Source organism: Quercus suber, unplaced genomic scaffold, assembly GCF_002906115.3.
Source record: "Quercus suber isolate HL8 unplaced genomic scaffold, Cork oak 2.0 scaffold_184, whole genome shotgun sequence".
Classification (NCBI taxonomy): domain Eukaryota; kingdom Viridiplantae; phylum Streptophyta; class Magnoliopsida; order Fagales; family Fagaceae; genus Quercus; species Quercus suber.
This window is the reverse complement of record NW_027069642.1, coordinates 862,726-990,872: the sequence shown is the minus strand read 5'-3', so window position 1 is coordinate 990,872 and position 128,147 is coordinate 862,726. Positions and strand designations below refer to the sequence as shown.

The 128,147-nt window shown below is 34.0% G+C and overlaps 5 protein-coding genes, 2 long non-coding RNA genes and 1 pseudogene across 15 annotated transcripts; 4 read left to right on the top strand and 4 right to left on the bottom strand.

Annotated features, from left to right (window-relative positions):
• The first annotated feature begins 20,716 nt into the window (after positions 1–20,716).
• LOC111999692 (protein FATTY ACID EXPORT 1, chloroplastic) lies at positions 20,717–25,946 on the top strand. The gene is made up of 6 exons (XM_024031822.2): positions 20,717–20,965; positions 22,547–22,790; positions 24,985–25,152; positions 25,280–25,326; positions 25,415–25,455; positions 25,561–25,946. Exons 1-6 carry the CDS (start codon positions 20,861–20,863, stop codon positions 25,652–25,654), a joined length of 699 nt encoding a protein of 232 aa, XP_023887590.1. The 5' UTR covers positions 20,717–20,860; the 3' UTR covers positions 25,655–25,946.
• A 3,079-nt stretch (positions 25,947–29,025) lies between these two features.
• On the top strand, positions 29,026–44,699 carry LOC111999688 (putative disease resistance protein RGA1). The gene is made up of 12 exons (XM_065778498.1): positions 29,026–31,742; positions 32,472–32,531; positions 32,614–33,324; positions 33,659–33,872; positions 37,848–37,994; positions 38,108–38,242; positions 39,457–40,476; positions 41,715–41,908; positions 42,330–42,473; positions 42,580–42,714; positions 43,322–43,431; positions 44,079–44,699. Exon 1 carries the CDS (start codon positions 29,179–29,181, stop codon positions 31,390–31,392), a length of 2,214 nt encoding a protein of 737 aa, XP_065634570.1. The 5' UTR covers positions 29,026–29,178; the 3' UTR covers positions 31,393–31,742; positions 32,472–32,531; positions 32,614–33,324; positions 33,659–33,872; positions 37,848–37,994; positions 38,108–38,242; positions 39,457–40,476; positions 41,715–41,908; positions 42,330–42,473; positions 42,580–42,714; positions 43,322–43,431; positions 44,079–44,699.
• Positions 44,700–47,700: 3,001 nt separating this feature from the next.
• On the top strand, positions 47,701–50,551 carry LOC111999693 (uncharacterized; annotated as a pseudogene).
• Positions 50,552–65,585: 15,034 nt separating this feature from the next.
• Positions 65,586–67,526, bottom strand: LOC136069700 (uncharacterized). Its single transcript, XR_010630937.1, has 3 exons — positions 67,307–67,526; positions 65,986–66,086; positions 65,586–65,880 (listed from the first exon to the last, which is right to left on the bottom strand). It is a non-coding gene; the product is annotated as an uncharacterized LOC136069700 (long non-coding RNA).
• A 1,958-nt stretch (positions 67,527–69,484) lies between these two features.
• On the bottom strand, positions 69,485–78,413 carry LOC112001063 (putative disease resistance protein RGA4). Of its 8 annotated transcripts, none has more exons than XM_065778491.1 (5): positions 75,636–78,413; positions 73,161–75,073; positions 72,117–72,257; positions 70,210–70,394; positions 69,485–69,668 (listed from the first exon to the last, which is right to left on the bottom strand). In XM_065778491.1, the coding sequence occupies exon 1, from the start codon at positions 78,205–78,207 to the stop codon at positions 75,643–75,645; it is 2,565 nt and encodes an 854-aa protein (XP_065634563.1). In that variant the 5' UTR covers positions 78,208–78,413; the 3' UTR covers positions 69,485–69,668; positions 70,210–70,394; positions 72,117–72,257; positions 73,161–75,073; positions 75,636–75,642. The 8 variants fall into 8 exon arrangements, with proteins under 8 accessions (XP_065634563.1, XP_065634564.1, XP_065634565.1 ...); XM_065778492.1 differs by having other exon boundaries at positions 72,117–73,284; positions 73,879–75,073; XM_065778493.1 differs by having other exon boundaries at positions 72,117–73,278; positions 73,879–75,073.
• Positions 78,414–94,487: 16,074 nt separating this feature from the next.
• LOC136069712 (PHD finger protein MALE MEIOCYTE DEATH 1) lies at positions 94,488–95,121 on the bottom strand (the record flags this gene model as incomplete). The annotated part of the gene is given in 4 exon segments (XM_065778507.1): positions 94,488–94,818; positions 94,821–94,979; positions 94,981–94,998; positions 95,087–95,121. Coding segments are annotated over 4 exon segments (543 nt in total), but the record flags the coding sequence as incomplete, so codon positions are not given.
• A 13,690-nt stretch (positions 95,122–108,811) lies between these two features.
• Positions 108,812–122,645, bottom strand: LOC112031437 (uncharacterized). 2 transcript variants are annotated; one of them, XR_002884962.2, is made up of 4 exons: positions 122,096–122,645; positions 121,676–121,982; positions 110,173–110,330; positions 108,812–109,251 (listed from the first exon to the last, which is right to left on the bottom strand). It is a non-coding gene; the product is annotated as an uncharacterized LOC112031437 (long non-coding RNA). The 2 variants fall into 2 exon arrangements; XR_010630945.1 differs by lacking the exon at positions 121,676–121,982 and having other exon boundaries at positions 122,096–122,638.
• Positions 110,757–114,122, top strand: LOC112020852 (uncharacterized). The gene is made up of 4 exons (XM_065778489.1): positions 110,757–111,588; positions 112,633–112,809; positions 112,888–113,273; positions 113,358–114,122. Exons 1-4 carry the CDS (start codon positions 111,303–111,305, stop codon positions 113,913–113,915), a joined length of 1,407 nt encoding a protein of 468 aa, XP_065634561.1. The 5' UTR covers positions 110,757–111,302; the 3' UTR covers positions 113,916–114,122.
• Positions 122,646–128,147: the final 5,502 nt, after the last annotated feature.

Here is a 128,147-nt window from a genome sequence, read left to right as displayed (position 1 = left end):
AATTATTTATTTTTTAGGAAAATTTGCATTGTAACTTGTTAAAAAAAAAAAAAACTCTATGTTCATATGTTTATTAAGACCAATAAAGAAAAAAAAAACTACCTATTATTATAGTCAAATTCTGTTCTTTTAACCAAACAACATGGTACCTTTCTTCTTTCAAAATATTCTTTTGTTAAATTAGAGATATGGACACCACTTGACTAAAAGTAGTGGTGGTACTCTCTCTCTCTCTCTCTCATGTAGTGGTACTAGTAGTACTTAAATTATATAAATAATATACAATAGGCATACATAGTTATATGCACATACATATTATGTAGAATAAAAATTTGCGTTGGCTTTTCTTATAATTATTTATTTTTTAGGGAAATTTGCATTGTAACTTGTTCAAAAAAAAAAAAAAACCTTTATATTCATCTATTTATTAAGACCAATAAAGAAAAAAAATCTACCTATTATTATAGTCAAATTTTGTTCTTTTAATCAAACAACATGGTACCTTTTTTCTCTCAAAATATTCTTTTGTTAAATTAGAGATACAGACACCACTTGACTAAAAGTAGCGGTAATCAAACAACATGGTACATTTCTTCTCTCAAAATATTCTTTTGTTAAATTAGAGATACGTACACCACTTGACTAAAAGTAGTGGTAGTACTCTCTCTCTCATGTAGTAGTACTTAAATTATATAAATAATATAAGTTAGGCATACATAGTTATATACACACACATATATTATGCAGAATAAAAATTTTATGTTCCATTTATATTGTTTCAGCAATTGTAGTATGTTATGTGTATATTATTTTTTTCTTTCTATCTTAAACTTTGGTTACCTTTTTAAGAATATAAAAAAATAGAAAAAGAGAGAAAGATAACGTGTGACATGTAGCGATTGCTGAAACATAAAATAAAACATTTAAAATAATGGAGTATATGATAGGCATACATATTATGTAGAATAAAAATTTTATGTTCCATTTATATTGTCTTACTAACTGTAGTATTTTATGTGTATATGATTTTTTTTCTTTATATTTTAAACTTTGGATACTTTATAAGAAGAAAAGAAAAAGATAGAGAGAAAACATATGACAGGTAGCAATTGGTAAAACATGAAATAGAACATTTAAAATGAAATGAATGATTTTTATTCATATGTGTGTGCGTGTGAATTTTTTATTTTTTATTTTTACAAAGAGAATAAATCTATGATAACATTACGTTATACCTCTAACATATGTACTTTATGAAGGTGGGGTGTCATGCTCTACACTTACAAAATGGTAATGAAAAATCTAGAGTGATAGTGATGTTAGATCCTAAAGGCTAAAGCAAAAGAAGTACTATTGCATATTTATCATGTAAGGAAGAAATAGGCTTTAAGAGTCTGGAAGTTTGGAACTAGCTAATAATGATACTTCGGTCTTTGGTCACCATAGAGCCTTATAATTAAAGACATCAGTTGTGGTGGTGTCCACTAGTTTATGGGTTAGTGGGGTATGAGTTCCTAATTTTAATGTCCTATCTCCACTCTTTCTTTTTCATATCAAATGGGGCAGTAGGGAAAAAAAAAAAGAAAAAAAAAAAGAAGGAAAAATGAAATTGTTTTGTCTAAAAGGAGAGAAAAATATGAGGTTCTAATTTTTCTAGGTTGTTAATTTGAAACGTTATAGCAATGCAGGAGTCATGATGCTGTGTAAGTCACTTGACAAAAATGAACCAACGGTTTTTAAGAGAAACTAGATATGGTCCATTAATTATATATCATATTGCAAAGTCATTTCAACATTATAATCAAGTAATTGGCCTCGTATGCTAGACCAAACCACAATGGTCAATATCATTATTAATGGTTCTTTGTATATAAAATATAAATTCATCAACATTTCTAGAATATTTTTCGTCCAAATTATGATTGTATACCATCATTGTAACAAAGAAAGCAAGAGTTGCAGTACTTAATGCCATTGTCACTAATCATAAAATTGTGGCCAAATCATTGGTCATAATGATTATTATGAAAACCTTGGGTCTATAAGACAATTATGTATTTTGAACAATTGTCAATTATTGTCTTTGTCAAGTCTTTGTCTCAATTGGGGTCCATGATCCATCTAAAATTAGCTTCATTGGTTCTTTCCTATGTGATCTTTGTGTATCATATATAGTTGCCCGGATTATCCCCTACTATTTCATGTGGCAACACGATGTTCGTATCAATAATCATAAACCTTTTGTGCAACTCTTTTATGAACACATCATTCTCCATCTTGCTTTCTTCTAATAGGAGAAGAGAAGCTTTCTTCCTATCTTCCCTTTTTTGGGGTGGGGGAGGGGGGGAGGGGGGGGAGAGATGTTTGAAATTCCATGGCTTCAAAATGGAAGTGACCTAACTTAAGATTCCACAAGGATAAGATGTGCCATGTGAAATAGTACAATTAGCTAGCTAGCCTTGTAATACCTACATGTTTTGCTACCATCTTTTTTTTTTTTTTTGGTACTACAATTGCTAGAAAGTCAAAAATACTAGGCAAAGTTTCTGCAAAACCTATGCACTATCACTCTTTAGGCCTCCTAACGCATGCCAATGGACCTGGAATGTTGCTCAAATGGTAACTCCACTTTGAAAGAAGTAAGCTCAAATTGAGTCATATGATGGGGTCTCCATATGGAGAAGATAAGGAGGGTGGGGGGGTAGTCTTCTCTGCGTTCTAAATATAATAGAAATCCGATCTATTCCGCTCTTTAATCTTTGACAATCACAATTTTCCATGTGTTTGATTTGTTTCTATTTTAAACTTTGATATTTTATAATGAAAGAAAAAAATATATATAACAAATTGTAATTGGTGTAAAGCGGAAAGTGGAACACAGAAAAGAAGTCAGAAGATATTTATTCATTTCAAATACTATGTACCCTATAGTCTAGTGCCATAAAGGAAATGCTACCCCATAATTCTCATGGCAAGTACTCAGGACATCAAAGGCAACCTAGCAACATTACGATCAACAAAGCTAATAATCTACAACATGACTTTTACTGCTAGGTTTGTCTGGTGGAGGCCGATTTCTCGAGATGTTTCAGATATTTCTGTGTTGGGATGAACTTATTTTGTTTATTTTGTGAAAATATATAATTGTACCTTGAAAAGTTGATGCTTTAAAGTTGAAACTTGAAAGAAAGTTCATTCGAACGAATGCCTAGTTTGATGAGAGAGAGAAGCTTTGGCTAGGTGCATCCAAAAGTAGTGGTTGTGGACACAATGTACTCAGCTGCTACTTAGGGTAAACAAAGTAAAATGGGAATCATCAACGTTGTTGTACATAAGTATTATTTTTCCAACAACAAAGAGAATTTAATGACCCCAAGGTTTGTGAGATGAAGTGTTTCTTATGTTGAATTGAGCATTCCAGTTCATGCACATCATAAGAATACCAACAACTATTATTATAAGAATGAGTGGTAATGCTCTAATGTTGGAAAAAAAAGAAAAAGAAAAAGATATATATGTTGGTCCTCAAATTTTAACTTTAGAACAATTTTAGTTTCTAAAATTTTTACTTATTGTTTTTGGTCTTCAAACAACTTAAATTGATCATTTTTAGTCTCTAAAAAAATTTAAAATGATCATTTTTAGTTCCTAAAAAATTTTAAGGAGTAGCTTTTAGTATCTAATAAATTTAAAGTGATAGTTTTTAGTCTATAAGAAATTTAGTCCCTAACAATTTAAAATGATCATTTTTAGTCTTTGACAAATTTAAAATGATCAAATTTTCTAACAAATTTAAATTGGTCAATTTTATTCTTTAATATGTCTAACGGAATGATAATGTACCATTTTTTAATATGACCATGTCATTTAAGGGATTGAAAGTAATCATTTTAAAATTTATGGACTAAAATTGCTTATGATTTAAAGTTTAGGAATTAATGGTGTATTTTGTTGAAAAATAAACAGAAATTATATTTAGAGGGGGAGAGAGAGAGAGAGAGAGAGAGAGAGAGAGGTCATTATCAGAAAGTCGATATGAACTCTTGAGATCAAGACTTTTGAGAGCATGCTCTATAGAACTCTTTGTTGGGTTTGAAAGATTACTTTATAGAAACTCTATGGTCTTGATCGGTCACTTTCTTGCCACATCACTTTGCATTAGAAGATCTATGTGCTACTATGAGATCGATAATTAAGTGTAGAGTATAGACCCAATGACCAATATATGCCCATGAAGTTACAAGGGCTTGATAATTTCAGTCATGGTGGTAGACACTTCTCCTTTCTTATAAGGAAATTTTCAGTCTAAAAACTTTGAATTTTAATGGGTCCCTCAGGTTCCAACCAAACTATGACTATGAAATAAAGCAAATTGCAATGTCTTAGAACTGCGACTATAACACGCTTGACACATAAGAAGTGTTGGCCTTTGGTGTTGTAAAATGCAAGCACAAATGGTCATTCTTTCAAAAGCCTATCTTAATAGACCCAATGACCAATATATGCCCATGAAGTTACAAGGGCTTGATAATTTCAGTCATGGTGGTAGACACTTCTCCTTTCTTATAAGGAAATTTTCAGTCTAAAAACTTTGAATTTTAATGGGTCCCTCAGGTTCCAACCAAACTATGACTATGAAATAAAGCAAATTGCAATGTCTTAGAACTGCGACTATAACACGCTTGACACATAAGAAGTGTTGGCCTTTGGTGTTGTAAAATGCAAGCACAAATGGTCATTCTTTCAAAAGCCTATCTTAGCATATCATTTTTTTTAAGTGTTCTCTTTTTCTGGACAGTCACATTGACCACGACATGTCTCTTGTTAAGCTTAGAATTTGTGACTTTCTTCATGGGCTTCTTAGGAGTCTTTACAATAATTCTATATATTGCACAACAAGTCACTAACAAGTTGTGATTGAGATACAATAAAAGTAATGTCAATAGTGCTTTCATGTGAAAGATGCACTAATAACAATATGTTAGTATGTTATGAAAAAAGTTGTGAAATTTGTACCTGTAATATTATTGGAGTTTACTAAGGATGGTGGCTAGACTGAATAAATTAAAAAGATATAAAAATTATGGACTTGATATAAGGTCTCATGTGAAAGATGTTGCAGTAATTTTCTCCTTTCAAATGTAGTGAGAAAATTGTGAAATTTTTTGTGACCATAATCTTATTGGATTCTATTTCTAGATGAGTTCTTTTAAGTGATATTTGGTAGATAGAAGTGGACCGTTTGGTTGTATCATGAAAAGAAAAAAACGGTTTTTTGGAAAATTAAAAATTCATAAACAAGGAGTTTTCAATGGTTTTGTCGTTTTCGCCAAGTTTAAGAAAGAAAACAGTTTCAAGAATCATTTTAATGGTGGGTTCTAGTTAGCTCAATTGGTCAAATCTCTAATGGTTGTATAAAAAATTTAGAGTTCAATCCCTGCTTACATAAAAAACTGATTAGTGTCTTGGTCTGATGATAAAGAACTATCATTAGGAGCGGTCGCCATAAGTTGAAACTCTCTCTCAAAAAAAAAAAAATCATTTTAATGTGATATAAAAGCCAACGATCTCGGGGTGGAAAATGTATTTTATATCAAATGATATTACATTATTCGTATCTAATAAATAAGAGACACGTGTGCAAAAATAACTAACCCACTAACACTATCCACTAACACGTCTTTTCATTTGTTAGTGGGTTAGTTATTTTTTGCTGACATATCTTACACTTATTGGATTTTGATACCGACATAGTATCAATATATTATTTGATATCAAATACCTTCTTTTCTGAGTGGACTTCTTGTTGTATATGAGCCTATCAGTAGAGAGAATCATAGAATTAGTATTGTCAAAATTTGATGATGATAATTTAAATAAATAAATAAGTAAAAGAGTAGGTGAGAAATCAACGCTTGAGAGGCTTAGATGATAAAGGACTGTAGAGTGTAGACAATATAAAGAAAAATACAAGGAAAGTGCTATCACATCTATATGTTGAGACTTCTCGTCATATCTCTGACGTTTTTTTTTAGGACCTACGTTGCAATGTAGTGTCCTAAACTAATAGGACTCAACATAATTGTTTATATAGTACAAATCGACTTAATACACACTTAGTAAAGAATATATTAACAAATGCCCATGAAACACATGCTAATAAATCCAAAAAATTAGGGGTATCATATTTATAATCAAACATAGGGCATGGTTACATTGGTGTTAACTAGCAAAGGCTCAATACATGGAAAATGACAAATACATGAATAAATTGGGCTCACTTTAATTAGCATGGACGCCCAATATTGTTATTTTTGGTTGGAGATTATTTTTAAAACATATTGAAAGCCACAAGGAAGTTAGCATAGATGCCCAATATTGTTACACCTATATGTAACCAAACAGATAAAGAGTTTTTGGGCAGGAGAAATAGCAAATAGGATATTAAAAAAAAGTGTTTTAAATTTTCATATTTGTATCCAACTAATAGCCAATGTTGTTATTATTATTATCATTAATTAGACTTTCTCTCTTGAAGAATAGATGGTAATCGAGTTAGGGATGTGCATTCAACCCACCAACTCAACAAACCCAATATGAAGCCTTGGCTTGGCTTCTTTTCTTTTTTTGATAAGTCTTGACTTGGCTTTTGTTAGTTCCTACGTTGAGTTTTTTTTTTTGGTTGAATCTTGGTTGGATTAGGTTTAGGTTTGCAAAGTTTTCAACTAAGGTTAGCCCAATCCAACTCACGCAATTAATAGTTATATATATATATATATGTATATGTATATATTAAATCTGTTAGTTTGTTTTATTTTGGATTTTGGAAATTAGTTTAAGTAGTTTTGGATATTTTGAGACTTAATGGAAGCTAAAACTATTTATTGGGTTTGAAATAATGGTCCTAGCCTGATGAAGATCCAGCCCAACCAAACCCAATTAGGTTGGATTGGTTTTTAGAGTTACCATGAGTTGGGTTGGGTTGGAGATTTCTCAACTTAAGCAGGTCGATTAGGTTTGAAAAAACTCCGAACCCCACCAACTTGATCCATGCATACCCATTAGGCATTTCTATGAAAATTAAGTGTGATAATTTTTGTTACCTTATTATTCCATTTAAAAGTTGGAACAATGCTCAAAAGAATTTTAACTCAAAAGCCTCAAATTCCCATCATTAAAATTTCTACATGTATTTTAACTTTGAGGAGAAAAAACTCTTTAATGAAATTGGTAGCTAGTGATAAATTTTCTCTCCATTTGTTTTTATGAAATTTTTTTTGTAAAGATAGTTTTTTATGTTTTCTAGTTTTTTTGTACCATCATAAATAATAAGCCAAATAAAAACTATCTTTGATTAATGAAAAAATTCTATTAAAAAAATGATTAATTTTCTAGAGATTTTTGTCCTCTTTTATATATATATATATATATATACACAATTTTATCTCATATCACGCTAAATAATTTTTTTTTTTTTTTTTATATCTAATATGGAAATTTTTGAAAGCAATTATATTGCATTTTTAAGGTCCTTACCAAACATGGAAAAATAAGATTGTTTTTTGAAAAATAATTTATAAATAATGACTCATATTTTAGAAAACAACAATGTCAAAACAAATGGAGTGATTTGTTAAAAAGCTTTAAGTTCTCTTGAATTTCTTCGAAGGGCTTTAAGGGAGCCTTATTTAAACCTCTGGTCATTATAACATAGACCATTGTCACGCCAAATAGAATTGTGTGGTGGTTTTTTTTTTTTTGAATTGTTATTATTTTATATATTTTCTTGGAGAATATTGTTTTGCACAAACAAAACCTTAAATATATATACAGCAGTCAGCACAATTTGATATGATACATCATAATCAATGCACATCTTGATCATAATTTGGCCTAACCTTGAATAGGAAAGAGCGCATGTTCAAATGGAAAGGGAAAGGTTTTGAATTTTTTAGGCCAATAGATTTTTGCCCATTTATTTAAGGATGTAGCTCACTGTGAACCAGGCAAAATAGATAGCTATCCAAAACCAAACAATGACAACTTAGTAAATTCTTGTAAAAACCCTTATAAACTCTTTTTTAAGAGCGAGTTTAGGTTCAAATTTCAGGATAAGATATCTCAACTTAGAAAAATTATTGAGTATTGTTGAAATACAATGCCATGATATTTACTCATTTTACATAAATATTAATTTAATTAGTAAAACTCATTATTATTATGTGAGAAAAAAAAATTATTATATCATTATTTTTTGTAAGTACGAAATAACCAACATATCGTAGAAAAAACACATGCACATACACATTTTAGGATTTTTTTTTTTCTCTATTTCATGGCTGAGTGTTCTTATTCCATGCCATTTTTCTTCATCAAAATGTCATCTTTCTTGTTTTTTTTTTACCTTCTTATTTGTTGACATAAAATTGTTTACAGATTACAAAGATACACTTAGGTTAAATTGTCTCATTTATAGTGGAGAAGGTGACATGACTTCCCAAAAGTAGAAAGAGTTGATAAATATTGGAATCCAATTAGGCTGCAACCAAATTGCACTGAGAATCGAATAACTAACAAGCATCACCTGACCATATTGTGTAGTTTTTCTTTTTCTTTTTTAATTTTAATTTTTTAGAAACATGAAGTGACTTCTAAAAAGTGAGAGGACTTGTAAATTGGGTTGGTGGTCACTAACATAAAACCCTAGAAAGACAAAGTACATGTGTCTTCAAACCCCCTTTGGACCCGGATCTACACGTTTGCCACGTGGAAATAGTGACTTACAAGTCAATCCTCATACACATATAGTGGGATTACTCCAATATTCTACTTTTATTTTATTTTATTTTATTTATTTAGTTTTAGAATCTTCTACCTTCCTTTTTGAGCATGGAAATTGTTGCTTTGTTTGCTTGGATGTAAAATATTTTGTGGTTAATTCCATGTTCTAAATTGGAAGGTGACTCAGAGATGATAATTAAAGCCTTCACAGAAGATGATGATTATTTGACAACTTATGATTTGCTGATTCAGGATGCAAAAGTTTGTTCTAGGTCCTTTACTCAATTATATTACTCTCACATTAGAGGAGTGAAGGTAATATGATTGCACACAGTCTAGCTCGGTACATAATAAATGTCTTTAATTATGTTGTATGGATATAGGATGCTCCATCACAAACTCTCAATGTAATTTAGGCCGATTTAGCCGGTTTTCTTTTAATTATATATAATTAATTTCACAATCTTTCCCCTTTAAAAAAAAAATTCCATTTTCTAAACTTGAAATATTGAAACAGACATGAGACATGGAGCCTATTTGAAAGACTTTTCTTTGGTACTATCTCCTATTTTGTTTAAGAACATTAATGAATGATTGAATTTTTATTATTAATCAACTTAATTTTTTGAGATTAATGATGATTAATTATTGTGTTATAATTATTCATCTTAGATTTGAAACCCATAAATAGAGATATATATACACAACAAAACACTAAAATCATTCCTCATAAACCATCAATTTAAAGAGAAGTACATGTGCTCATTTGGATGGCCAACCCATAATAGACAACAAGTAAGAGAGGTAGTGCCAAGTACATCACTAAAAGTATTCAAAAACTTCTCTTACTTAAGGATGAGGGTTAGATGTAGACATCTTAGATTTGAAACCCCGTACAGAGATACCACCATCTATGTCGGCATGGTATAATTTATTTTCATCGATTTATTTTACTTTAAAAAATTTAGACAAAAATACTATTATATTTTTTTTAAAATAAATTAACTTGTAAAACTTCTTGTCGTTCAATAAAAAATTAAATGTTCAAATTCCACCTAAACCCCAAAAAAAAAATCATTGATATCTTAATCCGATGGTAAATAACAATCATCATAAAGTGAGCACTACAGATTTCAAACCCTATTTTATCTATTGAAAAAAATTATTAGGTGTAATCATCAAAATAACAATTTGGTGAAATGAAAATTGCATTTTTTTAATCAAAATAAATGTTATTTTAAGAATTAAAAGTATCTATTTTTTTAGGTTAATTTAAAGTCTATACTTATGAGTTTCGTGCTGTCATTTTCTCACTTCAAAATTCTATATATAAAAATGAATTATTGTCTTAATCAACAACTTTCCTATGGTCCATTTACAATATGAATCTAGATCAGAAAGTGAACAAATTATTAGGTTCGTTGGGTGGAATCCTCCCATCTCATAAGGAGGTGAGGTCCCATGTGGGACTCATGGATGGGGTTCACCTCTCATGTCATGTGATAGAGGGGAGAATCCACTTGACGGACCTAATAATTGCTCTAGGAAGTAGGCTTTCTCCTAATTCTCAATGAAGGATGAATGGCCTCCCCATGTTACAATAATTTGCATAAGCACACTCAATTTTATCCCAAAACAATCATAGAAATTCATGTAAGTTTGTTTCTAATTGAAGATTTAAATTAATATCCATCCAAATACAACACTTGTGCCTTTTTTTTTTTTCTGAGAAGATTTTTATGAAATTCAAAATTCTCTGAACTGAACCCATTGATAACAAGATACTCTAATGTTAAAGATGGGGTTCTATATTAAAACAAAAACTGCTTTAGACCATTAACTACAAAGCAGGTCATTTCTGCTTTTGATAATAACCAAAATTCCCTTGTAGTCTATTATTAGGTGTAATCATCAAAATAACAATTTGGTGAAATGAAAATTGCATTTTTTTAATCAAAATAAATGTTATTTTAAGAATTAAAAGTATCTATTTTTTTAGGTTAATTTAAAGTCTATACTTATGAGTTTCGTGCTGTCATTTTCTCACTTCAAAATTCTATATATAAAAATGAATTATTGTCTTAATCAACAACTTTCCTATGGTCCATTTACAATATGAATCTAGATCAGAAAGTGAACAAATTATTAGGTTCGTTGGGTGGAATCCTCCCATCTCATAAGGAGGTGAGGTCCCATGTGGGACTCATGGATGGGGTTCACCTCTCATGTCATGTGATAGAGGGGAGAATCCACTTGACGAACCTAATAATTGCTCTAGGAAGTAGGCTTTCTCCTAATTCTCAATGAAGGATGAATGGCCTCCCCATGTTACAATAATTTGCATAAGCACACTCAATTTTATCCCAAAACAATCATAGAAATTCATGTAAGTTTGTTTCTAATTGAAGATTTAAATTAATATCCATCCAAATACAACACTTGTGCCTTTTTTTTTTTTTCTGAGAAGATTTTTATGAAATTCAAAATTCTCTGAACTGAACCCATTGATAACAAGATACTCTAATGTTAAAGATGGGGTTCTATATTAAAACAAAAACTGCTTTAGACCATTAACTACAAAGCAGGTCATTTCTGCTTTTGATAATAACCAAAATTCCCTTGTAGTCTCCCAATAATTTTAGTTTGAACCCTGCAAGGTAATAATATAATTATTGAAGCAAGATAAGACAGGACATGCCATTTTGTGACTTTGCAGTGCTGTGAACTAAAGCTCTCTCTTGTTGACGCTGTTATTTTGTGTGTTTGCAAATTTGTCCATGTTTGACAAAAGTCCCGTAGCTCAACTAACACTTTTTGATATTTCTAATGAACATATTTATATTCAAATTGCCTCAACCCAGTATTAACAATCAAATTATGGGAGGGGAAAAAAAAAATTGTCTCTGTTTATTTGCATTTGTTTCTGAATTCTCTGGGCTCTTCTTATGCTTTTTATTCTGTCTTCAGCCCAAGCCCAAGCTTGATGGGCTCTATAGGTCAGGCTACCTCCAAGATATTCAAGTAAGTAAAGATTTGGATGTCTGCTAATTTAGTAGGTCTCTTTGACGTTGCATCAGAAGTTTGCGACAAGGAGGAGATGAAAGATTACTATTTTTCTCCATCGTGAAAACTGGAATTGCCATTAGAATTTTGTTTTAAAGAGTATAAAATAGAAAGAAAAAAAAAAATCATATGTTCACAAATATTTTTTCTTTTCTTTTTTGGCATAAACAAAGAACTAAAAGATATACAAGTAAAAAAAATTACATAAGTGTTCATTTGGTTGAGTGGATTCTAGGGAAGATGGAAAGAGATGAGAGAAAATGGGAGAGAAATTGATTTTCGGGGTGTTTGGTTGGGTGGATTTTAAGGGAGAAAATTGGTGGAGCTTGAGTGTTTTCTATTTGAACCCACCAAAATGCTATTGGAGAGAAAATAAAGAAGAGAAGAGTAGTTGCAGTCAAATGACTGAACTACCCCTTATCTCACTTTTTTTTTTTTGGGGTTTGATGTTTGGTTTTTTTAGGGCATTTTGCTCTTTTTCTTTCTTTTATATATATATATATATATTTTTTTTTTACTAGGTATGATTTTTATTTTGTAATGAACTTGGGTGATTGATTTTTTTTTTCCTTCTTAACTGGGCATAAAGGTTTAGGATACACACCAGAATGAAAAGGTTAAGGTACAGAACAAAGGAAATGTATAGACCTAGAAAGAACAAATAACAAAGACATAGGTAGTAATATTAAACCAAATTATGGTAAAGGCAGTGCACACAACCAAGCATAGGGAAGCCCATGATATCCCAAAAGAGAGACTGCAAATTAAAAAGGAATATGAATCCTATGTCCCCATTCTCCCAAAAAAAAAAAATTATCCCAACTTTTTAACTTGTGTTTGGAACGGGTGAACAAGGAGAGGAGAAATGATATGCCACTAAAAAAGAAAACCTTTTTTTTTTTTTTTTTGCTTAACATGAAAGAAAAGAAAGGGAGGAAAAACTGAGTGCAGGCCAAACAAAGGAAAGATCAAATATTTCTTCTCTTTTGTTTTATCATTCTCTCCCCACTTTCAAAGTCCAAACATATAAGACTATAGGAGGGAAGCACTGTTCTTTTTCCTTTCCTTTCCTTTTCACTTCCCTTTCTCTTTTCCTTTCTTATCCCTCCTCAGCTACAACCAAATTAAGCATTAGTATTCCACTTTATGCTTTACCACTTACACTATGCAATGTGTTTAATTTCTTTACATTTCAAAATTTGGTTATTTTCTAGAAAAATGCTAAAGTTATTACAAATTCTAATATAAAAGCTTAAAAACTAGTGTGAAGAATATGATTAGTATCACTTAAACAACATACTAAAATGAGTGTTAATTTTTCTAATGATTAATGACACATTAATTTGTAAGGTCTGTATGGTAAAAAATTGTAATATTCCTAGTGTGGGGGGAAAAGGGCCCAGTCCAACATAATGGGCCGAGAGCCCATGTGAGAGCTATTTTGCAACCGAGAAGAAGAAGATGGTAAGGGCAGGGCCCATCTGAAAGTAGGACCCTTAGAAGGAAGAATTATTACAATCCGAAGAGGACATCTCCTGTCCGAAGAGGTTGTAATCCTCTGACGCAAATATTATAAATCAATTGAGGGTGTAAAAGGCCAAGATGACCTTCCGAGGACTCCACCTGATCAAGATAAGCTTTGAGTATGTTGGGAAACGATAAGGATGGAGAAATATCTAAAGGGAAAACTGCTACCACCGTATTTAATACTCTGCAACAACTTTTCTGGCCGCATTTATGTGGAGAAGACTCTTGAACAGTGCATCCTAACCTACCGCCACTCACACAGAGTTAAAAGAAGATGTTTGACGTGACACGTACTCAAGTAAACTCATAGATAAGGAACAAGTGGATGATGAAGATGAAGAGAAGGGGGGGCTATATAAAGGAAGGAGGCTCCTAACGAAAGGGAGGAGAAAAAAAAGGAGAAGTGGAGAGAACTGGACTGTAACCCTAAGATCTTTGTTCATCATATAATCAATAATATAGCTCTTTAGATATTCACTCTTTACGTGTGGTTCCATGTTAGCTTGTGCTTGAAAGCAGTGATTCGTTGTTGTTAATCTCATATTTAACCTAGCTCTTTCACCCATACTCTACAAGTTTATTGTTTTGGGCTTGGCCCACAAATCCTAACCCTACACCTAGTATCATTATTTTATAAGGAAATAAAAAACTGTGACAAACTATGCCTATGATTGATAGAATATAAAATGAAATACTCGTAATGGAACATAAAATTTTCATCTATCCTAAGTTCTAAACAAATTTGAGTTGGTTTGGTTCAACTATTTACTAAATTTACTAATCACTTTATTGGTTTGGTTATAGTCCAATTTAAGGGAACGGTGTTCTCTAACCAACCCAAGATGATATATTCATATATATATATATATATATATATATATAAGGGCAGCCATCATTTTATCTTTAAGTTTGTGTCAACTCTTAATTTGGTTTCCAAATCTTAGTTTCAAAATCAACCATCAAATCCTTAAAATTTGTCCTATTTTTCTATCTGGTCCTTCGACTTTTCAAAATTCTATAAAATGATTTTGCAATTTTCTTCCTTTTTTTATTTCCTTTTATTTTCTTAACATTTTTCTCACTAACCATCTCATTAGCCCAACATGAAAAAGACAATTTATTTCTATAAAAAAACGAAAAAGAAAAAGACAATTTATAAGCAAGTTCATCTTTAGAAAAGTGACAAATCTTATTTCATTTATCCATTCCACATCAATACCACATGAAAATTGTGAATATTTATTTTTTGTTCCACTCTAATCTAATGTTTACCTTTAAACATCATCTCATTTTTTTTTTCCTTAAAAAGTAACCAAAGTTTAAAGTGAAAAATTAAAATTAAACATACGGTACACTTACATTCTAAATGTCTAAGCCACATAATTTTTTTTTTTTTAATTATAAAATGTATCCAATCACAAGACATATTAGTGCCCACGTTAGCAAGTAGACCAAATAAAATCATTTTACAAACTTCAAGAATTTAATTGCTTTATATAATAATATAAAAAAAAAATTAATTGCTACATTTTAAATTTTAAAGGCCATATTAAAAAAATAACACAAACTTTAAGGAACAAAAGTAATGTTTTTCAGATATATATTCAAGAATGATGATACATATTTAAAATTAAAAATATAAATTGTGGAAGTTTGAATAACAGATGATGTGTAGCACTCTTAAAGTATTTTCAACCGGTTATTTAAAACTCCTTAAAATGTAAAATAGAGAATATCTTTAACAAAATATTACAAAATCACTTCCAAATCTAGTGTTCTATTACTGTTCAAATATATACAACATGCTAGAACAATATTCTTCAAATTTACAGAACAATGTAGCATTGTGTACTTAATAAAAAATATATTTTTATTTAACTCTCTCTATCTCTCTCTCACGACGTGGCATACATGGAAGTCCGTCGGACTCTCTCTGTGATAGATCGAAGCACGTCTCTTTGTGATTTGTGGAGCAGAGTGGCGAAGCAGATCATAAAGATTTTCAAGCCACCATTTGATTTTGGTAAGGTTTTGGAACAATGGTCGTGAATTTATTGTGTTCTTTTATGGCTATTGTTTTGTGGCTATAAGAAAATGTAGTGGTGATGGAAAATTGGAGTGGGTAGCGATTATTGACAAGGAGTCCCCTCTATTGTGGGCGATTCTTTTTTTTTTTTGAAAGAGTTTTAACTTATGACGTCCACTCATGATAATAACTCTTTATCATCAGACTAAGACACTAATCAGTTTTTTAGTGTAGATGGGGATTAAATCTCAGATCTCTTATACAACCATCAGAAACTTTACCAATTGAGCTAACTGGAACCTACGGTGGGGGATTGAGTTTGCTATTGTTGTGGTGTATATAATGTATTATCTTAAAATAACCTATTGTAGAATAATGAATGAGATGTAGAGTGCATTGTAAAAATGGTTATGTAAAATAAATTAAGTAATTTTTTGATGAGATAAAATGCATTTATTTTAGATAATCAGAAAAGAATGCTCTTACACTAGGTTATGATTAAAAAAAAGAAAAAATCAAATAAGGGATTGATTTAGTTGTATTAAAGATATTATTTGAATATTTTTAAAATATAACTGTTTTTTTTTAATAAGTAAAATGTAAATGTTAATAAAGTTGTGTTTAGAATTTTTATTCATAAAAATATGTCTCTAGAAAATTGGTTTGAAGTGTTATGATTCTATAGATAATTTGATTTGGTTATGAGTTTTTTTTTTTTTTTTTTTTATGATTGATAGAATATAAAATGAAATACTCGTAATGGAACATAAAATTTTCATCTATCCTAAGTTCTAAACAAATTTGAGTTGGTTTGGTTCAACTATTTACTAAATTTACTAATCACTTTATTGGTTTGGTTATAGTCCAATTTAAGGGAACGGTGTTCTCTAACCAACCCAAGATGATATATTCATATATATATATATATATATATATATATAAGGGCAGCCATCATTTTATCTTTAAGTTTGTGTCAACTCTTAATTTGGTTTCCAAATTTTAGTTTCAAAATCAACCATCAAATCCTTGAAATTTGTCCTATTTTTCTATCTGGTCCTTCGACTTTTCAAAATTCTATAAAATGATTTTGCAATTTTCTTCCTTTTTTTATTTCCTTTTATTTTCTTAACATTTTTCTCACTAACCATCTCATTAGCCCAACATGAAAAAGACAATTTATTTCTATAAAAAAACGAAAAAGAAAAAGACAATTTATAAGCAAGTTCATCTTTAGAAAAGTGACAAATCTTATTTCATTTATCCATTCCACATCAATACCACATGAAAATTGTGAATATTTATTTTTTGTTCCACTCTAATCTAATGTTTACCTTTAAACATCATCTCATTTTTTTTTTCCTTAAAAAGTAACCAAAGTTTAAAGTGAAAAATTAAAATTAAACATACGGTACACTTACATTCTAAGAGCATTCGCATCAGCATGTGTATTTTACACATCTATTTTTACACTAAAAACCTAATTTTTCTATTTTACACATCCACTCTTACAAAACACCTACATCAATTCATTTATTTTACAAGTTATTCCAATAAAATATACATTATACTCTATTTTTTTTTATTATTTCTCACCAACCACTCACTTAAATACGCGCCCTCTCTCTCTCCAAACCCATTTTCTGATTTCTCACTCTCTCACTGTCTCTCTCTCTCCCTCTCTCCATCTCTCTGGCCTTCCTCCCGAATTACAAAACGCCATATCTCCTCGCCGCGCCGCTCTGCTCCGCTCAGCTTTGCTCCGATCCGCTTCGCTCCACTCCGCTTCGCTCCGATCCGATCTGATCCGCTTCGATCCACCAAACGCCATATCTCCGCTCCGATCCGATTCGCTCCGATCCAGCAAACCCCATATCTCCGATATCCGCTCCGATTCACGGTCCGCTCCGATCTCTGCTTCGATCCACCAAACGCCAGTTCTCCGATCTCCACTCCGATCTACGCTCCACTCCGATCTCCGCTCCGATCCACCAACGCCACATCTCCGATCTACGCGCCGCTCCATCAACGAGCTCCGATCGTTCCAGTCAAGCTCCGATCAGTATCTTTGTTGTTTGTCTGTGTGGGTTTGCTTCTGTGTGGGTGTGTTTGTGTATCTCGTGTTTTTTTTTTTTTTTTTTTTTTGAGCAAGTGAATCTGTGTTGATCGGAGCTGTGTGTGATCTCGTGTTTTTTTTTTTTTTTTTTTTTTGAGCAAGTGAATCTGTGTTGATCGGAGCTGTGTGTGGATGTGTTTGTGTGTGAGAGTGTTTGTGTGTATCTGAGGAAAAAGAAGAAGATGAGAAGTGGTGAGGTTGTTGAGCCCGGAGAAGAGAGAGAAAAAAAGGAGCGAAAAAAATTAATAAACTAATCTATACACGAGCTACAGTAACCGTGTAAATTTACACGGTTACTGTAGCTCGTGTATAGATATACACAATTTTAAGCATTTTTAGAGGGACTGATGGAGTGTAATTTTGAGCCAAAATGTGTAAAAACAGCTTCTTTTTCTATTTTACATGATTTTACATATACTGGTGTGAATGCTCTAACTAGTACAGTATAAAATAGAATACTATGAGTAAGATATTATTATTGTTATTTTTTTGACAAATTGGTGTCCGTATTAAAATGCCCCCTTAATCCATCTAGATTAGTGATGTGTACTGTCTAAGCCACATAATTTTTTTTTTTTTAATTATAAAATGTATCCAATCACAAGACATATTAGTGCCCACGTTAGCAAGTAGACCAAATAAAATCATTTTACAAACTTCAAGAATTTAATTGCTTTATATAATAATATAAAAAAAAATTAATTGCAACATTTTAAATTTTAAAGGCCATATTAAAAAAATAACACAAACTTTAAGGAACAAAAGTAATGTTTTTCAGATATATATTCAAGAATGATGATACATATTTAAAATTAAAAATATAAATTGTGGAAGTTTGAATAAGAATAACAGATGATGTGTAGCACTCTTAAAGTATTTTCAACCGGTTATTTAAAACCCCTTAAAATGTAAAATAGAGAATATCTTTAACAAAATATTACAAAATCACTTCCAAATCTAGTGTTCTATTACTGTTCAAATATATACAACATGCTAGAACAATATTCTTCAAATTTACAGAACAATGTAGCATTGTGTACTTAATAAAAAATATATTTTTATTTAACTCTCTCTATCTCTCTCTCACGACGTGGCATACATGGAAGTCCGTCGGACTCTCTCTGTGATAGATCGAAGCACGTCCCCTTTGTGATTTGTGGAGCAGAGTGGCGAAGCAGATGATAAAGATTTTCAAGCCACCATTTGATTTTGGTAAGGTTTTGGATACAATGGTCGTGAATTTATTGTGTTCTTTTATGGCTATTGTTTTGTGGCTATAAGAAAATGTAGTGGTGATGGAAAATTGGAGTGGGTAGCGATTATTGACAAGGAGTCCCCTCTATTGTGGGCGATTCTTTTTTTTTTTTTGAAAGAGTTTTAACTTATGACGTCCACTCATGATAATAACTCGATTCTTTTTTTTTTTTTGAAAGAGTTTTAACTTATGACGTCCACTCATGATAATAACTCTTTATTATCAGACTAAGACACCAATCAGTTTTTTAGTGTAGATGGGGATTAAATCTCAGATCTCTTATACAACCATCAGAAACTTTATCAATTGAGCTAACTGGAACCTACGGTGGGGAATTGAGTTTGCTATTGTTGTGGTGTATATAATGTATTATCTTAAAACAATGTATTGTAGAATAATGAATGAGATGTAGAGTGCATTGTAAAAATGGTTATGTAAAATAAATTAAGTAATTTTTTGATGAGATAAAATGCATTTATTTTAGATAATCAGAAAAGAATGCTCTTACACTAGGTTATGATTAAAAAAAAAAAAAAAATCAAATAAGGGATTGATTTAGTTGTATTAAAGATATTATTTGAATATTTTTAAAATATAAATGTTTTTTTAATAAGTAAAATGTAAATGTTAATAAAGTTGTGTTTAGAATTTTTATTAATAAAAATATGTCTCTAGAAAATTGGTTTGAAGTGTTATGATTCTATAGATAATTTGATTTGGTTATGAGTTTTTTTTTTTTTTTTGGAATTAGATCAAATTAATTCTCATATTTTATGCAAAAAAAAAATAAACAAACATGATTTATCCTAAATCAAAGCGAAGCAAGTTATACAAAAACAACTTAGGAGTATATTTGAGTGGCCAACTTAGTGGCATGCGAGCAAGAATTCAATTGTTGTAACTATAATGGATTCAAAAAAAAAAAAAAAACTATTGAATTATATATATTGTAATTCAATAGTAGGGGTGTCCACGAGTTAGGTTTGGTCGGATTTCCCCTAAACTTACACTCGACTGGATTAGGTTTGAGAAACACTTACCCAACACCAACTAGAGGAATGTGAGTTGCCAACCAAAAAAGAAACCTGATTTGGAACAGTTGGATTGGTTGAATCTGATATCTCTTTAAGCTTGGATTTTAATGAGATCTCACCAAATTTGGTAGAGATCTCATCGAATCTAGTAGATCTTTGTCGAATTGGTGCTGTTCTTCACAAATTTGATGGAAACTTGAATAGATGATTTGGAACAGTTGGATTGGTTGAATCTGATATCTCTTTAAGCTTGGATTTTAATGAGATCTCACCAAATTTGGTAGAGATCTCATCGAATCTAGTAGATCTTTGTCGAATTGGTGCTGTTCTTCACAAATTTGATGGAAACTTGAATAGAGAAGAGCAATGGAGTGGAGGATGATGACAAACGACAACTATGATTAACTTGTGATGGTGAGATTAATCAGACTTGAGTTTATGCATAGAGAACCTACCACTCAAACCAATTATATAAGTTCTTGTAAGTCAACACTCCCTGATCACTGCTTAGATTATATGGTTGTAGGTTAAGCGGGTTTATGAGGTTCAGTCAAATTTGAACAACCATATATATATATATATATGTGTGTGTGTATAATTTGATGAATTTATTTATTTTTAAAATTAAACTACATTAAAATTTTAACTGTCCTTTATTAAAAAAAACTATTGTATCAACAAATTGATATTCTAAAAATAAACTTATAGAAATTCTAAAACAAACTAATCCTATTATCGGACATTTGTTATAATAAAATTAAAATTATACCATATCCCAACATATTGCAATTGATATCAAAACAAAATTAAACATTATGGTAACTTGTTAAGTAAAAAAAAAAAAAAAACAAATCATCAATTATGGTAATTTTTTTGGGTTAGATGTGGAATTTTTCAAGCGATCTACTCTTGTGTATCTCTCTTTCTCTCTATCTCCATTGACAATTTTGAAAGAAATGTTTTATTCATAAGCTTAAAAGTAAAACCCAAATTAAAAAAAAATTCAACGGCAAGCTCAAAAATCAATTCTCTCTCTCTCTCTCTCTCTCAGGCACACAGCCATGGCCGCGACGATCTCTCAGTCTCAGCTCTCGTGCTTCTCCGCACTCAACCGCAGTGTGAGGCTACAGAGGCTTTCATTTCCAAGCCCTTCACTCCGCTCCAAGGTACTCTCTTTCTCTCTCTCGATCGTGAAACGCTGTCGTTTCGAGTCTCACTACTACTTTTTTTGCTTCTGATAACAAAAGGTTGTAGCTTTTTGAGTTGGTTGTTTGTAAATTTTGTATTTTTATGTATAATTTGTTTCTGGGTTTTGATCCACAAATTAATTAAGGAATTCAATTCAATTTAATTAATTAATTATTATTTTTATGGTGACTACTAGAATGTTGGTCTGGTTGTGCTTGACTTTTGGGTTTTTTATTTTTTAATTTTTAGGTAAAATGAGCGTAGGGGAGATGAGAATGTTAAGATAGATGAGTGAGAATACCTGGAAAGTGTAGAATTCAAAATGAGGAAATCTGTTTAAAGATAGGGGTAGCCCCTATTGATGAAGGTATGAGGGCAAGTCGCTTGAGCTTTTTTGGTTATGTTAAGAGGAGAGCGCGTAATGAACTGGTAAGAGAGTGAGTTGATCCATGTAGAGTGAGGGAAGGAAAAAAAGGTGGAGGAAGGACAAAAATAACATTAGTAGAAGTAATAAAAAAAGACATGTTAATTAGGGAAGTAACAGAGAGCGTGACTTAAGATAAGATAGAATGGAGAAAAAGAATTCATAGAGCTGACCCCAAATTTTGGGACTAAGGCTTTGTTGTTGTTGTTTCTAATTATTAGGTAGTGTTTGATATGCTGACTTTGTTTTTATATGTGCTTCTCTGCAATTGGTTGTTTGTATTGGAGGTTTTCACCTATACAACTCTATGTTATTGATCTGATTTGATAACTAGCTATTAAGGTTAAAATGCAATTCTGTGCATGTGGTTTTATGGAATTGTCACATGACAAAGTTAGAGCATCTCTTGGGACTTTTGAAGGTCCTTTTATTTTTGGTTTGTTTTGGTAAGTTAGAGGTCGGACTTTGGTGCGATGGCTGATGCCTTCCATCAAAAGCAATAGGTTGTGTGTTTGAGTCTGGGAAACAGCCTCTCCAAAAACATGGGGGTAAAGCTGCTTACTAATTATTTCTCCCAAACCTGGCAAAAAGTGGGAGCTTTGTGTATCATGTACGACTTTGTTTTGCTAAGTCACACACGCACCCAGTTGGTTTTTGAGTCCATGACCTTACTTGCTCCTGTTCTTATCGGAAGGAAGTTCCTTTCAAAGTTGAGGTCATTGACTTGGAAAGTACAATTTTTTTAATGGGATATCGATCGCTTCCATATTTATCCTCAAGTTTTTTCATATTTTCAAATTATGTTTTTCACTTTATATATATGTGGCCAACTCTCACTAGTCTGTTAAGGATCCATGGTCAATCCCAAAATGTTTGGGATTAAGGCTTGGTTGTTGTTGTTTTTCGCTTTATGTCTAAAAAAAATACTGCTTTATATGGCTAGACTGCTTATAGAGTAGAAGGGCATTGGCAAGTACAGTTCCTATGCATTAATGTGTGTTTATCTATTGTTTCAGTGTTTGCTAAAAGGTTAGACTGCTTTATATGTGTGATTGTGTGCAATTGTCTTGTTAATTAAAATGACTGTCTAGTGGAACAATTACATGAGGTTAACTTAAAAAAATTTGTTATCTAGTTTATAGTTTGTATGAGCCTTGAAGGGCATGGGACAGATGCTACCAGTTCTGAGATTAAGACTACTCTAAGTTATACAGCTGATGCGTCGAAATTGCATGTTGAAGGGACATCAAAGTCATATCCAGATATAGAAGAAGATGTTGCTGGAAATTTGGGATCAAGTGAGCCAATACAAGAAAATGGTGTTATTCAACAAAAAAGGGCAGCAAAAATCCATGATTTTTGTTTTGGCATCCCTTATGGTAAGTGCACATCAATTTAGCAAAAACCTCAATTGTTCACTTCACTACATCAAAGAGATTTGATAGATTACACTCACCTTTTTTTAACATGAAATTATTTAAGGTTTTATTCAGCACTAGTTTTACTGGTCATCCTAAGTTGATTAAAATTATGTCAAACAAAAATTTTAAAGTTTTAAAAAATTCTTTGATTGGTCGACGGTCTTATCCTCAATACTCAAGACCTTAAAATGCACTTAAATATACTAAGCATGATTGATCCTTAGCCACCATATTTTTCTTTAGGAAAATCATTAATCAGATGTAAAGTTGTAGAGTAGTTCATAGAAGCATTTTAAGATAGAAGTAGATGAAAAGCGAATAAGGGGTTGAGTTTCATTCTCTTTCTTGGAAATTTATGGATCTTTGTAGTTTTAGATCTTAGGTTTATTTTTCTCTTACATATCGCTGGTATACATCCTGTCTACTACGGCTATGCCCTTTAATTTTCTTAAATGTTCTTTGCTACTTATAAAAATTATAAAAAAAAAAAAAAGCCATAGAAAAAGCAAGTAGATGACTTAAGCATCATATATAAGTTGTAGGATCAAGTGGAACTAGAAGTACATTAATGTGAAATTTCTTTTCATCTGCCATTGTATTTCGATTTGCATGCTGAGGGAATAGACCTATTAATAACATAAGGGATGGGGAATTTCTGATGGTTTCAATTCAAAGAAAGTATTACAACTAACATGAAAACTTGGAGAGTTATAGTGGACTGCTTTACATCTTTAACCCGGGAAATAGGACCAGGGGAAAATAGAAGAAAAGAGCATGGATCAAAAACTTTTCATCGTATAGCTTGGTAATTTGGAATGGAATCTTGCTTAAAACGCTAGAATTTTCTAGATTGGTCTGTTAGTGTGACATAAGATATTTGAAAGCTATGAAATATTATGTCCTTGTTTAAAATGAAATTTCATTGGGTGGCTTGTCTCCTTCAAGTCTTGGGTTTATGAAACTTTAACTTTTATTAGGGATTTTTTAAGCACCTCTTGGCTTTGCAGCATTGGGGGCTACCGGGTCTTGTATAACCAAATACTTTAGAATTGAGCATGGGGAGCAAAGGTTTTGGAAATAATGTCTCAAAGAGAGCTGTTGACCTTATTTGTTGGCTCAATCTTGTCAATTGATTAATGTGGCCATGTTGAATGTTGTGGACCATATGGTGACCCAATTGACATCTTGAGGGTGTCAAAATTGGAGTTCTATGGTTGGTTTTTATTCATCCATGCAGGTTTTGAACAATTTTTTTATTCAGTTTATTGTAGTCTTAATAGTTAATATAGGAAATTTTCTAATTCTCTTGCCATGGTTTTAGTTATTTTTCAACTCTTTTTAGGCAGGCAGTGGTTTGGAAAATTTACTTTGGGCAATGTTTGAGATATCTTAAATGTCACTGTTGGATTTTAATCTGGATTATATTGAGAAATTATTTCATAAGCAGAATGTTGTACTTCTTGGAACATTTTGCCTGTTAAGTTGACTGATATACTTGATTAGTTGGTTATGATTTCTGTGATATATAACCAATGAGCTATTGCTCAATTCCCAAATAATGGGATAAAGAGTGAGGTCGTGGGATCAAGATTTATTTATTTATTATTATTTTTTAATGCATCTAAAAGGTCATGAATCCACAACCTCACCTTACACATAGAACTTATAAGGGTAGTGGGTGCCAATTGAACTAGTCCTCATTGGCAACCAATTAATAGTAATATGCATCTCATTCAAAAGACCAAGCTTTGATATTAGACCTTGATAATTCTGATACATGAACGATGATGATCAGATGAACTGAAGTCTGCTAAGGAGTAGTAGACTCGTCAAACACTAGTTGAAATGCAATTTTATATCACAAGCTGTTCAAAGTTGACCCCTTACTCAAAGCATTTTGATTGTCACAGTTGTTTATGTATTATTATCAACATGAATCTGTTGGAGCATTGTCTTCATTGCAAAATCAAAATTACTCTCACCTGCCAGCGTTCCAATAAAATGTTTTAGCAGCATTTTGATTTGTAAATGCTTCACTTCTGCCCACATTGCTAGTGATAAGTATGTTAACTGTACAAATACCTGCTCACATATTTTTTTCCCACTACAAATGAATACTTACTGATAACTTTTAACTTATATTTTGTTACAGGTGGACTGGTTTTAAGTGGTGGACTTCTTGGTTTTGTTTTCTCAAGAAATCTTGCAACTCTGAGCGCTGGTGTGCTCTTTGGAGGTGCTTTGCTAGCTCTCAGCACCTTTAGCTTAAAGATCTGGAGGCAAGGAAAATCCAGTTTGCCCTTCATTCTAGGACAAGCAGGTTCTGATTTGTCTGTGACTTCAGTCCAGTTTTAGTCTTGATATATGTTCTGTTGTTGCCTGTATTTAAGTTATGGATATATTGGGAGATATTCCTATACTAACTTTGTATACCTCTAATTTTGTAGCACTCTCAGCGGCACTTCTTTGGAAGAACTTTCAGAGCTTCTCATTGGTATTACATCACATGAGCAGAAAATTCATCTTACTCATTAGCTAGTTGATTCATTGTTTCTAACTTTATAATTGTATTGTGGATGCAGACAAAGAAAGTATTTCCAACAGGTTTTTACGCTGCTATTAGGTATTGCAGTATCTGACTGCCAATGTTTTTTTCTTTCGAAAAGAGAGTTCAGTTTCTAGAATCTATTTTGAAACTAACTGTATTCTATGTTTTTGTCCTTAAAAGTGCTGCAATGCTCTGCTTCTACTCATATGTGCTGATCTCGGGAGGGAACCCACCACCAAAGAAATTGAAGTCATCTCCAAGTTTTGCATCATGATGAGAACACCTAAGGTATGATTATTAGATATGGAAGGTTAGGATTTTGTTTGATTTAATGTTGTATTGTGAATTCAGTGGGTGTTATTATAGATGAATAATGTTGAACATGCTTATATTTATTCGATTACTAATTTGGTAGAATTATGTAATTTGTGTATGGTCCCGAGTCATATATGTCTTGTATACTTGTGTGACTCGGTTTTTGGTTTTGGGTGACTCGATTCTTGTTATTAATAAAACTTTATTACTTATGAAAAATAAATGTTGAACGAACTTATATTAACACAGTAGGTAATTATGAGTTGAGCAAATGTGTATTTTGTCAGATAGAACACAGGATTAACTGTCCTGTTCGCTTTATGTAAATGATTGCCTGAATTATATTTCTTAGGGAATAATGTCACGAGTGAAGTTGAGATTAAAGGGTTCCAAATCACATTTTGGGATTAAAATATGAAGCCCGGGCACCATTGGTTTTTAATCAGTGGCCGATGTCAATGAGTAATGTTTTTGTGTAAAGCTTTAAGTATGGTTTCGTAAATGCATTATATTACGCTTTTCAATTAACTACAACCACATGCTTGCATGCCATTTATCGATGAAGCATAAGCAGTATTATAATTTTTTATTAAATTCAATGCAACTATATGATGTGTTTAAATTTAATTGAGAAATTTAATGTACTCTATTTGAGGAATTGTACGGGGTAGTGGAATGTACTAGAAATGTACACACTGGGCCGCCAAAAAAAGAGAAAAAAACCCACAACTTTTCCTTGTAGCCGTAGGTCCATGTGAATTCTATGAAGATAGAACGCCATGAGTAACAGATAACATCGGGTTTTTCCTGTCATACTTGAATTTACCCATGCTTCAATAAGTTTCTAATTAAATTATAGTTGCGGATTTTATTTTTTGAAAAGCAAACACATGCGCGCACACACAAGAAAGAGAGAATGGGATTCTAACACAATAACACACCACAGACAGCTGATATTATCTATAAAACAATTGAGCTACATAATTATTAATTATTTAGGTTATGGTATTCTGAAATTAGTAAGTTAACGGTGCATATTCGCTTAAAGAGGTACATGGTATTATTAGAGAGAAATTAAATTGTAGTTTAATTAGTTATGATGTACCTAACAATATCTCAATGGAATCAATATGGAGACATGGTAGTAATTTATCAACTGAAAATCAGTAAGCATATGTGAGAACTTCAACCTGAGAGGATCAAGATTTAATTTTTTTTTTATTTTTTATTTTAAATAGTCCTTCGGTGGTAGCGAATCTCATGGTAGAAATTCAATTTTGAATATATCTCCCAAATCTAAGGGACTTACAATGAGGGGTTTTCAATGAGGTTTTTCTTTGGTTGAATTCATTGAATCGCCACTTAATTTAAGTAGTCGCAAACTCTCACCATGCACGGCAAGGCCACTATTATATTTACAAACTCCAAAGCAAATTACAAACAGACAAGCATTACCATTAGAATCTATTGTAAGTTGGACTATAAAAATGGGTAACGAAATCAATTGCTAGTTACAAACTATCCGGTCTCTTATTGGTATAAAATAATCACTAGCAAGTTCTAATCTTGTCTTGATGGATGAGGTGCCAATCCTTCATCTAGATTTTCAAGTATCAAGATAAAGAAATATGTTTTTGATAATTAGTAAATATCAAGATAAATAAAATCTAACACCAATGACTCTTGAAAGCCAACATACCTGCAATGATTTTGTAAATGCAACACACTTTGATTTGTGACTGCATTTGCAGCAAATCTATGCAAAATAAAAATGAAATTAAGTGAGATAGGGATACCCAACTGAATAGTTAGGTATCAGAAAGAACTTTGATACCCTTGTTTTTTTTTTTTTTTTGAAGGAAATTGAGAAAGAACTATTACAAAGCTATTTGATATATATTTATTTATTGATGGAAGAGCTATTTGATTTGAATATCTACCATTGACAGAATACATCCATTATTTATTTCAAACTAATACAATCTGCTTCTCCGCACCAAATATCACAATGTTTGATATACGTTCATATATTACAAATATGCAATCCAGACTGATATTTTGCTCCATGAATTAAACAAAATTCATCACAAACATTTAAACACTTAACAATACATATTCTTTAAAAAAAAAAAAAAAAAAAAAACATATATTACCAATTTGTTAGTTTTTTTTTTTTTTTTTTTTAAAAAAAAAAAAAAAAAAAAAAAACATATATTACCAATTTGTTAGTTTTTTTTTTTTTTTTTTTGAAACGACCTAATTGTTGGTTGAGAATTGAGATAGATGGGCACCTCATGTAAGCTAATACAAAAGCTATTTGTATTTTTTTTTTTTCAAACACCATTTTCTTATTCATCAAAATTTTTTTCTTTCATTTTTTTTTTAATTATCAAAACACATTTTTGTCTTTTTATAATTAAATTCTATTTAAAACAATTCTTTTTAATAATAAAGTGGCACATCAATCACATTTGATAGAAGTGAGACAGAACAATTTTGTTACAGACACCTTATGTGTTCAATGAGAAATTCAGAGACTCTCATCCACTGACCTCAATGAAGATAAAATGACGAAACTCTAGGAAGTCTTTTTTGTATTTTGCCCAATTTAGTAAAGACATATGTAAACGAACCTAAAGCAAAGACTAGCCATATGTAAACGAACCTAAAGCAAAGTCTAACCCCAAAACAAAGGCAAAATAAAGTAAAATAAAGCGTAGTTACAATTTACAAATTAGTTCCTTGTGATTAAGGGTAATTATACCTTCCTGTCTTTTGGAGTAAAATGTAAAGGTCATAATCTTCGCCTTATCCTAATTGATGGATTGTCCCACATGTTGCCCTCATTGCTTGAGGAGTATTTTTTTTTGGACACGCAAAGAGTAGTGAATACATAAGGCTAAATGTTAGTATTAAAATTCCATCGAACAATGTATAATGATCACATTGCTTGTGATTTTTGCCAAAAGAATATCGAACTGGAAAAAAAAGATAAGGTAACTGGAGAATTTTTCCATATAGAGGAAGGAATTTGCCCCTTTAGCACTCCATAGCTTTAGTTTGTGGAGCAAAGACAGAATTTGACCTTTACTTCATCGACATGCTTACTTCAGGAAAAGGCAAAGAACCAAGTTAGAGAGGGTACGTAGCGTCTAACTGGAGATGGGAGACAAAAATGGAGAATAAAGTAGGAATGTCTAGTACTGGAGAAAAGAATGAGTGAGACAATTGGAGAATAAAGCAAATTGTATTTGTGCTTAGACTTCACTAGCAAGCATGCATGCCTTCATGGAAACGCAAGGCCAAGGGACAAAGTGAGTTCCAAAATGTTTTATTATTTCACACCAACAGAGACAACATTCTCATTTAACAAAGTACAAACAGACATATAACTCTCCCTTCCTCCACTTCAATAAACACTTTGCAGCATCCTCATTTGATCAAATAACAACAACCATAACCCTTTACCTCCAAAAAGGAGAAATGACGGAGTTGGCCTTTTCCGTTGCAGAAAAAGTTATCGAGAAGCTAGGCTCCCTTGCTTACCAAGAGATATCCTTGACATGGAGCATTGCAAGCGATCTGGAAAAGCTTCAGGATACCATGTCCAGCGTCCAAGCCGTGCTGCTGGATGCTGAGGAGAAGCAAGCAACAAACCACCAGCTGAGCGTTTGGCTGGAGCGACTCAAAGTTGTCTTTCATGATGCCATGGATGTGCTGGATGAATTCGAGTGTGAAGATCTACGGAGGCAAGTGGTGAAAAAATATGGAAGCACTGGCAGAAAGGTATGTCGTTTCTTTTCATCTTCTAACTCGCTTGCCTTCCGTAATAAAATGGGTCATAGAGTCAAGGGGGTCAGAGAGAGGCTAGATTTGATAGCAAAGGATAGAGATCAATTTCAGCTTGAGGTGCGACTCGATGATAATCGTATTGTGCACAGGGAGACCCACTCCTTTGTTCGTGATCGTGATGTTATTGGGAGGGCTGATGACAAGCAAAAGATCATGGATCTTTTGATGCTCCCAAATGATAATGATAACATTTCTGTGATTTCTATTGTGGGAATCGGAGGTCTGGGCAAGACTACACTTGCTCAATGGGTGTATAATGATGAAAGGGTAGCTAAAAACTTCGACCTCAAAATGTGGGTATGTGTATCAGAAGACTTCAACGTTTTAAAATTGGCAAAAGAATTGCTTAAATTAGCAGGTGGTGGGATTAGTGAAAACATGAGTCTGGAGGAAGTGCAAGCTAAATTACGAAGTATTTTAAATGAAAAAAGATTCTTTATAGTTTTGGATGATGTCTGGAATGAGGATCGTAACAAATGGATTGACCTTAAGAATTTGTTAATAGGAGGACAAGGAAGTAAAATTCTCGTCACTACACGTAGTCAAAAAGTTGCCTCAAACATGGCTCCCGGACCAATCCAGTACCTAGAAGGTCTTTCAGATGATGACTGTTTGTCCTTGTTCTTAAGATGCGCATTCAATGAAGGAGAGCATGAACAGTATCCAAGACTAGTGAAGATTGGTGAGGAAATCGTGAAAAAATGTAAAGGTGTTCCTTTGGCTGTGAAGACTTTAGGGAGCTTACTTTATTCTAAAACCGAGGTGCGTGATTGGATCTCTATAAGGGATAATGAGATATGGAAACTGGAGCAAAAGGAAAATGACATTTTACCGGCATTAAGACTGAGTTACAATAAATTGCCATCGTACTTGAAACAATGTTTTGCTTATTGCTCATTGTATCCAAAGGATTTTGAGTATAATAATGAGAATTTAATTCAGTGTTGGATGGCAAATGGGCTCCTCAAAAAGTCCAACAGAAGTACTGAAGATTTGGAAGATATTGGAGAACAATATTTAAAAGAGTTGTTATCAAGATCTTTCTTTCAAGAAGTTGAAATCTATAGCAGTATCTATAGCAGTATTCATTGGGGATTTAAAATGCATGATTTGTTACATGATCTTTCGTTATATGTTGCACAAAATGATTATTGCTTAATTGAAGACACTAATAAGCCCAACAAATTTGAAAATGCTAGACACGTTTCAATTTTGGACCATAAGTTGAGTGTTGATGCAGCGATAACCCTTTTACACAAATCGAGTAACAACATGCAGACTATTAATTTCTCATTAAAAGAAATGGAAGAAGATGAAAACCCTGGTATTAATATTAATGAATCCTTGGTGAAAACATGCATCTTGAGATTTAAGCACCTGCGCTTGCTAAATTTAAGATGTTCAAAGTTGGAAGCGTTGTCAAGCTCAATTGGTACTTTGAAGCATTTGAGATATCTCAACTTATGTGGAAATACGAATATCAAGAAATTGCCTAACTCCATTTGCAATCTACAAAATTTGGAAACTTTGATATTATTTGGGTGTCATGGTCTTGAAGAGTTGCCAAGGGATATAAGAAAGATGGTTAGCCTCAGACATTTTGTGATAACCACAAAACAAACGCGTTTACCCGCCAACGGAATCGAGTGCATGTTTTCTCTTCGACTTTTGTTATTTTATGCATGTGAAGGACTAGAGCGTTTTCATGAAGGAATCCAACGCCTCACCGCCCTTCGCTCCTTGGACTTCAGATGTTGCTATAGCCTGATATCTTTGCCGCAAGGTATGAAACAACTAACCGCGTTGGAATCTCTGCAAATTTACGATTGTCAAAGCTTAATTTAATGGAAGGGGATGACTACCCGACGAGGCTTCGAGAACTCGGTGTTGCCGGATTGGGACAATTAGTGAGTTTGCCCCAATGGCTTAAAGGATCTGCCAACACTCTACAGTTTTTACATATTTCTTTTTGTGAGAACTTGGAGGTATTGCCGGAGTGGCTTCCCGATCTCAGTTCTCTTCGCCAGCTTAAGATTTGGGGTTGCCCAAAATTATCGTCTCTGCCAGAAGGGATGGATCGCCTCACTGCCCTAAGAGAACTGCAGATTGGTCATTGTCCTGAATTGAGGAGAAATTGTGAGCAAGAGGTCGGCAAAGATTGGGGCAAGATGGTCAAATTCACTTTTCGTGGTTAGGTAAGCGCTAAAATCTCCTTCCTCTTCTACATATGCTCTGTTTTTCTATCTTACTAACCTAAACTTGCTTTCTTCTTCTTCTTCTTCTTTCTTTTTCTATTTTTTTTTTTTTGGTCTATTAACCCTGATTGTTTAGAGAATTAAATCACAATAAACAATAACCAACCAAGAAATCACTTTCTACAAAGTGACAAATTTTTTCTTTTTCATTTTTTTTTTTGTTATAACAAAGATTAGATAACAATTATCATTGGTGTTTGTGAAAAGGTAAGTTATGAAATGTAAAAGATAACTATCAATTTTTTACCTTTTTTTTTTTTTTTTTTTTAAGATTGAGTCTATGGAAAATAAAAGAGTAGAAAAATTATGACCTCTATTCTTGGGTTCTTCGAATTTCACGTATTTTAGAAGGGACTATTTTAGTATCTTAATAGAAAAATAATAAAATATTCTTCCTTCAATTTTCTTTTCTTTTCTTTCTCTCCCTTTTGACAAATCAAGCGCAGAAACTTAAAATCTTGTAATCTTTTCATTTCCTCTCTCCAAAAGTGAACCGAACATTCATCTAAAAAAAAACAGTGAACTGAACATGGTGTTAATAAACTTACTTGGCCTGTTTTTTCTTACTTGACCTGACCCATGTGTAACTTGCAATTTAAAGTCATATTATCAAGGAAGCATGAAATCTATTTTGAATATATTTGATTCTTCTTGTTTTTAAATTGACAGATGTTATTAGGAGGTTGTTCTCTCAGAAAAGGATGTTCTTTGTGCTTAAAATTGCCACAGGTAAGATATTTTTTTTAATTTTTTATTTTCAGTGTTCAATCTAGCGTTCAATCTAATGATTCCATGGTTTAAAACATTGCAGCTTATCAATTCAACCATAACATGCACTCATGCAGCATGGAAAGTCTCAGCCTTCTCTTGTATTGTAAATAATTTCAATAATATTGGGGTGTGCATTTTGTGTTTGTAATGATTAATGGAGTGATGTGTGTTTATATTTATGATTTCATTCATGTTTCATGTATTATCTAATTTGCACAATGTTTAAATAACTTGAGTCATGTGTGCGTTATTGATTGTTTGTCTCTGCTTCTTGGTTATTGGAGTTACTCAAATGAAACTCTTTGTTGTGTTTTATCGTTTAATTTAAAAAAAAAAAATTTGAAGTTTGATGTTTTGTTGTATGGTGTAAAATAACTAATTGCATTAGAATATTTGAATTTGATGGAAGTGGATGACTACCAAGAAGTTTGCTTTAGCCATCAATTGTTCCAAATGTCAATTTGTTTTGAAAATTTGGTATTTTAAACTTAAAATTGTCATGTCTACTGAGTGGCCTTAGTGGCCTAAGAGGACTAAAGACTGAAGATTGTTCTAAATCAAGATGACAATGACAAGGAGATATTGGTGAGTATTGTGTATAAGTTGCCTATAAATTTGGCCTCCATTGTTTGTTGAGATTCACACAATTTTGAATATAATTGATGCCTCTTGTTTCTAAAGTTTTGTCAGGTTTTTGTGGAAGATTCTTCTAAGGAAAAGGGATTCCTTTAGCTTAAAACTTCTTTTCCTGGTGAGATTTCAGAGTTTGAATGTAAAAAAATCCATGATGATGTGAAAGCAACAAAGAAAGACATTGAATTAGCCATTAAAGTAGCTTAGTGTCTCACCTGTGCGCACTTGATTGAATCGGTCTTTCTCGTAGGTCATGCACGGCTCTCTCAAAACTTACCGTTGATTTTGGTAGAGAATCTATGTTGTCATTGCAATGGTTTTTTAGCTCACGACATGCACCTATGACATCTATTGATGCCTTTTTTAAAATTAGCTTCTTATTAAAATTCGTAGATGTATAGGATTGGTTTGCTCTAATTTGTAAATTCTAATGTTTTTCATTTTTTCAGCAGAATTTTCAGAATTTGAATGTGACGAACTCTTTGATGATATCACAGCAACAAAGAAAGACACCGCACTATGTCTAGCTCTCTCAAGACTTGCAAGTGATTTTGGTAGAGAATCTGTGTTGTCATTACAACAGTTTTTTAGCTCACGACATGCACCAGTGATTTCTACTGGCTCATTGAAGCTTGATATACCTCTTGGGGTTGGAGGATTACCAAGGTGATTATTCGAAAAACAAAAATTCTCTTGCCACATATTTCGTATGAGCATATGCATAGTTACACACCCCACATATATGCAAGAGATAGAGGCAGATTCCTAGTGCATTATACCAAAAGAGATGTGCGGGACATTTGTGTTTGACCTTGTATGGTCAGCTATCCTAAATTTTATTTTTTTGATACAGATAACTAGATCTGTAGTTTCTTCTACCTGGATCTTCACTATGCTAATTTTTAATATGAATTAAAAAATATTGGTGCAGAGCATATATATTATAATTACCTTTTATTACATATCTAACTGTACATACTCTAATGTTGTTGGGTATTAGGCTCAATGAATTAAGAATTGAAATTTTGTTTAATTTTTTAGAGAAATGGAATTTTAATCCCTTAATTATTAATTCCATAGTTGTTATGAACCAAAAAGATGGATTTTAGTTATTTGTACAAAGTGAACACTAGAGAGAGACTTTATATAGTCTTTGGTGTGAAGCCTTTTTTTTTTTTTTTTTTTGGTGAGATCTCACTAGACCTGGATTGTGCTTGGATATTAGTAAGGCTAAATCCACTAAACAATCCCTCACCCCCACCCCCCCAACAAAAAAAAAAGACATAAAAGAAAAAAAAGGATAAGTCCCCTTTAATTTTTTAGTGTGTAATATACTAATATATGTGTGTTGTTTGTTCTGTTGTTTATGCCCAACTAGTGATTTCATCTAATGCTTAAACATATCTAGGACACAAGTATGAAACTATGACGGAATACATCGTACTCCCTTAAATTTTACTCATCCAAAAAAGAAACAGTATTCCCTGTCAGTTCTTAACATTATGTTCAAGAAATGAACTCTTTTGACTTCTAGATTTGTGTTCTTGTCACTGTTGTGTTCTAGGTTTTGGGTACTTACTATAGTTCCATAATTTATGGTACTCCATGTAGGTTCTTAACATTGTGCTCAAGTTTTTAGGAATTCATTAGTAGCTTTTTGAGGTGGGATGTGGAGGAAAAAATAGCATTGCGTGCATGGTCAACCATTTTATTTTGAGTCTTAACTATTAATTCATTATAGCCAAAAGCCGTGTAGCTCAACTGGTTGGCACCTCCTAGTGTCTCCAAAACATCTAGGTTTCAAATCTCCTCTCCTCTGTTGTAATTATTAAATAATCAACGACAACAACAAAAAATTCATTATATAAAGAAGGGTCTTTGCATGTTATGATTATGATATTCAGCTGATGAGTGTTGTTTCATGAAAATTTGAACTGCAATCTGTGAACGTATAAAAATTAAAAAGAGCTTGAAAATGTACTACTTATGTTGTGACTTATGAACTGGTTACTTCTTGATGAATATATGTTAATTATTTTGATCTCAAAGTTTATGTTTAGTTACAAAAAAAATGGAGTAGTGTCATTACTGGTGTGGTGAGAGATTTACTCTGCACTTTGCAAGGATGAATTGTTGAAATTTATGGGCGAGAGGCATCTGGAAAAACAACACTTGCCCTTTGTATCATCAAGGAAGCTCAAAAGCTTGGAGGTGCATACTAATTTTGTCCTCTTGTACTTTGTGATTGATGTTTTAGGTATGACTTGAATTAGTTTGGTTTGCCAAGGAAAACAAGAAACTTCTTTTTAACCCATCATTGTGAAAGAAATCCAATGGGTCAATGTACATAGATCCCAGAACCCTTGACTGTTCTATGTACTGTAATTACATAATTATAGATCCTTCTGCAAAAGTTCATGCGTATTTTAGTGCTTGTTGTTCTATCTAGGGATGTTGGACCTTAATGAGTAGATTATTTACTAATTCTATTCCCAATAGTTCAGAGGACTTCGACAAACCATGGTCCATGGAATAAGATATTTCAATTATTATTTCATCACCTATGTTCAGCATAATTTTGTTGAGGCTAATGTTTCAAAAAGACCACCCTTTTGGTGAACTCTTTTTTGGTGGAAATTTCCCAATTTTCTGGCTACTGATCAGAAATATATTTATAATTCAATTGCTCTTAATCTGTATTTTTAGATGACAAATATCTAATCAAAGCTGATAATCTCTTAAATGAAGCCCATCTTGCAATTAATCCTCACATGCAAGATACAATTGCATCCAAAAATTCTGCTCAAGAATGCAGGACTAAGCTATTTCACATTGTTTGATGCTTAGTATGAATAGAAGCCCCTACTGCCTTGTTCTTTCTGAATGGTTTCTCTAGATAGTCACTATTTTCTTTATGAATGGTCCTATTACAGCTATCAATCGACAGTTATCAATGCTTTGTTCATAGAAACATGTAATTGTAAATATTAAAACTGCTAGCCTAACCAGAACAGTGCTACCAATTTGAAGATTGACATCTTATGAACATGAACAACAGTAAGGAGATCTACTGGTGCTGTCTTGTCAGTGATGATGGTAGTGAACTTGAAATGATTACTAGTGAATTCTGTGTTTATAGGCACAAATTTGTAAGATCACACCAAGTTCTTGGCATGTTAGGATTGCCTTTTTCTTCGTTTGGGTGTACATTAGATTTAATATGGCAGTTGTTGCCCTGGAGTGCTTTTGGTTGTAAGTCAAGAATATCTGAGCTTTAAATTTGTGCTTCTGGTCTTGCTATAAAAATGCATTGTAGTTCTTCCAGGTAGTTGCTTCACTGTTTCCTAAGTTTCCTTTGAATGCAAACAAAAAATATCAACAGTTTCCTTTTTTCAAGAGATTTTTTTTGGTGTATGAAAATATAAATCCCTGCAAGGATCTGAGATCACATATTTGGTCTTGTGCTGCTTATTGACAAAAGTTTGACATGAGTTAGAAAGTAAGTAGTTCCATCAAACATACAAGGAAGTCTGACATCTTAGTGCTTCACTGAGTAATTGGTTGTTTATTTTGGCAGCATGGATTATTATTATTTTTTAAAAGGACAAGCTGGTTTACTTGTCCTTTAGTTGGTTTGGCCGTAATTAATTACATTTGTTATACGAGATCTTCCTTCTATCCTATTTATTATTGTTCTTTATTTTGCGATTTTTTTTAATAGATTAATGCTCTCTTTACCACATAGAATTGTCCTTGTGGTAGGGTATTGTGCATGTCTTGATGTAGAAAATGCGATGGACCCTTCACTTGTAGAATCAATGGGTATAAACACAGAAAATCTTCTTATCTCATGTCCAATTTCTGCTGAAAATTTGCTAAGTGTGGTTAACACTCTGACCAGAAGTGGAGTTGTAGATGTTATTGTGGTTGATAGTGTAAGTGTTTAATTCTCATAAATGATTCTGGTGTTATCCATAAATCTTCCTCTGGGGAGAAAAGGTGGTGCCTTGCCTTAGGTGTTTTTTTGGCCCACCCACAGGGGGGTGGTGTTCAACTATGGTGCTTTGGCCAGTCTTTACCAGTTTGTTTTCAGTAAAGTCATTCTCCTCATGGATGACACATTCTAGTTTGTACAGAAAAATGAAATTCATGTTGTGAACCTGTTACCATTATTATTATTATTATTATTATCTTTGTCATTTAGGGTTTGTTTGAATTGAGGGGGGAGGGGGGAGGGAGGGGGAGTGGAGGTAAGTCGAGTAAAGTTGGCTGAAAATAGGCTAATTTTGGGCTAAATCTGCTATACTCTCCCTCCCTCTCTCTAATCCAAATGGACCATTAAAGAAAATACACCAATAGTTCTAGGTGGCAATATCTCCATTAGTAAACAACAATAGTTCTAGGTGGCAATATCTCCATTAGTTAACCTTTATTATTTGGGTTATGCAGTTTTTTGTTTTATGATCATTGGAGCCTTTATTATTACAACCTACTCTCTATATTTCCACCTAAAAAAAAAAAAAATCCTTGGGCTATTCTTTGTGATTGTATGACTAGAGATCTATCAATTGGACGCATTGTTTTATTTTCTTTATCAGTATTATCATGCTCTAATAATGTCCTGCATGTTGGCTTTTTCAGGTAGCTGCCCTTGTCCCCCAATGTGAACTTGATCATATGATTGGTAGCACCTTCCAAGATATGCAGTCATGAATAATGACCCAAGCACTTAGAAAAATCCATTACTCATTATGACAATCTCAAACTCTTATTGTTTTTCTTAATGAGGTTGAAGACAATATACTTCGTCATTTTTAACCTCTTTGTTTATATTTTATTATTTTATCAGTTGTAGTGAGGATGAAATCCATTTACCTTCTCGTATTACCTTTTATTTCTAGGTTCGATTAGGTCCAAAATCAGGGCAAGGTTTTGGACTTGTGGATGAGGTCACCTGTGGTGGAAATGCCTTGAAATTCTATGCATCTGTATGAATGAAGATGATGAGGACAAGATTGCTCAAGACTTAGAATAAGGTTTATCTTTTGTCACCTTTGATAATAAGAAGCATTGATGAGCAAAAATGTTTTTGATATTACTCATTGATGTTATTTTATTGTATTTTTCAAAAACTAGTGCTGCCAACCTCTTTAGGAGTCTGCATTTAGCTTTTTGAATAAATATCCGCATCTCTTCTACCTCACATTTATTATCATACTCAAAGGGGAGCAATTAATGCACTAGTAAGAAAGAGTGAGTTAATTTAAGTTGAGGGAACAAAAAAGGGTAGAGGAGAACAAAAAATAACATTAGTAGTAGTTGTAGTAGTAAAAGAAGACATGTCAATCAAGGAAGTAACAATGACTATAACTTTGAATAGCATTGAATGGAGGAAAAGAATACATGTAGCTGACCCTAATTAATTTGTTGTGAATCCATAGCTGACCCCAAAAGATTTAGGACTAAGGTTTTGTTGTTGTTGTTCACCTAAATAAATGATAGCTGCCGTCTTCCTATTGATCTTTCTAGAGAACGTTGGTATTAATAATAACTGGCTTTATTTCTCTTGTTTTATTGTCTACTTTGGCATCAAATTGTATTTATATGTCTTTATAGACTTTCTATTTTACCAAATAATGGCAAAGGCATCCCTGTCTCTCTCTCTCTCTCTCTCTCTCTCTCTCTCTCTTTTGGAGTTGTGGATCTGTGTTTCAAGTATATGGTGTTGGTCTGTGATTGATGGTGTTGTCTCAAATTTTGTTGTCTTCTTAGTAACAACATAAAGCCAGATCTTAAGCTGAGTGGAAAGATAAAGGAAAATGCTAAATAAATAAATAAAGATTAATTTATCAATTGAATGATATATATAACCGCAACATTCCACTGTCAGCAGCTTGTGAAGACTGACACTTGCAGTAGAGCCATATATACTGAGAAGGCTGTTGTTTTGTGAACAATAATTTTATCTTTGCTTAAAATTTGATGGCGGAAGCTCCTAAATTTGATGTGTAAGTAAGGAATTAATTTAGCCATGGACAACAAAGGTGGTTACAGCCTATTGTATCTAGGATTATGTAGCGATTTTCATATATTTAACTAATTTTGTTTCATTGATTGTTGGAGGATTTTTTCTGCTCATTATTTTTACTATTCGGAGCATTTTTCTTTTGACTTATTAATGTGTTTACTTTAATCTTGATTTACTTGTTTCTGTTTTTTTTTTTTTTTTTAATAGTAACTTACATTCCAGGTATCTGGCCTTGGGGTTTGCATCCAAGTGTTGAAAAATAATCTAGCGCCTCAATGAAAAAGGCCGAATGGGGGATACAATTTGGGAGAGGCTTTTGCTGTGAGGCTGAGGTCTTGGAGTTAGCTTGTGAACATGGAGTCATTGTCAAAGAAGGAAGCAACTACCTAATAGAAGGGAAACTTTTCAGTGGTAAACATGAAGCTGAGCAGTTTCTAGTAAAAAATGATGGAATTCTTGATAAGATAGACATGATATTAAGGAGACAGTTCTTTGAAAGAGAAAGAGTATCACGTTAGATTGTTGAATGGATGAGTTTTACTCAGATATGGTTGTTAGATGTCAAAGGACCCAGCCACTTTTCTAACCTGTAGGATCAACTCAGAAACAACATGCAGCAAGAAAAATCTCAAGCTTCTCTTGTTACTATCATGTTCAAGGTTTTGGATACTTTCTATAGGTTTTTAATATATGTTACTCATGTAGGTAATTAATATCATGTTCAAGGATCGGATCTTTAATATATGATACTCTTGGTAGATTATTACTATCATGCTCAAGCTTTAAAAATTCCTTAGTAGCTGTTTAAGGTGGGATGTGGAGAAAAAGTTAACATTTATGTCTTTCTTCTTACATGCATGGTCTAATATGTTATTTGCTTTGCTTAAACTTGGATGGATAATGTTTATTTTGTATAGCTTGGGTCTTCATTCTTGCCATTCTTATGTGTACTTTGCTAACTCATCTTTTTAGATGAAATTTGTAATTATAGCCTATCAACATATAGAAAGTTCTTTAAATTTTATTTCTTATGAACTAGTTACTTCTTGATGAATGTATGTTTGATGATTTGATCTCAAGTTTTAGTTTAGTAGAAAAGAAGTGTGATCGTGTCAATACAGCTGTGGCAAAAGGTTTCTTCTGCAATTTCCAAGGTAGAATTGATGAAATTTATGGGTGAGAGGCATCTGAAAAAACTACACTTAGCCCTTCATATCATCAAGGAAGCTCAAAAGCACTGAGGTGCATCTTATTTTGTCCTCTCAAACTTTTTTATTGGAATTGTGTTTAAGGTATTATTGGAATTAGTTTCGTTTGCTTAGGTAAAACAGGGTAATTCTTTTTTAATTCATTTTTGTGAAAGCTGATAGGTCAATTCACAAAGATCCCAAAACCTTTTATTGTTCTTATATACAGTTTTCATATTAAGCAAAGCTAAGTATAGATCCTTTTGTAAAACTTTCATGCCTATTTTTTAGCTATTATCATTCTGTCAAAGAATGTTGAACCTTAAGCACATCTCTCTCTCTCTCTCTCTCTCTCTCTTTTGTGAGAGGCCCTAAACCCTAAACCCTAAACCCTAAACCCTAAACCAATGGGTTTGTCACATTTCTTCTGCACAATTGACACCTCTTATCTATGTTCTTCAATTATGGTGGCACTACATTTTTCTTTTCTAAGATGACAGCCCTGCTTTTAAGCTGAAGAAAGTTTAAGAGCTGTTGTAACAAATTGTAAGTCGTTACATATTATATGCCATGATATTTAAAGACTCAACCAACAATTCCCTCACAAAAGAAGGAAGTATCAGAAGATATTCAAAATATTTAGGCGAACAATTAGTAGATAAATTTATACTTTACTATGCATAAGTTGGTAGTTTAAACAATGGCATTTGATAGAGATATTTCATTGGTTTGGAAACTATAGGTAGTTTAGCCTTTTACAAGTACAATTATATACTACTTCTGGTCCAGAGAACTTAACCATAGTCCATTTAATAAAAGATCAAAATTATTATTTCATTAGCAATGTTTTGTGTAGCTTTTGTTAAGGCTAATATTTCCACCTTTTTGGTGAACTTTCTATTGGAAATTTTTTACTTTTCTATCTTTTGATATAAGTGATATATTTGTAATGGATTTTTTGTTAATCCATCATTTGATGTGCCAATATCTGAATTTTAACTAATAATCTCTTAGATGAAGCCCAACAATCTTGACACACATTATAGGAGCCCATACTATCTTACTGTTCTTGCTGTTTGGTTTTTCCAGATACTCACTTTTTCTGTATCAATGTTTTCCATTCAGTTTAAACTATTAAGCTACAGTTATTAATACTTTGAACTTTTTAAATAGACTAGTTGATTTACTTTCCTTCAATGAATTAGGCCCTTATTACTTATATTTGCATGACGAGATGTTTGTCATAGTCTGTCCGCTAATTTTCTTTGCATATTATTTTCTTTGCCTTGCTAGGTTTTTCTTTCAGCAGGTTATTATGCATATCTTGACATAGAAAACACAATGGATCCTTCACTTGCGGAATCAATGGGTGGACACACAGAAAATATTCTTATTTTATGTCCAAGTTCTGCTGAAATTTTGCCAAGATTCATTAACACATTGACGATTGCAACTGTAGATGTAATAGTGGTTGATGCCTTGATGGTGTAAGTGATTAATTATCACACATGATTGTGGCGTTAGCAGTTCAATTTTTTTTCCCTTGGGGAGAGAAAGGGGGGCCAAGGGTCAACATTGAGTGTTTTGGCTGTTCTTTACCAGTTTCCATTTAAGTAAAAGACATTCTTGATGTGGATTATAATTTGTAGAGTTGATGCTGTTGTTGTTATTATTGTCATCATTTTCTGTCATTTAAAGAAAATATACCAAAAACTATAGGTTCCCAAATTTCCATCAGTTAACCTATATTGTTTGGGGTTGCAATTTGTTTCATTACTGGAACCTATATTATTACAATTTACTCAAAGTAGACAACATAAGAGGGATGGGTCAATTGCAGTCACTTTGTTATTTTTTCTCTCAATATTATTAGGCTTTAATACCATCTTGCATGTTTGGATTTTTCAGGTATCTGTCCTTGTCCCCAATGTGAACTTGATCATATGATAGGTGGCACCTTCCAAGATGAACAATCACGAATAATAACACAAGCACTTATAAGACTATATTATGCGTTCTGCCAATCTCTCTCTTATAAATTTTCTTAACCAGGTTAGTGATTTTTAACCTCTTGTTTTATATATGTTATAAACTGAATCTTATCAGTTATAGCATGGAGGAAATCCATTTACCTGCCCATATTACCTTTTATTTCCAGGTCCAATCAAGTCAAAAATCATGGCAAGGTTTTGGAAATATGAATGAGGTTACCTGGGGTGGGAATGCCTTGAAATTTGATGCAGTTGTATGACTGAGGATGATAAGAACTGGACTGCTCAAGATTGAGGATAAGGTCAATCTTCTATCACTTTTGATAATAAGGAGCATTAATAAGCTCGCAAGGTTCTTCGAGATATGTTAAATTATTCATATTGCCCTTGTCAATGTTCTTTTATTTTATACTTCAAAAAGTCATGCTGCCAGTCTTCTTTAGGAGCCGATATTTAGCTTTTTGAACAAATATTTGCATCACTTCTACCTCAAGTTTTCATGGAGACAGTTTTCTGTGAAGTTGCTTTCCCTTAATTGTTCTTTGGTTTTTCTGTTGGTTCTTGAAGGACATTCTGATTCTATTTTTGTCATTCTTATTTCCTCAATTAATTTGGTGTTACACTTTATTAAAGATGTCTTCTTATTGTACTTTCATCATGTATATATGAACATTAGATAAAACCTTGTAGCTCAGTATATATCAACTTTAAATAACTTACACACACACACACACACACAAAAACCATAAATCTTGAAATAATGAACTAAATTTTAAGTGGCTTTCTAGTGATCTTTTTAGAGAAAGTCACAGTTTCAATCATGTATGGCCTTATTTCTCCTGGTGTAGTGGTAATCTCAAAATCAATTTTTTCATTTAAGTCTGATAAAAAAAAGGGCTCTCTTTTCAGGCTAGGCTCCTAAGTTTTGCACCAAGTTAGATATTCGCAAGGCTTATGACTCCGTCCTTTGGGATGCTTTCTTCAATACCCTTGAACACTTGAAATTTCCTAAGAGTTGGGTAAGATGGACTAGAGAATGAATCTCCATATTTTCCTTTGCAGTTATGTTTAACAGATCTCCATCTAGCTTCTATATAGACTTTAGATTTTTTTTTTTTTTTTAAAAAAAAAAAATCATATAATGATGTATTTGGAGTTTCAGGTATATTGTCACTTTTTGATTGATGGTGTCAATGTCTCAAATTTTTTTTGGTCTTTTTAACAACCTGAAGACGGATCATAAACTGAGTGGAACAATTAAGACAAAAGGTTATAAAAAATTATTTATTTATCAACAGAACATACGTATAAATGAGACATTCCACTGTGAGCAGTTCATGTAAACTGACAATGCCAAGAGAGCCAAATATTCTAATAAGATGATTGAGCACTGGATAAATATTAAATGATAAAGATTGCATTTCCTTGAAAATTATGTTAAAATATTGAGAAAAGTGATTGCAGTCTTTTGTGTCTAACATTATTTATGGAATTTTCATTTTTCTTGTTCAATTGATTTTCAGATGACTTTTTCAGCTCTTCCTTTTTACTTTTCTAGGAATTTTTGTTTTCACTATCATCTTAATTTACCTGTTTTCTCTCTGGTCATTAAGGTAATTTTATATTATTTTAATTTTTTAACTTTAAATAATTTCTTACTTTTCAGGTAACTAGTCTTGGGATATGCATGCAAATGGGTTGAATAGTAATCTGGCATCTTTTAGTGATAAGGACTGAATGGAGGATGCAATTTCTTAGAGGCTTTTGCTGTAAGTCTGAAGAACTGGCTTGTGAACATGTAGTCATTGTCAAAGAAGAAAGCAACTACCTTCATAGATGGAAAAGTTTCCAGTGCAAACATGAAGTTGCACAATATATGTTCGTAAATGATGGAATCCTTGATAAGATAGAAGATAGTCGTTTGAAAGAAAAAGAAAATCATTGTCGTATTCTTGAATTGATGAATTATACTCGTATATGGTAGATGTCAAATTACTTGGCCACTTTTGAACATATGAAGTGACTTGAAGGATCTTCGCACGGGAGATTACAAAAATCTAGCTCTCTAAGTACTAGTGTTGTTCTTGATGTGAATTAAGCATGTGTCAACTGTAACAATTTAAGTTGTTTCAAGTGAAACTGCATTTCGATTATCTAAGAAGAATTGGGTCTCTTTGGTCTGTCTTTGGACCAAACTATTTGGAAAGTTATATCTTTTATCATTCTTGTCTGGATATTGTAAAATAATTTTAAATATTTGATAATGACATGATTATTTGTTGAATATTATAGTAAGCTTAACAATCAATGCAAACATTATTTATGAGTCTTCAAGATCAGTTGTATCTAGCACCTCTTCCCAAAAAAAAAAAAAAGTTATATCTTGCACTATGTTTTGGTTTGTTTTATTTGCTGTCCTAAATTTGCTACATAATGTTTCAATCTATGCTTGTTGGATTGGCTATTTATATTATTTTTTTGTGCTAGAGTAATAAGTAATTTGCATAAAGAAAGATTAGAAGAACTAATCCTTGCTCTCTTTATTTTTCTCATTTTTTTTCTTTTAAGGAATTCATCTGGCATATATTGGTGCAATAAGAGTTCAAACATAGCTTGTATTTTTAGACTATTAATAGTGTGAATTGAGCTGAGTTACTTGTGTTGAAAGTTTTTCCAACTTAAACTTGACTTATACTGAACTTCCAAAAAAAAAAAAAGGCCATTAAACCCATGAAAAACCAACCTAAGAAATTAGGTTGATGAGTTGAATACACCCCTAGTTAACCATAATCACAAGAACAAAACAAAGTATGCTTGTCCTCCTTATAAATTTATAATTAACATTAAAATTACCCCAGGCGAGTTTTCTTTTTACATCACCAAGAAAAGCTATAAAAATTTGATCCAAGCCATAACAACTGTTCATCTTAGGCTTGGCCCTTAGACCAATGAATACAACCAAGGACCAAAGAGAATGGAGAAAAAACCAGTAGGTGGAGGTCACAACACAACAACGACATTAGTATTAGAATGAAAGAACACAAAAAAGTGAAATCATAAGCAATGAGCTTTCTCAAGTAGGAGGAACCCTTATTTGTGGCTTTCACCGGTTATAAATTATTGCTAGAGGTATAGGTTTTTGGTTCTTTCATTTGTATTTAAAGCCTCTTTCACTTTAGGTCTAGAGGATCATTTGGTGAAGATTGGGAGGGTGAAATACTATAGGGTTAGAGGAACATGGCATGTATGATTGTTGTCGAGATAAACATGTACCTTAGCGCAATCCCATCAAGATAGACTTTTCAAAATCATCAATGTCTTACACATTGTTAAGTTCTGTTTCTTCTGATATACTAATTCTACAAAATAGTATTTCAACGCTTGTTTGATTGGCTATTAGTGTTTTTGTTATATTTTTAGTGCCAAATTTTGAATTGAAAATTTACAAAATTGAAAATGCTAGTGACATCCTTCTAGCTAGCACAATTTTCACTGATCTCATCCTTGTTTCCATTAAAAAAAAATGAGGATGAAAGGGCTGCTTTCCCTCATCATTTCATGAAAGTTGTGATTTTCTCAAGAGTTGACTAGCTATTGACAATTCCAATATAGTAGACTCATTGTTGTTGGCGGGGTTATAGCACAGTATCCGCCATGAATTGGTTTTGTTGCTTGACATTCTAGAACTCATAGACTCCCCAATTTCAAACCTACCTTTTTTTTCATTGGATAATAATTATTGCACATTTTTTATTTTATGCTCACCGTATACATTGTCACGTGAACTGAAAACACAATTTTACTGTTTCAAAATTTTGTCAAAAAAATTGTGTACGGAATGTGCAACAATTAAGATTTTCCCTTTTTCTTCAGCTCCGAATCTTCACTACTTTGTTTCATTCTCGCCATGTTTACACTTTCCATCTACTTGGCTTTCATATGTCAACACCGTGCTCCTTGCTCGTTTTCCTTCTGAACTAACGTCTTCCACTATGGCCCATTTCCTTTGGGCTTCATTGAGCCCATCACTTCAGCCTTAACTCTTTTTGTGTCGAAGCCCATCCAATTCTCTCTGACTGTTAATTGAGCCCATCACTTCAAGGGGCATGGAATTATAAATTTTTTTTAAAAAAATCATAATAATAGATAAGATAAGCGCCTTTTGTTGTATTCAAGTCAAAGTCTTTGTTTTCTCTCCAAAAAATAAAAATAAAATAGTCAAGTCTTTGTTTTTTTTTTTTTTTTGAGAAGCTAAAATGGGGGTCTTTATGGTCATATTACACCCCCGAGCAAGGAGTCAGTGGCCTCGGTCCAGTTGTCCGTAGTTAGTACCCTTTCTGTACCACTGTGCAGGAGTTACCTCACATTTTGTGAGTACACCTCACCACTAAATTTACCCACCAACAAAAGCCTGTGGGCAGTCAAGTCTTTGTTTATTGTGGGTATTAATATTAACAACGTCATGACCTAATTGGATGAATAAAAATATAGTTGGTACCGGGTCGAAATTGCCTTCATCATTGTTTATTTATTGATTATTATTATGGTTATTAATTTAACGCCATGACCTTGAATGAGTAATAATACGGTTCGTTGGGTTGAATAAAAATACTGTTGATTTATTAAAAAACATTATATGATCCTATAAAAAAATCATTATATGAGAATTATCAATGGAATTTTAACTATGTAAAAAATTACAATACGACTTGGCTATATATAAATATATATATATTAAACTAATAAAATATACACAATATAATGATATGCAATGATTTTAGGAGATATTTCAATATTGAATGATCACATACTATTCATATTATTGGCATTTAATTATCAAGTTTGGTTAATATTTTGTATATATGATGCATGTATTGTATGTTACATACACAATATATATTTGTTTATGAAGACACATGCATATTAATTATAAATTTTACCCCCTCTCGAAGGTCAAATCCTGGCTCTACCATTGTTTATAGTTGGTAGGTCAATATTATTTTCATTCTTGGACTTTAATTTTTCAGTGTTATTTGAGTAAGTCTTTGTTTATTGTGACGGGTATTATTAATCTATTAACGTCATGGGCTCTTTTTTATTTTAGAATCATTAACCGTCATGACCTTGAATATATGTATTATGTATGGGTCATTCTACTGTACCCCTTTTGAGGGGATACGATACCCACTTAAATCCTAGCCATAGATCTTGCCTCCGTTTATTTAATTTTATTAAGGTACCTGCTACCGATCATCTAGGTTTTGTATAAAATCCAAAAAAAAACAAAACAAAACATACATATCTTAATGATTCTAAAACCTAGATATAACTTTCATATGTTTTGTAGGTTTGACCAAACAAAACATACATATCATTTAATTACAGTTCTTCTTTTGTCAAAGCGTTTGAGAGAGATCACGGGTTCTTCTGTCTAGCCGCCTCTCCCAAACCTTCATGGCTCCTGTCCTGTGTTCTACTTCTGTGTTTGGTATTCAAATCAGGTTTTTGATTTTTAATCATTTTCCTCTCTATTGGTTGAAGTCACTGGAACCTAGAAAGATCAAATCCTACACCTACATATCTTAATCATTTTAATTTAATGGTTAGATATTTTTTTCTTTTACTTAATCATTTTAATTTAATTTTTGGGTTTGTTTTTTACTCTTCCCTGATCTGTTATTTGTTAAATGGCACAATATGGTTTATATTAATTGTCGAACAAACTTGGTTTTTGTGGGTCATATTACTCATAATGGAAGATTTGGATTTCTGGAAAACGTCAGTCTTTTTCTTTTCTTTCTTATTTTCGGTCCAAACGTTACAATACAAACTTTTTTTCTTTTTGGGTAAGATAGTGCAAACCGGAAGTTTTAGAGACCAAAACTGTGGAAATTTCTATTGATTTCTAAGAAAAATTTGCATTGTTTTACATGTATATACTATATATAGAAGATCTGCTTTCTTTCATATAGGCGATCACCCAAATTGTAATTAGTCCCTCAATTATTAGCAAAATGGCAACCAATTTTTCAATTTAATAAAGCTTGGTGATTATGTGGCTTCTTCCACAATACTTAATTTAAATTTTAATAATGCAGGAGGAAGTTCTTTTGGAGCAACTTAAGAAGTCCAAAATACAAGTAAACTAAATATTCTCTTTTTTTTTTTTTTTTTTTTTTTTTTTTTTTTTTTTTTTTTTTTTTTTTTTTTTTTTTTTTTTTCTTTTTTTTTTTTTTCTATCTTTTGGTTGCTTTTACGAACGAGCATCTTGATTAGGATCAATAAAAAAAAAGGGTCTCAACAGTTAGAAAGCGTTTCTTTCTACAAAAGGTTATTTACGATTGACCCTTTGAGTTATAGAACAAAAAGTTTTCACCTATTAACTTGGTAGGTCACTAACATGGTCCAACCAGCAAAGGCCCAAAAAGAGGGTGCCTTTGAATGTTTCCCTTTGGTATGAAAAAGTAAAATAAATTTATAACCTCTTTAGTAAGATCTGTTTTTTGGTTATGTCATATATCAATCTGGAGATTTATTTTTTTTAAATTGTTCTTTTGGTGTTTGAGAACTCAATTGGGATTGGGGAATAGTAATTAGTATAGCTTCTGTATTGGTTCCACCTAAGCACACTTAAAGTTTGCTTCCACGTGGTGATGGTGAACATATAGGCTCAACTGAAATCACATAAAAGAAAATATGGAATTCCGGTTTGAAATAATTTGACCAAAGTTGGACAGATGAAATTTTTTTAAAGAATTCATACGTTTTTCTTGGGGGTGGGGGGGCAATTTGGCATAGCATTTACTAGGGAATGAGTAATTAAATGATATCTTCTGCTGAAATGTCCATGGTTGTATTATCATAGAAAGCAGGAAACGGACTCAGGCTAATGAAAATAGTAGTGTAGAACCCAATGAGCATGCTTCATTGGATTACCATTCCATTTTTAACTAAATAACTTTGGTATGTCTTTTATCTTCTTTTTGGCTTTATTTACCTTCAGGAACAAAAGGCCCTGCTAGAGAATGAGGCTCTGAACAAATAGGTGAGATCAAAACCATTTCTTCTATACAATAATTTTTGCATACAACAAAAATCTATTGCCTTCATTTTTCATGTTCAAATCATAAAAAAGCTTGATGAAATACGGTGAACCTGCAAGTCACCTTTCCTCAAATTCAACCCTTTGGAGAGGAAGTTTTTACTCTTAGGTTCAAAAGTTGTTTCTACCTCTGCATCTGAGGAAAATGAACATTCAAACACTTGTTTGCATTTGGGGTATGCATCAATTTTGCATGAGTTCAGTTATTCCTAGCATTCTTAGATGTCTCTTTTCAATTTTTTGTCCAATGTTTTCCTACTTTCTTGGATATGAAGTAAGGATTTAGGTAAGTTTTATCCTAATATAAAAACTGTTAAGAAAACGGGAAAAGTTTTATATATGCGCATTGTTCTCAACTTGTTGGTAATGACACTTCCATCTGACTCATTTTTGTGAGCTATGTAGAAAAAGTGCAATGTGACTTGATCGAGAAATGAATGTTGCTACAAGTTACCTAGACCTTGCAGCAACAACCAAATGCAGAAGCATAGCATTGGTTTTCTTTGTCATGAGGTTGTGCTTGACAATTGGACTTGTTTGAGGATGTCAATTCTAATATATATTAATAGCTTTAATCAAATCTAGAAATATTTTTAATCAAAATTCAATGTAAAATTGGTTCTGACTCTTAATTTGATCTTTTCTTATTTTTCTTTGACATTTGTTTCTCAGATTGTCCACAGATGTTTGTCGCAAGAGAAAATCACAGAAGATCGATCACACATGCAATGACTCAAGGAGTCAAGCGGCTCTGGAGTGATATATTTGTTAAGAAGTTATTGTCTTGCAGTTAGAAGCTTTATCTAGTTAGTTTCAACTGTAAAATAGTTAATTTTCTTCTTTTGACAAATAGGGGTAGATGTCTTGAACTAAGTTGAGGTGTTTTTAGATTTTTGTAAATGCTAAGGCTAATAAGGCATTTCAACAAAATTTTCAGTTCATTTGATGCGCTAGGGTGGTAATGCAAAATGCAAATTACCATGATATAATGTGGAGAACTGAAAGATTAATAAAAAAGAAAAAGAAATTGCCTTGAATTTTGATATGAAAAATGACTAATTATAAAGCTCTTTCCACCTTTGTGCTACAACAATACTTATGTAAAAGACGCCCTTAGTATCAACATTAGTGGTGCTAAAAATTTAGCAATTTGATACCACAAAAAGTTATTTTATCTATTTTATCATCTCATTTTACAAAGCACCTAACATCAATGGTTTTATTTTAGTATTCAACGCAATAAAATAATATAAACAACACAATAAAATAATATATCAACTACAATAAATAACAACTACCACTAACACAATAAAATAATATATCTTTTAATAAAAATATTGTTTTTTTTTAAAGCATTTGAACTACAATGCACTTGCAAAGATAGTTGTGCACCGTAGCTCAAAAGCCAAAAAAAATGGGCTTTGCCTCCACTAATGCATGAGCATTTTGTTATGTTTGGTTAGTAAATTTAGCATTTTAGAAATTTGCCTCCATCAATACTAATGCTCTATTATGTAAATTTATTCAATAAGTGGTCAAACAAGGAAGACTATAAGAGGTGGAAACAAAACTACCTTATTTTTGTATCTCCAATTCTCCATCTCTAAGAAAAAGATCAAAATTCATTTGTGAATCATCTGTGCATAACTCATCACAATTGAATATTCTAGTTATTTTTTCGGTTTCAGGGTCATTTGTTCTTTTCTATGTTCTAAGGGTATTTTGATAAGCTTTTAGGTTCTAAGGATATTTCGGTAATTTTAAAGGGTTTTGGGGGTATTTAGGTCAAATTTTAGGTTTCGTGGTCATTTCGGTAATTTTTAGGTTATATGGGTATTTTGGTGTTTTTATTATTACTTTTTTTATGGCATTACAGTCATTTTTTAAATTCTAAGGATATTTTGGTCATTTTTTAGGTTTCAAGTGTATTTTGGTCATTTTTTGGGTTCTAAGGGTATTCCAGTAATTTTAGAAGGTTTTAGGGGTATTTTGATCATTTTATAAGTTTCAAGGGTATTTCAGTAATTTTTAAGGTTTCAAGTGCATTAAGGTCATTTTTTAGGTCCTAAGGGTATTTCAGTCACTTTTTAGGTTATAAGATCATTTTAGTCATTTTTTAGGTTTCATTTTGGTCATTTTTAAGGTTCTATGGGTATTTTGGTAATTTTCTTAAGTTTCAAGTGTATTACTGTCATCTTTTAGGTTCTAAGGGTATTTCAGTTATTTTTTAGGTTACAAGATCATTTCGGTCATTTTTAGGTCATTTAGGTTACAAAATCATAAGGTTTAGATCAACACTAGGGCACTAAGTTGTGGTACAAACTACTAAATATATTAGTTAAGACAAACCTCCCACACACATGCATAAATACATGCATGCGTGCGTGTGTGTGTGTGTACTAGATAGTTTTTTTTTTTTTTGGATAACCAATCATATTTTAAATTCCAATAAGTATACAACAAAATACAACAACTTAATAAAAAAAGAAAATTTTATAAGTTCCACTGAGACTTTTAGGGGGGGGGGGAAGCAAGTAGAGTGGTTATATAAAATTTTATTATCATTTCGTTCTTGCAAATAAAGGTTTTAGGGGGTATTTTGGTCATTTGTTTGATATCAAGGGTCTTTTGGTTATTTTTTAGGTTCTAAATGTAATTTGGTCATTTTTTAAGTTTCAGGAATATTTTGATAATTTTCTAGGTTTCAGGGGCATTACTACGGTCAATTTTTAGGTTACAATGTAATTTTAGTCATTTTTTAGGTTTCGAGGTCATTTTTTAGATTCTAAGGGTGTTTCAGTCATTTTATAGGTTTCAGGTGCATTATGGTCGATTTTCCAATCATTTTATAGGTTTCAGGTGCATTATGATCGTTTTTTAGGTTCTAAGGGTATTTCAATAACTTTTTAGGTTACAAGGTCATTTCGGTCATTTCAGTCACATATGATATTTGTACTACTCAATGTGACGATAAAACTGTCAAATGTAAAAAAGGAAATTAATAGTCCCACCGAATGTGACAAAAGTATAGTCAAATGTGATATTGGTATTGCCCAGTGTAACGATAGAATTGTTAAATGTGAGAAAAAATAATGGTACCACCAAATGTAACAAAAGTATGGTCAAAAGTGATGTTAGTACTACCTAATGTGATAATGGAACTGTCAAATGTGAGAAAAAAAAAAGGTATTATCGAATGTGATAAAAGTACAATCAGATGTGATATCGGTACTACCTAATGTGAAATGGAACCATCAAATGTGAGAAAACAAATTAAAGAACCACAAAGTGTGACAAAAGTATAGTCACATGTGATGTTGGTACTGTACAATGTGAAGATGAAAACATCAAATGTGAGAAAAAAAAATAAAGGAACCACTAAATGTGACATAAGTACTGTCAAATGTGATGTTAGTACTGTCGAATGTGATAATGAAAATATCAAATGTGAGAAAAAATAAGGGAACCACAAAATGTAACAAAAGAACAGTTACATGTAACGTTGGAACTACACAATATGAGAATTGAACCGTCAAATGTGAGAAAAAAGTAAGGGAACCAACAAATGTGACAAAAGAATTGTCACATGTGATGTTGGAACTGCACAATGTGATGATAGAACTATACAATGTGATGATGGAACTTCACAATGTAATGATGGAACTGTCAAATGTGAGAAAAAAGTAGGGGAACCACCAAATGTGAAAAAAAAGTAGGGGAACCACCAAATGTGACAAAATAACTGTCACATGTGATGTTGAAACTGCAAAATGTAAGCATGAAATCGTCAAATGTGAGAATTTGGTAATTTGGTATAGCAAATTTTCTACTAGCGGGTACCGTACCCCCTTTTTTTGGGGGGGGGGGGGGTACGATAGAATTACCAAAATTAGAAAGAAAGTTAGGATTGCCAGGTTCTTAGATGCGCATTTACAACCTTTTGAAGATATATACACTTGGCTTTAAAAGAAACTATTTAGACTTATTGTTTAATATATAATTGCAATTAACATAATTAAGCATAATATTCTAAGGCTTAAATCCAAAATAAATCAAACTAATAAATTGAAAATATAATTTTCAAATTATCAATGGCGTGGGTTAAGTCAATTTACTTAAGTTGATCATTTTACCAAGGCAAACTTGACCCAATCTAAACTTAGAATATATATATATATATATAAGTTGCAACTTAACATTTATTGTCATGACGCTCCTTTTGAGCAACACTAGCAGCCACTTCAACCACTTATTTCCAACATTTTCATTTTTAATTATTTTTCTCCTTATTAATTTATGACCTTACAATTACTCTTTCTCTAACATTTTTCCCACTTTTTATCTCCTCACTGCTCTATTCCTTAACCTTGCAATTCCTCTATCCCTTCATCTTTTTAAATTTTTTTTTTTTTTTACTCTCCTTCTCCCCATTTTATTTGCTATAAATATTTGCTTTTCTCTCTTCCATCCAATCCATATTTTTCCCACACAAAAATGTGAATACTCTCTCTCTCTCTCTCTCTCTCTCGATGAATTTTTAATTCTTTGTTGCACGTCTAAATTAGGTTGATGAATATTTTTGCTGAAATCTATTTTGGGTTGATGTATTTGGTTATATTTTAATTTGTTATATATTTTATTTTATTGTTAAATGTTATCCAATGATATTATATAATGATATAATATTATTCTATTACGTAGTGTAGCTTGGATAATTTTTTGTTTACAATTATACATTTTTGTTTGAGTATTCTTCTACTCATCTTATTTTTATATAATTTTTCTCTTTCTCTCACATTCTCTCCTAGAATATGTGATTAAAGGAGAGAATATATAAATAATTTAATGATACGGAGGATGTAGCTGAATTTAAATGTCAAATAAAATTAGATGAGAAGAAAAAAAAGTAAAAATAAAAAATATAACAATAAATACCAAATTATCCATATCATGCTATGTAATAGAATAATATTATATTCTTATATACTATTTTTAATTATTTATAATGTAATAGGATAATATTTAACAACCAAAGAGAACAAAAGTAATATATGAATGTGCCTATTAATTATTTAAGTAATATCAATTGTAAATTTACGATGACATTTATCAACCTAACCCAACTCAACCCAATTTATCAACCAAAGATATCGGTCAGATTTGTTAGATTATGGTTTGAAATATACTTGAGCAGAATATAAATTTATAATTAAGACAGAAAGGTATAACAAATAGATCAAACCCATAATGGCCCGTTCATCTTGGGCTTGGGCCAATGATCACTAGCAAGGACCAAAGAATAGCATGAAGAAATACTTTCAAACATCACAACAATGGCGGCAATAACAGAAATACTCAAATACAGAACACATACAGTGAGAAATTATCAGAAAATGGTTTCCCACTTTTTCTACCTTTAAACCCTTAAACCTCACTTTTTATGTATTTATTTATTTTTGTGTTCTTTACCTTAAACCCCAAAGCCAAAATCTTCACAGGAATTCCTTGCAAAAATGGGTTTCTTTACACCTTCACTTATGAACCATCTTTGTCTCAATGCCTGCAGCAGAAGACCTCGCCTTTCCACTCTACTCTGCTCTCTCCACCAGGTATCTCTCTCTCTCTCTCTCTCTCCAATTTTATTTCACAGTTTGTTGCGGGAAACTTTCTGGGACATTGTAATTTTCTTGGTTTTTGTTACTGCTGAAGTTTTGGGGTTTGTTTGATTTCAATGCCTTTGTGCTTGACCTTAATTTTTCTGAACTGGGTTCCTAGATTTTGCAAAGTTTCCTTCTTTTTCGTTTTTGGGTATTTTGCAATGACTCCAATGCATGTTTGCATGAATGTGTAATTGAAAAGATTAAAAATAATATATCGAGTTCTTGCTTTCTCTTTGCTTAATTTACATGTGAAAGAAGAAACAAAGGCCCATTTATAGGTACTGTAATTATAGTAAAAAAAAAAAAAAGTAAAGAGGAAACTATAAATTACAAAGGGAAGCCAGAATTTTTCTGATATTGATTGAAACTAAAGAGGGAATAAGGGATTTTATTGCTGGAATGCTGGAGCTTGTGATGGTAATAATGGAAAGAAGAAAGATAGGAAGAATTTGTGAAATTGATAAGTGGAAGGAGGCTAGTTCTTGCAAGGGCATAAACATGGGGAGTTGAGTGCAGTAGGTCAGGGAGAAAATGAACAATGAATGATCTCAACAATGTGTCTCAGATTTGTGTATGAAAAAGACCCTGTTGATAAGGGTGGCACAAACTTGCTCTGTGGCAGTCGATTTAAATCTAATAAAAGGAAAGAGCTACATCAGGGAGTAGGAATTCTTGTTTCTTCTTAGATAGGCTAAATCCACTGAATAATAATAAAAGGAAAAAAAAAAAGAAAAAGAGATAAGTTCCCTTCAAATTTTGAGGGTGAAGATAATCTATGGGTTTTTTTTTTTTGGTTTAATATTTTTTTAATAATTGGTATGTGCTGTAACTGATGTGCAACAAGGGATTTCATCTTATGCTTAAACTTATTACCTAGGGCACAAATCTGAAACTATGTGGAAACTTAAGTACACCTTGTAATTCTACTTATACAATAAAGAAAAAAAGTATTCCCTATCAGACCTTAACATCGTGTTCAAGTAGTGAACTCTTTTGACTTCTAGATTGGGGTATTTACTACTGGTGTGTTCATGGTTTTGGGTAAATACTATAGTTCCATAATATATGGTATTACCTCTAGGTTCTTAACATTGTGCTAAACTTTTAGCAATTCGTTAGTAGCTGGTTGAGGTGGGATGTGGAGAAAAAAATAGCGTTGCTTGCACGGTCTACCATTTTATTTTGAGTCTCTTAACTATTAATTTATTAATTGAAAGAGGGTTATTTTCATGTTATGCTTTAATCACATTATTTGCATTGCTGTTGCGCATGTGCATAAGGCTTAGCACTTCCTTGTTGGCATTCTCATGATATGCAGCTGATGAGTGTTGTTACATGAAAATTTGGAACTTCTGTCTGTCAACATATAAAAAGAGCTTTAAAATGTACTACTTATGGACCAATTACTTCTTGATGAAGGAATGATAATGATTTTTATCTCAAGTGTAAGTTTAGCTACAAATAAATGGACTATGGAGTAGTGTCATTACAGCTGTGGTGAGAGATTTCCTCTGCACTTTGCAGGGAAGAATTGTTGAAATTCATGAGTGAGAGGCATCTGGAAAGATAACGCTTGCCCTTCACATCATCAAGGTAGCTCAAAAGCTTAGAGGTGCATACTTATTCTGTCCTCTTGTACTTTGTGATTGGTGTTTTAAATGACTTGAATTAGTTTGGTTTGCCTAGGATAACAGGAAATTTCTTTTAACTCATCACAGTATAATTCAATTAGTCAATTTAAAACATAGATCCAAGACCCTTAAATATTTTAATATACATTTATTACATTAATCAAAGCTTCTGTTTTTTTTTTTTTTTTGATAAGACCCTTCTAAAAAATTTCATGCCTAATCTGCTCCTAGGCATGAGCTTAAACTACTTATCCCATCAAGGGTGAATGCACCCAAATTACCCGGCAACTACTATTGGAGGGTGGGGTCAGTTGCCTGTAGGTTTTACTGGCTATAGGCAATTCTAAAGGGCACTTATTTAGAAAGGTTCCCTACGTTATCTAAAAAGGAAAAAAGGTCAAGCCTATTTTAGCTATTATCATTCTATCAAGGGATGTTGAACCATACTTATAAAAAAAATCAAGGCATAAATTTTGTAGGGGCTAATGTCTCAGCTAGACCACCCTTTTGGTGTACTTTCATTGGAAATATCACACTTGTCTGGTAACTGATTAGAAATACATTTATAATTCAATTGCTGTTAATCTATTGTTTGGATATCTGATATGTAAATCATAACTGATAATCTCTTAAAACTCATCTTGCAATTAATCCTCTGATGCGAGATACAACTGCATTCAAAATTTGCTCTCTAGAATGCAGGACGGTATCACATTGCTTCATGCTTCTTGGTCATGGATAGGTGCCCCTATTGCATTGTTCTCTGTATGGTTTCTCTGGATAGTCACTATTTCGGCCCTATATTTTTTTACTGATTTTATGCTGTCTTAGCTCAGAGGTAGAGCAGTTGGCTTTTAACCACATGGTCGTGGGTTAAATCCCTACAGATAGTGTTACCTTTCGTCTTTCACTTACCCAAAAATAAAAACAAATTACAACTATTAAGCTACAGTTATGAATGACAGAGTGTGACCAATTTGAAGATTGGCATCTTATGAACATGGACAACAGTATGGACCATCCATCACTGACAGACAGCATAAGTAGATCTCCATGCTGTTGAATTATCAAAAAAACAACAGCATGGAGATCTACTTATGCTCTGTGTCAGTGATGGATGGTCTAGACCGTGAATTTGACAGAATGATTACTAGTGAACCCTTTGATTATAGGCACATATTTGTAAGATTACACCAAGTTCTCGGCATATTAGGATTGCCTTTTTGTTTCTTTTGGGTGTACCGACTACATTTAATATGGCAGTTGTTGGCCTGGACTGGAGTGCTTTTGGTTCTAAGTCAAGAATATCTACACTTTAAATCCTTGTCCAAAAATTATTTCTAGAGGTACAGGTTTTTGGTTCCTTCATTTGTATTCAAAGCCTCTGTACTTGAGGTCTGGAATTGTTTGTTAAAATTTGGGAAGGTGAAAGACTATAGAGCTAGAGGAGCATGTATGATAGTTTCAGAAATAAACACGAAGCTTAGCACAATGAAATTTTATGCCTTAGCCTAATAAAATTAGCACATTGCCGACCATCAAAATAATGACTGCAATGAGATATAAAACCAAAAAATAATATAGAAATAGCATTTAATTCATCATTCATGAATGCATGGCTGTGGGTGTATTCATTATTTGTCGTTGGGACTCATCTCCCTCATATTTATGTTTATTTTGGTGATTAGCACTACATGAATCCCATTGGACTAAGAGATAAACCTTGAACTAACTATAGCAATGAGACTAATAATGTTATTATTATTATCTTCTTCAGATTGCTGGGAATGCTCCAAGCCAAGGAAATCTCGTGGTAAGAAAGGCACCATAGCTTCTGAATGATTTTTCTAAATTTATGCAATGGAAAAGGCCAAATCCATCATAGATAAACCTAGATGAACACCAGGAACGGAGTCCAATAATTAGAAGATAAAAGAAATGAAAGTTTAATTTTGTATTTTTTTTTTCTTTTTTAAAATATGATAGAATTTAAACCTTGCTCCATAATAATTGCGCTTTCACTTTTCTTTACAATTTCTATTTCTATTGCAAAGACTCAAAGATATAAAATGAAAGGCCAATAATAATTCAAGTGGTTTGGTTGGTCCTGTTTGGTTGCTTATGAGAAATGAAAATTATGAAACCCAATTGAAATTCAAATACTATGGATTTGGAATGTTAGGTTTTTGTGGACAACGTATGTGTGATTATAAGAGAAGTGCAAATTCCCCTCAGTGTCTATATCTTAATTTAGATATTTTTTATTGGTCCCCTCAGTGACATGAGAAATAATTCCAAGTCAATGCTTTCAAAATGGAGCCATAGTCTTGCTCCTTCACTAGTGTGTATACTGATTTTAATTTTTGTCTGACTCTTTAGACTTGGACATTGGCTTCTTGACTTGGACTTGGTTGTACAGCTCATGCTTAAAAAATCAGTATCGCTTTCATGTTCATTTTGTGCATTTTCAATTTACATCTGTATGATTATTTTAAAAATAAAAAGTAAATTATCTCTATTCATCTTACGTTACACAACTTAATCATAACTCTGGCACTAAAAATAATACAAAAACACTGATAGCCAATATCCAACAAGCATTGAAACACTATTTTGCAGATTTAGAACATCAAAGGAAACATAGCTTAACATTGTCAAAGATATCAATGGTTTTGAAATAGTCTATCTTAATGGGATTGTGGCATTTACCACAAGTGTGGAGCAATAAATTACAAATGCCAGCCTTCCTTCTTTTTTTCTTTTTTTCTTTTTTTCTTTTTCAAAAAAAAAAAAAAAAAAAAAAATCTAGCAACTTCAAGATAGGTTGTGTCGTCATATCAGCATAGCTGGCAAGTAAAACAACATTAAAATTTAAGGATATTAATGTGTTGAAGGATTGATGCAACCTCCTCTGCGTACAATCATGCTCGAGTTGATGGATTTGGATCCGGTGCCATTGCTACTGCAATTCGCCCCAATCCTTCACAATTTTTTATTTTTTTTATTTTTTTTATTTTTACTTTTATTCATATTTTATATTTAATGTTTGAGATTTAAAGTTTTTTTGCAACTTTAAATTTTAATCATCTGTACCAATTGTATCAAGTAGGGTATTGCATCTTATTTCAATCCGATTTGATAATACTTGTGGTAGAAAGAGGTTGGGCTGTCATATCAACACAGCTGCAAGGTAGGACGATATTAATATTCAAGAACATTATTGAGCATTTCTATTAACTTGTGCATTAATGTGTTGGAAGGATTGATGCAACCTCCTCTACGTACAATCAATCTCAAGTTGATAACGCTTGTGGTACGAAGCGGTAGGACTATCATATCAAGGTAGGACGATATTAATATTCATGAACATTATTGGGCATTTCTATTAACTTGTGAAAAATATTGAGAGGCTATAATTTTCTTAATTTAAGATACAATTTATTATTTAATTGTTGTAATTTATTAGTTTTGGTATTTTTTTTAATGTAATTTTTTTTTCTTTTTTAGGTTTAGAGTATTTATTTCCTTGTTTTAAGTACTTTTAATGTTATTTAGTCAAATTAGGATTTTATATACTTTCCTAACTTCCCTATGGTTTCCTAACTGCTTTAGGTTTTTTAGCAACTTAAGTTTTCTTTTAAGAAAGTTTTGATACCACTTTTATGGGAAATTAAAAAAATTATCAAAATATTAATTACTTTTTTTTTTCATCAAAATTTTATTTAAATAGATTATTAACCAGTGCCCTAAGGGTACTCGTTAACATGTTCTTTCTTTTTATTATTTAAACATATTATAACCTTTAAGAAAATTGTTAACGGTTACCTTTAAGACAATTGTTAATAAACAATTTTTAGAAAGTTTTAATATAATTTTTATAAGAAATATAAAAAATTGTCAAAAAAGTCAAAAAAAAAAATTCTTTTCCAATAAAAGTTTTATTAAAATAGTTCTAAACCAATACTCATCCGTTAACTTTTCCGGCACTTTTTGTTGTATTGGAGTCAAGTCTTTGTTTATTGTTTGTGGGTATTAACTTCATGACCTAATTTTTTTTTTTTTTTGATAAGTAACTTCATGACCTAATTGGACGAGTAATAATATAGTTGGTTGGTCTAAATTAAATTTTCTTCATCATTGTTTATTATGTTATTGCTATCAACGTCATGACCTTGAATGAGTAATAATACCGTTGGTTGGCCGAAATTATTTGTTCTCTTTCTTGGACTTACTTTTCTACATGTCTATTCTTTTTATAAAAAAAAAATTACATATCTATAAAAAATTTTTAGGGGAATGTAAGTCTTTGTTCATTGTGGGTATCAACCTCATGGCCTTGAATGAGTAATAATATATATATATATATATATATGAATTTGTCTTCATTCTTGGAACTTAATTTTCACTTCTTCTTTTTTTGTTGTAAATTCACACTTTTTTTTTTTGAAGGGGTCCCTAATTAATCACAGATCCACAGTAAAACTTATAATTTTTCTCTCAACTCCACCTTTTTTATTTATTATTTATGATTTTGTGCATATAAAAATGTTTTATAGAACTAATATTAATTTCCCATTGTGTTTCACGAACCATTTTAAGCAATAAAAGTATAAAACAATAGTTTCTTCTTCTTTTTGGGTAGAATAAAACAATATTTTCCACAAGCTTATCTATGAGCGGAGAAGTTTAATGGGAGGAAAAGTATTTTTGGCTCATCAAAAACTTTTAAAATTTCACTTTTTTTTTTTGCATTTTTTCATATTTTCAAAAAATTTTAAGGTACAAGCATACTTTAGCACATTTTCAACAAAAAATTGTTAGTTTCAACTAAATAAATTGTTCATAAACAAAATATTAATTAAATAAGTCAAACAGATTTCATGAGTTGGACACAAACACAACATATTTATTAACGGCTCAATTGTATCAATTTAATATAACACAATCTCATTAAACATTAACCCATGTCCTACTATATTACTGTGGATTAATGGGTTGCGTCGAAGTTTGTAGCTATTTATTAAGAAATTCGCGTATAAATGCCTTTCACTTCAAATAAAAATTTTATTGAGAATTGAAAAAGTTGTCAAATTTTTTTCAAACATTAGTAAAAGAGTCATGTTAACGGGTGTCGTAGGACATTGGTTAACAATCAATTAAAGAAAGTTTTTATGAGAAAAGAAAAAAAAATTAATATTTTAATAACTTTTTTCATTTTTCATAAAAATAATGTCAAAACTTTCTTAAAAATGTCCAACAACACTCGTTAACATTTTCCTCAGTAAAATCTTTTTTACAGTGAAACCGGATAATAAATGGTTTCGTAAAATTTAATAACAAATGCCGACACTTCCCGTGTTTTCAAAAAGGGACAAACCGACAAACCACAATTTGATTAATTTCTTTTTATATGCTTTTTTTTTATGAATATTTTTATATGCTTTTTGACGAGCTAGAAAAATTGTTTTTATATATTGATTTTTATTAGTCTTTGTGAACAGCCTTTTTTTTTGGCCTGAATTGTCTTTGTGAACAGCTTTGGTTCATCTTCTTCGAGTTCAATAATTTGAGAGAGAGAGAGAGAGAAAAGAAGTGGGGGACAAAGCTTGTCAATGTCAGGAGCAGAATGCAGATATGGGCTTGGCATATTTTGGCTTTGGTGACTGTCAGTGTCATGGACTCACGGGCGTTTCATGTAAGAGATTTCCAAGAAACCTCCTCCACTTTTTTTTTTTTTTTTTTCCTGAGACAATGAGACAAGAAAAGTAAGTCATAAAATATTGTGCATCATTCATTGCTCGGTGCAAGGAAAAGTAAATTATACTGTGCATCGGCGAAATTATTGTGATTTTCTTTCCTATACAAAAGTACTTGGGCAAATAACACTCATTTCTCTTCATGTTAAAAAATGACACTCACTCTAAATTTAAAAAGAAAAAACTTTTTTTTTGATATTCATTTAACTAAACTCTGTTAAATTGATGTTAAAAATGTTGTATACTAACCTCCTATTTAGTTAATAACATATTTCCAAAATTTTCCTCAACTTATTCTTAAAGTTTTACAAAACCTAAAATTTCGGCAATTATCCCTTCCGGCTTATCCTTTCCTGCTTCTTTGAAAACCTAGATTGATGTTAAAGACTTTTATTTTCAAATTCACAGTAACAAATACACCTCAGCTGGTCCCCTACAACCTCCCATCCCATGGCCCAACAATGATTCCATAGTGAATACGACGAAAGCTGAATAACCAGGTAAATGTCGACAAAGCCCTCAAAATTTCCTGTATTTTAGCATAGTTGAGCCATGGATTTTTGGAATTTATGTGTAGATAGATTGTTATGTGCATAATGGTATAATATTCACAAAACAATTTGTAAAGCTTAAATTTTTTTTTTTTAAACTTGATTTTTGTTGTTGTTAATGGGTTTACTTCAAAGTTCAAAGACATTTCCATTGATGGATTTTGTTTGAAAATGCTCGATTTGTTTGTTACACAATGCTTTGGATATTTACTCATGCTCTATTATCTTATTTCTTCTGCATTTTTTTTTTCAAAGATTTTATATTCGTTGAATGTCCTAAAACCAAACTATTTCCCTTGTGTCTATAATGCTTGAAAGGTAATTTGCAATTTGTCAATAATTCAGCCAAAGAGACAATACTTGGCAGTAAATAAGTAAATGTAAAAATGAGCTAGAAAGTAGAAGCCAATAGCCATTGACACCTCACTTGACTTGCATGAAGAAAAATAATTGATTTGAACTTCTAGAGTTTCTTTTGTACTTTGAATAATTAAAACTAGCTTAATAAATCTATAAATAAATATCCTGTCCTGTGTGATGAAAATGTGGTCTAACAAAATAAATTGCAATGAAATAAAAATAGCAACACAACAACACTTTGATAAACATATATATATACACACACACACATGCACTTATGTATATTCTATCCAATTTACCCATGTCTAAAAGTTTTTTATATTGATAAGTGACTCTGAAAATTTCAAACTCATTTTTAAACAATAAAAGCTTGAAAGCTTTGACAAATTATTTTATTTCATAAATTTTGATCCAAAGTATTGGAGAGAGGTGTGATTAAAAAATCTAAGAGGATCATCAAACTTTAAAAAATCAATTGGAAAGGTGCTGGAAAAGACTAAAAAATCCACTTAAGCAGCATATTTTATAACTAGCACATTGGTGAAAAATATGTAGCAAGGCATTATTTATATTCTTTGGTGCCCCCTTCAAAGAGATCGATTCTCTTGCTTTCAAAGAATTGACGCATTTTTGTATCCACAACAATGCTTCAAGGCCAATAAAAAATTCAACTGATGAAGGTAGCTCATTTATAGCTGTTCTATTCAAACTAAGTATCTTTAGACTTACGATATTCCCAAGTCCTTTGGCAATTTGTCAAATTTTGAGCATCCAGAAAGATTAATTTCATCTAGTGACTTCAAACTACAAATGGTGCTTGGAAGAAGCACAAAATTTTTGCAATCTGTCAGATCCAATGAAGTAAGGCCAATCAAAAATTCAAATGATGAAGGCAACTCCTTTATAGCTGTTTTCCTTAAACAAAGCTTCTTTAGACTTACAATATTCCCCAAGTCCCCTAGCAATTTGTCAAATTTTGAGCATCCAAAAAGATCAAGGTTGTTAAGAGATGTCAAGCTACAAATGGTGTTAGGAAGACACACAAAACTTTTGCCAATTTTGCAAATCAAATATTAAGGCTAGTAAACTTCAACTGATGAAGGTAATTCTACAATAGCAGTGCCTTCTAAAAGAAGTTCTTGTAAGAGCTCCATGTTTCCCACAATTCAGGAATTTACCGAGGGCTTGGTTGGAATAGAATCTCCAATGTTGGAATTGAAGTCATGTTTAGCTTTTTGGTTAAAGGATGAAGTTTGCTTTATAGGGATTTGGGCAATGGGGGAAATGGGGAAGACAACCTCGCTGAAGTTGCCTATAAGATGTTTTCTAAAGAATTTGAAGCTTGTTGTTTTATTGATAATGTTGGGGAAAAATATGAAAAAGAAGGTGAACTTTCACTACAAAAAAATCTTATTTCTCAAAATATGAAAAGTAATATTTGAGAAATAAGATTTTTCTGTCTATGAGAAAATTGTGAATTTATGGGGAGAGATCTGAAAAAAAACACTTGCCCTTCACCATCAAGGAAGCTCAAAAGTTCTGAGGTAGCAACCTATTTTGTCCTCTTAACTTTGTGATGTGTTTATATAATTGGAATTAGTTTGTTTCTAGGATAACAAGGAATTCTTTTAACCCATAGTATAATCTTACAAGTCAATTTAAAACATAGATCCCAAACCCTAACTGATTGTTAATATATAGTTTTCACAATAAGCAAACCTAATTATAGATTCTTCTGCAAAACTTTCATGCCTATTTTAGCTATTATCATTTTGTCAAAGGCTGTTGAACCTTAAGCACATCTCTCTCTCATGTCTCTCTTCCCATGTGAGAGTTCCATGACCAATGGATTTGTCACATTTAGTTCTGCACAATTTATAACTTTTATATGTATTCTTCATTTATGGTGGCACTTTTAAAAGAAAAAGATGACGCTCTTGTTTTTTATCTGAAGAAAGTTTAAGAACTGATATAATATTGTTGTAAGTCATTACATCTTATATGCTATGATATGTAAAGACTCAACCAACAGTTCCCCAATGAAAAGAAGGAAGTAAAACATTTACCAGAATTAGTAGCNGAATGAAATTTTTTAGAAGGATCTTATAAAAAAAAAAAAAAAAAAAAAACAGAAGCTTTGATTAATGTAATAAATGTATATTAAAATAGTTAAGGGTCTTGGATCTATGTTTTAAATTGACTAATTGGATTATACTGTGATGAGTTAAAAGAAATTTCCTGTTATCCTAGGCAAACCAAACTAATTCAAGTCATTTAAAACACCAATCACAAAGTACAAGAGGACAGAATAAGTATGCACCTCTAAGCTTTTGAGCTACCTTGATGGTGTGAAGGGCAAGTGTTATCTTTCCAGATCCCTCTCACCCATAAATTTCAACAATTCTTCCCTGCAAAGTGCAGAGGAAATCTCTCACCACAGCTGTAATGACACTACTCCATAATTTATTTATTTGTATCTAAACTTACACTTGAGATAAAAATCATGATCATACCTTCATCAAGTAGTAACTGATCCATAAGTAGTACATTTTGAAGCTCTTTTAATATGTCGACAGACAGAAGTTCCAAATTTTCATGTAACAACACTCATCAGCTGCGTATCATGAGAATGGCAACAAGGAAGTGCTAAGCCTTATGCACATGTGCAACAGCAATGCAAATAATGTGATTAAAGCATAACATGAAAATAACCCTCTTTCAATTAATAAATTAATAGTTAAGAGACTCAAAATAAAATGGTAGACCATGCAAGCAACGCTATTTTTTTCTCCACATCCCACCTCAAACAGCTACTAACGAATTGCTAAAAGTTTAGCACAATGTTAAGAACCTACAGGTAATACCATATACCTACAGGTAGTACCATATACTACGGAACTATAGTGTTTACCCAAAACCATGAACACACCAGCAGCAAGTACCCCAATCTAGAAGTCAAAAGAGTTCACTACTTGAACACGATGCTAAGGTCTGATAGGGAATACTTTTTTTTCTTAATTGGATAAGTAGAATTACAGGGCATACTAAAGATTCCATCATAGTTTCAGATTTGGGCCCTAGATAATATGTTTAAGCATAAGATGAAATCCCTGGTTGCACATCAGTTACAGCACATACCAATTATTAAAAAAATATTAAACAAAAAAAGAAAATAAAATAAACCCGCTGATTATCTTTACTCTCAAAGCATGTTTGTGCCACCCTAATCAACAGGGTTTTTTTCATACACAAATCTGAGACACATTGTTGAGATCATTCATTGTTCATTTTCTCCCTGACCTACTGCACTCAACTCACCATGTTTATGCCCTTGCAAGTACTAGCCTCCTTCCACTTATCAATTTCTCAAATTCTTCCTATCTTTCTTCTTTCCATTATTACCATCACAAGCTCCAGCATTCCAGCAATAAAATCCCTTATTCCCTCTTTAGTTTCAATCAATATCAAAAAAATTCTGGCTTCCCTTTGTAATTTATAGTTTCCTCTTTACTACCTATAGATGGGCCTTTGTTTCTTCTTTCACATGTAAATTAAGCAAAGAGAATGCAAGAATTCTATATAATATTTTTAATCTTTTCAATTTCATATTCATGCAAGCATGCATTGGAGTCATTGCAAAATATCCAAAAACAAAAAAGCAGGAAACTTTACAAAATCTAGGAACCCAGTTCAGAAAAATTAAGATATAACACAAAGGCATTGAAATCAAACGAACCCCCAAAATTTCTGCAGCTACAGAAACCAAGAAAATCACAATGTCCAAGAAAGTTTACCCCTACAAACTGTGAAATAAAATTGGAGAGAGAGAGAGACCTGGCGGAGAGAGCAGAGTAGAGTGGAAAGGCGTAGAGACGAAGATGGTTCGTAAGTAAAGGTGCAAAGAAACCCATTTTGGCTTTAGGGTTTAAGGTAAATAATAATAATAATAATAATAAGTATAATTTTGAGGTTTAAGGTGGAGAAAGTGAGAAACCCATTTCTGTTTTCTGATAATTTCGCTCTCTGTGTTCTGTATTTCTGCTATTGTCGTCATTGTTGTGATGTTCATGGGTTTTCTTCTTTCTCTTCTAAGGTCCTTGCTAGTGTTCATTGGCCCAAGCCCAAGATGAACAGGCCATTATGGGTTTGATCTATCTGTTAAACCTTTTTAGTCTTTGTTTTAACGCTTGTCCTTAGAGCATTAGTTAACAATCTATTTTGAAAAAATTTTGATACTACTTTTATGAGAAATGAAAAAAGCTGTCAAAATATTAATTATTTTTTTATTATTTTCTTTTCCTATAATTTTTTTTTTAAATGAATTGTTAACCAATACTCTAAAGACATTCGTTAGCATTTCCCATAAATTTATAATCAGCACAACTACACATGAATATTTCATCCCACTAATCTTTCAAATCTAATGATGTCTTGCATTCTAGTCAATTCAATTAATAAAGTCTTTTGTAAATATGGATCTCAAATAGCCTAGTTACCCTACCAAGAGTTTTATGATTTAACTGGTACTTTTTGGTATTTCCAATGAATACATCTAGGGTTTAAATCCACGCTACGATGTAATGAAGTATAAACAATTGAACACACTAGACTAAATCTAATGATATATTCTTTTGTGGTTCTTGTCATTATTACTTGGAGGCTAAGGGAAAAATGATAAATTATTTTTATATGGTAACAGACCAAGATAGCATTAGTAATGAAATTAGTTATTGTCTAATCATAGTGGTTGGTCTTCATTCACAATCGAAGGATATTAATTGTAGGATTATGTTGTCGTTGCATCTAATATATTATGGTTTATGGATTACCAAAATGTAGTGGTTGGTATATTCTCTTTAAGTGAAAGAAAATGATGATAATAATAACTCTGTAGATTAGAAAACCTCATCCATAACAAGATTGTTTTACTGAAATGGAAACTTGTAAAGAATTACCAAAACACTCGTTAACCCCCCCGCCATAACAAGGAAGACACTGGTATTCTCAAGTTGAAGGATCCTACAGGTTAGAAAAGTGGCTGGGTCCTTTGACATCTAACTACCATATCTGAGTAAAACTCATCCATTCAACAATCTAACGTGATCCTCTCTCTCTTTCAAACAACTGTCTCCTTAATATCTTGACCATCTTATCAAGAATTCCATCATTTTTTACTAGAAACTGCTCAGCTTCATGTTTACCACTGAAAAGTTTCCCTTCTATTAGGTAGTTGCTTCCTTCTTTGACAATGACTCCATGTTCACAAGCTAACTCCAAGACCTCAGCCTCATAACAAAAGCCTCTCCCAAATTGTATCCCGAACTCGGCCTTTTTCATTGAAGGCGCCAGATTATTTTTCACCACTTGGACGCAAACCCCAAGGCCAGTCACCTGGAATGTAAGTTATTATTAAAAAAGTAAATCAAGATTAAAGTAAACGCATTAATAAGTCAAAAGAAAAATGCTCCGAATAGTAAAAAAAATGAGCAGAAAAATCCTCCAACAATCAAGGAAACATAATTAGTTAAAAATATGAAAATCCCTACATAATCCTAGATACAATAGGCTGTAACCACCTTTCTTGTCCATGGCTATATTAATTCCTTATTTACCCATCAAATTTAAGAGCTTCCACCATCAAATTTTAAGCAAAGGTAAAATTATTGTTCACAAAACAACAGCCTGCTCAGTATATATGGCTCTATTGCAAGTGTCAGTCCTCACAAGCTGCTAACAGTGGAATGTTGCGGTTATATATATCATTCAATTGATAAATTTATCTTTATTTATTTATTTAGCATTTTCCTTTATCTTTCCACTCAGCTTAAGATTTGGCTTTATGTTGTTACTAAGAAGACAACAAAATTTGAGACAACCCCATCAATTACAGACCGACACCATATACTTGAAACACAGATCCACAACTCCAAAAGAGAGAGAGAGAGAGAGAGAGAGAGAGAGAGAGAGAGAGAGAGAGAGAGAGAGAGAGAGAGAGAGNAATAATAAATATAACAAAGAGGTTCAAAATGATGAAGTATATTGTCCTCAACTTGATTAAGAAAAACAATAAGAGTTTGAGATTGTCATAATGAGTATAGATTTTTCTAAGTGCTTGGGTCATTATTCGTCATTGCATATCTTGGAAGGTGCTACCAATCATATGATCAAGTTCACATTGGGGGACAAGAGCAGCTACCTGAAAAAGCCAACATGCAGGACATTATTAGAGCATGATAATACTGATAAAGAAATAAAACAATGTGTCCAATTGATAGATCTCTAGTCATCTACAATCACAACGATCCGTTTGGATTGACTAAAGGTTAACTAATGGAGATATTGCCACCTAGAACTATTGGTGTATTTTCTTTAATGATCCGTTTGGATTGAGGAGGAGGAGGGGAGTAGAGTAGAGTAGATTAGAGTAGATTTAGCCCAAAATCAGCCTATTTTCAATCAACTCTACTCTACTCTCCCTCCCTCCCCCTCAATCCAAACAGGTCCTAAATGACAAAGATAATAATAATAATAATAATAATAATAATAATAATAAAACAGGTTCACAACATGAATTTCATTTTTTTGTACAAACTAGAATGTGTCATCCATGAACACCACAGTTGAACACCAACCCCTGTGGGTGTGGGAAAAAAACACCAAGGCAAAGCACCCCCTTTTCTCCCCATACAAAGATTAATGGATAACACCAGAATCATTTATGAGAATTAATCACTTACACTATCAACCACAATAACATCTACAGCTCCACTTCTGGTAAGAGTGTTAGTAAGAGTGTTAACCACACTTAGCAAATTTTCAGTAGAGATTGGACATGAGATAAGAAGATTTTCTATGTTTATACCCATTGATTCTACAAGTGAAGGGTCCATTGCATTTTCTACGTCAAGATCTGCACAATACCCTGCCACAAGGACAATTCTATGGGGTAAAGAAAGCATTAATCTATTAAAAAAAATCGCAAAATAAAGAACAATAATAAATAGGATAGAAGGAAGATCTCGTATAACAAATGTAATTAATTACAGCCAAACCAACTAAAGGACAAGTAAACCAGCTTATCCATTTAAAAAATAATAATAATCCATGCAGCCAAAATAAACAACCAATTCCTCAATGAAGCACTAAGATGTCTGCCTTCCTTACATGTTTAATGGAACTACTTACTTTCTTACTCATGTCAAACTTTTGTCAATAGGCAGCATAAGACCAAATATGTGATCTCTTGAAAAAAGGAAACTATTGATATTTTTTGTTTGCATTCAAAGGAAACTTAGGAAACAGTGAAGCAACTACTTTAAAAAAATATATAAAAACTATAAAAAAATATAAAAACAAAAACAAAAAAACAACAACAACAACAAAGCAACTACCTGGAAGAACTACAATGCATGTACATAGCAAGACCAGAAGCACAAATTTAAAGCTTAGATATTCTTGACTTACAACCAAAAGCACTCCAGGGCAACAACTGCCATATTAAATCTAATGTACACCAAAAAGAAGAAAAAGGCAATCCTAACATGCCAAGAACTTGGTATGATCTTACAAATTTGTGCCTATAAACACAGAATTCAATAGTAATCATTTTGTCAAGTTCACTATCATCATCACTGACAAGACAGCACCTGTAGATCTCCTTACTGTTGTTCATGTTCATAAGATGTTAATCTTCAAATTGGTTGCACTGTTCTGGTTATGCTAGCAGTTTTAATATTTACAATTACAAGTTTCTATGTACAAAGCATTGATAACTGTCAATTAATAGCTGTAATAGGACCTTCCATAAAGAAAATAGTGACTATCCAGAGAAACCATTCAGAAAGAACAAGGCAGTAGGGGCTCCTATTCATACTAAGTATCAAGCAATGTGACACCATAGACCTGTCTTCATGTTTTTAAGAAGACCCAAAAAAAAAAAAAAAAAAGAAAATGAGACACTGACACCATCAATTCACAAAGTGACACCATAGACTTGAAACCCCATATGCATCTTTACATGATACAATCTAAAGTCTTTATAGACTTAAATGAGACAATTTGATTTCAAGATTACCACTAAATTGGAGAAATAAGGCCATTTATGATTGAAACTGTGACTTTCTCTAGAAATATCACAAGAAAAGGGTAGCCACTAAAACTTTAGTTCATTATTTCAAATTTTATTGTTTTTGTTATTAATTTTTTGTTAGTGGTTTAAAGTTGATAGATACTTAGCTACAAGGTTTTCTCTAATGTTCATTAACACACAGAGTACATTAACAAGAGATCTTTAATAAAGAGTAAAACTAAATTAATTGTGGAAACAAGAATAACAGAAATAGAACCAGGATGTCCTTAAAGAAGCAACAGAAGGACCAGAGAACAATTAAGAGAAAGCAATTGCACAAAAAACTATAGAAAGCAACTGCACAGAAAACTATCTCCATGAAAAGGTGAGGTAGAAGTGATGCAAAATTTCCATTCAAAAAGCTAAATGTCTGCTCCTGAAGAGACTGGCAGTATAACTTTTTGAAAATAAAATAAAACAACATGGACAAGGGCATATGTCATTAACTTAACATATCACTGTGAACCTTGGAAGCTTATTAATGCCACTTATTATCAAAAGTGAAAGAAAATTGACCTTATTCTCAATCTTGAGAAGTCCTGTTCTTATCATCCTCAGTCATACAACTGCATAGAATTCCAAGGCAGGTCCACCACAGTCCACAGGTGACCTCATCCATATGACCAAAAGCTTGCCTGATTTTGGACTTGATTGGTCCTGGAAATAAAAGTTAATACAGGCAGGTAAATGGAGTTCCTCCATGATAGAACTGATAAGATACACTTTATAACATATAAACAAGGAGGATAAAATGACTGAATATATTGTCTTCAACCTGATTAAGAAAAAGGATGAAGAGCTTGAGATTGGCCGAATTAGTAATGAATTCTTCTAAGTGCTTGTGTCATTTTTTGTGATTGTATATCTTGGAATGGCATTTACGTGACAAATCCAAACGTGCAGGAAAATATTAAAGCATGATAATACTGAGAAAGGGAGTGCAAATGACCTGTCACTCTTTTGTCGTTTACATTGAGTAAGCTGTAATTGTATAAGTGCCAATATAGGTTAAGATATTGCCACCTATAGTTGTAAGTATATTTTCTTAAAATGAAAGAAAATGATGATGATAAACAATAATAACTCTGCCCCATTTTGGCATTTTCTCTCCCCGAGAAAAGAATTCAAACAGTAAATGCCACAATCATGTGTGAGAAACTGAGAATTAATCACTTACGCTATCAACACATCTATGGTTGTAGTTCTAGTCAATTTGTTAACAAAACTTGGCAATTTTTCATCAGAACTTGGACATGAAAAATATTCTTATTTTTTGTGTTTTTACTCACATTGATTCTGCAAGTGAAGCATGCATTGCGTTTTCTAAGTCAAGATAAGCACAATATCCAGCCAAAAGAGCAATTTAGTGAGGAAAAGAAAACATTATGCAAAGAAAATTAGTTGATAGACTATAAAGAACATCTTATCTTGCAAATATAAGTAATTAGGGATTAATTTATTAAAGGAAAGCAAATCAACTGGTCTATTTGGAAAAATACTCCATGCTGCCAAAATAAATCAACATTTGTTCAGTTAAATTTAGATGTCTGCCTTTCTTACAAGTTTGAACACTGCCACCACCAATGATTACAAAGGAACTGCCATGCCACACCTTTTTTTCCCCCTATTTGAACACACGTTCCCAATAGGTCTTGAAGCCCCCAACCTCACCGTCTACCTAGCACTTGCAAGGGCAGGAGGATGCCAGTTGAGTGAGAACTCATTGATCTTACTCATGCCACTCTTATGTCAATATGCAGCAAAAGAGTAAATATGTAACCACAAATAACTTGTAGGGATTTATTTTCCATGCTAAAAATGAATTCATGAAAAAAAGAGGAAAAAATCAAGATTTTTTTTCTTTTTTGTTTGAAGGAAACTTACAAGAGACAATGAAGCAACCAAATGGGAGAAGTACAATGTATTTATATAGCAACAACAAAGGCACACATTTAAGGTGCAGATTTGCGCCTATATGCACAAGGTTCAATAGAACTCATTTTGTCAAATTTACTGTAATGATCATCTATGGAGTCAATGTTAGCAACATTCTCCCTCATTCATAGACAACACCAGTAAACATCCATGCTTTTATTTATAATCATAAGATGCCTAGTTCTAAATTGGTAGCACTGTTATGGTGATGCTAGCAGTATTAATATTCATGATTACGTGTTTCTGTGTTCAAACTTCAAAGTACTCATAATTGCAGCTTAATAGTTGTAAAACGAATTGAAAAAACATTGATAAAGAAGAAGGTGGCCTGGAAAAACCATACAGAAAGTACAATAAGAAGATCTTGAGCGATATGGCTTGGTCCTGCAATCTTGAGCAGAAGATTTGGACACAGTAATATCTAGCGTGTTAGGATTAAATGCAAGATAGACTTCATCTAAGATATTATCAGTTAAAATTAAGATATCAGGACTTCAAATAATGGATTAACAACAATTCCATTATAAATATATTTCTTATCATTAGCTAGAAAAGTTAGAAATTGTTTTTAAATGTTCACCAAAAGGGTGTTCTTGCCAAAATATTAGCCACAACACAAGCTACTCTGAACTTAGCTGATGAGATTATTATTAAATGACCTATTGTTAAGTCCTCTGGACCTGAATTTGTAGATAATCTTACTTGTTAAAGGCTAAACTACTGACAGTTTCCATAAGCAATGGGATATCTCTACGAAATGCAATTGCTTAGCCTACCAACTCAAGTACAATAAAATGTAAATTTAACTCTTGATTGTTCAGCTAATTATTTTCAATATCTTCTGATACTTCCTTCTTTTGGGGGAAAATTGTTGATTGAGCCTTTACATATCATAGCATATAAGATGTAATGATTTGCGATATTATTATAAGTGTTCTCAAACTTTATTCAGATAAAAAAAAACAGAGTTGTCATTTGAAAAAAAAAATGTAGTGCCACCGTAACTGAAGAACATAGATAAAAGGTGTAAATTGTGCGAAAGAAATGTGAGAAATCCATTGATCATGGAACTCTTACATGGGAAGAGAGAGATGGGCTAATAGTTGTGAAAACCATATGTTGGGGAGATAACATTTTGGAGAGACTCCAATTGAGTAGTTAATATAAAAAATAAAACATCAATTAACCCAAAAGGCTTAGGCCTATGAGTTTTGGCCTAACTATGTTATATTAACCACTCATTTTTCTCATTGTTATTTAATGTGAGATTTCACTCACACGTGTGTACCTAACACTATATATAAGAACAAAAAAGGGTTTTGGGATCTATGTAAATTGACTTATTAGATTTCACAATAATGGTAAAAAGAAGTTCCCTGTTTCATCTAATTAATCCAAACTAATTCCAATCATATCAAAAAGTTTTAGAGGAAAAAAATTAGGACACACCTCAGCACTTTTGAGCCTCGTTGATGATGTGAAAGGCTAAGTGGTTCTTTTCTAGATGCCTCTCTCTCTTAAATTTTGTCGATCCTATCCTGTAAAGTGCAGAGGAAAACTTTCACCACCGTTGTAATAACACTATTCCACTTCTTTGCAACTAAACTTAAACTGGAGATCAAATGATTATACGTACGTTCATTAAGAAGTAACTGGTTCATAAGTAGTAAAATTTAAAGCTCTCTCTCTATGTTGGTAGTTGTAATTCCAAATTTTCATTAAACACTCATAAGTTGAGTACTTATAAGTGTGACAACAATGAAATCCCAAGTTATACATCATCAACATTATCCATGGTAGTAAAAGCCAACCAAATAACATAGTAGACCATGCATGCAAGAAGAAAGACATAACTCAATGTTAAAATTTTCCCCATATCCCACCTTAAATAGCTGCTAAGGAATTTCTAAACCTTGAGCAGCAACAAGTACCTAAATCTAGAAGGCAAAATAGTTAACTTAGTTTAGGGATGAAAGTGTAAAATGGGATATAGTTTAGGGTAGAAAAGTATAATTTCCTTTTAAAAAAAAAATGTGCATTAGCTTAGTAAGATAGATAAACAGAGCAAACTAAAAAGAGGAAGAAGATTTTAGCACTTACCTAATCTTTAAATCAATTTGACCAGAGGGACGTGTGCTATCTTAGGCCAATCCTTGCCAACATCTCGCTCGCAATTTCTCCTCAAATTAGGACAACGAACAATCTCCAATTCTCTTAAGGTAGTGAGGTGACCCAACCCCTTTGGCAAAGAGGATAATTTTGGGCAATACCGAATCATAAGTTTTTGAAGTGAATTGAGATCTGAAAGCCACTCTGGCAATACCACCAAGTTGTGACAATCAAAGATAGTTAAGAAATTTGAAGTATTGGCAGATCCTTTAAGCCATAGCGGTAGAGCCACTAGTTTTGGCAATCTACCGATGCTGAGTTTTCGGAGACTTGTTGGGTAGTCATCCCCTTCCATCAAATTAAGCTTTTCACAATTTTGAATTGACATAACTTCCAACGCTGTCAGGTGTTTCAAACCTTGTGGCAAAGAGTTTAGGCTTTCACAATTTTGAAAGCCTAAAAAGCGAAGGGCGGTGAGGCGCTGGATCCCTTTCGTAAAAGACTCTAGCTTGGGACATTTATCAAAATACAATTTTCGAAGAGAACACATGCACTCGATTCCATTGGTGGGAAAACGAGTTTGTTTTGTGGTTATTGACAAATATCTGAGGCTGATCATCTTCCTTATATCTCTTGGCAACTCTTCAAGCTCTTCACAGCCACGTAATATCAATGTTTCCAAATTCTGCAGGTTGCAAATGGACTTAGGCAGTTTCTTGATTTGCTTATTCCCTCGTAAGTTGAGATATCTCAAATGCTTTAAAGTACTAATTGAGCTTGGCAACTCCTCCAACCTTGGATATCTTAAATTTAGCAGCCTCAGTTGCTTAAATCTTGAGATGCATGTTTCCACCAAGGGTTTATTAATAAAAGTGTGTTCAGCTGATGGCCAATCTTTGCATGAGAAATTAATAGTCCGCATGTTGTTACTCAACTTATTTAAAAAAGCTATCATTGCGTCAACACCCAAATTATGGTCCAAAATTGACACATGCCTAGCCTTTTCAAAGTTGTTGGAGTTATTTGTGTTTTCTATTAAGCAATAATCATTTTGTGCAACATATAATGAAAGATCATGTATCAAATCATGCATTTTAAATGTCACGAAAGTACCAATGTCTTTGAATTCTTGAAAGAGAGATCTTGATAAGAACTCTTTTATATATTGTTCTCCAATATCTTCCAACTCTTGAGCGCTTTTGTTGGATTTTTGGAGGAGCCCATTTGCCATCCAAGACTGGATTAAGTCCAAATTACTATATCTAAAATCCTTTGGATATAATGAGCAATGAGCAAAACATTGTTTCAAGTATGATGGCAATCGATTGTAACTCAATCTTAGTGCAGGTAAAATGTCGTCATTGTTTTGTTCTAGTTTCCGTATCTCATTATCCCTTATTGAAATCCAATCACGCTCCTCGGTTTTTGAATAAAGTAAGCCCCCTAGAGTCTTCATAGCCAAAGGAACACCTTTGCATTTTTTTGCAATTTTTTTTCCAATCTTTATAAGATTTGGATATTGTTTCTCCTCCCCTTCATTGAATGCCCACCTTAAAAACAATGATAGACAATCATTCTCTGCAAGACCTTCTATGTCATGGATTGGTCCAGGAGCCATCGTTGAGGCAACTTTGTGACTACGTGTAGTGATAAGAATTTTACTTCCTTGGCCACCTTCTGTTAACAAATTCTTCAGACTAAACCATTTGTTACGATTCTCATTCCAGACATCATCCAAAACAATGAAAAATCTTTTTTTCTTTAAAATACTTCGTAAATTAACTTGCACTTCATCCATACTCATGTTCTTTTTAATTCCATTACCTGTAGATTTAAGGATTTGTTTTGGTAATGTTAAAACATTAAAGTCTTCTGACACACACACCCATATTCTAGAGTCAAAATGTTTAGCTATCCTTTTATCATTATACGCCCACTGAGCCAGTGTGGTCTTGCCTAGACCTCCGATTCCCACTATAGAAATCACAGAAACATTACAGTTGTCATCTGGGTGCATCAAAAGATGTATTATCTTTTGCTTGTCATCATCCCTCCCAATAACATCACAATCACGAACAAAGGAGTGGGTCATCTCTCTCTTCCTGTCCCCAATACGCTGATCTTCAAATCGCTCCTCAAGATGAAATTGAGCTCTATCCTTTGCTAACTCTTCTAAACTCTCTCTTATGCCCTTGATTTTCTGACTCATCTTATAACCGAAGCCAAGCAAGTTAAAAGAAGAATAAGAAACGGAGTCAAGTACCTTTTCACGAGTGCTTCCATGCATTTTCACCACTTGCCTCCGAAGAGCTTCACACTCGAATTCATCCAACACATCCATCGCATCATGAAAGACATCTTTGAGTTGCCCCAACCAAACACTTAGACCTTGGTTTTTCACTTGCTTCTCCTCGGCGTCCAACAGCACGGCTTGGATCGTGGACATGGTGAGCTCCAGCTTTTTCAGATCGCTGGAAACGACCCATGCAGAACAAATCTCTTGGTAAGCAAGGGAACCTATCTTGTCAATAACGCTTGCAGCAATGGAATAGGCCAACTCCATCAATGAAAATTAAGAATGTTGGTTTTGCTGTGAACTGTGAAGTAACAACAGAGAGAGGTCGGTGAAGTGGAGCATCAGAGATGATATGCTCTGCCTTCTCTGCAGATTAAGGATGGGAAGTAGGAATGAGTTTGGAAGGTAATAATGGGATTTTGTCTTGAGAAAACTGGGAAAATAATCATATTTTGAATTGGAAAAGCTGATCAAAATTATAAGGAAACAAGTGAAAGCCCACATGTTTTCTACGTGTAAAGCACAGAAGCTCTCCAATATTTTGAGTGCAACGCTTAATTTAAATGTGATATTTTAAGGTTTAAAGTCAAAATACCATTTTCAGACCTTATTTCAATTGGTTGAATAGAACGAAATATTTCAGTATTACTTATTTTAATATATCATGTCAAGATTATCACTAACTTTAAATTTATATATATATATATATATGAATTAGTATATGTTCATTTTCAAAAAAATGCAAAATGAATAATACTATTCGCCCAAATGCTTAAAAATCATGCTTCATCTGATCGATCATGTATTTTACATCTGATTTATAAAGCTTGCCATAATAAAATGTAAATATAAATGGTACTGTAGCATCAATGCAAAGTTATTTTTATTATTTTATTCACCATCTCTCCTGCCATTCTCTCTCCTCATTAGCAATTGTGTTGGTTCTATGCTATTGTGGCTAGAAATAGATGATTTTAATGTAATGTAATGCAAAATAAATAATAGAATGTGGGGTATGTTGTAAGAATGATTATATAAAACAAACACACACACACACACATATATATATATATATATAAAGAAGCTGATGAGAACGCACTAATAACTCATCACACCATTCAAAAGCTAAAATAAAATTTAAAGTATAAAACAATAGACCTAATTTATCAAAAGTAAGATTACAACTTTCTAAATGATGCAATCACATTATACTGTACATTTGCACAAATAAAATTTATTTATCATATAATTAAATAAATTAGTACTAATACAAAAAATAGATTATCATAAAAGGATAACTAATGAAAATATACTTAAACAATACAAATTAAATAAATTACTTAAAATATTATAAAAAATAAGTACCAATGAAAATGGGAAAAATTCAATCAAAACTAATTTTTTTTTTAAAAAAACTTTAAATAAAGTCACAAATGGGTTGATATGATCAAACTTTAAGTAAAATCACAAATGGGTTGACGTGATCAAACTTTAGATAAAGTCACAAATGGGTTGATGTGATCACATCAACCCACGTGATAATGGTGGAGTCTTATCTAAATTTCTATATTTTGAATTACAGTATGGCCTTTTTAATATACAATGTATTCTATATTTTTATTAGCTAATAAAACTATAAAAAGGGCCTTAAATTCTTTTTGGGATAATTACACTTTACTCACCTGTGGTTTACCTCTAATTTGACTTGCCTATCCATGGTTTCAATTTTAACACTTTACCCACTTGTGATTCTCTCCGTTACTAATTCATAACTCACCTCTCCTTCAGCCGTTACTTTAACACATAATATGTAAAAAACAAAAGCCAAAATAGATCGAAAAGTTAGGGTTTTTGATTGCTTAAGAACTTCTATAAGAACATATGCCCAGAAAAATCAAACCTAAGTCAACTACTATAAATATCATATTTTCCTTCTCTACGTGTCTCTTTCCTCTCACCTATTCTTCTATAACATTCTCTCTCTCATCTCTTTCCTTCGTTCTTGCTTCATGGGTTTCATTTTTTTGTGGTTTTGGTTGTGGGTTCATTTGATTTCCTTCGTTCTCACATCCGTCTCGATCTCAGCCTCCGTCTCAGCGGTTTGGAGCAGATCCAAGAAGAGGGCGAGCAGTGGTTTAGAGAGAATGGAGCTCGATCTCAGCCTCTGTCCTGGTCTCGGCCTCCGTCTCGGCCAAAATGGAGCTCGATCTCAGCCTCCACCCGATCTGTTGATGATTGCGAAATCCCTTTTCCTCTCTCTTTTTTGATCAATGATGGTGGTAGTGGGTTTAGTTACTTTGTTGGCGTGGGTTTGTTGACTGATCGATGGGTTTGGTGACTGGTTTAGTGGGTTTGGTGACTAATTGGTGGGGTGGATCTTTGGTTTGGTTGGCGGGGTGGTGGTTTGATTGTGTTGGTCAGTGGTGGTGGGATCAGGGTTTGATTTTCGGTTTGATTGTGTTGGTCTGGGTTTGATTGTGTTTTTCTGGGTTTGTTGTGATTGGTTTCTTGATTAGGGTTTGATTTGGGTTGGTTTGTTTACTAGGTTTATGGGTTTGATTTGCTGAGAATTTAGTGTTGATTGTGTTAGAATTTGGAGAAGAACATGAAGAATTCGAAGAACCAGTTGTAAAATGAAGAACAAGTTGAAGAACATTAAGAAATGTTTTTTAATTATAAAATTTTAATTAAATTAAAAGAGAGAAAAAATTTGACAGATACCCATTTGATTGATAAATTCAAAGGAAACAAGAAGACATATACCCATTTTATTTTTTTAATGTAACAGCTGAAGACAGAAACCCTAACTTTTTGATATGTTTGGGTTTTTGTTTTTGACATATTATGTGTTAGAGTAACGGCTGAAGGAGAGGTGGGTTACGGATTAGTAACGGAGGGAATCACAGATGGGTAAAGTGTCAAAATTAAAATCACCAGTAAGAAAGCCAAATGAGAGGCAAATCACAGGTGGATAAAGTATAATTATCCTATTTTTTTTAGTCTAGGTAAAAGGGTAAATAAACCTTAATTAAAATATAAAATAATATAAGATGAGACTATTTTATTTTATTTTATTTTATTTGTGAGCCTCAGGCAACTGCCTTAATGGCCTATATATTACCACCGTCCTGAAGTCACATGACAGATAAAAGATCTAAGGATTAAAAACAAGCCATGTCAAAACCTAAATTATTTCTCTCTTACCCACAACTTTCAACAACCTCCCTTGGCAAATCCACCACCAAAATGTCTTTGGCAGCCTATAAATTGTGCCAGAAACGCCACCGGAATGTAAAAGTTACGGCCGCATATACTTGGATGCAATATTATTAATGAACCCCAAGAGGACATGTAGTATCAAAATCTCTCATTCGCTGTGTGAAAATTTCACGATTTTTTATTTAATATTCTCGTAAATTCGTTTATCTGTGTGTGAAACAAAGCCTCTCAAATCTCAAGTTCCCTGTTCCTATTGTTTAAACTTTTAAACCCTGGGGCTGCAAAATCACGTAATTTGAGAGCTTGAATATAAAAAATCTTTGAAGTTTTAGGTTTGACGTGGCTTGTTTTTAGTCCTTAAATTTTTTATCTTCTGCGTGTTTTCCATACAAATAAAAATAGCAATGGATAAAAAAAAAAAAAGTTGGTACTTGTTACTTTATGCTGGAAAAGTAAAGTCTTATCCTACTTTGGAAAAAAGAAAGCAAAGTCTGATCCGAATTAGAATTTTTTTTTTTTTTTAATAAAGAATTTTAAGATGCTGCACTCCTTGCTGTTGTGGCATTTCGGTACTGGATGCAAATGTGCAATAATAAAGTAGTCAATTTTAATAAGTAGTCAATTTTACTTTCTCTCTGTCGTTTACTAATAAGTGATCCACTGAATTTTGCCACATGGTTTGTTAGCCAGAAAATGATTGTTTCAAATATTCCTTTATTTTCCACCCAATTGTTTTAAACTTTTTAAGAATTTTTTACGTCTCTATTATTTTTTGTACAGTTTAGGAAAAAAAAAAGTTAACATTTACTATTTTGAATTAGAATGCTAAAAAAACTGACCTTGTAAAATTGTTTTATTCACAAGCAGTACAAACTTTTTTTTTTAAGGAAAAAAATAAACACTCAAGTGCTGTTAGAAATTAGTTTTAAAAGTTATAACGTAACGGATGAATAAAATTGGTTTGCAAAGAAAACAAATTAAAATCCCAAGATCGGGAATAAAAAAAATTCAGTTTTATAGTTCATTCACGTAAGCATAACTCCTCCACCGGCCGCCCCCCCCCTTACATTTTCTGTGAAGGTACCATTAAATAATAAATATGAGAGACACAGAGAAATAGAAGGACAAAAAGATATAAGTATCCAAGTTACCGACATGAGCAAGAGGCCAATCATTGATATCCCAATCGAGAAAGTTGGTTCAACATTATAATAAAGAACATTGCCATATGAGTCAACTTACATGATGTTTTCTTGGTGAAATATTGACAACTTTGATTTTTTTTTTTTTTTTGAAAGAAAAGAAGAAAATTAAAAGCTTTAAATACTCACCACCATTATTTGTATCTTTTTTTCTTTTTCTTTTTCTTTTTTATCTTGATTAGTGGAGTCATTTTCTTTGTGAGTTAACATAAATTGCAAATGGATAACATATAGATAAATTAATATTGCAAAACAAATATTGTCATAGATACAGAAAAATAGTTCATTTAAAATAGTTTTTCGAAAACAACTTTAATCAGATCCTTAATTACCTATGATGTTCAAAGCAACACTTTATATGAGATCCAATCTATGTACAAAAGATCAAAAATTAAAACTAACCATGGTCAAAATTCAAGAATTGATGAATTTTATTTTTTTATTTTTTTATTTTTATGANCACGCGATGCGTAGGAATAAATAATTATTTTTTAATTGTAATTGCAATATAATGTATAATTTGTTCTCCCTAAAAATTAAACAATTGCTATTTGGTCTAATGAAGTCTACTTCATTCCACTTTGGTCTCATTCGGTCCAATTTGGTTCACTTGATTAATTTCAGTCCATTTTGGACAAATTGAGACTTAAATTGATTCTTTTGTAGTTTGCCTTTTCAAGTTTAGCTCAAAAATTCTTTTTTTTTTTTCCCCTTAATTTTTGGGTTGAAAAGTATGAGATTTTATTATTTTTTTTTTAATATCTGGGCTAAATTATTTAGTTTTGAATTAAAAAAATACAAAAAAAATAACCATTAGAAATTAGAAATATGAGCCCTAAAAATGCTATAAAAATGATAAATATTCAAAAGTATTATTTGGTCCACGTTGGTCCATTATGCCCACTTTGGTTCTATTCAATCCACTTTGGTTCTATTCGGTCTACATTGGTCCTATTCCGTCCAATTTGTCCAGTTGGTCCCATTTAGTCGATATTGGTCCTATTTAGTCCACTATGGTCCTAATTCGTCCTATTGTTCCTAATTGATCCACATTGGTCCACTTTGTCCAGTTCAATTCACTTTGGTCCTATTCGGTCCTATTTTGTCCATTTGGTATACTTTGTTCCATTTGTGTTCACTTCGGTCTATTTAGACCACTTCAATTCATTTTGGCCCACTCCGGTCCATTTTTGTACATTTTCATACAGGGAAAAGACATGTTTAGATTGAGAATACCTATTCTAAATTCAAATTTATTATATATATATTATATATGTATGTATGTATGTGTGTGTGTATCTCAAACTTATAATATCTAAAATCTTAAGTATATCATTTATTGTTGCTACACTTTTGTTAAGCCATGTTAACATATCATTTTAGTCCACTTCGGTCTAGCTAAATTTAAGTGAAAGTCTTTCTAAACATTAAGGCTATGAATATACAAATCTAATATTTATGGCAGTTACTCATTTTAACATCATTACTTTTAAATGAATTGCATGGGGTTGATTATACATTCAATCAAAAAATAATAAAATAAATAAATAAACAAATATGTGTGTGCGTAACTAGATCGAATTGACCATATGGACCAAATTGGATCGAATTGACCTAACTGGACCGAATTGACCAAATTGGACTGAATAGATCGAAGTGGACTGAATGGACAATATGGACCAAATGGACCGAATAGGACTTAATTGACCAACGTAGATCAAATGGACTGAATTGGACTAAATGGACCGAACTTGACTGAATAGACCTAACTGGACCAAATTGGCCAAGTAGACCGTATGGACAGAATAGACCTAACTGGACTGAATTGGCCAAATTGGACCAAATAGACCTAGGTAGACTGAATGGACTGAATAGACCTAAGTGAACCGTATGGACCAAATTGGACCGAATAGACCTAAGTGGACCGTATGGACCAAATTGGACCGAATAGACTTAGATGGATCATATGGACCAAATTGGACCGAATAGATTAAAGTGGACAGAATGGACAGGATTGGATAGAATGGACCGAACAGGACCATATTGACCAACGTAGAGCGAACTGGACTGAATTGACCAAGTGGACCGTATGGACCAAATTGGACAAAATAGACCTAATTGAATTGAATTGGCCAAATTGGACGGAATAGACCTGGGTGGACCAAATTGGACCGAATTCAAGTGGACCGTATAGACCAAATTGGACCTAATAGACCTAACTCAACCAAATTGGCCAAATTGGACGGAATAGACCTAATTGACCGTATGTATCAAATTGGACTGAATAGATCGAAGTGGACTGAATTAGACATGGCAAAACGGGCGGGTCGGGTCGTGTCAATCGGGTTGTGGGTCAAACGGGTCACGGGTCAAAAACGGGTCATTTTAAGCGGGTCAAAATCGGGTTCGGGTTAATCGGGTTGCAGGTCGGGTCGGGTCGGGTTGACCCGTATTTTTCACATAATTTTTTTTTTATAAAGAAAACAACATGTATCTGTTATTTGAAAAGTTATACAACAAATTACTTGATGTAAAATGCATTATTTTGAATTCACCACTTATATCAAGAATGAACTCAGTTAAACTTATTAATACTTATTCAACAATTTTAAAATTATACAAATCCTAACATTACTATCTAAAATAAAATAACACAAAGATAAGTAAAACAAATACACAAGTTTTATTTGTACACAATATCAACATTCCAAATATAAAAAAAATTACAAATGACTTATTGGATAACTCATTTAATAAAGAATAAAAATATATAAGAAATTTACAATCTTGAAAATTAATTTTATAATCTATTATCAGTTGTAGTTGACACTCTATTTCAATTTGAGATATACTTTAAAATTTGATTGCTTACTTATTTATACATGGTCTCTTTTATGAATATCATATTATTGTTAAGCAACACACAGTCTAGGAAATATCATAATTTATTTTGAAAAGCCGTTTATTTTGGACATAAATTATTAAAAAATAGGTCTAAGTATTCATAATTTATGCTAATTTGATACTTTAGCTTCACTATTTTCACACTTGTGAATATTTCTCACATATCTACAATTTTAAATCTATGTTTTAACTCTACTGTAACCAGATTATCTTGGCATGTATTTTGCTATTTGATATCTAAAAATATTTACTCATTACAGAATGTTCAATAATTTATCTTTCAATTAATTTGCATATAGTTATATAAATGTATCAATTTTTTCCTTAAAGTTCACAATAAACAATTAAACCAATATATTCTTAGTTTTACTATTTTTTTTTTTTTACAAAAAAAAAAGTTTAAAAAAAATGGTTCGGGTTCAGGTCGGGTCGGGTTGACCCGCAAAAAACACGGGTCGGGTCATAGGTCAACCCGTTTTTGCTTCGGATCAAAAAAATCGGGTTCGGGTCGGGTATTTTTGGGTCAGGTCGGGTCAGAAAATTCTGACCCGTTTTGCCATGTCTAGACTGAATGAACCGTATGGATGGAATTAAACCGAATGGACCGAATTGACCAAAGTAGACCGAATGAACCAAATGGGATTGAATGGACTGAACTAGACCTAATAGAACGAATTGGACTGAATTGACTAAAGTAGACCGAATGGACCTAATTGAATTGAAGTGGATTGAAGTAGATCGAATTGGACCAAAATTGACCAAAGTGGAATGAAGTAGACCGAATCGGACCGAATTAATGAAGTGGACCAAATGCCAATATGTTATTAGCATAGCCAAGATTGTGTTTTGATATAAATTCAAACTCTTACTTCCTAAATAATCAAGTATTAACTCAAAAAAAAAAAAAAAAATCAAGCCAAAATTATAAGAGAGAAAAATATGCTACTTGTAATGGGAAAATAAAAAATACAACACCAAAACGTATGAACCCAAAATAGAGTTTTAAAAATCACAATGATTCATCAATATAAAGAAGATTGTAAGAAAGAATATAAAAAATGAGAGAGAAAGAGAGAGAGAGAGAGAGAGAGAGAGAGAGAGAGAGAGAGAGAGAATGTGAGAGAATAATAAGAAATTTATAGAAAATAATATGAGAAGAAAAAAGTAAAAATAAAAAAATATTGTAATAACACCAAATTATCCAAGTCATGTTATGTTATGTAATAACATTATAATCTTATATATTATCTTTATATATAATGCAATAGGATAATATCTAAGAAATCAAAGAGAAGAAAAAAGATAACAGCTTAAAAACATAACTTAATCACATCAACCTAAAGTAGAGTTTCAAATAATACAAAAATTTATCAACTTAAAGTAAAGATGGAAAAAAAAAATTGAGAGAGATAAATAACCTTATGTGTGTAGGAAAACAATAAACTTGTATAGAATGAAATTGAGAATTGTAAATTTATAGTATGAGGGGGAATAAGAAAAGTCAAAAATAAAGGAAGATAGAGGTGTAAAATTGTGATTTACAACTATGTTTTATTTTGGCTTTAATTTCTTGTCAAATTTGATTGTAATTTTGTTAAATCATTTCCCTGTATTTTTATGGGATTTAATGTAAGGGTTGTGTGTGAGAGTTTGATGAAGGATTTGTGAAGATGAGGATTTTGTGACTAGCTTGCGACTGCTGACCTACAAAATAGGGTACGTGCGAAGCACATACTAGAATTTGAAGAGTCTTTTGACAGGCTGGATTTTGCGAGTCATTCGCGACTCGGGCCAAGTCACGAGTGACTAGCAAAACTCTTTGCCTGATTACTTTTTAGTGTGCCTTTTCCTATTCTTTTACCAACACTATATAAACCCTCATTACTCACAAAATGTAAGAAGCAGAAGGAGTATTCACAAGAAACTTTTGAGAGAGAAAACCCTAACCAAACACTTGAGAGTTAGAGATTGTTTACCCATAATCCTCTACATCATTTTTCTAGAGTTTCCATTTACTCTTACCTCTCCATCTACACATCCTTGAGAGGTTCTTAGCCCAAACACTTACCTCACCTATTCTAAGTGTTGAGAGAAGTTTTGGTGCCAATGGATAGTATTGGAAGAAGCCATTGAGTTGCGGATGCAATTGAGCAGAATTGTGGGATTTTGGATAACTAGTGAAGACAAGACTTCGAGAAGTCCGTTAGTAGTCGGAGCTTGGAGGGCTCAAATACATTGGGTAGATTAGGTTTGGAGGGTTCTTTTGATATTTGTGTATTCCAACTTATACATTAGTGGATCGATTTTGGCTTGGAGGGCCGTGAAGAGGGTTTTCGCCCAGTACTTTTGTTTCCTCTTTGATAACACGTCTCGGTGTTATCTTGTGTTTGCATCTCTCTTCCTGACTCTTTAAGCTTTACATTTATCACTTATTGTACTTGCTTATGGCTTAAAGTAGTGTTCCAGTTTATTGCGCATCATTTACTCTTATTCCATTCTTAGATAAGTTAGAGTAAAAACAATTAAGCTGTAATTTAAAATTTGAGGTCTAAACAAACATTAATGTTTTTACACTAACGTGATATTAAGATAGATAGTACTGGAGAGATGAAAAGATAAAGCGGAGGGGAAAACTTGGTGAAAATATAACATTAAGTTGGGCAATTAATAAGAGAAAAAAAATATTTAAAAAGAAGAAGAAGAGAGAGAACGTTGGAAATGGGTGGATGATGTGACTCAACAGGAATGTAACAACAATAAATGTTACGTTTCAACTTTTAAATATATAGAGATTAGGAAAGAAGTCATGATAATATGCACTTTTATTTAGCACAAATGAGGAATTGTCAAGATTGTCTACTAACTATTTGACCGAAGAATAAACTTGACTAATTAGAAATTTTCAAATGTCATTTCAAATGAGGAATAACTAACACAAAAACAAAATATGGACTACACGATTCACCATTATTACACATAAATAAACTGAAAATCAAGAAAAAATAAGCCTAGAGTCATATTCATTTCAATTTGTTTTAGGTCACTGGGCTGATGATCATTGCAATATAGGCTATGGCTAACCTTATTATTTAGATGGGTAAGTAAAAATAAGAGTTGAAGTCATAAGTCACAGCATTAATACCCAAAGCAACCAAAGAGTTTAATCAAATATGAAATACCATATACAAAAGGTATCAATGATCAGTTATGAGAAAATTTCCAAATCGGTTCTTCCAAAATGGAGCCCAAGTTTTGTTCATTGTGACATAATGTTAAGTAGAAAATTGTGATACAAATAGAGCGTATACTACTAGACCTGCTTGGTCAGATATATACATACATATATATATATATATGTATCTTCTCTGGTTTTCACTGAGTAAAAAAATTGAATTTTGCTATTTGGATTACAATAACTATGGAATTAATAGTTAAAGGTTTGGAAAATTTTGAAGAAGCTATGCATATGCTCACCACCAAACATGTGGCAAGCAGGAAACTTTTGCTTCGTTAGATATTCATCTTTGGTAATCCTCCAAACCACAGAGCTCTAGCAAGTTTTCGTGAGCCAGTAGATATCACACGTGCATGTCGTGAGCTAAAAAACCATTGCAATGACAACATAGATTCTCTACCAAAATCAACAGCAAGTTTTGAGAGAGCCTCGAATGACCTACGAGAAAGACCAAATCAATCAAGTGCACACAGGTGAGACACGAATCTACTTTAATGGCTAATTCAATGTCTTTCTTTGTTGCTTTCACATCATCATAGATTTTTTTTTTTTTTTTTACATTCAAACTTTGAAATCTCACCTGGAAAAGAAATTTTAAGCAAAGGAATCCCTTTTCCTTAGAAGAATCTTCCACGAAAACCTACAAGGAAGACCAATTCAATCAAGTGCGAATAGATGAGACACTAAGCTACTTTAATGGCTAATTCCAATGTCCTTCTTTGTTGCTTTGACATCATCATGGATGTGTTCACATTCAAACCCTGAAATCTCACCAAGAAAAGAATTTTTAAGCTAAAGGAACCTCTTTTCCTTAGAAGAATCTTCCACAAAAACCTTAAAAACTTCAGAAACAAGAGGTGTCAATTTTATTCAAAATTGTGTGAATCTTAGCTAACAATGGAGGCCAAATTTACAAGCAACTTACACAATACTCACCAATATCTCCTTGGCATTGTCATCATCATTTAGAACAATCTTCAGTCTTTAGCCCTCTTAGGGCATTAAGGCCACTCAGTAGATATGACAATTTTGGAAGTTTAAAATACCAAATTTTCAAACAAAGATTGACATTAGGAACCAGGAATTGATGGCTAAAGCAAACTTCTTGGTAGTCATCCACTTCCATCAAATTCAAATTTTCACATTGTTGGCTAACCAAATATTCTAATGCCATTAGTTATTTTACACCTTACAACAAAAGATCAAACTTAATTTTTTTTTTTTAATTAAACGATAAAGCATAAAAAGAGTTTCATTTGAGCAGTTCCAATAACCAAGAAGCAGAGACAAACAATCAGTAACACACACATGACTCAAGTTACTAAAACATTGTGCAAATTAGATAATACATGAAACATGAATGAAATCGTAAATATAAACACACAGCACTTCATTAATCATTACAAACACTGAATGCACACCACAATATTATTAAAATTATTTACAATACAAGAGAAGGCTGAGATTTTCCATGCTGCATGTTATGGCTGAATTGATAACCTACAATGATTTAAATCATGAACTCATTAGATGAGCATAAATTGAAGAAAATCCTAGATTGAATATTGAAAATTAAAAATATATCTCACCAGTGGCAATTTTAAGCACAAGTAATATCCTTTTCTAAGAGAACAATATCCCAAGAATATCTATCAGTTTAGAAACAAGAAAAATCAAATATATAGATTTCATACTCGCTTGATAATATGACTTTAAATTGCAATTTTGCATGGGTCATGCATGTTAATCTGTTTTTCCTTTTTAATTTTAGATTTTAGCATTGCATCCACTCTTAGTAAGAAAATATAGGCCAAGGAAATTCATTAACACCATATTCAGTTCACTTTTAGAGAGAGGAAATGAAAAGATTACAAGATATTAAAATTCTGTCAAAAGGGAGGGAAAGAAAAGAAAAGAAATTTGAAGGAATAATATATATATATATATATATTTTTTTTCCTATTAGGATACTAAAATTGTCCCTTCTAAATACATGAAATTTGAAAAAGAAAAGAAATTTGAAGGAATAATAATATATATATATATATATTTTTTTTCCTATTAGGATACTAAAATTGTCCCTTCTAAATACATGAAATTTGAAGAGAAATATTTGAGGAAAAAAAAAACCACAAGAATAGAGTTCATAAATTGTCTACTCTTTTATTTTCCATAGACTCAATATTTATAACCAAAAAAATGACAATTATCTTTTACCTTTCATAACTTACTTTTTTTTTTTCAATTTATTTCTATCTTAAATTATGAACCAAAGATAGAAATAAAGTCAACGATTATTGCTATCTAATCTTGCTATTATATGTACTACCCTTTTTTTAATAAAAAAAGAAAAGAAAATTAGAAACGATTTCTTGGTTAGTTGTTGTTTATTGTGATTTAATTTAATAAAAAATCAGACTTTTAGGTTAGTAAGATAGAAAAATTGAGCATACATAGAAGAGGAAGAAGATTTTAGCCCTTAACTACTCAAAAAAAGTGAATTTGACCATCCTGCCCCAATATTTGCCGACCTCTTGCTCATAATCTCTCCTCAATTCAGGACAACCATTAATCTTCAGTTCTCTTAGGGCAGTGAGGCGATCAATCCCCTTTGGTAGAAATGATAATTTTGGGCATTCCAAAATCTCAAGTATCTGTGAAGAACTAAGATTGGGAAGCCACTCTGGCAATACCCCTAAGTTCTCACAATCATAAATATGTAAAAATTGTTTAGTGTTGGCAAAACCTTTAAGCCCATGGGGCAAACTCACTAATTGTGGCAATTTATAAATAAAGAGTGTTTGAAGCCTCATCAAGTAGTCATCCCATTCCATTAAATTAATTTTTCACAATTTTCAATTTGCAGATATTCCAATGCGGTTAGGTGTTTCATTCCTTGCGATAAAGATATTAGTCTTGTACAACTATTGAAGCCCAAGATGTGAAGGGCGGTGAAGCGTTGGATTCCTTCATTAAAAAACTCTAGTCCATGACATTTGTAAAACTCTAAATGTCAAAGAGAACACATGCACTCGATTCCGTTGGCGGGTAAACGCGTTTGTTTTGTGGTTATCTCGAAATTTCTGAGGCTAACCATCTTTCTTATATCCCTTGGCAACTCTTCAATCTCTTCAATCCCTTGGCACAATCAATTTGATCCCTGCTATTTTCAAGTTACAGTTAATTTAGTTCCTACCGTTAGATGATTAATGGAATCTACTGAGATGGCAAACGAAATGCACACGTGGCATAAATTCAATTAAAATATAAATAGCCCCTCCATGTCAGCATTTCCACATCAACTTTCATATGACTCTCACATGACTCTTGCTTATCATAACACTCTCACTCAGTTTCAAACACGATTGAATTCAAAATACCCAAATTAAATTTCCAAATCTCTAACCCACGGTGAACATGAACTCCTTTTTCTTCACAGCCAAATCTCTTCTCACTAAAGTTAACTGATTACCGTGACCAAATACTTTGTTGACCTATATATTCCCTTTGCACATACGGAACAAATAGACCTATAAAAATGTCTGTCTTCCACTTAGCTCAAACCGCATTCGATTATGGCTTCCTATCTTGTTTCCCACTTCACAAAATAAGGGGGCAAAGAGCAAAGTTTAATAACAAATGGTTCTTCCAAAGCGTCTGCCCCTTCAAACAATGAAAGAGGCTTCTTTGCACCGTCATATGAAAAAATCTAGTACATCTAAGTAACAAAAATCATAGCACCTTCATATGGAAATATCTTGATGTAAGCAACTTGACAATTTTGCTAACATGGTTAGAGTTTAACATTGGCAAGCAACTTTGACAGTCTAACTAAACAAGACGTGGGATGACATAGATGAGGTCAATAAGCAATATGTGTCCTCTACGAAACCAAAAGGACTAGAAGTAATCCCAGACACACTTTGAAAATACCCATATTAAAATTCAGAAGAGATTTGGTTATGAAGGAGTTTATGTTCATCGTGAGTTAGGGATTTGGAATTTTAATTTGATTATTTTGAATTCAATAGTGTTTGACAGTGAGTGAGATTGCTGATAATAAGTGAGTCATGTGAGAGTCACATGGAAAGTGATGTGGAAGGGCTAACGTGGAAGGATTATTTACATTTTAAATTAATTCATGCTACATGTGCATTCCATCTGCCACCTCAGCAAATTCTGTTAGTCATCTAACTGTAGGGACGAAATTGACTATGACTTGAAAATAATAAGGACCAAATTGATTGCGCTCAAAATTTAGGGACCAAATTAACTATGGCACCAAAATTTAAGGACCAAAATGGTGTTTCCGCCAAGTTAAATATGAATTTTTGACCGTTTACTTTAATTCATCCGCCACGTTGGAGGCAATTCTCCCTCAATGTCCTTGCAAGTTGCCAGTAAGAAGAGAGGAAAGTGCGCTGTTTCTCAAGATATCAAAATCAACACTTCCAAAGTGGTGACATTTTTAATTTTTTTATGTCTCACACGTGACAACCATTTTTTTTATTTAATTTATTCGATAATTGGGTAATTGATCATGGAGATTTACTTCATTTGAATCTTGTTCCTTTGAAAATATCATGAGGACTTATATGTTGATTTTATTTCCCTCTTTTTGTGAATTTCTTTTATGTATTTCTTAACCATATGCTTCTTTTAGTTCAAATTACACAATTATTTCTTTAATATGTCAAATTTTATTTAAAAAATAAAAACAATTTTTTTTCTATTTCATCAAAATTCTTTAAAGTTCAAAAGCAAAACACCTGTGTGTGCACACACACATAGGGCCTCAAATTCATTATTTAATCATATGCTATATACTATATAATATACTGTGATAAAAACAAGTGATTATAATAAATTACAATTTTTTTTTCTTCTAAAAAAGATACAATTTTTTTAGATTAATTGTATTTATCAATAAATTTCGTGTGAACTTATTTGTTCCCATCAACTATATGAGAAATTATAATATCCTAACTACACTTAAAAAAATACATTTTTTTAATTATTTAAATGGTTTATAACTAATAATGCACAAAATTGTTAGTGAGTTGATCATCCACACGAGCGGCGAGTGAGGCACTTGAAGAAAAAAAATGGGCTGAAGAACCTACAAAGAGCACCGGTAGGATGCCGACCAAAGAACCACCGAGGGTTAAGTCAGTGATCAAGGAATCTCCAGTAACTCAAAAGTAAAAGAGCTAGGAAATTTCGCGTACCTTGAAGAAGAGGAAACTTGGTATCTATATAGTGGTGTAGGGCTGACCAAGTTCCCATGAATGTAGGATCTTACTTTGTAGGGATGATATGAAGTTTAATGTTCCGAGATCTTAGAACTTTACTTCTCATACTAGGAGGATAAGAATAATTAGAAGGATCTTTGGACATGATGTACAATTTCTTTCCATATAGGTATATGAGTGGAGAACACATAAATAGTGTGGGCTAAGTGTAATCCATAGTTGATATTGCGTAACCCGACATGTGACTTTGTTCTTGATGGCTGAGATGGGTGAGGGAACGGAAGGTGCCTTTATTGGCATCAAACCCAAAGAGCACTCTAATATCGAAAGATACTTCAAACCCGAAGGGTATTCCAATCTTGAAGGGCAAAAGGACTTTGAAAATTTCTTGGGTAAATATTCCTTATCAATAACAATTTTAACTCAACAACGTTCATATTTTTTTACATGGGAAAATTACACTTTACCATCCTAAACTATGCACCAAATTACACTTTGCACCATAAACTATCTGAATGCACACTTTGCATCCTAAACTATTATACTTATCATACTTTGCACCCTGGTGTTACTTTTGTTGTTATATTTGATAGAATTTTACTGCATGTGACAACCACATGTTTTTTGCTTTGGTGGAACAAACTTAAAAGTCTAAAACACCATGCTTCAAAATCAATTAAAACAAAAACCAATTTTTTCTAAGTGTGTGTGCCTCTTCCCAAATTCAGATTCTTCTCAAAACCTCAGGTCCCACACACCCACCTCACCCATCGTCCTATCCTTGTCTCTCTCATATTTCAATTCCAATTCATTGATTTTAGCAGCAATATCACTGTTTAATTGCAAAGGAGCACGAGAGGACTTGACAATTAGCATAAACCTTAGAAGATCTTTGATTGTCAATAGCTGGGTTTCACTCATATCTCTACAATGACGAATTATTTGCTTGATTTCTTTGTATTGGTCTGTGTTACTAAAATCTTGGATAATTTTGTCAAGTTCCAATGAGGTAAGAATTTCAATAGCTTTATTGTAATTGTGCTTTGCCACTCCAAGCTTCCACGGCAAAATCTATAACCCCATCTACCAAACCAAGAATGTCCATAAGCAACCCCATATAACAATTTAAGATCCATTGACCAAAATCTATAACCCCATCTACCAAACCAAGAATGTCCATAAGCAACCCCATTCAACAATCTAAGATCCATTGACCTCTTCTTTGACATCCTCAACTGTGATTTTTCTGCAAAAGAAAGGAGAACACCTTAAATTTAGAGTTTTCATAAATCAAAAACAGAAAAACTGAGAACTTTGTGTGGAATTTTGGTTACCGGGTTTGTAGATTTTTACAAATCCTATCCCACAGTCAAACAATGCAATAGATGGGTATGAAGATCAATGACATGATCAGCCACAGGCGTATTCCATGCCCTCTCTCTCATATTTCAAGTTTTGACTATGCTGTCAGCAAAACTTGCATGTTAATTTGCTACACCAGCAATACTTTCCATACGGTCAGTTTACAGTTCCTCTTTTCATAATTTCTGCCTCTATTCTCGTTCTTTCTCTATATATCTTCGTTTTCTTTCTTGGATCTTTCTAGCCAAGGAAAGAACAAAAGAAAGAAAATTTTAGTTTTTTCTTTCTCTTTGGACGATGGTGAGTTGGGTGGGTGGGGCCTGAGGTTTTAAGAAGAATCCAAATTTGGGGAGAGGCACACATGCGAGACAAGAGATTTGGAAAAATATGGCTTTTTTTTAAATCGATTTTAAAGAAGGGGTGTTTCAGTCTTTTAAATTTGTTTCACTTAAGCAAGAAGCATGTGCCAAGCACATGCAGTAAAATTTTGTCAAATATAATAGAAAAAGTAACACCACGGTGCAAAGTGTGATAAGTGTAATAGTTTATGGTGCAAAGTGTGCATTTGAATAATTTATGGTACAAAGTGTAATATGATGCATTGTTTATAGTGACAAAATGTAATTTCCCATTTTTTACATTTATGAAATACGTGCGTGTGAGACAAGGAAATAAAGGGGGAAAAAAGTAATCTGAAACACTATCATGCAGGGAGCCAGTGACTCGTATATTAACCAAAATCATTTTTTCTTTTCTATGAAGATGTCAGATTAAAATTTAAAATTCCAACATTGGTTCAAGATCAACAAGGTGCTATTTGATAAAGATTGAAATATAACTCCATGATTTTCTCCTATCATGATTCCCTACTTGATTAAAGATATAAATTCTAGCTACACGCCAAATCCTCCATGATTTTTCAGATTTAGACATAACTCCATGATTATCAATATACAGAATGGATATTAGAATGAACAAAAATCTTATCATCATGTAAATAAAAAGCTCAACTTTTTTTTTTTTTTTATTATATGTTTTGTAGCCATTGAACCCTAAATGATCTTAGTTTTCTAGGCGTATAAATTCTAGATGATCTTAATATCTCTTTTTTCCCACAATCTTAATTTTATAGTTCATTTGTTTCTTCTTACTCTCTTAGCCTAGTGTAGTCATGTGTACTTGTGTACAACTACAGTTTTTTTAAAGTAATTTTTTGTTTTGTTTTATCTACTAATTTATTTACTTCTTTATTCTTAGAATTCATTCTACTATTTTTTTTTTTTTAACACAATATTTAATTTTGGCCACTACAGATTACAAAAAAAAACAATGGAAGAAAATCATTGAATGACAATGACAAGCATAATATCAACTGCTTCGTAGCAATACTTACACTGGCAAAAAGCCTCCAATTTATTCGGTAAACTAAAACCATTATATAGATTTGTTTCCAAATATTATCTCTCTCTGTCTCCATGTTTAATCTTGAAATAATAGTTTTCAACAGAATTGAAGTAATTAGTATCTGTATATCAGACAAACTCAAGAAAGTATTATTTACACTTGCACACCACAAGGTCATCAAAGTTTATACTTTACAATACTCTTTTATATGTATTATTTACTTGTATCTTATATATGATATATCTTACAAAAATCACAACTTTTTTTCTTAGACTTTATATATGATATATCTTACACTTTTTTGAGGTAATACTGTAATTTCTTTAACCTTATTAAGATAATATGATTTATTTTTTTTTTATTGTAAAGCCTAATTCTAGATTTAATCACATCATTGTGATTATTGAAATTATATAAGATCTACTTTTTTTTAATATGTATAGCTTAATTATGGGTTCTGTTTTATGTTCCGATGGTTTACTTTTTGTTTGCCACGTGGGAGGCAAATCTTCTTGGCAAAGGCTAGGGATGGCCATACCCATTAGGTAATGGATATCCAACCCTACCCGATTTAAGTATTCTGGATAATACTCGGTTCTTAATGGGTAGAAGATAATTGGGTGGGGTTTGGTATTACCCAAAATTTTCGGGTAGGGTTTGAATATTACCCATTTACCCATTATTATGGATAAACCCAACCCACCCAATTACCCAATAATCAAAATTACCAAATTGCCCCTAAAACTTGAAAATGACCTAAGTTCTCCTAAAATCCTCTAAAATTGCCGAAATGCACTGTAAACCTAAAATGACCAAAATACTCTCGAAAGCTAAAAATTACAAAAGAAAATGACCGAAATACCCCCTGAAACATTAAAATAACCAAAATACCCTTGAAACCTTAAAAATAACCGAAATACCCTTGAAAACTAAAAATAACAAAATACTCCCAAAACCTAAAAAAATGACTGAAATACTACCAAACCTCAAAATTACCAAAATAACCCCTACACCTGTAAAATGAACAAACTCCTGAAACCTATAAAATAACCAAAATAACCCCCCCCCCCCCTTGAAACCTAAAAAAAGACCGAAATAACCCTTGAAACCTATAAAATGACAATAATGCACCTAAAAACTATAAGATGACAATAATGCCCCTAAAACCTATAAGATGATAAAAATACAACCTAAACCTAAAAAAATGACCAAAATAGCCTCAAAACCAAAAATATGACCAAAAGATCTTGAAACCTAAAAAATGACCAAAATATCTCCAAAGTTTAAAAAATAACTAAAATACTTCCATAACCTAAAAAATGGCCAAAATACCCAAAAACCTAAAAAAATTACCAAAATACCTCCAAAACATTAAAATTACCAAAATACCTCCGAAACCTAGAAAATTACTGAAATAGCCCTAAAATCTGAAAATTTTCAAAATACCCTTAAAATCTAAAAAATGAAAGAAAAAAAAAATTGCCCCGTAACCTAAAAAATAATCGAAATACTCTTAGAATATAATAAAAAGACCAAAATAACCCCGAATCCTAAAAAATTACCGAAATTCCTGCAAAACCTACAAAATGACTGAAATATTCTTAGAACCTTTAATTTGATGAAAATACCCTCAAAAAATCCAAAATATCTCAAACCTCTATTTTGGTAATTTTATCACACAAATGTCTATTCCTTCTCTTATATTTTGCAATTAAGGAATTAGACTCACACAAGCTATTATGAATCTCATGATTCCTATGCTCTAAACACTTCAGCATGTGTACAAAAATTCTAGCATGTTTCTTAGACTTGAATAACTCTAGAAGCTCATTGCTAGGGCAATCTCCAAAGATGCTCATAGAGTCATTATCACAAACACATGAACTACACTTCATGTTGGCCTTTGCCATAGCACTATCCATAGCAAGCCAAGGGGTTTAGGATCACACTAGGATAATGAAATCTGATGAGTGTACCCACTCTAATACCAATTGAAAGCTCGGATTTGTGTGAAAACACAAGAGCTTGTTTAGACCCCCAATAAAATTACAGCTCGATTGTTTTTACTCTAACTTAAACTAATTGTGAAATAAGAGTAAATAAGCGCAAACAACCGATAAAACTACCCTAAGCCATATTCATCCATTATCAACAATAAAAGATAAGCTTAAAGAGTAGGGAAGAAGAATGCAAACACAAGAAAATACCGAGACGTGTTATTGAAGAGGAAACCGAATAACTCGGTGAAAAACCTCTCCGCCGTCCTTCAAGCGGTAAATCGATCCACTAGAGAATAAGTTGGAGTACACGAATAACAAAAGACCCTCCAAGCCTAGTCTACCCAATATACTTGAGCCCTCCAAGCTCCTACTACCAACTGGCTTCTTCGAACCTTGTCTTCTCTAGCTTTCTCAGATCCTGCAATTCAGCCCGATTGCATCCGCCAACGATTGGCTTCTTCCAATGCTTCCCAGTAGCACCAAAACCTCACTTTATACTCAGATTGGGTATGGTAAGTGTTTGGACTATCAACCTTTCAAGGATTTAGATATGGAGAGGTAAGAGTAGAGGAAAACCACAAGGAAATGTGTAGATGATTATGGGTATAACAATCTCTAACTCTCAAGTGTATTTTCTAGGGTTTTCCCTTTGAAAAAGCACTCCTTACAATATGTGAGTAATGAGGGTATATATAGTGTGGATAAAGACTTGGTAAAACAAAACATGACAAATTAGCCAAATAGAATGTTTCGCGAGTATTTCGTAGGAAGGCCTTACCCGCGAGACACTCGCGAAAACTCCAGGCTGTCATGACTTTTTGCATTCTAGTCATGTGCTCTACACGTAGCTACTTTGCGGGTTAGCTTCTCGCGAAATCCACTTGTTCTTCAATTTAAGCTAGAGTTTTCACACTCTCTTACACTCATCCCTTACAATTAAAAACCCACATAAATACAAGGAAAAATGATTGAATAAAATTACAATCAAATTTGGCACGGAATTAAAGCCAACACAAAATAGTTGTAAATTACAACTTTATAGTTATTAAACTCCAAGAATGAAGACAATTTAAGCCTAAGAACTATATATATTTTTAGTCATTCAAGGTCTACATATTCATGATGTTAATAATTACTATATACAAAGACTTACAAACACATTAAAAAAAAAAAAAAAGGACTTGAGAAAGATGTAGAAATGTCATAGAAAATTAAAATTAAACCTAAGATCTAAAACTACGAAGATCCAGATATTGCCAATAAAGAGAATGAAACTCAACCCCTTACTCGCTTTGAATCCAATTAATTCTATCTTGACATGCTTATAAGGACAGACTACGGGTCATTTGATTAATGATTTTCTTAAATAAAAATACAGTAACTACGGATTATTCATACTTAGTGTATTTAAGGCCATTTTAACACCTTGAGTATTGGGAAAATTATTGAAAACTCCCAGAGTACCATAAATGCGTATTCTCCTCTTTCACATGAATTATAGGTCCCACCATTAATTTATTTAGTGGGACTCATAGTTATGTGAGGATGAGAAGTACACATTTATGGTACTCCGAGAGTACCTAATAATTACCCGAGTATTGGGGTAAGTCTGCATATCAATTGAGGTGTTTGCTAAATTGAAGTGCACTTACCATAGGGGATGCCAAAAAAAAAATCAATGGATTTTTTTTGCCCTTTTTTGTTAAAGGTGTAAATAATATTTTCGTCCTTACTTTTTCAGCTGATTTCCATTTTGGTCTTTACTTTTTGTTTTCTTCTTATTTTGGTCCCCAAAAATGAAAAATCGTTTTCATTTTAATCCCTATTATCATCTCATTAACGAAAATTGTCTACGTGGCACACAGAGTGCATAGCTGGCATGTTAAACGCTAATGTTGCTAATAAAATAATTTAAAAAAATTCCACATCAGCATCCACAGAGCATTTTATTTTTTTAAAAATAATTTATAATTTTAACAAGACGTAAATACTATTTTTGTCTTCACATTTTTGGCCAAATTCCATTTTGGTCCCTACTTTTCTCTAGAAAACATAAACTAAAACTAAAAAATACATAAATTCAAAATTGGGTTCATCTTGAACAAGAGCACAAATCCCAAAATGTCAAACACAAAAAGGCACACCCAGATTTTCTAGAACCTCCAAAACACATGAACACAAACACAAACCCAGCAATCAAATAAATATGGCTAATGAAAAATTAGGATTTCATCCATTTATGATCCGTTTGGATGGAGGGGGAAGGAGGAAGAGTGAAGTGAAGTAGAGTAAAGTTGGCTAAAAATAAATTAATTTTGAGTCAAATCTACTAAACTCTACTCTATTCCCCCTCCCCCTCTATTCAAACGTACTATTAAATATTCTAAAATCATTACACTTGAAATGCATTTAAATATGGCAAATGAAAAACATTGTTTGACAATTAAATGGATTGAAAACTAGAATTGAAATTAAAGATATTAAACTCACCAAAAGAAAAAAAAAAAAAAAAAAAAAACTGAAGCTGAATTTTGAGTGGGCCAGATCATGTGGGACGGATAGCTCCGCACTAGGAGATCTCTGTTTTATATCTTTAATTTCTAAAGCTATGTCTTTCTCCATAGCTCTAAGGCTGTGTTTTGATCCCCTACGTGTTAAGTACCAGGAATACAGAAAAAAATAAATATGTTAAATATATTCCACATAATGCCAATTTCAAAAATATATGGATTTCATAATTCCTTTATAATATGTGTTTATATATATATATATGTGTGTGTGTGTGTGTGTGTGTGTACGGCCCCGTGATGCCCTGGCCCATTTGGGCCTTAAGTTTTAGCACAACAATGTGGCCCATGGCCCCAATCTTTTTCCACCCAAGAGACAAGTCTAAGCCCACACGAACCACAGGCTCCGGGCTCTATGTCTCAATTCTTGCTCGAGGAACCTTATCAGACAATGAAGGAGAAATAATGACCAAGCATGCCATCAATAGCATGCCCAGCTGCGCCCAGGGCGCCTTAGCCGGGCATGGTTGGTGGAGTGAGAAACAAGTTCCAAGGCCACTCTCACCTCACCTCACTCTCACCTAACCATCCACTTATAGTTGATGACATTGGACCTCCTATTACACTAACTAGGAATGTAATCATGGCCTCCCCACTAGCTTAGAGCTATAAATATGAGAGGTTGGGGGAAGAAAAGAGGAAAAAAATGGAGGTAACAGAAACAGAGAGTAAAGGGAGAAGAGAGGTTCTAAAGAAAGGGAGAAGTAGCCAGAAGGAGAAAGAAAAGTGATCTCATTGAGTCTCCTTGCTGAGAACGACCCAGCGTAGGAAATCCAAACCCATAATACAAGTAAGTTGTGAGTCCAAGGGAGGCCCAGCCCATTAGCCTCATTTTCGGTGCACACAATATATATATATATATATAAAGCCAAAAATGAGAGAAAATCCATGCCAAATAAGTAATTAAATACATGCCAAATATTTAGTTGAAAGTTAATTATGGTTTAGTTTAATCTATTTTTCTTTCTTATTTTTGGGTCATATTGACTCTTAATTAGTAATTAAAAACATGCCAAATAAATTCTCCAACACCATTTTTGGTTTACCTTCAGGGAGAGGAAATGAAAGATTATAAATCGTTTACAGGTTACAGACACAAACTATTTTATAACATTTTTACAAACAGTTGATGTGGTTAGCTTTTTATTGGTTTTCATCTAGGCTCATCATTATCATTATTTTTTCATTTACCAATGACTACCCATCATGTCAGTAGTTTGTAAATTTTTTTGTAAAAAAGATTATATCTCAGATCTCTAGCATTATTCTTGTTTAACTTATATGTTTGATTAAGAGAAAGAAAAGAAAATAAATTTGAAAGGAAAATAATTATTATTTTCCATTTAGGAAATCAAAATAGTCCCTTCAGATTAGGTGAATTTGAAAAGAAATATTTTAGGGGAAAAGAAACCCAAAAATAGAGTTGATTTTCTCTCGACTTAATCTTTATAATTAACAAAAAAATATAATAATAAAAAGTGACAATTATTTTTGAATAATGCTAGAGATACAAACTATTTTACAAAAAAATTTACATCCTACTAATGTGGTAAGTGATTATTGGTAAATGAAAAAGTGATATTAATGGTGAGCCTAGATAAAAACTAATAAGAGATTGGTCGCATCAATATTTTGTAAAAATATTGTAAAATAGTTTGTTGTTGTAGATTACTCATTATTTTTACATTGCATAACTATCTTCTCAAAAATAATATATATATATATATATATATATTTTCCATCTTAAATTGTAAACCAAAGAAAATTAGAAAAAAAGTCACATAGAATAACGAATAATGCCTACCCTTTCTTAAAAAAAGAAAAAGGACAGAATTCCTCCCTTTGGAGAAAGGGTATCTTGGTTTGGTTAATTACTGATTGTAATTTAATGCAATAAACAATCAAAGTTGTATGGCCCAAAAAAAAAAAAAGAGCAGTATTATTTAAGATAGATAATTAGAGCATCTGAAGAAGATGATGAAGATTTTAACTCTTACCTAATCTTTTAGAAAATGCCACGATTCATCCTTTTAGGCAGAGACAATGATTTTGGGCAATTCAAAATGTCAAGGTTTTGATCCATCCTTTTAGGCGGAGACAATAATTTTGGGCAGCTCAAAATGTCAAGTTTTTGAAGTGAACTGATATTTGGGAGTCACTGTGGCAATGCCGCCAAGTTGCCACAATGATAAATAGATAAGAAATGTAAAGTATTAGTAGATGGTATAAGCCCTTGTGGTAGAGACACTAGTTTTGGCGAGAAGCCAATTGTGAGTCTTCAAAGCCTCGTTGGGTAGTCATCCCCTTCCATCAAAACAAGCTTTTCACAATCCTATGTTTCATACCATGGGGCAAAGACATCAAGCTATCACAATATGTTAACCCCAATATGTGAAGGGCAGTGAGGTGTTGGATCCCTTCAGAAAAATGCACTAGTCTGGGACATCCTATAAAGACCAAATTTTGAAGAGAACACATGTACTTGATCCCATTGGCTGGCAAATGTTTTTGTGGTTATCCACAAATATTTGAGGCTGATCATCTTTCTTATATCTCTTGGCAATTCTTCAAGTTCTTCACAGCCAGCAAGCATCAAAGTTTCCAAGTTTTGCAGGTCACAAATGGAGTCAGGCAATCTTTTGATTTTCTTATTCCCTCGTAAGTTGAGATATCTCAAATGCTTCAAGGTACTAATTAAGCTTGGCAAAGCCTCCAACCTTGAAAATCTTAAATCTAGCAGCTGCAAGTACTTAAACCTTGAAATGCATGTTTCCACCAATAATTCATTAATATTAATAAAATCATGTTCATCATGTTCACCTTCTTTACATGAGAAAATAATAGTCTGCAAGTTATTACTCAGCTTGTTTAAAAAATGTCCCACTACATCAACACCCAAATTATGGTCTAAAATTGACACATGCCTAACCTTTTCAAAATTGCTAGTGCCATTAATATTTTCAATTAAGCAATAATTATTTTGTGCAACATATAACGAAAGATCATATAACAAATCATGCATTTTAAATGTCAAAAAAACACCATGGTCTTGAACTTCATGAAAGAAAGATCTTGATAATAACTCTTTTATATATTGTAATCCAATATCTTCCAATTCTTCATTACTTTTGTTGGATTTTTGGAGAAGCCCATTTGCCATCCATGACTAAATTATGTAGGAGCTATTATATCTAAAACCCAATGGATAAATAAGCAATAAGCAAAACATTTTTTCAAGTATGACGCAATTGTTCGTAACTTTTTTTTTTTTGATAAGCAATTGTTCGTAACTTAATCGTAATGCTAGTAAAATGTCTTCTTCTTGTTGCTCTGGTTTCCATGTGTTACTATAGAGATCCAATCACTTTCCTTAGTTTTAGAATAAAGTAAACTCCTAAAGTCCTTACGACCAAAGGAACACCTTTGCATTTATTCATGATTTGCTCTCCAATTTCTACTGGTTTTGGATATTGTTTCTTCTCATCTCTATTGAATGTCCATCTTAATAACAAGGACAAACAATCATCCTTTGGAAGACCTTTTATGTGGTGGAAGGGCCCAATAGCCATTACAGAGGCAACTTTGTGACTACGAGTAGTGACAAGAATTTTACTTCCTTGGCCACTTTCTATTACCAAATTCTTCATTCCAATTCATTTGTTACGATCCTCATTCCAAACATCATCAAAAATGATAAAAAAATTCCCACCCTCACAACAACCAAAAAAATCACACTACCACAACTCAGAACTGCTGCCACAACCATAGCACTACCGCCCACCAGTGTTTTTTTTTTTTTTTTTTTTTTTTTGAGATACTTTATTGATGAAATAAACACTCTATAACAGAATACATCTTTGGTCATGCAACATCAGACCACATAAATTAACCAATTACATTTAATTTCGAAAAGATAGCCCCATTCATGTCTCTGTGCAGCGCCTATGTCTGTGAATTGCATAATCTATGATACTCCTTTAGGTACCCAAGTGCCTCACCAAGAATTCTTTTGGGGTGCCACTGAGTCTTCTCAAAATAAAATCTATTTCTTGCAGCCCATAACGCCCAACTCACTGTAGCCCACTTCTCCAATTCAACCCTCTCCAATTTTTCCACCAGTAGCCGAAATAAAGAGAAGAAATCAGTGGCAGCATTGGAGCATTTTTGGAGCTTCACCCTACATAATGCCCAAACATTCCTGGCAAAAGGGTAGGCCCATAATGCACACCAGTGTTTTGAACTCTCTTCCGTTCTAGCAAGAATATTCCGTTCTAGAGCTTAATCTGGTGCATTTACCGCTTGTTCCGTTTCAGTCTAAATTTCGGTTCATTTTGGACTATTCTCGTGTTTTGGACGAATTCCAATCGTTTCGATCTCTAAGTTCTAGCCTATTCTAGGATATTCCGGACTATGTTGGATTTAAATCCGATGTTCTGGACAAATTCTTATTGTTTCGGTCTCTAAATCCCAGCCTATTTTGGGATATTCCGGACTATGTTGGATTTTTTTTTTTAACAATGAAGCCCAAATTTATCATTTGATTCATTTTATTCCCATATCATATTTTAAATTTTGTGTTGGTTAATTGGATATATTGAAATATGAAGTTATAAATATGTGTGTGTGTCTAGTGCATAATCCTAAAATGGTGCACCAAAACACAATGGTATTGGAATATTTTGTTCCAATTGTCAATCCGAAACACTCTCCAAAATGAAATTCAAAACTTTGCTGCACATAAACACAACCACAACACATCGAAACCCACCAATTCACACACTACCCCACAACCCACCACATTTCCAAATCTTAAAGCCCATCCCAAATATCACACCCACAATTGGCCGATTGAGAGAGATCCAAAGGTGGGAGGTTTTGATGATGCAAGGAGGTTGTCAACGTGGCATGGAGGACAACCCGTCAAGGTTGGCGGTGAGCTGTGAAGGACGATGCAGCTTCAGACCATGGTTGACACTGCTTGACAACCATTATAGATTCCAGTCTAAGTTTGGTCGGAGTGGGAGGTAGAGAGAGGCAAGTAAAGAGAGGAGACGGAAGAGAGACCAAAGACGCATAGCAAACATATGAGAGGGTAGAGAGAGAGAGAGAGTGGGGATAAATCAATAAATGAAAAAGAGAAAGGGCACACTGAGGTGAATAAAAAAAAAAAAAACAATAAAAAAAAAAATTTCCAACATGCTACAGTGTTGTTTTATTAGTAGAACAACTCCGTAGCATGTTGGAAAAAATTTGAGATTTGGAACACCGCATGAAACAAATATTTTGGTGTTTAGTGTGCCATATGCCTAAATTTCACATTTGGCACACCTGATGCCAATTCTCTTAGCATTAGCATTGGTGGTGTCAAATTGCCATATTGCCAAATTTAGCAACCAATATAAGAAAATAGGACTGTATCAATGGAGCTAAAGGTATAATTTTTTATTTTTTTCTCTTGAGCTATGATGCACAGCCATCTTTGGCTGTGCACTGTAGCTCAAATGCTATAATTAAAATATATTTTTTATTTATGCTCTTATTATTATAATGATTATGTTGCTACTTATTGTAGTTGTTTATATTATTTTTATGTGTTGAATGCTAAAATAAAACTATTAATGTTGGATGTTTTATAAAAGTAAAGTGGTAAAATAGATAAAGTAGTTTTTGTGGTTCCAAAACCTAAACATTTTGGCTCCACAAATGCTGATGCCTATAGAAGTGGATTATGGGTAATACTAAATTCAGTTTCATCTTCGCTTTTCTTTGCATGCTTTTGTTTTCTCTTCTGACCTTGTGCACAAATCCACCAAGAAAAGTAGATGCCTTTCTCATTATATGATACAATCCAAAGTCCATAAAGACAGAAATGAGACAATATGATTTCAAGGTTACCACTAATACAAGAGAATATGGCCATTTATGATTGAAACTGCGACTTCCTCTAGAAAGATCAATAGGAAGAGGACAGCCACACAAAAAAATTTGGTTCATTACTTAAAAGTTTTTTTTTTTTTAATGGTAATTAAATTATTTTAAGTTGATAGATACTCAACTGCAAAGTTTTCTCTAATGTTCTTATACACACTGAGAATACAATTAAGAGAGCAATTGTACAAAGAACTATCTCTAATTATCTATGAAAAGGTGAGGTAGAAGTGACGCGAATGTTTATTCAAAAGCTAAATATTTGCTCCTAAAGTGACTGGCAGCATGAATTATTGAAAAATAATACATCTCTAAGAACCTTGCAAGCTTATAAACTCTCCTGATTATCAAAAATGACAGAAGATTAACCCTAATCTCAATCTTGAGCAGCCTATTATTATTATCCTCAGTCATACAACTGCATAAAATTTCAAGGCATTCCCACCACAGGTGACCTCATCCGTATGTCCAAAACCTTGCCATGATTTTGAACTTGATTGGACCTAGAAATAAAAGGTAACATGGGCAGGTAAATGGATTTCCTCCAAGCTATATAGCTTGAAACATATAAACATGGAGGTTATAAATGAATAAATATATATTGCCTTCAACCAGGTCAAGAGAATTTATGAATGAGATTGGCAGAATAAGTAATGAATTCTTTAAGTGCTTGGGTCAATTTCGTGATTGTAGATCTTGGAAGGTGCCACGTCTCATATGATCAAGTTCACATTGGAGAAGGGCAGCTACTTGAAAAATCCAAACATGTAGGATGGTATTAAACAATTATAACATTGAGAAAGAAAAAAACGAAGTCAGAGCAAATAACCCCTCACTCCTTTGTTGTCGACATTGACTAAGTTGTAATAATATAGGCCCTAATGATAAAACGAACTGCAACCAATATAGGTTAACTGATGGAGATTTGACCACCTATAGTTGTTGGGTACGTTTCTTTAAATGACAGAAAATGATGATGATAATAACAACACTGCACTTGCAATTTTAGTCAACGTGTTGATGAAACTTGAACAACTAACACCACAATCACGTGAGGATTAATCCCTAACACTATCAACCACTATTTTATTTACCGTTGCAATTCTAGTTAATGTGTTAATGAAACTTGGCTAAATTTCAGCCAAACTTGGACACGAAATAAGAATATTTTCTGTGTGTATACCCATTGATTTTGCAAGTGAAGGATCCATTCCGTTTTCTAAATAAGATTGCACAAAATCCTGCTGAAAGAAAAATCTAGCGAGGCAAAGAAGACATTATGCAAAGAAAATGAGTGTATAGACTATGACAAATATCTCATCTTGCAAATATAAGTAATTAGGCCTAATTTATTAAAGTAAAGTAAATAAGCTGGTCTATTTAAAAAATATTCCATGCTGCACAAAATTCTTCAGTGAAATTGAGATGTCTGCCTTTCTTACATATTTGTACACTGCCAGCACCAAAGATTAAAAAACGGAGTTGATTTTTTATCTTACTCATGCCAGTGCCACATTCTTTATATTCGTAAGTTAGTCACACCCAATGGGTCTTAAACCCACGACTCCACCTTCCACCTATCACTTACAAGGGGAGAAGATGCCAGTTGAGCGAGAGCTCAATCACCTTACTCATGCCACACTTATGTCAATAAGCAGCAAAAGCACAAATATGCAATCTCTGATCACTTGTAGGGGTTTATTTTTCATGCTGAAAATATTTCTTGCAAAAAGAAAACAATTGAGAGTTTTTCTTTTGCATTCAAAGGAAACTTATAGGAACCAATGAAGCGAGTAACTAGAATTACAATGCATTCATAATTTTATATAGAAAGAAGAAGCACACATTTAAAGTGCAAATATTCTGGACACAACCAAAAGCACTCCAAGGCAAGGCAACAACTGCCATATCAAATCTAATGTAGTCCCAAAAGAAGAAGAAGAAAAAAAAAATCCTAATATGCCAATCACTTGGTGTGACCTTACAAATTTGTGCCTATAGTATCACTGTTATGTGATGCTTGTGGTTTTAATATTCACAATTACATGTTGCTATGTACAAAGCACTCATAATAGGTAGTTTAATAGTTGTAAAATCAATAGAAAACATTTATAAAGAAAAAGTGAGTATCTAGAAAAACCATACAGCAAGAACAAAAAGATAGCAGGAGCTCGACCCATGACAAAGCATCATCAAAAAATGTGATATGGCTTGGTCCTGCATTCTTGAGCAGAAGATCTGGACAATCATATCTACTGTGTCAGGATTAATTGCAAGATGGGCGTCATCTAAGAGATTATTAGTTAAAATTAAGATATAAGAATATCAAACATTGGACTAACAACAATTCCATTATAAACGCATTTCTTATGAACAGCAAGAAAAGTTCAAATATTACAATTAAAATTTCACCAAAAGAGTGACAAAATATTAGCCTAAACATACGCTATGCTGAATATAGCTGATGAGATAATCTTACTTATAAAAGGCTAAACTACTAATAGTTTTCAAAACCAATGGAATAGGATATCTCTATGAAATGCCATTGTTCGAACTACTAATTCAAGCATAGTAAAATGTAAAGTTATCTACTAATTTTTCAGGTAAATATTTTCAATATCTTCTGATACTTCCTTCTTTTCATGGGGAATTGTTGGTGAAGTCTTTACATATCATAGCATATAAGATGTAATGACATATGATATTATTATAGCAATTCTCTAACTTTCTTCAGATAGAGAACAGGGCTGCCATCTTAAAAATAAAAATTGCACTGCCACCTTTACCGAAGAACATAGGAAAAGGTTATAAATTGTACAAAAGAAATGTGACAAATCCATTGGTCATGGAACTCTCACATAGGAAGAGAGACATGAGAGAGTGGTGTGCTTAAGGTTCAACAGCCTCTAACAAGATGACAATAGCTAAAATTAGCATGAAAGTTTCACAGAAAGATCTATACATAACTTTGATTATTATGAAAACTATACACCAAAAAAAAAAAAAAATCAAGGATTTTGGGATCTACTCAGATGTCACAATAGTGGATTAGAAAGAAGTTCCCAATTCTACATGAGCAAACCAAACTAATTCCAATCATATCTCAAACACTTCCAATCAAAAGTTTCAAAAAGTTTAAGAGGACAAATTAGGATGTACCTCAGCACTTTTGATTTGAGCTTCCTTGATGATGTGAAGGGCTACGTTGGTTTTTCCAGATGCCTCTCACCCACAAATTTCATTGATTCTACCCTATGAAGTGCAGAGGAAACCTTTTACAACAGCTGTAATGACACCACACTTCTTTGCAACTAAACCTAAACTTGAGATCAAATCATCAAACATAGGATCATTAGTAAAATATAAAGCTCTTTCTATACATTATGGCTGTAATGCCAAATTTTCATCGAGAAACACTCCTAAGTACTCATAAGCACGTCAACAATGAAATCCCAAGCTATAGATCATCAACATTATCCGTGCAAGTATGAGCAAAGTAAATAACATAGTAGAGCATGCACGCAAGGAGAAAGACAAAACTAATGTTAATTTTTCTCCACGTCCCCATTAAACAGATACTAAGGAATTTCTAAAACTTGAGCATGATAGTAATAGCCTAGTAGGAGTACCATATATTAAAGACCTGAATCATGAACATGATTGATGATGCCGAAAATCTCACCAGTGAGTTGCACGACGCGTGTACGCTCAAAAACAACACCTGCACAATGGAAAAGAAAAGGACCTCACAGAGAGCACCGGTGTGGTGCCGGCCAAATACCCTCCGAAGGTCAAGTTAGAACTTCTTTCAACTCTAGAGTGCTAGAGAGGGGTTAATTATGCGTACCTCGACTTATGAGGGTATTGGGGCTTTTATAGTAGTAAAGGGTGGACCTTTCTTTCTTGGAGTAGAAGTCTTTTCCTTATAGGAATCCTTATGCGCGTAGATTGCGGAATCCTTTCCTTATAGGACTCTGATTCTGGGCGTGGAACACAAGCAATCTCCCTAAAACCTATGCGTGGTGACCAAGTCATGGTCTGCGTGGAGTCGTCAGCTTCTAAGCCGTCAGCCTGCACTTCCCTTCAGCTTAGCGTCAGTTTCACACTTCGTTCAGCCCGTCGGTTTTGTCTTGGTTTTAGTCAGCATGCATTTTATTGTTCAGTTTACGTCACAACTTGACCCGTCAGCCAGAGCACAAGCTGACGGGTTAAGCTCATGGCGCCAGTCATAATTCTTCCATATCAGTTGCCCCCTACTCCATATCTCCGTCGGCTGTACCTGACGGGTTATGGAGTATTCGTCACTACCTGCTGCTTTGATTCAAGAGAAGAATTTATTATTGCTGACATTTTTAGCATTAAATGCTAAGACAGGTGGCGTGCTTGGATTGGCTTCGTGTCTGGACGTGGGCGTCGCTTCGTCTTCCGTGCGTTTAGCTCATATATATATGTGGTCCCTTTCCTCATTTTCACTATTTCATTCACCTGAATCCTGGAGAGCACATCCGTCGCCCATATTCCGTCAGCTCTACCAACGTTCCCGCCGTCGCTTTTTCAACCGTCACTCCAAAACTTGTAAGTTTCCCTTTCTTGCATACTTTCAATTTCTCTTTTTTCTTCTTTTTTTTTTTTTAAGTGGGGTCGTCATCCTAGGTGCTTAGTTTACACCCGTCACTTGTAGGTAGATGTCGAGTGATCAGTCGTCGGTCCGCGAAGGAGCGGGCTACGACGAGGTGTTTGGTTCAGGCTCAAGTAGTGAGTCTGAGAGTTCCTCCTGGTCGTCAGAGAGGGAGACGTCAGCACATGTTGCCGTCGAAGAAATGGAAAGTCAAGGAAACGGCGGCCAGGAGGAAGAAGTAGGCGAGAAGAGTGAAGTTGAATTAGGGGGGAACAGCGACGGGGATGAAGGCGTCGAGGAGTCTAGTGAAGGGGATTCTGTAGGTCCTGAAGGTAGCCGTCCCTTCATCCTTCCTAAGGACTGGGCTGTAAATAAATTCTCCCCAAAGATGACGCTTAAAATTTTTAATGAACTACGTACCCGTTTTCAAATTCCTGACCATATTCCCATCCGTCTGCCTATGGAGGGTGAGAAGTGTTACACGGGAAGAACTGCAGACGTCGGTATGTATGACGCCATGTTTGCTGCCGGGTTGAGATTGCCCCTGACGGCTTTGCACCGTCAGTTAGCTGATCACCTTGGCATCTCAATTAGTCAGATTGCCCCAAACTCCTGGAGAATTTTTATAAGTGCCGAGGTGTTATGGGGTCGTTTAAGCGGCGGTCATCGTCAGCTTACCTTGGATGAATTCTTTTATTGTTATAGACCTCGTCACCTTTCTTCATCAAGAGGGATGTATCATTTCGCCGTCAGGGAGAAGGATTTAAGGCTGGTGTCTGAAATGCCAGATTCTAATAGAGCCTGGAAGAGTAGGTTCTTTTTCGTAGAGGGGACGGACTGGGTGTGCCGTCAGGATGAATGGGAAACAATTCCCCATGGTTGTTTTGACAATACTTGGGGGTTTGTTAAGGAGTCAGGTTTTAGTCGTCACCCTTTATCCCCGTCCGTTATATATATTTTTATTTTTGAAAAAATACTAACGCAGCCAAGTTTTTTTTCAGCTTTCGCTCGTCCATCGATAACTGACGAGCAAGAAGACTTCATCCGTCGGCTTTTGGAGATACCCATAGGAGAGCGCTCGTGCCGGGACTTAATTACCCTCGATACTCTTTACACATATTGTGGGGGTCCCGAACCAACGCCCGAAGCTCGTAGGTTGGAAGATTTTGCTCGTCACCGTGAGTCTACTTATCCGTCAGCTTTTAAACTTCTAGCCGTCGCTTTCCCTTATGTTTGCTTTTGTTTGCCTTCTGCAGAAATGGATGCTGCTAAGGAACGAATTAAGGCCGCTGCTGCCCGTCAGCGGGAGGAGAAGAAAGCTAAGGGTGAGGCGACGTCTACATCTGTCCCCAGGACCGTTGCTAAGGGCTCCCAGAAGAGGAAGACTGACGGAGTGGTCATCCGTCCGCCGAAGAGACAAACCGTCACTCCTGTGAAGTCGCCCCCTACGTCGGGTCATGGAGCTGGGAAGGGCGTCATGACCTCTTCTGGTCCCATCCTGCAGGGACCTCAGAGCCTGCTGATGCACAAGGACTTTGCCGTCGAGGCCATCCAAGCACTCATAAAGCCGACGGACATGGATCCTTGCGATCAGCTAGGGACGGAGGAACTGGGGTCGTCAGCCTTGTTCGACCTTTCTCGGGTAAGCCGTCAGTTTTACTTCTTTCTCTTTAACTGTCGCCCAACTTTTTCTCTTTTACTAACTGACGGTTATGTCACTTTTTAGGCTTTGGTTCGTGTGAAGGCGCTGCAGGATCGGTGCGTGGCCAAGGAGGGGGTCGTCACTCGCGTTAATAGTCACAACGCCACTATGCGAAACCAACAGGCTCAGTATAAAGAGGCGGTGCGCACACTTAACGTTGAGCTGAAGGACGTGAGGGCGGAGTTGGAAGAGGCGAAGCGTCAGCGGCTCGAAATAGAGGAAAAGCTGACGGTTCTTCATGGTCAGTTGGAGACGGTAGGGGCTGAGGCTGTTGAAAAATTCAAGGCGTCAGATGCTTTCATCGATTCCTGTGGCAGCTATTATGGCACGGGATTCGACGATTGTCTTAAACAGGTGGCGTCAGCTTTTCCTGATTTGGACCTGTCTGGTATTAATATAGACGATGCTCGGCCCACGACGCCTGCTACAGATGCCGTCACCCCTGGTGTTGACGACTCCGTTGATTCCCCCCCTCCTGAAAATAGTGGAGTTGTGTTGGCCCAACCTGCTGCGAACCTCCCGACGGCTGCAGCCACTCCCCCTATGGTGCTGCTTGATGAAGAGGAGCCTGTCGCCAAGTAGAAAGATTTTTGTTGAAGTGACGTTTTCTTTTTGTCATCATTTTTATTTTATTTTATTTTTTATCTATGTAGAAGACAATTTTATTTAAGTGCCCTTCTGGGCACCGTTGTGTACTTATTTTGACAGCTTTGTAAATGCCTTTGTTTAGGCTTGGATTTGTTTATAATGCCGTCGGTTAGTTCTAATGAACCCGTCATTTTTTCATCACTTTGTTTTAATGATTGTAGAAATTTTTTTTTTTTTTTTTTGGCAAGATCCTGCTGCCTTGCCTTATAGACTTGTATATTTGTGGACCGAGATTTAGCCTTTTTTAAGACCGTCAGTCTAATGGCTGACGTTATTGGCTTACGAACTCCGTTAGTCTTTACTTAGACCGTCAGTTTTGTTGTTTAGCCCATCTTGTGGACTTGATTTCTTTGTATCGTCGGTTTAATTTTCTGGTCTTTTAGACCGTCTCTTGCCCGTTCTTTGGGCGGCCATTTAGTGTTTTAGACCGTTAGCTTGAGGGCTGAAATGACTGACTTGGTCAGTTTCTTTTTAAACCGTCAGCTTTGAGAGCTGATGGTTTTGGGTGTTTGGCCAATTTTTTAGACCGTCAGCCTGAGAGCTGAGATGACTGACTTGGTCGTCAGCTTGAGAGCTGAGTTAGACTGGCCAGTCAGCTTGAGAGCTGGAATGACTGATTTGGTCATTCTTTTTAGACCGTCAGCTTGAGAGCTGATTGTTGGGGACTTGGTCACTTTTGGACCGTCAGCTTGAGAGCTGAGATGGTTGGGGGTTTGACCCATCTTTTAATCCGTCAGCTTGAGAGCTGATGGTTGGGGACTTGGTCACTTTCGGACCGTCAGCTTGAGAGCTGATTGTTGGGGACTTGGTCACTTTTGGACCGTCAGCTTGAGAGCTGAGATGGTTGGGGGTTTGACCCATCTTTTAATCCGTCAGCTTGAGAGCTGATGGTTGGGGACTTGGTCACTTTTGGACCGTCAGCTTGAGAGCTGAGATGGTTGGGGGTTTGACCCATCTTTTAATCCGTCAGCTTGAGAGCTGATGGTTGGGGACGTGGTCACTTTTGGACCGTCAGCTTGAGAGCTGAGATGGTTGGGGGTTTGACCCATCTTGTAATCCGTCAGCTTGAGAGCTGATGGTTGGGGACTTGGTCACTTTTGGACCGTCAGTTTTTTATCCCATCCACTGTGGATGGACCGTCAGTTTTTGGATCTCGTCCACTTCGTGGATGGTCAATTTGTCGATCTTTAATATCCCCTTTATTTGCAAGTAGAAACATCAGTAGTTCTAAGTAAATTCCTCTTATTACCATGCATCTATATAAAAAGTAATTCGAAAACAAAATCTACCCATTTTGGGTTTATTGTAGCAAATACTTAAGTAGGAAAAGAAAAACTGCCCTCTGGGCTTATTGTAGCAAATATTTGAGAATGTAGTCCGTAGGTCCTGGCGTCACTCCAAAAAGCAATTTTTGTTTTATGTGAGCGCCGCCCCTACTGGTAGTATTTCCGTAGGTGTTCAGCATTCCATGGGTGTGGTAGTTTCCGTCCGTCCAAGGTCTCTAGATGGTAGGTTCCCTTCCTCTGCCATGCCGTGACTCGGTAAGGTCCTTCCCAATTAGGGCCGAGCTTCCCTTGAGTGGGGTCCCTTGCTGCGCCCATCACCTTTCTTAGAACGAGGTCCCCTACCTGGAAGTCTCTGTATCTGACCCGGGAGTTGTAATGCTTGGCCATGCGATCCTGGTACCGTGCAAGCCTTTGTTCTGCTGCCATCCTAACTTCGTCCACCAAGTCAAGTTGCAAACGTATGGCCTCGTCATTCCTTTTTTCGTCGTGGTTGTGCACCCTGTAGCTTGTAAGGCCGACTTCAGCTGGGATGACTGCTTCGTTTCCGTACGTTAGTCGGAATGGTGTCTCTCCTGTTGGTGTCCTTGCTGTTGTTCTGTAGGCCCATAGTATGCTCGGCAACTCTTCCGCCCATATGCCCTTTGCCCCCTCAAGCCGGGTCTTGAGGATTTTTAGCAAGGACCGGTTTGTAACTTCGACCTGCCCGTTGGCTTGGGGGTGGGCGGGAGAGGAGTAGTGGTTCCGTATCCCCAACTGTGAGCAGAAGTCCCTGAAGGAGTCGTTGTCGAATTGCTTCCCGTTGTCCGAGACTAAGATTCTTGGAATGCCAAACCTGCATATGATGCATCGCCAGACGAAGCTCCGTACGTTTTTTTCTGTGATGGTGGCCAATGCTTCAGCTTCTACCCACTTGGTGAAGTAGTCAATACCGACAACTAGGAACTTCAGTTGTCGTATTGCCGTGGGGAATGGTCCCATGATGTCCAACCCCCATTGAGCGAACGGCCATGGTGCCGTCATTGGGGTTAATTCTTCGGGTGGCTGCCTGATGATGTTGCTAAACCTTTGGCATTTGTCGCAAGCCTTCACATAAGCTTCGGCATCCTTTTGCATTGTCGGCCAAAAGTACCCAGCTCGCACTAACTTGTGTACTAGCGACCTTGAACCTGAGTGGTTTCCACAAATTCCTTCGTGTACTTCTCTCATGACGTAATCTGCTTCTTCGGGACCTAAGCATCGTAGGTAGGGGCGAGAGAAACCCCTTTTGTATAAGACGTCTCTGATCAGGACGAACCTTGCCGCTTGAACCTTCAGTTTCCTTGCTGCCCCCTTATCACTCGGTAGTATGCCGTTTTTTAGGAAGGAGGTTAACGGCGTGGTCCAATCGTGCTGGGGATCGAGCTCCTGTATGTCGACCGCACTGATGAGTGGAGAGAGCTGCGTGAAGGAGAGTGTACTACTAATGGCGACCATGTGTTCGGCGGAGGCGGCTTTGGCCAAGCGGTCGGCTTGCTCGTTTTCATTCCGGGGGATCTGCGTAATTCTAACTTCCAGCTCGCTCATTCTCCTCCTTGCTTGCTCTAGATACTTCTTCATTCTTTCGCCTTTGCATTCGTATTCCCCGCTTATCTGGTTAACTATGACTTGGGAGTCACAGTAAATGATTACTTTCTCGGCTCCTGCTGCTTTTGCAAGGTCGAGCCCAGCTATCAGAGCTTCATACTCTGCCTCGTTGTTGGTAGTGGGGAATGCGAGGCGGACCATGCACTCTACCATGTCTCCTTCGGGTGACTGTAGTACGATGCCAGCTCCGCCGGCCTGTCTGTTGGAGGATCCGTCCACATGCATGCTCCACTGCGGGGATTCCTCTGCCCCCTTATCTTCGCAGTTTGTGAATTCGGCTATGAAATCTGCCACAGCCTGTCCCTTGATAGCAGTGCGCGGGCGATATTGGATGTCGAACTCGCTCAGTTCTACTGCCCATAGTGTCAGGCGTCCGGCAGCGTCCGGGCTACCCATTGCTCGTCGCAACGGCCTGTTGGTTAAGACAATAATTGTGTGAGCTTGAAAGTACGGCTTCAGTTTTCGCGCCGCTGTAACTAGCGCGAAAGCAAGCTTCTCCATGGGTGGATATCTTTCTTCAGCCCCGTGCAACGCCCGGCTAATGTAGTATACGGGCTTTTGTATTTTCCCTTCTTCTCTGATCAAGGCGGCGCTGACTGCGGCCGAAGAGACAGCAAGATATAGGAATAGTTCTTCTCCTGGTTGTGAGGGACTCAACAATGGTGGGGAAGAAAGGTAAGCTTTTAATTCTTCAAACGCTCGCTGGCATTCGTCGGTCCACTCGAAAGACCTTTTTAACGTGCGGAAGAATGGTAAGCACTTGTCTGTTGCTCTGGAGACGAACCTGTTCAGCGCCGCTATCTTGCCGTTGAGGCTTTGCACCTCTTTTACATTTTTAGGTGGTGCCATCTCCATTATAGCCTGGATCTTGTCCGGGTTGGCCTCGATGCCTCTCTGGGATACCATGAATCCTAAGAATTTTCCTGCCGTTACCCCAAAGGCACATTTTTCCGGATTAAGCTTCATATTGTAGGAGCGAAGGGTGTCGAATGTTTCCCTGAGGTCTTCTAAATGATCTTCTTCCCTCCGACTTTTGACCAACATGTCGTCGACATATACCTGGACATTCCTCCCTATCTGCTGTGCGAACATCTTGTTCATAAGCCTTTGGTAAGTTGCTCCTGCGTTTTTTAAACCAAACGGCATTACCTTGTAGCAGAACAGGCCTTGGCTAGTTACAAAGGACGTTTTTTCTTGATCTTCATCGTGCATTTTAATTTGGTTGTAGCCGGAGAAAGCGTCCATGAAGCTTAATAGCTGATGTTGAGCCGTGGAATCTACTAGAGTGTCGACTCTCGGGAGGGGGTAGCTGTCCTTTGGGCATGCTTTGTTTAGATCGGTGAAGTCTACACACATTCTCCATTTCCCGGAGGCTTTCTTGACCATTACTACGTTTGCTAGCCAATCGGGGTAGTAGACTTCTCTAATAAAATTTGCCTCTTGCAGCTTGCGGACTTCTTCGGCTATTGCTCGATCTCGTTCTGGGGCGAAGACCCGCTTTTTCTGCCGGATGGGCGGAAAGGATGGTGATACATTCAACCTATGTGCCATGACGGAAGGATCTATTCCGGGCATATCCTCGTGACTCCAGGCGAATACGTCCCGATTCTCCTTGAGAAATGCTGTAAGCGTTCGCCGAGTGGCGGGACTTGCGAGGGTCCCAATCCTTGTTGTCTGGTCAGGTACGGAGTCATTCAAAGGTATCTTCTCAAGCCTTTCGGCTGGCTCCGTTGCACTCCGGTGCTCCTCTATGTTCATGGTATGGAGGGGGTCATCCATTTCCATCATGGCCACGTAGCATTCGCGGGCGGCGATCTGATTTCCACGTAGCTCTCCGACCCCGTGTTCTGTTGGGAACTTAATCATCAAGTGATATGTTGAAGTTGCCGCTCTCCATGCATTGAGGGTGGGTCGCCCGAGGATAGCGTTATAGGCGGACGAATGGTCAACTACGAGGAATGTTACATCTCTTGTGATCTGCTGGGGGTAGTCGCCTGCTGTCACGGCCAATGTGACTGCGCCTAACGGAAACACCTTTGCGCCCCCAAAGCCGACAAGTGGGGCGTTCGTCGGGACTAGTTGTTCCTTGCTAATTTTCATCTGCTGATACGCTGGGTAGTACAAGATGTCTGCCGAGCTGCCATTGTCGACCAACACCCGATGCAAGTTGTAGTCCCCTACCCGTAGGCTGATAACAAGCGCGTCGTCGTGCGGGTGGTGAAGGCGTCGCGCGTCTTCTTCCGAGAAACCGATAACGGGGCTTTCCCTACGGGCTACATTTTGCTCTGGACCCGTCAACTGGACGTTTTGGATCATCCGGAGGTATGTCTTTCGAGCCTTTTTTGAAGGTCTGGCAGCGATCCCTCCTACAATCATCCGTATGTCACCAATGGGAGGTCTTGGACGGTCATTGTCCCGTCGGGGAGGGTGTTCTGGGAGTGCTGGATCCGCTCTTTCCTTGCTTACGAATTTCTGCAATTTCCCTTGCCTTATAAGGGCCTCGATTTGTTGTTTCAGATCGTAACAATCGGCGGTGTCATGGCCGTGGTCTCGATGAAAGCGGCAGTACTTGTCTTTGGAGCGCCTGTTAGGATCCCCCTTTAGTTTTCCAGGGAAGGTCAGCGCCCCCTCGTCCTTAATCTGCATTAGGACTTGATCTATTGGGGCGGTAAGCGGGGTGAAGCTTGTGAATCTTCCCCCCGGAGGCTTGGAACGCTTTTCGTCTCTTCGGTCTCCTGTTCTGGGCCTCTTTCTTCCTTGGTCTGGTCGCGCATCCTCCTGCCTTTCCCTTTTTCTTGGCTTCTCTTCTCTGGCCTGCAACGCGTCCTCAGCATTCATATACTTAGTAGCCCTGTAGAGCACTTCCGACATGGTCTTTGGGTCGTTCTTGTATAAAGAGAACAAAAACTTGCCCTTCCGCAGCCCATTGGTGAAGGCTGCTACAAGTATTTTGTCGTCGGCTTCGTCAACCGATAGTGCTTCCTTATTAAAGCGCGTTATGTAGGATCGTAACGTCTCGTCCTCCCTTTGCTTGATACTCATTAAGCATGCCGTGGACTTCTTGTACCTGTGTCCGCCAATGAAGTGTGTAGTGAATTGGGCGCTTAGCTCCTTAAAGGTGCTGATAGAGTTGGGCGTCAGTCGACTGAACCATATCCTTGCGGGGCCTTTGAGTGTTGTGGGGAAGGCCCTGCACATAATCTCATCTGCCACTCCCTGGAGATGCATCAGGGTTTTGAAAGTCTCCAGGTGATCCAAAGGATCCTTCACCCCGTCATAGCTTTCTATATTCGGCATGCGAAACTTGTGGGGCAGGGGGAAAGAGTTCACGGCCATAGTGAAGGGTGAATCGGTACGGTTGACTAGATCGTCAAGATCGCTAGAGACTCTCCCCTTGAGGGCGTTCATCATAACCTCCATCTGTTCCCTCATTGCTTGCATCTCGGCGGCAATATGTGGTGGAGTCGCATCCATGAGGGATGGCATGCTCACATGCTGCCTTTCCGGCCTGCTTGGGGCGTGGCTGCCCTCGGGTCTCTCCTGATTCCTGTTTGGAGCGCTAGTCCCTTCCTGATCTTCTGGTTGGCCATTTGGTGCTGTATCCTTCTGGCGCAGCTGTTCTTCTAAGTCGAGGTTCCGTTTGGTGAGACGCTCCACGGCGGCACCGAGAGTCTGAACTTGCCTCTCAAGGGCAGTCGTGGGCGGTTCCTCTCCTTGTACATCATTAGTAGTTGCCATTGAGCGAGTGAGTACCATGCAACCCTTTAGTCCGGGAAACGATAATGCGGCTTAGTCACTTAAAACCGTTTCCCACAGACGGCGCCAACTGATGATGCCGTAAATCTCACCAGTGAGTTGCACGACGCTTGTACGCTCAAAACAACACCTGCACAACAAAAAGGAAAGGACCTCACAGAGAGCACCGGTGTGGTGCCGGCCAAATACCCTCCGAAGGTCAAGTTAGAACTTCTTTTCAACTCTAGAGTGCTAGAGAGGGGTTAATTATGCGTACCTCGGCTTATGAGGGTATTGGGGTTTTTATAGTAGTAGAGGGTGGACCTTTCCTCCTTGGAGCAGAAGTCTTTTCCTTATAGGAATCCTTATGCGCGTAGATTGCGGAATCCTTTCCTTATAGGACTCTGATTCTGGGCGTGGAACACAAGCAATCTCCCTAAAACCTATGCGTGGTGACCAAGTCATGGTCTGCGTAGAGTCGTCAGCTTCTAAGCCGTCAGCCTGCACTTCCCTTCAGCTTAGCGTCAGTTTCACACTTCGTTCAGCCCGTCGGTTTTGTCTTGGTTTTAGTCAGCATGCATTTTATTGTTCAGTTTACGTCACAACTTGACCCGTCAGCTAGAGCACAAGCTGACGGGTTAAGCTCATGGCGCCAGTCATAATTCTTCCATATCAATGATATTAATAATCTCCAGAAAGTAACAAAAATTAAAAACTTATAGGAAGTATCCAAAACCTTGAAAATGATAGTAAAAAGTAACAAAATCTAAAAGTCAAAAGGGTTCATTTAGCAGGCTTAGCCTAATTTAATATACAGGAGGAATCAAGGTTTTTAAGTGTAAAATGAGATTTAAGAACATATAGCCTTCAAACCCAAAACTATATATCTTCTCTAGCATCACTAAGTACAAATAATTGAAGTTTGTTATTTTGGATTACAATAACAATGGAATTAATAATTAAGTATTTGGAAAATTTTGAAGTAGCTATGAATATGCTAACTGCCAAACATGTGGCAAGCAGTAAAATTTTGCTTTGTCAAGTATTCACCTTTGGTAATCCTTCAAATCTTAGAGCTATAGCAAGTTTTCATGAGCCAGTAGATATCATAGGTGCATGTCGTGAGCTATAAACCATTGCAATGAAAACGTGTGTGACCTATAAGAAAGACTAATTCAAAAAAGGGCACACAATGAGACACTAAGCTAATTTAATGGCTAATTCAATGTCTCTCTTTGTTGCTTTGACATCATTATGGATTTCATCACATTAAAACTCCGACATCTCATCAAGAAAAGATGTTTAGCTAAAGGAATCCCTTTTCCTTAGAACAATCTTCCATGAAAACCTAACAAAACTTCAAAACAAGAGGTGTCAATTATGTTCAAAATTGTGTGAATCTCAACAAACAATGGAGGAAAAATTTACATGGTAATATGATATAGGTGGCAAACTATATACAATACTCACCAATATCTCCTTAGAATTTTCATCTTGATTTAGAACAATCTTCAGTCTTCAGTCCTCTTAGGGCATTAAGGCCATGCATCCCCCTCAGTAGATATGACAATTCTGAAAGTATAAAATACCAAAATTTCATAATAAATTGACATTCGGAACCAGCAATTAATGGCTAAAGCAAACCTCTTGGTAGTCTTCCACTTCCATCAAATTCAACTTTTCATATTGTCGGCCTACCAAATATTCTAATACCATTAGGTATTTTACACCATACGACAAAAGATCAATATTCAAAAAAAAAAATTAATTAAAAGATATAGCACAACAGAGAGTTTCATTTGAGTTATTACAATAACCAAGAAGCAGAGATAAAGAATAAATAACACATGACTCAAGTTACTGAAACATTGTGCAAATTAGATAATACATGAAATATGAATGACATCATAAATATAAACACACATCACTCCATTAACCATTACAACACTTAATTCACACCACAATATTATTAAATTATTTTTACCTATCAAAAAAAAAATATTATTAAATTATTTACAATACAAGAGAAGGCTAAGACTTTCCGTGCTGCATGTTATTGCTGAATTGATAAGCTGCAACATTTTAAACCATGGAATCATTGGATGAGTATACATTGAAGAAAATCCACTGGTATTATGAAATGTATATCCAATGGGATCATTAGATTGAACATTGAAAATTAAAAATTAAAAAAAAATATCTCACCAGTTGCAATTTTAGGCACAAGCAACAACCCTTTTTGAGATAACAATCTCCCAAGAACAACTGTCTATTTAGAAACAAGAAGCATCAAATATATTCAAAATAAAGCCAATTTCACAAAAACATAGATTTCATACTTCCTTGATATGACTTCAAATTGCAAGCTATGTGTGGATTAATTTGTTTTAACTTTTTAATTTCATATTTTACCATCGCATCCACTCTAAGAAAGAAAATACAGACCTTAAGTTTTGGGCATGAAACTCGTAGAGAGAGAAAATTAAAATCTTCTAGCAAAGACGATAGTTTTGGGCAATCCCAAATCTTAAGTTTGCGAAGAGAACTTAGATTGGGAAGCCACTCCAGCAATACCGCCAAGTGTTGGCAGATCCTTTAAGCCCTTGGGGCGGAGTCACTAATTGTGGCAATTGAAAAATACGAGTGTTCGAAGCCTGGTTGGGTAGTCATCGCCTTCCATAAAGTTAAGTTTCTTTGATCATTAAGATTACTATAATATTACAACAAAGAATTATAATTCATTATAAAGTATTCAAAATTATTTTACAAGATAAACCAGCCAAGAATGATAGGAGATTTAACTTTCCTAACAGTTTAGTCCCAATACAGACCAGAGAGACCCAATTCTTCTTAGATAATCAAAAGGCATTTTCACTTGAAACAACTTAAATTGTTAAGATCTGCAAATGCTTAATTCACATCAAGAGCAACACTAGTATTTGTAGAGCTAGATTCTTGTAATCTCAAGTGCAAAGAGCCTTCAAGTCACTTCATGTGTTCAAAAGTGGCCAGGTAATTTGACACCAACCATATGTGACTATAATTCATCTATTCAAGAATATGACATCGATACTCTTTTTCTTCCAAATGGCTGTCTTCTTAAGATCATGCTATCTTATCAAGGATTCCATCATTTTCGAACATATATTGTCCAGCTTCAGGTTTGTAACTAGAAACTTCCCCATCTATGAAGTAGTTGCTTTCATCATTGATGATGACTCCATGTTCACAAGCCAGTTCTTCAGACTTAAGAGCAAAAGCCTCTGCCGAATTGCATCCCCCATTCAGCCTTTTTACTAAAAGATGCCAAATTACTTTTCAACTCATTTGCATGCATACCCAAAACTAGTTACCTGAAAAGTAAGAAATTATTCGAAAGGAAAAAATTGAAACAATACAATATTACCTCATTGACCAAAGAGGAAACATGTAAATTAAGATGATAGTGAAAACAAATCATTTATCTAGTGCACAATCATCTTACCAAAATACTTGGCACTGCCAGTTTACATGAGCTTCTGACCGTGGAATGCCTCATTATATGTTCAGTTGATAAATAAATCATTTACCTGAATAAAATGGAACAAAATTACTGAAACTATGAAAAGCCATAAATAATATTGTACACAAAAGATTTCAGTCCCTTTTCTTGTCCATGATACAATTTATTTATCCATCTATAATGTATTCAAGAGCTTCCACAACCAAATTTTAGGCAAAGATCAAATAATTGTCAACAAAAGCAATAGCCTTCTCAGTATTTTGACATAATTTTCAAGGAAATGCATCTAGGAAGATTTATTAAGAGCCCAATCATCTTACCCAAATACTTGGCTATCTTGGCACTGTCATTTTGCATGGGCTGCTCACTATGGAATGTCTCGTTTATATTTATGCTTCAATTGCTACATGAATCTGCTTCTTTTTTTTCTTAATTACCTATTGTCTTAATCTTTCCACTCAGTTTATGATATGTCTTCATGTTGTTAAGATCAAAGAAAATTCAGATTGACACCATTAATCACAAAGTGACACCATGCACTTGAAACCCCATATGCACAAATTCACCAAGAAAAGTGGATGCCCTTCTCATTATATGATAAAATATAAAGTCTATATAGACATAAATGAGACAATATATTTCAAGGTTACCACTAATTCAATAGAAATATGGCCCTTTATGATTGAAACTATGACTTTCGCAAGAAAAATCTATAGGAAGAGGGTAGCAACCAAAAATTTGGTTCATTATTTCAAGTTGGTAGATACTCAGCTGTGAAGTTTTCTCTAATATTCTTACACACACAATGAGAGTACAATTAATAGAACACAACTGCACAGAGAAACTATCTCCATGAAAAGGTGAGGTAGAAGTGAGGTGAATATTTATTCAAAATGGTTACTCCTAAAGTGACTGGCAGCATGACTATTTTAAAAATAATATTTCTATAAGAACCTTGCAAGCTTATTAATGCCCCTTATTATCAAAAGTGACAAAAGGTTGACCTTATCCTCGATCTGGAGTAGTCATGTTCTGCAACAAAATATTTGTTCAAACCAGGAAAAATTTGCCAAATAGTGTAATTTTCGAAATTTTTAAATCAGATAGCACACGTTCAAACTTACTTAGTTAGTTAGACTGTTTTTGAAAGTCGAGTTTGTTATACTCAACTTTGGACTGGAAAACGAACACTATAGTGGCGTTTTTTTGTGCCTATAGCAGCGTTTATAGAAAACGCCACTATAGGGTTACCTATAGTGGCGTTTTTGACAAACGCCTCTAAAAAAATGCCACTATAGTGTTCATTTTGCAGTCCAAAGACGAGTTTGGCAAACTCTTCTTTCAAAAACAGTCTAACTAACTAAATAAATTTGAACGCGTGCTATCCGACTTAAAAATTTCGAAAATTACACTATTTGGCAAATTTTTTCTCGTTTGAACAAATATTTTGTTGCAAAGGAAAACTTAGACGCACAGAGGCCAATAATAAGAGAGGAAAGTGCAAAAAGTTTACTACTTTTTCTTTCCTTTATAATTTGATGATTTTTTTTTTCTCACGAATATAGAATACGTTTTTAAATGATTTGTTTGTTTAGTTTTTTTTAAAAAAATTTATTTAAAATATATTTATACTTTAAAAAAAGTTTAAAATAAAAGAGTAAATTTTTAAAAACGGTAAATAAAATTTAAAAAGTTTTATGAAAAAAAAAATATAATTAATTTTTTTACAATTTTTTATAAAAATTATGTCAAATTAAAAAAAAATTTATTAACAATTACTACATTCACATTGCCTTAAATATTATGATTTTGTAAGAGAGAGAAAATCACAATAATTTCACCAATGCAACATTATGATTAACTTTTTCTTGCACTGAGCACTTGAACTTACTTTTCCTTAGACAAGAGCGGAGGTTTCTTGGAAATTTCTTACATGAAACGCCCGTGACAACCAAAGCCAAAGTACGCATAACGAAACCCACATTTGCACTCTGCTCCTGACATTGACAAGCCTTTGTCCCCCACTTCTTTTTCCCTCTCTCTCTCTCTCTCAAATTATTGAACTGGAAGAAGATGAGCCAAAGCTATTCACAAAGGCTGATAAAAGGCAATATATATCAGAACAACTTTTTGCCTTTTTTTTTTAATTTGTTGTCAAAAAGCATATAAAAAGAAATTATAATTTTTTGGTTTGGCCCTTTTTTTTTCAAAGGCAAGAAGTGTTCAGTCTTTTGTTGAAATATTGTAAAAAATAAAGTTTATTTATGATATGAACACTGTTCAAATTTATTTGAAAAAATGAAAAGAAAAACGAATTTTGGCAATACTATTGCCAAAATTTTGAGAAAAATAAGAGAGATAAGAGAGAAAATATATAGCGGAAGGGAGAAGGAGAGAAAAAACAGTTTCGACAATGGTATTGCCAAAATATGTGCCCAAATTTTTCCCAAGCTAGCTTGCCCGAAACACCAACTGACTTGACCGAAATAAGAGGAGAAAAGAGAGAGAAAAAAAAGAATTACGGTAGTAGAATTGCCGAAATAGGAGGACAAAGCAGAGAGAAAAAAAAATTAAATTGTGGCAATAAAATTGCTGAAATTGGAAGAGAAAAATTTCTATTTTGGCAATCCCATTGCCAAAAAAGAGAAGAAAAAAATTTGAATTGTGGTACCGAAATTTTTTTTTGGATTGTGTCAATTAAAATACTGAAACTGGAGAGAAAAAAAACACTATATTTTGGCAGTGCCAATGTCGAAACTGGAGAAAAATATAATTATATAACCATATATAATATTACTGTGGGGCCCATAGGCCTGATAGCCTCGGCCCATCATATAGCAGGCCCAAGACCCATGCCGAGGAGCACAAGCTATTTTGGACAAAGAGGGGGAAAGCCTATTTTCCTAAATCCACGCCGAGGATTACCTTGTCCTCGGCCTGACAAAGGTGATTTTGGGGAGAGGCTAACCCCAAAGTAAGCTGTCATTCTCGCATTTAATGCACTCAACTAACCCCCCTGGCCGCATTAATGGGGAGGTAACCCCTTGACAGGATAACGTTGATTAGAGTGAGCCACTTGAGTACCGATAAGGCCTCTGATGGGACGGACGACCAGAAGAGAAGCGAATAGACGATCAACAGATGGAAGCAGGAGATAGGAAGATGAAAACTATAAAAGAAAAGCTAGTAAAGCAAAACAGGGGGGGGGAAAAAAAAAGAAAGAACATGAAGGCCTCCTCGGCCTGTGGCCGAGGAGCATCCTCCCATTTGTAAAGAAACTCTTAACATTTTTTATAAGAAAAGTTCATGCATGGTGATCGACGGCCAGCACCTAAACCTGTCAACCCACTCTCTATAAATTTATTGTTTGGGCTTATTGGGCTGAAAACCCATCACTCAGGGTTAATCCAAATTGAGTCCCTACAATTGCGCCGTCTGTGGGAAGGATTAGGGTGCTGGCCGGCGCACCAGGTAAGTGTTCTAAGTTCTAAGTATTCGTTTTACAGTAGATTGAAAAAGATAAGTGTTCTAAGTTCTAAGTATTCGTTTTACAGTAGATTGAAAAAGATAAGTGTTCTAAGTTCTAAGTATTCGTTTTACAGTAGGTTGAAAAAGATAAGAGTTCTAAGTTCTAAGTATTCGTTTTACAGTAGGTTGAAAAAGATAAGATTCTAAGTTCTAAGTATCGTTTATAGTAAAAAAAAAAAGAAAAAAATATATATATATAGAAGATTTGGCAGCAAAAAAAAAAGAAAAAAAAAAAAGAAAACGAAAGATCTTGATATTATTAATTCATGCATAGAAAAATTACATATTACAATCAGAGGCTCAGGTAGGCCTGTTTTACAAGTAATTTACGAGCTAATAGCCACCTGCTATTCCTAGCTACTCCTACAATCAGAGGCCCAGGTGGAGCCGCCTAAGAGAAAGCTAGCCGGAGGGAAGTGTCAACTCGTGCTTTTATTTGGCACACAAGAGAATGGGAGAGCTTGACACACGGCGGAGGAGGTGAAGGGCAAT

Bases quoted from the DNA above. Each gene is read 5' to 3' on its own strand.
- LOC111999692 (XM_024031822.2), top strand. From the start codon at position 20,861: ATGGCCGCGACGATCTCTCAGTCTCAGCTCTCGTGCTTCTCCGCACTC. The intron at 25,327-25,414 runs GTATTACATCAC...TTGTGGATGCAG, and splicing joins ACTTTCAGAGCTTCTCATTG to ACAAAGAAAGTATTTCCAAC. The intron at 25,456-25,560 runs GTATTGCAGTAT...TGTCCTTAAAAG, and splicing joins GGTTTTTACGCTGCTATTAG to TGCTGCAATGCTCTGCTTCT.
- LOC111999688 (XM_065778498.1), top strand. From the start codon at position 29,179: ATGACGGAGTTGGCCTTTTCCGTTGCAGAAAAAGTTATCGAGAAGCTA.
- LOC112001063 (XM_065778490.1), bottom strand. From the start codon at position 78,207: ATGGAGTTGGCCTATTCCATTGCTGCAAGCGTTATTGACAAGATAGGT.
- LOC112020852 (XM_065778489.1), top strand. From the start codon at position 111,303: ATGGAGTATTCGTCACTACCTGCTGCTTTGATTCAAGAGAAGAATTTA. The intron at 111,589-112,632 runs GTAAGTTTCCCT...GTTTTTTTTCAG, and splicing joins CAACCGTCACTCCAAAACTT to CTTTCGCTCGTCCATCGATA. The intron at 113,274-113,357 runs GTAAGCCGTCAG...GTCACTTTTTAG, and splicing joins CCTTGTTCGACCTTTCTCGG to GCTTTGGTTCGTGTGAAGGC.